The sequence below is a fragment of the Aphelocoma coerulescens genome, chromosome 5 (genome assembly GCF_041296385.1).
Source record: "Aphelocoma coerulescens isolate FSJ_1873_10779 chromosome 5, UR_Acoe_1.0, whole genome shotgun sequence".
Taxonomy (NCBI): domain Eukaryota; kingdom Metazoa; phylum Chordata; class Aves; order Passeriformes; family Corvidae; genus Aphelocoma; species Aphelocoma coerulescens.
This window is the reverse complement of record NC_091019.1, coordinates 49,887,290-50,009,185: the sequence shown is the minus strand read 5'-3', so window position 1 is coordinate 50,009,185 and position 121,896 is coordinate 49,887,290. Positions and strand designations below refer to the sequence as shown.

The following is a 121,896-nucleotide window of genomic DNA, read 5'->3' as shown; positions in this document are numbered from 1 at the left end:
GCTCCAGCTGCTGGATACTGGGGTGTGTGATTCTCTGGTTCATTACCACACATTTCACTGTGGATCCAATAAATGTTCACACAGTTTAGGCAGACAGGTACTTTCTTTGTGAAAGGTCTGTTTTAATGAATTTACTTCCTCTTTTAAGTTGCATCTACCCAGAAAAAAATGTCATTGATGTTGAGACAGTTCATCAACAGGAAATATGGTCAGAGAACTATTTTTATTTATTTTTGTGTTACTCATATTACAGGAAATGAGTATGTCATTACTTGTGCCTTTCTGTGAGGTTCACTGCTGTGGTATTTTCTTACAGTATTTTTTCATTTACAGAATTTGAATGTGGAATTCTTATTAATCTTTAATCAGACTCATGTTGACAAGAAGCCAAAGTTTGCTGAGTGACGTTTGCTGATGTACAAGTCACATCTGTAGAGACAGGTAGGGAAAAAACCCCCTAAATTCCCATTATTGACCAAGAATGGAGAACTTGGAGGGCCCCAAGAGTGGGTGAAGTCCTGTCTGAGGAGCAAAAAGGCTTTATACTTGGACACATCTAACCATGCTCTTCAGCCTTCTAACCAGTCCCTCTGTGTCAGGATTCTTCATAAAGTACAAACAACAGTTTCCTAGGGCATTCCCTTCTGTTCAGCTCTCCGAGGTAAGGAATAGAGAGGGAGTTTCCTTGGGGATGGGAGAAGACCTGTGGTCACTTGTGATTGAGGACAAACTCTCTGCACTGTACTGACTCAGCCCTGTGGCCAGATCTTTTCAACAACACAGGCTCGGATGGGGGGATACAAAAGTCCTCACATTATCTCACCTGCTTTGCAGTGAGACAGAGCACTCATGCTGCAGGCCAGATTTACAAGGCAGCCAGCTGAGTGTGGCAGATGAAAGGCTGGTGCCCATCTGCCCAGCCACATGTACATGCCTAACATGAACTCTGGTGCTGTCATTGTCAACAAGTGCAATTTATTATTGTGGACAAGGCACCCAGGAAGGTGCCTTTTGCTTTCTTTGGGAATGATGTTCTGCACTGCAGTGCTGTGATTGTGCCAGATATGCTGTTTTTCTCTGACTGGCTTCCTCGAGATGTTTTTTGACATTTCCTTTTTTTGTCCAAAAGTTTATGCTTCACAAGTGAAGCAGTGGTCTGTGTCTGCAGGAGCTACTTGAAGCTGCAATGGGTCACCTGGCCGACAGAGTCACAGTCTTTGGTCAATGCTCATGAAGCACAGGGGAGGTGGGTGGTGGCAGCTGTTATGTATGAACTGGTACAACCTGGGCTTGTCCTTGGAGGAAGAAGGTTAAAAACTGATCCTAGGAGATATTAGGGGACAGGCTTTATCCAGTTCCTAAGACTTCTCCTAGTTCCTCACCTACAGCAAAATGGTATGACTTGCCAGCCTTTCCTCAGAACCTGCTGAGCTCATTCTGCAGTAACTGGAATGTCAGGCAATAGCTGTACTCCGATTAAACAATGATATTGGGGTTGATTTTGTGCAATGCAGGTGCTAACTTCAATTTAAACTTTAACCAGAAAATGCACCACCTCTTCTCCATTTGCTGTACAAGGTGCCTGACATGCCTTCTACTAGATAGTCCTAGTCATCAAACAGTGAGCAACTCAATCCTTTTCCAAAACCAAAGCCTGATGCAGAATGCTATGCTGTGGTTGTCATCAGTACAAGAAATTGAACTTAGTGGTCTCATTCAGTTAAGAACTGAAAATAAAGTACTGCAGTCATTAATCAATGTAGAACTCTTAAATGTTAGTTTTGTTCTTGTGAAATAATTTGATTTTTCATTTGTGGGCTTCTGTGAGTGGCAACACAGTGGAACTGTTTGTCCGTTCCAGAAGAGGACATTTTTTGATGTTAAATTGATGTTGTTTAATTCTTGCAGACTACAAAATCTCAGATCTTTATAGCAGGACCACAACTGCACTATCAATTAATTTATTTAAAACAATAAATATTTCATAATTTATTATGACATCTTTTAAAAATATAAATCTAATTTTAATATTCTCAAGTTTGTTTCAAGTTATACAATTATAGGCAAAATATACAAAATTCTTCTGATAACTGACTCATTATCCTTTAAGGTCTAATTTACACAGAGATTTATTAATGCCCAATTAATAGTATCCTGCTAGAGAGATCTTAGCAGTATTTAAACAGAAATAATTGAAAATAAACCAAACAATTTACTACTAGTTGACAAATGGAAGTTCACCACAGAAGGAGCTCTACCCCTGTGTAACAGGTAAGTTTTGGTTACTGTTACGAATAGTTACGTGAAATGTGAAGGGTGTCTGCAAAGTTTTCTTTCAGTTCATCAAGTTCCTTATTGACTTCCAAATCACAGTCACAAGCAATCAAGTTAGAAGCTGCCTCACATGTGGGTAAAGTGTCTGGCTGTTCTTCAAATTCCACACCAAAGAAATCAGACTCTGTCCCAGCATCCATCATTTCTGTGGTATCTTCTGAAAAGTCCTCCCTGCTCTGTGTCTCCTTTGACCTTTCGCTGAATGACAGTGATTCAAATTTGTTTGGTTCCTGTAATGACAAGTTGATCCTCTCAAGGAATTCTTCACTTTTTGTAGCTTTCCTCAGTCTGTGACCTTTACTGGTAAACTCGAGCTCCTCTATCGTATCAGACTCCTGCAGATCCAGTGATTCTGAGGCTTCCCGGCTTGCCTGGATCAGCTGTGTCTCGCTGTCCAGGCCTGCATGGATCAGCTCTGTCTCACTGTCCTGGCCTGCCTGGCTTAGCTCTGTCTCGCTGTCCTGGCCTTCATGGATTAGCTCTGTCTCACTGTCCTGGCCTTCATGGATTAGCTCTGTCTCGCTGTCCTGGCTGCAGCCGAGGTCTGATTTCAGCACATCCAACATCTGGCGCATTTTGCCCTAAGGGGTGAAGGAAGAAAGGGGTGACACTTCTCCAGCCCCATGGCACCTGAGCACTGCTCAGACTCAGGGCTTGACTCTGTCAGAAGGAAAAGGACGCTGCTTGCAATCAAGTGACTAAATTAAACACTGAGTATCACCAAACTGAATTGACTGTTGTTCATTTTCTGTCACTGTACTGGTGACTCCTGATCTGCCACAATCCATGAGACTGCAAATCTCATTTATGGAGAGAGAGGCTCCCCACTAAGTATTCTGGTTACCTTTACCCTCAAATATTCAGTGCATTTGCCCTGCTCTTTGGAAACATCACCTAAATCATATGCAGAGAGAGAGATGATTATAAGGGCAGCACACACCTCATCCAAGCGGTTCTTATTTTCTTCTATATAGCACTCAAACAGTTGATCCAGAACCCTACAAATAAAAAACCAAATTATTTCACAGGAGAAAACCCAACTTTTACCAGAGCTACATAAAGCAATGACTGTAGTTTTTAATTTTAATTTCTTAGCTGAATGGCACCTCTAAGACTGTTTCAGCTACACTGTAACAAAGAGGGCTACCTGTAGTCAGCAACCCACTGGACATGTGCTCAGCAGGCAGACCTGGCTTTGGGCAGCACATGGCAACCATGGGGTGACTTGTAGCTCAACTATGTGTGTTTGTTCTGTTGGGCCTATATGCTGGGAGAAATCAACAATTCATAGGTGATTCTACTGGCATGCTGAAGTATCCAAAATCTCTTGGATGCACCATAGTGGATGCTATACACAAGAATAAAGAGAAGGAATAAAATCCAGCTTCAGTAAAAAAAAAAATCCAGGGAAAAGTCCTCAGTCCTGAGAGCTCTCTTCCATTGCTTAGGCAGAATGAGAAAAAAAATTCTGCAGAGAGTATGTTCTGTGACAATTGAAGTACACAGTCACTGGAACAGTGAAAAGTCAAGTGAATTTAACCTATCTTACATGAAAAATTATTAAAAAAAAGTGCAAGAAAGTCTAATGGAAGACAACATTACTGTAAAAAAGAGCCAGAAGGAGTCCGCTCTCAAAATTTGTAAAGTTTTTTTTACTTGGTGTACTTAGTATTCTCATTGACAGCCTTAACATAAGAAGAAAAAAATCAGAGGGCACAGAATTGGAAAAACAGCTGGAAACATTATCAACACAAGCAAGATCAGAATATTAAGAAATTAGACTGTCTTGAATGGGAAATTACAAAAATGGGTTAAGATTCTGTATATATATAGAAATACTGCAAGTTTTTTTGCATAAATTGAGAGTTCTTTATTAGAAAGAACCAGTATGGTATTGGAAAAAAGAAACCTGATTTAGCAGCTGGTGAACCTTTATCTGAAAGAGGATGTAATCCTGGCAACCTATGCTGAAGACTGAATTCATACTGGAAGAAGGACAGAAGGGAGAGGAAGGACCTGTTGTGTGAAAGATTAGTAACTCGGTTTATTTGGCAAAACAGATGTGGCAGAGTAAAATGAGTTCTTCTTTAGCATTATTCCATCTAGGGTTCCAGGTCAGTTTCTAACAGAAGCTTTTATCTCATGGTACACAGCAGCAGATCAAAGTAAATGACCCACAGGTATGTCCTAGTTCCCCTTTCTTACATAAGCAAAAAAAGAGGAGGAAACAAAACAAAAGCAAGGGCTAACTGTGTATACGTGTATATAAAGAAATTATTACTAATCACTGCTTCCCTTTCTTATGGAGTCCAGGAGTTTCTGACATAGCACTATAAAACTGAAAACAACTGTAACCTACCTGTTAGAAAATAACCCAAGTCGAAGAATTTCATTTGTTACATCTTCAATGAAAGTTAAATATAAAAGCTCCTCTTCTCTGCAGGGAGAATAGAAACCCCAATGTTAAATGCTTTACCATAGAAACATATATGACACACTGTAGTAGGTCTAATCACCTTCATGGGAACAGCCATTAAGATTTTATAGTTCTTGTATCAGTGGTTATTTTTCATAATGGGTAAGTCTAGCAGGACAAACTAAGACTTTCATTCAATCTAGATAATAATAAAAGACTGCAAAATATGAGACTGTTAGAAAGGTGGTCATGGTACTTTGTCCTTATGCTAACTTTCTGTTGTGGTATAAATTAGGACAGAGATCCCAAATGAATCTTGGAGCGTGTTCAGAACCTGCTTTGCACTCAAAGAAAGGGGAGTTAACTGGGAAGAAAGCGTACAATTGCAGTTTGATGCTCTGGGTAGAGGCTTCCAAAGGAGCTTCTAGAGAATCTGACTGCAGCTGAAAATTGCTAGTCCTAAATGGAAGCTGAGAAGAGTTTAACTGCTTATTTGGCAGCATCCACTCATTTCAACACATCTATCTCCTCGATGGACAAAATCTTGTTAGTGTGAGATGTCACTTTCACCTCTTATCTCTACTTTAATACCTCTAAAAGAGTTGTTGATGCCAAATGCTCTAAATCGGACCTCTCCAAAAGTCTGGAGTTCTCCTTGAAAGACAACAATAGAGAAAACCCCAAAAGAAAATATTTCAGTCCTGTTTTTCTTTCATAGTGATGCCTTTTCCTAGTCTTAAAATCAAGAGTCAAACACAGTTAGAAGGGGAAAAGGGATTTTACCTTGGTATTTATTTCAAGGATCCTTAGGTGCACATGTCCAGGTCAAAAGCACGGAAATGCACCCCGCAAAATGCACACCCCAAAAGATCGGGTATAACATTATAGGTTTTACTAATTAGCATCTCTATCAGAGATTCCCCAATGAGAGGCTCGAGTGAGCCCCCCTCCCCAAGGAGCCTCCCCCTGGATGGTTCTATCTTGGTTTACAGAATGTGTTCTGGAGGGGACCTTGGGGTCTGGGGCACATTGATCCCTAGCTATGAATCTTCTAAAATGTTTAGTCTCTCAGCTTGACAAACAAGAATGTAGGCAAAAAGCACCGAGAATACAGAAGTTGTAAAAAAGGTATAACAGGGGTATAAAAGGCAAAAAAAATCTTCATGGCATCAATAGCATCTTTTTAAGTTTTCCAAAGCATCCGTTCAAATTGTATTGAGTCATTCTCCAGTCTTAATAAACAGAAAATAAAAAAGGGAATACAACTTGCATGACTTTCATTACATGAAATTTGTTACCGTGCGTAAAGATTGTAATTTTGGTTTCTTCTATAGTCAAGGAAGTTATCTACAGCTGGTATTTGAGACCTCTATTATAAGCCCTAAGTTGGGGAAAGACAAGCCCGTCCTAAAGCAGAAAGAACTGAATGACTTTCCCAAGGCCACTTGATGAAGCGTTAGTAATGTTTCTGATTAGAACTCAAAACTCTTCTAATTCTCATCAAATTTCAGTGCAGAAATGTGGTAAGAATGCCCTTCAGTTTGGTGTTTCATTTGCCAATATTTGATTCAGAGATTACAGACCTAAAAAGAAATGGAAACAAACTATAGGCACTGTACAATCTTCTGAAGTTATAATGAATTTTCTTCATTTTTAGATTCACATAAAATTTTTTAAGTATTGTATGTTTCACGTTCATCAGTTTTGAGGAAAGCTTTCTAATTTGATGTTGTAAATGAGTAGAAAAATGGTTTAAGCATACTTACTCGGCCTCAGCAGTCCTCCTTGGTGAACACTTCTGAGGATGCCATGATGTCTCTCTAATAAGAAAATCAGATGGCAAGAAAAAGAACAACATTCTAAACCCCTTTTATACTACCTGGCATGTAATTTTCTTCTGGAGCCACAGTGTGCCATTATACCATTCTTTTTGTGAGAAAGGCCACCATAACACCCCTAAACCCTGCTCCAGCAGCAAAATCCCCTGCTTCCACTGAAACCTGAAAGACTATGGTTCAAGAACATTACACCACCTCACTTGACGCAGTGCTCAGAAGACTTTGGTGCTACTTAGATGCTATTCAATCTCTGCTATCCGTTAGAGTGCTTTTTCAACTCAGAGTACGTTTTTCTCCTCAGATAAAAATGCCTTTGTATGAAAAGGCCAGAGAGCAAATCAGCAACTCATGCATGACACTTAGGTCAGCAATGAGGAGAATCAGCTCGGAGCCTGTGGGTTCTGGCCTGATTTCCAACACTGCTCTTGTATTGTAGCAATCTCAGTATTAAGTTTTCAGAAAAAGATGTGGGAAATGCTCCTGGTTTACAATTCTCACATACCACAGATTTGAAAGACTGGATGCTTGGAGACACTAAGGGGAAGTACTGATTGGAACACCAATGCAGTGTTTAGTTAGAGTACTATATAGTCTGTGAACCCAGATGTACAGAACTAACAATGGTAATAATGCATCATCGCTCTCACTTCTGACAAAAATACTGATATATTTCAGAGCTCTCTTTTCTTAATTGGCTTCCCAGTGGAACTTATCACAAGCAAATAATGAATTTTGAAGTTGGGAAAGGCCATTGATGTAAAAAACCCAACCTAAGTCCTGTGAGAAGAGACTTAAAAAGAGAAATGGCAGGGAAGACTTATGGCCTAAGGACCAGCTGTATAGAAAGAATGGGCATTTCAAATATTTCCTCCTGCTGTAAATCAGTCACCTTAGGATGGAGTATTGACAACCATCTATTCCTCTCTCAGGCTCATCCAGAGTATATCTTTTAGCTTCAGCCTACAATACAGAGATAAAAATCTTTATTATCAGTGCAAATACACATAACATTTTTCCATTAAAATTAATCTATTAACTCTCTGTGATTAAGCAGCCCTAGAAATTTTATGTCTTTTCTGAGAACTCTGGGTAAACAGACAAAAGGGACACCTTCTTCTGCTGAAAAGTCATGTACCAGTTATCTGTGGCCTCAGAAGGTATTTGATAGTGCACTTACAGAAACAAAACAAAAAAAAATTAAAGAGATCTCTTTATGTACCTCAGAATTTTTTATTTATTGTTTTCACTCAGTGTTCTGAAACTCTCTCCTCTTTGGAATGAATTCATGTCATGGCAATAGAGAAAAGAAAACCTAAATCAGCTGTTCACTGCTGTGGCAGTGATGAAGTGTATTACCCCACCATGATGGCGATGGGTGTGGGAAGAGTACCCACTGATAGATATATTATTACCTTTGATGGGATCTTCTGGTGTTCACACATAACTTTTCTCACATACACTTTGTCTGCAGATGGAAAGCTACAAAATTTAGAGAAGTATTAGTTTTCCAAGTAGACTACTTTCAAAATATGCAGGATGAGAAAACCAGTTACACTGTGGAAATTTCTCATCAGTCTGAACAGTACCGAACAGTTCAGAAAATTTCTGCCAGAGTTAGGTTCATATAGTAACACTAAGTTATAGTTTGTTTTGAAGGATGACCCTAGTCATATACAGGTGATCCAAATTATTTACTTAGCTGCATATTAACAGGGGATAACTAAATTATCCAAAATAATTGTTCAGAATTACAAACAGAGATGATCCTAAAATTAAAAGTGCACTAGGAAAACAGATGGCCCACAGCCAGAAAATCAACAGTTGCAATACAGAGCCAAAGCTACCATAATTCTAGTCTTAGGAAATTCCCAATTTGTCCTATGAAAAAATTGGAGTTGGACATGCAGGCATGGAGGACACAAAAGGGAAAAGATTTCTCTTTACAAGGTAGTGTCAGTAAAAACAAAACTAAATCAGAATTGTTCAATTTGCTGAGAAGTTCCATGCAAGAGAAGGACACTAAATTTGTTTAAAATATTTTATATGGGGTATATCTGAAGGTATTTAAATTCAAGTGATAAAAAACCAATGTAGAGCTGCATTTAAGAGTTAAAACCAGATCTTTGCATGATGTATTAATTAACAAACTGGAAAGTATCAGACTCCAGGTGCAACAGTGGGGAACTACTTGCATGCTCTTACTGGTTAATTCTTTAAGAGATGGAACTATACACCAGAGATAGCATAGGGAAGACAGAGGGAATGATTATCACCAGCAGATGTGAGATTCCACAGTTTGAATTTAGTGGCACTTCATATCCAATGTATAGATTAAACCAGTTGTTCCAGAAAGAGGACAGTAAAATACTCCAGTGAAAAAAGGAAAATCACATTCTGCTTTTGCTAAGGCTTATCTAGAATAAATTCAGAATAATTACTCTAGTTTTATACAAATGTAGTGAGAGCAAAACATGTTGCTTTTATGAAGATACTGTTATGATAACTAAATTCCAGAGTTACAAAATAAAGTTTCAATCTCTGTACCTGATCATATCAGTCTGTGTTTGAGCTTCCACACGCTGCTTGCGGCGATTTTTCTTCTTCCTTCGAGCAGGAGTGTAATACCTGTACTCTGTCAGGAAAGATTTAGCATTTGATATTAAGGTGCGTGGAGTAAAAGGTTTTCGGCTCTTGGTAAAGTATTCAGAGTGCCTCTCTAGAAGATCCCCGCTGCTCACTTTGGGGTTGTTTCCTTGACACCTCTGGGAACAACCAACGCTCACAAAACTATCAATGGAGTGACTGCATGAAAGTCCAGAGTGTTTACTTGGTGGCCTTGACGTACAGACACTTGAGTGAGATGCCCTGGATGTATTCCGAGAACACTTTCTGGCATGTTTAACTGGACTGGAGCGAACCAAGCCATGCTCGCCAAAAGGAGATGGTGCTCTTGATAGGTACTGTGCTTGCCCAGCACAGGGGAAGAGATTGTCTTCTACTTCCAAGAAACTCTAGAAAAAAATAAAACAACATTTGATTGCTTTGCAAGTTACCTACTTTGTTCATGATGGTACTCCCAGCTACTACTGTTACCAACTTGGAGGTATTTTCTATGTAAAAACTTTCAATTTTTGTAAGATCAAACTGGTTTCACAGCAGCCTCAGTGCTAACAGATTTTAAAACCTCGTCACAGGAAATAAGAGAGTAACAAGCAAATGGTTTGCTTCAGTAGCAAAACATTGGTACTCTGTTACGGAATTTTGATGGCTACATCAAACCAAGAGTTTAATCAATACATTTTTAGAAGTCAAGGAATCATTGCACTGAGGCAAATTATTTTACTTGGATATGCTCTGTTCATACCACCTGGACAAGCGAAGGATTAGCCATAATTATCCCATGCTTAAAAATTCAACATTATTCCTGAATTGTATTATGACACTGTGGCAAAGGCATGTAAGACAAAAACACAACTAAATCTAAGTGACATCTTAAGGTGGGGTTTTTGGTTGGTTTGGCCATTTGTTTGTTTGTTTTGTTAAATTCGAAAGAACAATTAAATAGAAATTTTATTTCCGTCATAGAGAGAGCCTTGAAAAATCTGCAATTTCAAAGCATTAATACCTGGACAGGGTATGCACATTAGTAAATGTGCTTTACAATGTGTTTTAAACACCTTACGAAAACAGTTGTTGTATGTGCTTTTCCTACCTAGGATACAGCCACCTACCAAATATTCTGTCAGTCAGTGAAAATTATGTATGACATTTTACCATCTCCAAGGGCAGGCATACTGCAGAACTGGAAGATTAAACTGAAAGCCTATCAGAAAACAAAATTTTGTATAAACCAACTTACTTCATCCACACATATAACTGTGAAATTCAAGTTCTCTTACACACAACTGCATGATGGAGAAGACACGACTCCCACTGTGTGTACTCAAACTATCTAGCACCACAACACTCAGAGACAATGCTTACAGTGCAACAGTGAGGGAGACAAGCTGAGGATAGTGTTATTCTGGAAAATCTCACTGCTGTACCACACAATCAGCAGGACAAAATAACAGCTAAAATATAACAAGTGAGAAAACCCAATTCAAAACCAACAGCTAACTTTCTAAAATTATTATCACACTTTCCTAACACTGGGGCAGTTCATATAGGTCCACATCATCAGCAACAAAGTGCTGCAGGATTTAAGAAAATGTATACCAGTGGAGGTGTTTCCTAAGAAGAAAATTGAATTTCTAAGGCTGTCTTCAGTTTTCAACAAACTCGAAGTTTAGTTCAGATAGGCTAACACAGAAATTAACTTGTTCATGTATCTCCACCACCTGAACAAAGAACAGGAAGATAAGGAGACACTACTACAGACCACAAGCTCTGCAGTGACAAAAGGAAGAAAAGGAAGGTGATTTCCGTATGTGTTTCATTCATCTCTATTATGCTTCTATCACACAAGTAAAAATGTGAGCAGAAGCACTACATTACTGAAGTTACTGAAGGAACATCTGCCCTATGGGAAGCCTGAGAAAGAGTGGATCCAGTATAGTATGACTTCATACATATGCTGTGACATGCATTTATTTATAACATACAACCATAATGCCAGTTGAGAAGATTCACAGATTCACCAAGTAGCTTATCCTGATCTCATAATTAATCTATGTGCAAACTACTTTGAGAGACTAACTCTGAAACACAGATCCAGTGCATTTCCAATGGTGCTTCGTTGCCTGAGCACAATAAAAACCTGGAGAAAATCCTCAAGAATATCTCACTTTCTGAAAATAATCAGCTGATTAAGATATGAATTGAAGGCTGGATGTGTGATTTTCCCCACCACGAAGTGACAATGGACTGAATGCCAACAGAAGTCACAAAAACAACTGTAAAATAAAGTGCCTGTGGGGATTTTGCAAGATAATCAATACTTGTCCTGAGACTTCTGAGATTTCCTACTGGGGGGCGTAAAGAGAGAAAAAAACCCCCAATGACCAAAATCGGAAATCTTTATACATTTATTGAAAATTCATGACATTGTAACCTACTAATAGATAGTATACCTTGTAAATATACACAGATTTTCTATTATAACACTCAACCCTAATAAAGGTGTTTTTAAAAATTCTGAGCAATAGACTCTTAGCATATAAATGCTGCGTTTTCTTGTAACACTGCTACTGCTATTGCTTAGAATCTATACAATTTCATTTTTTTTCCTTTCAAACACAGTATTTTAAATTAAAGTTCAATTATGATGAATATACATTTTGTAGTATGCAGTAAATGCTATTTAGAGGAATATAAAAAATGCAGCTATTTTACCATGAAAATTAAGTCACAGATCACACTGCTGTCATACCATGTATTTCCTTCAACAACAATTTTCTCTCACATCAGTAAGACCTATCTACACTATTCTGGTACCCCAAAATAACCAGAGTTGCTGGTGCCTAATACAAAGAGGTATTTTTCAGTTAGCTGAGGCAAAATAAGCTCTTCTTGATGGTGTCTCACATGAGTCAACTTTATTTTACTACTACAGCATAATTAAATGCTGAACTGATAACATGCAGTCACAAAGCCAAACAAATGCCTGTGTTAGCAAGCAGTATAATGAGGCTTACCAGTGTGATTGTTTGCATATAAAGTAGTTGCAGTGGTAGCTCAGCACTACAGAAAACCGATAAGACTGGAAAGTTTCAGAATCCACCTATACAGATGTTTTGAAAAGCTAATTCCATACCCTTCAGTCTATAGTATAAGCAGCTTAATTCTTGTAAACACTTTACTCTCAGTGACTAAATCAGTTCATTGAACTGCAATATAAATCAGATTGTAGAAGCATTTGTGAGCATATCATGACTGGTTCCCTGCATTATGCAAAATAATTAAGCAAAGATATGAAGTTACATTAGCCAATTATTTATCTACACCTCATGAAAGTGACATGTTCTGTTCCTCAGAAGCAGTTGAGTTGATCCTAAAACAAGACAAAGGCACAGGGTTGATATGGCAATATCCTAAGTTCAAGCACTCTTTATATATGAGGAAGCTTAGGGCAGTTCTTTTCTTCTCTTCTCAAATATTTCGTAAGTAGAACAGACCAAGTAGCTCTCTGGTGACTAGAGAGAACTCCAACCCTAACCTCCATCTGTATCAGCTGTGAGATGTACTCATTCAAGTGCTAAGAAAAGAATGTCTTTCAAAGCCCTTATCCTGAGGCAAAACTTTACTACTCAAACAGGAAAGAAGTACAGCCACCAAGTAGATGAAGAAACAGTATCATGAACAAGGAACTATGTTGGTCACTTCAAAAAGATTTTAAGGAGTGTCAGAGAATGCAGTTTGTCTGCAATTTGTCACTTGTGAACTTCCAGAAAATTATCTGTACACCTGCATTGCAAGGAAACTGTAAGCAAGTATGCTCACATTCTTCTCTAGTCTGTTATCTGTAAAATCATCAGATGTTTAAGCAGGAAACACAAAAAAAACCAGACAAAAACATGGCTACAAATATACAACAGCACACATTAAAATAGATTTAATATTTTATAATATTTAATATTTTATTTTATAAGATTTAGTATTTATTTCTATTCTTCAAATAAAATTTTAAAAATTCCATGGTAGTATCTCAGCTTTAGATATTACAACTATCAAGAACTATAATGTAATTTGAAGTAAAAAATCTGGACTTGTATCTTGCTTACCAATGTATGTTCCTATTCTGTTGATTCAACCAAGTATAATCTGTTTTGAAAGATACAAATCTACTCAATGATAGATTTCAGCAACCCCCTTAAAAAGTTTAATAAAGTATGTATTTATGCTTCAACTTTATTAGTCACAAAAGTGGGGTAAACTGAATAGTACTTTGCAGCAAGCTTGTAGAAAGAGGACCCCTGAATTTTCATGGACTCTGTGGAAAATTCAGTAAAAACAGATCAAAGCATACTGCTGTCATCTGACGGGCAAAAGTAGTAACACAGAGAAAGAATCCAGATTTCTGTGTAAGCTACTTTCTACAAGAAGTTTAGTTTCCCAGCTCAAAAGCCACTAAAGTATCAGCTGCCCTATAAAAACCAAACTTTGAAAAGAAAGGTTGCTAAATACCTTTTCACATAAAAGGTCCAAGGCAGCTCTCACTGGGGTCACTGAAGTTACAGTAAGATTAATTTAATCTTGAAATTAACTTGTTCTTGTATGAAAAGGTCTTTCAATAGAATAGTTCATCTACCATCAGAAAATGAGATCAAAGAGATGCTTTATGAACTGCACTGTCAGGATACAGGAGCTGCCATTTTGCAATAAATGCGTATGATTCTTTTAACTTGAGACGGCCACTTAAATATTGCTCTAAGTCAGCTGAGCACCTGCCCTCTCTGTCTGGACAGACCAAAGGTCTTCTATAGGAAGTGACAAGCTGCCATTAGAGAAAATTCATACAAATATGTGAACATATTGGACCCTCTATGAATATATTAAGTTTCTATACTGGCATCACTATTTTTCAAAATTATGTTCCCGTTACACTCTTTCATTTTGTGCATGTGTGTGTGTGGGTATCAATTCTATAATGTGGTAGGTTCCAACTTTCCTTGAATACTGTGTTGTTATTAATAAGGGGTATTACTGAATGCTCATTAATTCAAACTGAAGCAGCTGGGATGGGGTCTGTGGCTCAGACCCAGGAAGCTGTGACAGCTCCAGAGAGAGTGTCCCGCATGGAACAGTCTCTCAGAGGTCTGCGGCGATCCCTTGGCCGCCGGGGTGCCTTTGCAGGGGGTGCCTGTCCCAGCAGGCTGTCAGCTCTTCAGTGATTCAGCAGGAGTGACTTCAGCTCTTGTCCTGCGAGGCAAACCCCAGGCTGGACCAGGAGGAGACAGACGAGAGGCCCGTTCAGCAGTTCCGCATGGGGCAGCTTTATTAGTCCGCACCCCGTGAAGGGGAGGCCAGGGACGAGCTCTCTGATCCCACAGGGGCAGAGGGCTAGATCTTAGAGGGATACAGGGGTGGGTGTGAGGGGGTAAAAGCCAATGGGTTACAAAGGATCTGCATAGGTCTCCAAGAGGATCATGGGTCTCTGTCCTCTCTCGCCGTAACTGAAAGGTGGCTGCCTTTTCCAGAGGGATTCTGCTGGGAAGTTGTGCAATCTCCCTATTTCATTAGGCCTCCCTCCAGGGCAGAAGCTGGGCATACCCTACATCAAACAACCAGCACAGCAGGTGATTGTCACTATGAAGCCTGAAAGGAAATCATAACATTCCTAATGAAAACAACTTTCTTTGATGCTCAGAAGATTCTTCTGCTTTGTTTAGTCACTGACATCTCCCATTATGACAGAACTAATTTAAGCACAGTACATGTTCAGACTGGTGGTATTGTAAGAGTATAATAAATCTTTAAATATAAAGCATTTGAGTAGGCATTTCAAACAGCCACACGTGTATTGCTTACAAAATTAACAAGAGACTAGAACCAGTTAATGGTGTTTCCCAATCTATATTTCATATGCACAAGCAGATGGCCATAACTTTCATTCTTCAAAAAAAAAAGTATCTCAAAAAACAGGCTGAAAGGGATCTTGAAATGTCAAGGCAACAGCATACTTCAAATTGTTAGAAGAGAAATTTAACCTCCTATGAAGCAGCCTTCCAGACTTTTGGCATGCATTAATTTATTTTAAAAAATTCACTAGCAGCCAGAAATGCCTATTAATAGGATTACTTGAACATGAGATATGAAATACCAAGTGCTGTTCAAATCAGAGATCTTACTCATGGCCAGCTCAATTCAGGTAGAATTTCAGAAAATCTTATTTTGAAAAACAAAGGAAAAAAGCCACAGTCTGTTATAATGCATCCTTCCATTTTAAAGCTGGGAGTTCATGCAGTAGTTAGAGACACGTTACTTTTTCATTGCAAAATTGTTTTGCAATGAAACAATTCAAGGAACTTTGCCTGCCCCAAGTTTTCAAAAAATAATATGGAAGGACAAAAATGGTATTAATAAAAAATAAAATTTAGATTTTAAATATCACATTTACTCCCTTTTCTTATTCATGCCTGTGCTTTCATCCATAACTAAGAGCCATGTATTGAATTTCAAGGCATTATTTCTCTGCACTGCAATAAGGTCACACTCAGGCTGCCTGCTGCAAAAATCAGTCACAGGGAAACTGATGGTGTTTGCTGGGCTACTTGGAAATGTCCTCCAGCTTTACAGATATTTCAACAATGTATGAAACTTAAGCTGTTAGAATCACAGGGTTAAATCATTATTCTGTTTTAAGCTGCAATCGCTCATTTACAGCGATGAACAAGAATGTAATTTACTGGGCTATTTACATATTTATTTATTAGTTAGAAATACACACAACATATCTTGATGAATAGCCAGCCAAACTAAGTGAGCCTATGCATATAAGCAGAATATATATATACAGAATGGTATATTTTGGTCTAAGCACTATTTTTGCTTTCAAGAAATGCAACTGAAGGGTGTAGTACACTGTTAGATACAAAATGTATTACCAAATAGAACTTTTCATTAAGAAAAAAATGGAAGATTCCTGATTCTTCTGCTCGGAAGGGTAGAGGTAACAGAGTTCTGCCTTAGGAAATTGTGCAAAACTCCGGAGTGACAGAGAGGACAGGAATTTCAGCTGAAGTGAAAGCAAGAGAATTCAAGGGTAATTAGAGCTTGTATTTACTTCAAGCACTCTTAATCCAGATACCTGACATCTTTGTCAGAAGGTCAAGACATGCATTCGGTGTTGGGGACATGCCAGGAAGACCCTTCTCTACTTTCTGCTGCTTGAAAGATGCCTCACTGCTTCACAGCAGTGATCAGCTGTTACTATGGGAGGCAAGTATATGATAGTATCTACTAAACAAAATTAAAATACATACCTTTCTAAAAGAGGATGGCAGCAGCCTTCCGCTGTCTCTTGAACAAGATCGGGAGACAGTTTCACAGATACTCATTTTCTCTTCACACCTGGCTATCTTCTTTTTCAGTTTCTCTCTTCTTTGCTGGTCAGCAACTTAGGGAAGAGACAAAATTGGTCAGATCCAAACTGAAATACTCTTTTTTTCCCTGAGTGATTTGAAAACACTGTTGTGGTTTCCAATTGCTCAGTAAAGTCAGACCATTGAGATACATTCTACTTCCAACACACAGCAGTTACAAAATTTATGCCTGCTCTTACAAGAAAAATTATTAATAGCTGAAGCTGAGCCTTAACTTTCTTGAAATTTTCTTACCTCATGACAAACACCAGCATACAGGACTTCCTGTACAAGAACACAAGATCAGTACTGCTAACACGGCATTTTGCTCAAAAACGTACAAGCTTTCTATCAATTTTTTACAGGTAGAATTCTTTTGACTGTACTTTCATGCAGTATTTCAGAAAAAACCCTGTGTTTATTGTTAACAAATTTGACGTGTAAAAAAATCCACGCTAACAGTATGGAGCCTCCCAAATACAGAAATCCAGGGCAAAACAAGCAAGTTTACATCAAGAACACAAAAAAATGAAGGTCAACTCTGAGAGGGCTACTGTCAGATCCGGAGTGGGGGATTTTTATCAGTCCACACTGGTCTGCAGTCCAATACTGTGTCCATCTGCAGTGCAAAAAGATGAGTCAGGTATCTAAGTCATGAGATAAAGAAGCCCAAAAGATGGGTAAATTTTCTGTGTATGAGTTTGCCATCAGTCACCTAAATCTTACATAATACAGTCCAAAGTTTTTGGATATTGTGAACAGCCAGGTTCAACAGATGAAACACAGAATCATTCAGGTTGGAAAAAGCCTCCACGATTGAGTCCAACCTTTGACCAATCACCACCTCGCCGACTAAACCACAGCACTAAGTGCCACATCGAGTGGCATCTTGAGCACTTCCAGAGATGGTGACTCCACCACCTTTCTGGGCAGGCCATTCTTATCCTTGACAACCCTTTCCATGGAGAAATTCTTCCTGATGTCCAACCTAAATCTCCCCTGGCACAGCTTAAGAGTGTGTCCTCTTGTCCTGTCGCTGGTTGCCTGGCAAAGAGGCTGACCATCACCTGTCTACAGCCTCCTTTCAGGCAGTTGTAGAGAGTGATAAAGTCCCCCCTGAGCCTCCTTTTCTCCAGGCTGAACAACCCAAGCTCCCTCAGCCACTCCTCACAGGACTTGTGCTTCAGACCCCTCACCAGCCTTACTGCCCTTCTCTGGATCCACTCCAGCACCTCAATGTCTTCCTTGAAGTGACAGGCCCAGAACTGGACACAGTACCAGAAGTTCACAAAGTTGAAAAATCCAAATGAGGCTGATGAAAAACATTAATAATTTCATTTCCAAATGGGGAAAAAATAAGCAAGCACACTTTTGAAGTCTGTATACTAAATGAAAATTTTCTCATTCACTTAACACAGATCCAAGTGTATGAATCATCTGTTTCATAGAGACAAAGGCCTTTGAGGATTTCTTCTCTGGTCTCATAATATATTTATATCATACTCTGGTAGACCCCAATCTGCACATGCACTACTATATTTAATGCATGGAAATGTTAAAAACTTCAGGGATTGGTGTGGTTCACTCTTCTACACAGCTGAGACCTACAGCAATCTGAGAACATTAATCAACCTTTAAAATGCACTTGTCTGTGTACATGCACTCTATATCCATGTTAATCTCCACAAAATAAGTAAGTGTATTCATTACATTAAACATTTTAGTTCTAAACATTTTAGTTCCCCTTTAAGATAAAAATTAATCTTTCAGATGCAAAATCTTTGTTCTCATTGCTCAGGAAAACCCCTCTTTCTCTTTCTTTCAATTCTTAAAACTGATAAGGAAAATACAGAGTAATTTCTTTTATGGTTGCTGATTTATCCATCATATGCTACTAGAGTACTTCCAATATGAAACTGCTTATATTATTGGGAAAATATTAGCTGAATTTAACAAATGCTACCTTATAAAACTCTGAATTAAAAATACAGATTCCAACAGAATGACAAAATATACTGTACTGTTAAATAATTAAAGCAGCATGTTTTTCTTTCTATACTGAGTTACTGTGTCTGTTCTAAATTACCATTATTTCTAATTGTGTTTGTCTTAAAAGTTACAGAAAAGCACAAAAAAATTAGCTGCAGGTTAGACGTTTTATATGTTTGAGATAAATAATTACTTATTCCGGGCCAATACAGCATGTCTTGTGTGTACACGTGCATGGAGGCTGTAAAAAGTGACATCTTGCCTACTGCTCAGGTAAAATGGTGATGGCTGATGTGTACTTGTAGTGGGTTGGGTTTGTAACCGGGGAAAAAAACCCAGTACTATACACATCTTACTGCCAAATTATGAATTTTTGGGCTAGATCTGTGGTAAAAGCTAGGAATTGTGAAAGGAGCAAAGTAAGAGATAGAGAAATCCTTCTCAAAAAGAGTTAATGTAGATGTAAACAGACAGCTGGAGGTGAGCTTGAGGCAGTCAGCAAGTAACACAGACAAATGCAGAAACAGGCACGCTGACCTACCTCTCCTTACTTCACATGTCCTTTACCCATGCAAGGACTGGAGAATCCAGTCTTCCCCTTTGACTTCAGCCAGATAGAAAATTTGCCTGGAACTTTGAGGCATTAATTACCATATTACAACTGAGAGGAGATGAAGAAACTTAAGGCTGTCATACATAACTGCTTGTGTTGCAGTGTGAATATATTAAACACAGAAAGAACGAGACCAGCATTCAAGAGACAGGCAATTTTAGAAGGGAGATTTAGCTTTTAATTGAAAACATTGCTCACTGTTTAAGGTATCTTCTGCTTCAAATCCATTACAGATACAGCTTTTTTGCCTTTCAGAGAGGGTCATAAACTAGATTTGAAAAAAGTGCCCTTGGCATACAGCCATAGACTAGTGGGAAGCAAACACAAAATGCATTTGTTAACAAATACTTATAATAGTTTCACTGCAAGTAGCTTTTACTTGAACACTGGCTCCAGGAACATGTCACATACGTAGAGTTAAATATGGAAAAAAAAGTACATCATAGGAAGCATCTTGTGACAAAGAAATGCAAAAAGAAAACCTCTGGGTTACTTTTCATCTCCTTAAAAGGGGAAAACAAAATGTTTAGGAATAAAATAAGCCTGTAGATCCAAATAATAAGTCCCTTTAAAAGCCTTGTTAGAGACTGAGATTAATTGTATCTCATTAACAACTGTGCTCAAAACCACACAGATTTATAGTATAGTAAGAGAAAATGTACTAGAATATAAGCAAATTAGTGATTCTGTAGATCAGATAAATTCAGTCTGTGAATAGATTCCGTAACTTATTGCGTCCACTCCATGAATCCATCCTCTTAATTTTGTTGTCAGTGAAAGGAAGCACAAAGAAGACCATGAATTTCAGATGTTAAACTGTAGCACTCCTCATAAGGAAACTCCTATAAAACACTGATCTATCTGTCACAGAAGGAACACTTTTGCCTAAGCAAATACTCTTTGCAGAGTACACCACACTTTGAAGCAGTGATCACTTTATTTCCCTTTTAGAACACTCTCTCTATAGGCATAATTCTTTTTTCTTGAAATCTAGACTGCACTAGCATTTCAAGACATACTTAAGAGTTATAAAACATGTCATAAATCTTGAAGAAACAAACTAATCATACATATCACAGTCCTAGTCAGCTTGAAAGCTCTGCACTTAGAAGGACAGTATGATCTGGAATGCCAGTAGTTGTCCTTTGCTCTGAATTTCCGATTGCTAAATTTATCATGTGTCACATCACAGAACAACTGGCAGTTAACCTTCAAGTTATTTCATTTCTGATGTAAATAATCAATGCAGACAATGAAATAATTAGGTTAGATTTAAACTGAGTTCAGCATGCAGAACAGTATCTCAAAGGAATTATCTAACACTCAGCATTTCCCTACTGTGTTTTTATTTAAGCTATTTTTGCAAACACACTTCCAGTTACTAATTCCCTTTTGAATTCTTTTTAGATAAATCATACAAACATCATCTCAGCTGAGCTTGAAGTGCCTGCAGTGACCATAACTAAAGTGTCCAGTATATCAGCTGGTGATATTACTACTTCTGCAAGAAAGCTCTTCCTTCTCTAAGAATTTTTACCAGCTCTAGTAAAAATTACTAGTTTTCTAGCTCTACACAAATCCCCAGTACACCATGATTTAAGCACCCTGGGTGACATTTCATCAAATGTAAACTGAATTTTGCCATTGGCTGTAAGTCTAAATCTAAATGCCTTAACACAGAAATTTTTATTTTCATAACTCCAAGAGATGATTTTGCAGTCCTTCTTCACATCTGGTATCAGTACCACAGTTTCATCAAATAAGGGAGGAACCACCATAAAAAAAGGATGACAAAGTATTTACCAAGGGCTTGATACTAAAGCCTTTCTTGTCTCAAATGGAAAGATATGCTTGTATGACGGTATGTACTTCAGAAATGTGATACTACTTGGCAAAGCTACTAATGGCAAAATTTGGTCATTGCTAAGGCTTGGAAATAAAGCCTAACAATGAGACAAGAATCCTTCAAAAGCATTTCACAAGAGGTTAGAAGCACCGGATATCCTAAATCCTTCCACCTCTGATGCTCATATGGGGTCCTCATCCAGCAGACACCTCTGTCAGCCATATGAAGAACACAGCAGCCTGCCAGCAGTTACTGCACAGAACCTGTGGAATGCTGAACCAACCCTGAAGGAAATGTCTAAGCCTGCCCAGGTAAACCTTCATTTGTGTACCCTAGAGAGAGGTCCATTGGGCTTCTAGGTGGCCTTGGGGAGTGGTTTTTGTTTCAAGGTACTGCTGGGGTAGCCCCCAAGGACAATTTAGACATACTGTACTGAGATAATACTGAAAACAAGTGGAATGCATGATTTTATTCTTATTCTCTGGTATGCTATGGCTGTTTTGTAATCCTGAGTCATGGTGGACAATTGTATAAAAACAGCAGTCCTCCCCATCAGCAGAGAGATGGTAAAGCTGGGTAAATTAGATTAAAAATCAGGGACACATTTTCAATAATAATGACCAATAACTACTGAAACATCTACAAAAGGAAATTATGTTTTCTCTATTTCTTGACCTTTACAAGTAAAGACTGCAGGCTTTTGTTGTTTATGTGTTTTATTTACCACATTCAGTATGGATGTTAAATTCCATATTAGCACAACTGGATGGAACTTTTGGTCTGCTCAACTCGTGATGTCAGACTATACGTTCTAAAGTCTTTTCACAACTACAAGCTGTGAAAAATGTATTTTTGATGTGCATATCTAAAATTAATTACCTCTTATAAAAAAACCCAACACCTTTCCAAAGACATACTTCAACTCTGAAAACACAGGCATTAGAATTACCTGAGTGCTTGAATTTAAAGGGCTTATATTAGTTGCTTATAACTTCCATTTTCAGAAATACATACTTAAGGACAAGATGTAACAGAAAAAAATAGGGAAATTTTGTGACAGCTTTTCATTGATCTCTGCTTTTTCATAGTCTGAAACGTAGATACGTGTTTACAGGAAAAATTAAGATTTAAATACAGAATTACGTAACAATATGTATTTCTTGATATTTTTGCTTGACCTTAATCTTTTTAAAGAGTAGAAAACCAACACTACTATCACTCTGAATTGTTGCTTCTCCCTATCTCTCACTGCCTTCCCTCCAAGAATTCATGTTCCATCAGGCTAAAACAGATCTATGGTGAGTAACTTCTCAGAATATTTATTTTCCTTCTTCTCCCCCTGCCCCAGTATCAAAGAGACCTGCATTCCCAAGCACACTAATCACTGGGTTCAAGCTGTACTATCAATATGCTTTGTGGAAAAATCTCTAAACATATGGGTTGAAAAGTTAGTACTGTTAGAAACCAGGCATGTGTAGCAGCAGCTGTCTTACTTGGCACAGCCTTTGTCAAGTTTTCTGGCACAAGTTTCACAACCACAGACTTCTAATGGCCACTGGTATCAATCAACATGCTTGGACTAATTCTGAACATAGAAGTTTCACATTTCAAGATGTTTCACATTTTAACAACTATTTTAAGTCAGTAAGTCTGATCTAATACACAGGAGCATGCTCACTGCTAGCCCAGGGGCATGGCACCTTGCCTGCTCTGCTGCCAGCTAAGATACCAGGAAAAGAACAGTGGAAACTAAATCCACTTAAGGACAGAACACATTCAGTTGGCCAGGGACAATGCCAACTACAGTATCATGTTTAATTCTTAAACACTAATGACTGACTCGTGGCAACAACCCCAATGGGAAATACTCACCTGCTATTCTAGCAGTACATGAAGCACATTTTCAGGGGATGTTTTTAACTCTATCTGCAGGAATTCTGTTTTGTAACTCTATGCTATTAATAAATCTTATAATTTTAAACTAAATTTACCCCCTGCCCAAAGCTCGAAATAGAGGGGGAACAGAAACCTTATTTGGAATTCAATAAAGATTAAGACAAAGAACACAAAAAGAAAAAAGTAATAATATGCTTCAGTTGAAGCAATGAGAGACAGAGAACTATGGTGAGAATAAAGGCACAAACCTCTCACCCTCAGTGACACTATACAGATACTGCTGATATTCAACTATATTGAAGTTAAAACTATGCCTGTATAAATCCTGTGTCTCATCTTCAGCAAGAAAGAAGAAATTGTTTTGAAAATATTCTAAAACCCTTTTTCCATTACTTTTCTCCCTCAGCACATTTTCAACGTTCTTACTGTCTGAGCTATTGGCTGTCATCTCCACATAATCTGTTTCATAAAAGACAGAGGAAGAAAAATGATTCTCCAGTGAATTACCAGAGACTCTACAAATGGTACCTTGCACTGAGCTTAACACCTGAACATGTAACACTTGGCTGCATGACTATTACAGAACAGAAATCTGTATTTCTTTTTGAATAATGCATAGAACTGCAGGGAAAAAAATGCAACCACTGTTAATTTTAGGTATGAAATAAAATTGAAATAATTTTTAATTTCACTCTAAAAATCTAGAATTTATAAGGATAGTGCAGAAACAGAACAAGGTATGCCTGGGTAATTTTAACTTTAAATACCATGAAGTCAGTGAGACCAATAATGATGAATTTGAAAGCAGGTGTTTCCCATGGAATTACCTCTTTGATAACTGCAAAAATTTCAGCCTGCACTGCAGTTTCTTATCTGTTTGTAAAGGAATCTCAGTCAGATGGAACAGCATATAAAGGAAATCCTGAGGCAGCTTAACTCAGTCTCAAGTCTTTCTGCTGAAGTACTGAAAAAAGTGCTCATGAAATTAAATCTTTCTGTCAAAAGGATGATTGATTTCCTAGTTATTCTGGTAATTTTACAAGGTAGTATGACTTTGTTTTGACTGAATTTCATACTAACCACAAAGTATTCTGTCCTTAAAAGATTTAACTTTCCATCCTAAAAGAAGAATTCCATTTTCTCCAGTACCTCAGTAGTTGTAACTGAATATAGAATTGGAGAACAAGGAACTTTTTCTAACTGCATTGAAGACAGACAGATAACAGAAATACACTGTTATTTTAACAAACAGCTGCTATTTATCCCCTTTGACTTATATATTTATTTAGTATTTCATAAATCAACTATTTTAAAGTACTGCACTTTGCCTTAACACTATGAAGTGGGGCTACAGTGCTCATATCTTTTAGCAGTGTTAAGAAATGAGACAACTCGCAGAAAAAGTAACTGCAGTTTAATCCAGGCTGTGGGGCTGTGTGCTTGTGTCTGGCTCTGTTTTCTGCAAAATGGAACAAGAAGCTTCAGCCCCGGTCCCCAGGTGCCTACCCTCCTAAAATTCCTCTTTACCTGGCACTACTTGTTCTCTTCTTGTGAGTTCAAGCTTACATCCTATCATACAATAGGAGAAAATTCACCCAGCTGCATGGGTGAAAAGGATCCTAAGCAAATGAATTGTCATGCTAAGCACAGCTAATCACTGACAGCCCATTCCATTTGCTGCAGATTCCTACAAGTAACTGAAGAATAATACGAAAGCTGAATAAACAAGCAGATACATGAATGTTCAATTACGGGTTATATGCTATTGTTACTCTTCTATGCTGGCTCTTTTGTTTTGCTAAGTTAGTTTTACAGAAGCATTTGCAGAATCAACATAAAACAAAGACTTACATTTGATGCTGGTCACCCTACTTTTGGGCACTGAACAGTCTACAGCTGCTGAAAATAAGAAAAACACCAAATGTCAGTGATTCACAATTTACTTAGTGTATGTGATATCTAGAAAAATGTAGTAATAAACCAACACAGAACAAAGACTAATTTAATTCTTCTCTATTTTAAAACATGCTAGTTACTGTGTACTTAAAGTATTAGGTTGATACTAATACAGTCACAGGATTCGTGAGATAAAGCTGTTTGGATAAAATACATACTTAAAGGAAGAATCATCACTTAAATGAAGACTCCTTTCAAAAGGTTTATCTGCATACCTGAGGATACCGAGCATGTTACATGAGAGATAACATTGTGAGTACTGTATTTTTGAGTATGGACTCTGGCAGTAACATGATTTTCCCAGTTGTGAACACACAGGGCAATTTTCAAAGTCCTTAGAACTCACTATTACTATTGATTGAAAGATGAAAAAAAATTATGAAGTCTTGAAAGAAATATAAAAAATAAAAAAGACATAGTGGTCTGAGTTGAACTACAAATGTTCTGCCTTCATTCCTAAAATAATTTCTGTATGTTTTCTCTTATGACTATCACGATTACTTTCAGTTCAGCCTATTATTTCATAATGCATTATTTCATCAAAAGCAGAATGAAGCCAATACAGCACTAAGTGCTCTAAAATTAAGGCAGGATCTTTGGTAACACTTAAGGAAAATGTTTTCATACAAAACTTCCCATCTCAGTAATACAAAAGTATTATTAAGTAGCAGCCACATCTCCTTGCTGACACCAGTCTGGGTTAGAAAAAGGAACAATAGTAACCTTCCTACAATCCAGTTCATTCCTTCTTGGTATGAGCCTATTCTGAGAGACTGAGCTAAATCGAGGGTTCATTCATACATGCACATTTTTACCTTTGGCTGAAAGGATTCTGTTATAATGAAACACCATGTGATCTCTGATCAGGTATTGGCCAGTTAGACTTCGAGAGGAGTCAATGCAGAAAGCTGTAAGATTAAAACATATCTGAACATTAGAGAGGCAAATAAAAGAATACTATATTTTAAGCAGTTATTAACTGCAATTCAAAGTCACAAACTTTGGAACAGTGTTTGCTTAACTCCTTTGCTCAAAGGAAGTTTTTTTACTAGTTACTATTACATTAAATCATCCTGCCTCCTTTTTTTCCCCAATAAGCCATTAACACAATAAATAGCTACAAAAGTGGCTGAAATTGGACTATGAAAATGTTAACATAGAAACTTCCCATTTCTTCACTCTATGCTCTTTTGAAAAAACAAGGTATCTGAGGTGTCAGTATGGCACAGAAGTATACACTAGCCCATGTAAACTACTGACTGTAAAGGAATATGTATGTTACAGCTAATACATATGGAACAGCTTTATATATTTATCTTGCTATCAATTTGTAGCCAGCAGTACAGTCAAGGCAAAACTTATTCCTTAAAAGTATTTTCAGTAATGCATACTAAATGTAGGTACTATTAAACTTCTCCAAATAAAAGCTCAATGCAAAAGTTTTTATTAAAACATTTTAATCATAAAATCAATGAATTCACATAAAAGGAACCAGGTTGACCTTCTGGTTAAATTACATGTTACTTACCATTACTCTTGGTACTTAAGTGTCCTTTAAATGGACTTGCTGGACCACATCTGGGAATGACAACAGGTGAGTATCCACTCGCTTTAACCAAACATCAAACAAAAACCCAAAGTTAGAAAAAGAATACCCCCACAAATTTTTGCAGACAAGAAGGTCTTTCTCCAAAGAATTCACAAATGGTTCTAGTCAATCTTTTTCAAAATCTTATTCAATCATTTTATTATTGCTGAATTACATGTGTAGTTAAGTAACAATCTAAACACCAAGATACAATGAGAGTGCTCTCAGTGGTTGACGGAGTTAAACAGCAGAACAGAGCATCAGAACATGCATTGCATGTTGTACAAGACGGTTAATCTGGTGTCTTAAATTTTAATTAGTAGAGATTGCAGCAAAACAAATCATTCATTTAACAATGTTTTAACATTATTTCTCCAAAGACCTTATAAAAAAGCCATACTGTACTAAATTTTTAATAACTAGGACTAGTATAGGAAACCATAAAAAGTATCATAAGAAAAAAAGAAAATGAAAATCATTATCCTGTTGTGAAATGACACTAAATCTAGATCAATAGATTCAATCTCTTTTCTTACAAAGCATAAATACCAGGGCAATCTTGAATTACTTTCGTACTTTGAAAAGCCAGCCTTTATACAGTACAGGCTTCTGTGGATTTACAGTAGTAGAGGTGGTGTTTGCAATAACAGTGCTCTCACTTCTTTTGCTGTGAAGTTGCCAGACCAGCAGTTGAAAAGGGACAAGGAAAAAAAAGAAGAAAACTACAAATTTTTTCAACACTATCCTGCAACTGCTTTAACTTTATACTGTTACCTTTAAAGCCAAAGGACAACATTCCTGCTCATCTGTGTCAATTGCAAATGGCTCATTCCCCTCACAGTACAATCCTTCCTTATCTCTATTTGTGATTTAAACATACATAGGGACAAAACAGTGACAATTGTTTTAAAAAATACTAAAATTCCAAACATACAGTAAGAATTTAAGAGATTTGTTAGATTCAGAATGTCTCCACAATGACTGCAAACCTTTGCCAATAAAGGCTTTCTTTCCTGTTAAAGTATTACATTTCTCTACCATACACTATTACATACAAGTCGTATTCACGGTCTAGCTGGATCCACCCTGAAACCTGTGGCTTCCTGAATTTACAATATTCATGTGTTGGAAGAATGCAAGTCTTTGGGAGGACCTGAATTTAGATTATAAAATTCAGTTGATAGAATTTTCTCCTAATGATAAAACCTCCCATGCAAATACCTGCAATCTGAATTACAGCAAACATCTGAGAATCAGAAGTGTTTCAGTAAGAGTTGCTGTAATAATCTAAATATTTCACTGTTTTCTGTGCTTCAGAGCTAGGCTATAATTCCAGAGGGAAGCACCTCTGGTATTGTTAGGTAAATGCTTACAATGCCACCTCCAACTCACCCTTATGTGACAGAATCCTAGAAAGGTAAGCATGATCACCTTAAAACAAAGAGAGACATTGCTCTAACTACAACTGATTCTCTTCAAGTGAGCTAAATGACTTTGTCCCGGGTTAAACACCATCAGGGACACTCAGAAAACTGTTGCTTTTACTGTCTTCAGCTGGAGACACAACTGTTCAGCACTGCAGGAAGACCAGACTTTGAAATGGTCACTTGCTTTGCATCACCAGCAGATGGCACAGTGGAAATTCTACCGGAAAACTACTGTCTGCTGGTTCTGTCCTTTACATCTAACTTGTACCCAGCTTGCAGGAAAGGAGAAGGGAGGAAAAAATAAGTATTTCATAGGCAAGAAAAACTGTCAGAGAGCACCAGAAGGGACAACTTAAAAATATTTCTTTGCCCTCTATTTTGACTATGGACATGTAGACAGCACAGAAATCACTCCAAATCCACATAGAAAACCCCAATTTACAAAAGTTCCAAAGGCACGACAAACACAACAAGCTTTCTCTAAAATTTTTTCCAGCTGGTATCTAACGTCAGTAATAACTACATTATTCCAAAGAGAATTTAAAGATATTTTGTTTAAATTATATTTTTAATTTAAAATGCATCCTATCTTAATTTCTAATTTAACAGTATCAAAATAATAAGAAATTGGTGGCTTACTTTTTTCCTATGCAGAATTTATGGAAATATGCAGAATTTATGGAAATGATTTTTCTACAAAGCCATTTCAGATTTGGAACATGAATATGTACCAGCCTTTCATTACCATGCTCTCCCAGAAAAGATTTTAAACACAAGTATTAGACTTACTGTTTTTATAACAAGCATGTACTTCGGTCAGAGCAAAAAAAAATTAAATAAATAAGTACATCTATCACGCTTCACGCTACCCTTACCCACCAAGACTTGCTACTTAAAAGATAATCCATAAAAAATACAGAGACCTTAGGTGGGATACTGGATATAGGCATCTAAATCTAGCACTACAAGACATAAAACCTTCACTTAACTGTGCAGAGACATGTAGACACTGTAATTTCCAAAGGGCAGCTCCCAGACCTTAGCCTGGGTTCAAACAACCCTCAGCCCCAGATGGATTTAGACCTCAGGTCTCCCCAGCTGTTCCAGAGGAATATGCTCATCATTCTGTCAATACGTTAACCCTTTTGTGCAGTGGCTCCAGGACTCTTGCATTCCTAGCTCTATAGTGGCCTCCTGTCAGCTGGCAATGCAGAAAGTACCTCTGTCTCTAACAGACTAGAACTACACCATTTGCATGGGATTTGATCCCTCTGAGCCTGATAAGGACCCAAGCTGACAAATCCTTTGCAAACACTCTAGCCAATACAGTGATTTATAAAGGTTTGGTATTCTTGCTTCTTTCACTGCCAACCTGTCTTCCTTTTTCCTTCCCTAATATCTCAATGCTCTAAACCAGAAATAGTTAAAGGGACATCTTTGTCCAAGTGGATAATTCAGGCAACAACATGCAGAAGGTTTGTGCTGTGAATTTCATACAAGTCAAGGATGTCTATCACTACTACCCTTATTCTACCAACCAGTTTTATGATCTTTTCAGTGGGCTTCCTGCTATGAATTCACTCTTCTAACTCTACACAACTAACAGTACACTACAGCACTAATGCTGTACACATGCAGAGGCAAGAACAAAAGCAGTTTAAATAATCTCTGTGAAATCCCAAATGACTTTGAGCAGTGATGGAAGCTCCTTTAAGCATCTAATCTAGTATGTCTGACAAGACCATACTTAAAGGAATTACATTATGACCCTAAATACATGTTCCTCTCCTTTTGGTACTATGAGAATTTTTAAACGAGAGTACCCATTAATTCTTTATGCTACAAAAATTGTTGTATATATGAATGCAACACAGAAATATACAGAGTAAAGACTGATATCTCAGAGTACATTAAAAGATTAACCTGGTTAAGAAAGTCCATATTGGATTTAAACTTCATTTATTTAAATAAGAAACTAATTTTTCTACTTTTAACTATTTTCCCTTCATATTAGCATGATATACTTAAGAAAAACAAAAAAAAAATTATTCTATTAGTAATACTACTAATGAGGTCTGCTTTCCCTGTAGCTTACATCTTTGTACCATCCCCCCTAAACTCCTTTCAGTGTCCCCAGTTTGCTGCCTTTTCCTTACCTGTGGTCATTCCTCCCCTCAAACACCCCCTACTTGCTCAGCTGTGGCTGACAAGCTGCTATAGAACTACAGTTGATCATCTACTTTAAGCTTCTTTGGTTGCTTATCCTTGGCTGCCTAGTTATTAACCTCTACTTATGTATCTGGGAATGAACACAGAACAGAATGAGTTTCTTTAAAAAATGTGTATTAATTTGTTGGGTTTTCTCCTACCCAGCCAGTAGGTAATACTAATGCTCCTAGTTGTTACTCACAGATGGGTGAAGTTGGCAAATAGATGCAGAACCGGATAGAAGAAAAGGCCAGCAGAGAGCAGACTCCTTCTTGAGGAGAACAGGTTAAAACACAGCAAGTTTCCACTACTTTTCTCCAGCACCTATGCAATCACAAGAGACCTTCAAACATGGCTTTAGATTTAGCCACTTACTGAATGCAGATAGTATTCCATTTTATTTGAAAGTTACAGTGAGGCAAAATGAGCATGTCACCATCACGCCTGTACTTTCTTTCCTGTTCATGAAAGTGAAACAGAAGCCTCTTGGACCCCTTTCTGGTTTCACTGATAACAGAACTCCTATCAATCTGCGAGTATAAAGTCTTACATGTGATGCCAGCTTTAAAAGAATCCCATTTGATTTGTTAATAAACAGCAGAATCCACCAGCAGAAAGAGTAGTCATTATTATATTTTCTGAAGTAAACCTCAATGAATAGAGCCCCAAGACATCACACTACCCTAATTTTGAAATAAAGTCCCAAATGTTCCATCTGAATTTTGCATGGAATCATTTGTGTCAGAGGCAAAATATGATGACAAGGATACACCCCCTGACATGCACTATACATAACTTTCTAAGCCATTAATTAGATGGGTGCTATTTATACACTTACTATGCTGGATTATACAAAAGCTCTTCTTTACACATACTCTCAATGCCTAAGAGTTAGGTCTCTCAGACATTTAGAATTAATAATCTTACAGTATTCTGTATAAATTAAAACCATGCAACCGAAATTATATTTCAGTTTCACGAGTCAAACCCTCCTCTGAAAAATTTAAGAAATCTAATGAAATAGAACAGTAGCCTTGAGTCATATTTGATGAAATCATTCTTTAAAAATATTTGTTAAAATTTTTCTAGCTACAAGCTTCAGCAAGGGAAGTTTTGGACGCAAGCTATTGCTCTATTCATACTCCAAAAGCAGAAACAAACAGCTGTGTGTATCAGTAGCACATTTTGTGATATGAACTGCAGGCAGAAGCAAATGAATTTATGTCAGTTTGCTACAACTACCAGAAAGGAGGCTGTGATTAGGTGGGTGTCAGACTCTTCTCTCAGGTAACAAGTGACAGGATGAGAGGAAATAGCCTTGTAGTGGTTTGGTCCAAGATACTCATTACTGTTTACCTTCTGTGAGATAAGAATTAGGAGAAATGAAAAGCAGGCACCAAACTTGAAAGAATATAAAGAAGTTTATTAACAGACCTAAAAGAAGAAAAAAAAATACCACACCTTCAGAACTCTTCTCCTCCCCCCACCTTCCTCCCTTCTCCCAGTGACAATGTAAAAAGACAACCCTTGAGATGTTCAGTCTGTTTACCACTTCCATAATAACCTTGTTCAGTCCATTTAGGAAGAGGAGTCTCTCTTGCCCCTGCTATGAAAACATTATCACAACGAGACAGCCGGCCGGGTTGGTTCTCTGCTCGCATGCGAGTCCCTTACCCCGACTTGCAGCTTTTCCCACAACTGCTTTCGAGGGTCCACTCTTGAAATTACTGGAGTAAAATTTTAAGGTTGAGCCATTCAGAAACAAAAGTTCTCTTCACCCATCTCTGGGAGCATTTCATCTCTAAGAACAGAGGCCCTTCTCCTTCCCTGGGAGCAAAGGGTCTTCCTCATCTTCATCTTTAGGACTATCTCTGGGAGCATCTCTAGGAACTGAGGTTTTCTCCTTTTCCATTTGGAGCAAAAGTCCTCATCGCTTCCATCTCTCCCTGTTCAAACTTCTCATGAAATTACAGCTGCGTCAGCATCTGCCTATCTCAGCGCAGGTGCTTTTGCTCACAAGTACAAGTTGAACACTCCACCCCCCATGCCTTCATGAAATTACAACGGGTACTCTGATACATCATAGCTTTACAACAGAATTTCAGCTTTAAGCATCTCCTCTTTCTTCTCCCTCAGGTTTTCAGCTCTTCACAGCACTAAAAGGGTTAATCTCACCTCGGCCTTGCAGCTGGAATGTCACTTATTGCTGTTGGTCACATGATCTCTGCTGGACAGCGGGGCAGCTTCAGCTCAATCTTGGCCGAACTGGAGAGGGGGGGATCCGAGCTGCTCCGGCTGCCCACAGCAGGGCTGTGGGGGGGTTCCACAGGTGGAACAGGGCCTGTCAGCTCCAGGATGGCCGTGGCTCGGCCTGGCTTGGTCTGAGCAGGGCCTGGGCCGGGCCCGCTGGCCCCCACACAGGGCCCACAGCCACCTGTCCCAGCACCAGAAACGAGACAGAGACACTCTGCCTCAGGGTTTCCTATTCTTAAGTGTGGATCACAGACGTGGTCACAATTTTAAGTGGCTTAAAGAATTGTCCATATTCAAACTGGGCAGCTGATAGGTTCTGTCAAGTCACAGAGGAAGCTGTAAGCACCCCTTTGCAAGAACATCACTTCCGGGACTATGCTTGCTAACCCATGACAAGCCTCAAGTTTTGCCAGGGGAGGTTTAGATTACATATTTGGAATTTTTTTTCATGGAAAAGGTAGCAAAGCACTGGAACTGATTGTCTGAAGAAGCTGTGGAGTCACCATGCCTGGTAGTATTCAAATAATGTGTAGATACGGCACCAGAGGACACGTTTTAATGGTGAACATGGTGGTGGTGCTAGGTCGATGGCTGGATGAACATAAAGGTATTTTCCAACCTTAAGAACTATATGATCACTGGCTTGGGCAGCACCTCTAGAATTAGCAGTGGCACCAGCAGTTTCTGATTTTCTAGAAGGGTCTGTGAGGGATGGTGTTCTAGAAGTGACTGTATGCTGCTACTCAGTAATATGTGAACAACAATCAATTTTCATTACACAGTTTGGAAACTTCTGTCTTAAAAGTTGCCATGTGTTGTACCAACTCCCCTGTGGGAATGGTGCTATTACTCAAGGGTGGTAGAACACTGGCTCAAGAGCACACCCTACACAACAAACACGTGCTGGCTTCTACTGCTACAGGATACTCTATATTACATCACCCCACGAACATGAAGTCTGAAAGTGTTTCAGTATCTACTGTCAAACTGGCCAAGAGATAAAACATATTTATACCTAAGTGTATAGACACACTTTACATAGATTCTTCTACATATATGGAAAAAACTCTCTTCAGCTAGTATAATCTGCACCTACGAGGATGTCCCCTCCCTCATCCACCTGCTCCTATTTCTACCTGGAAAGACATTATCAAAACTCTAATGCACAGCCAGCCCCACCCAAAATGGAGAGCAAAGAAACCCTGACCCACTGTGCTTCAGAGTTCAGAGAAAGCTGCAGGATATAATCTGGAGCAAAGAGGCTACTAGCATTAATGGTTTGAACACTGTTTACTGTAACAGGTATTTCTCCTGAAGCATGCAAGAAATCTTCAATAAAATGGGAGCAGTTAGGCATTTGAGTCATTATACAAATTTAAGTTATTTGCTGAATGGAGACAGGATTTTAAGCGCATTAAGTGACTAAAACTCACTTAACAGACTATTTGACTAATGGTTAAATTAAGGATAGGTTTTAAGAGATTTACTGAGTGAACGTTTTAATTTGGTAAAAAGTTAAGAACAGTGATTAACATTTCTCAATTTCAGTAAAAATTATCACATTTCAACTAAAACTTCGAAACGCCCTTCCTTCTTTGAAGATATAACTAGATTATTTTTCATCTTTCTTATTGGTCAAAAAAAACTTCAGCTTCTGAAAACAGAACTGGTGCTACCAAACTAGTAATTTAGTAAGTTCAATAAGCTGTTTGTTTAAGTGGCAAAAGAACGAAAAAAACCCCCGTAGTTCACAAGTCTCTGTGATAACACCCTTTCAGCTCTAGTCAGATTAATGCAAGGACTTCCTACAATGCAGGAAAAATCTAAATAAGACGGTGTTGTCTGCAAACATGTGAAGCATTTTAATTTTGTTTTAAAATCCTGGAAGCCTGTGCAAACTGCCTAAACCTAATAGCAGCCTCCATGCAGCAGTAATGATGAGTTCCCCTCATCTGCTGTAAGATAAAAGTGGCACAAATGTGTGTCATTGATTAACAGTAAGTGCACAATGCCGTTAGGTATTGCTGTTCAGGTACATGTTCCCACTGGCTGTGGGAATTACACAGCCCAATGCAGAAGACTGGATTTAAACAACAAAACTGGTTTAAAATTACAGTGTTCAGATTATTTGAGGCCATACTATAAATGTGTGAGTATATTAACTGACTCCTGAAATTATTACAGTAAATAACTTCGAAATTTATATCTGGAATAAGGGAAAAACACAACGGATTAATTCTTCAACATTTCTAGGGGGGGTAAAAAAATCTCAGCATTATTTGAACTTTGACAAGACTATATGCAAATCCTATATATTCCAATATATTTAAAAAAAAATTGTATTTGCTCACTGTTCTTACTAGAAAAAACAAGCCCTGATAAAAAACAAGTATAAAATTTTGGTTCTTTCTCTATGATGAGGCTAAGTCTGAACAAGAAACTCTGCATGGCATGCAACCAGGACATGGAATAGGGTATCCCACCTCCTCTGTATTAACGTTTTAGATACAACTCTTCTGAGAAACCATAAATACGATGTGCTCTCCCCCTTTCATGAACTGCAAGCAACCCAATGCCTGTTCTGCCAACTTTGCTCAGGCACAGAGATTTCCAGCTCAGCTCAGTGTATTAGTCTCTCTGCCTGTGCTAATCCTTGCTCCCAGTAGAATCCTTCCTGCGTGCCTGAGAACTCACACACTGGGCTGTTCAGTCACACACTTCTACCTCCATTGTAACCTCCTATGCAGACAAGCAATGGCTTCCCAATTTAACAGACACACAGTAATTTTTCCCTAGTTTTGAACTTTCTTTTTTTGTTAAACAGAAGTCAGTCAAACAAAGCTTACTACAAGCTGAATGAAATTAAGATCCGGCATCCTATTTATTCCCATTTTATGGTCAACAGACGATCAGCACGCTTTCTGATTGTCTATAAAAATATTTTGACAACCATAAGAATTGTCAGAAAAAGGATGTATTTGTCATAGAACTGCCTTCACACTATGTAAGACAGCATAAAAATTGGGTGCACAAGATACTAGTTTTTGCTCTGAATTTCATATTCCTACATAATATTAGAATTTATGTTCGAACTATACTTTGATATCAGACATCTTCTGAAGTGGCATCTGTCACTTCTCCAAAGATTGGAAACGACACCGAGATGCAACACAACAGCATAACGTTATCTCAAACGCCTCTGACCTTATGCAGCTCTATGTGATCTTGACATTACAGTGCAGCACTGAATAATTCCTACCATTGTTTTACATTATGCATGTAATCCAGTTCATATCTAAAAATATTTTGGGTACTTTCCAAGAGCCACAGTTGGCTTATGCAAGCATTTTTGCATGTTTATGCCTTTTTTATCAGGAATAACAAATGCCCCGAGGACTGTTCAGAGGAACAGGGCATCAGGCCACGGATGGTTAAATGTGGGTAAGTTATCACTTTATGAGACCTTTAAAACTTTTGAGTCTTTTATTTTTCAAGTACACTTGCATTAAAATCCCACCAAACCGAAACACTTGTATCTACAGTCAAACGCCATGGGATGTTGTACACACAGGGTACAATCCATAATAATCCATGAATAACAGCTTTGGAGAAAACGAAAACTGATTAAGAAAAAAAGCTGGCACAGAAATCGGCCTCGCAAACGCGGCGGCCGATGCCGGCAGTTTGAAGCGCTGCCCGCAGCACCACTCGATGCCAGTACAATAAGGAGGCACCGTGCGATGACGGCTCTAGGACAGACAATTCCAGGCCCCGGCTCTCGGAGGATTACAGCCCGTCACGGGCTGTACGCGTCCCCTTTCACACCCACGGCACTTGGCCCTTTCCACCGCCGTCCACCGCCCCGCCCGCTCCCCACGCGGGGCGGCCGGGCCGGCACAGCTCGGGGCGGCCGCGTGCGGCAGCAGCGAGGCGCGATCCCCCCGAGCGCCGCTGCCGGAGCCACGGCGGCTCGGGCGGCCCCCTGCCCTGCAGGCTCCCTGCCGGCTCCGCGCCATCCAGCACCGCGCCAGCGGGGAAGGAGGAGGCGCCGCCTGCCTCCAGCCCCGGCCGAGACGGGCCGCGTCCCACACTCCCACGGCCGGCAGGGAAGAGAGAGGCCGGAAGGCAGCGCATCCCCCGGGCCGGCAGCCCCCGCCCCGCCGCGGCCAGCGCTCCCCGCTCCTCCCGGAGCCGCCACCGAGTCCCCCGCACCTTGGCTCCGCCTGCCGCCGCTCTCCACCTTCAGCCCCATGATCCCGGCCGGGCCCGAAGAGGCGGCGCCGGCCGGCGCCCGGCTCGGCGGCTGCGGCGGTTCGTCCCGCGCTGCGGGGGGGGCGGGGCGCGGGCCGGGCCCGCCGGGCCCCGCCTTGGCCGCCGCGGCGTTGCCATGGCGGCGGGAGCGCGGCGGGAGCGCGGAGGCCTCGCCGCGGGCGGTGCCCGAGCCCGCAGCCCCAGCCCGGGCAGCCGGAGGGGCCGCATTGCAGCCCGGGAAGGTTTTGTCCCTCTCGGTGAACAGGCCCTCATTATCTAAGCCTTTTTCTTGTAGACTTGACGGGAAGTTGAAGAATAATGAGTGCCCCGGAGAAATTTACGGCAAAGTGCTCATATTTCAGGGAACGAGTGACAAAGCGAGAGCCTAGAACGTTCCCAGTGCGTTACACTGAAGAAATTAATTCTCAATGTCTTTGAAAATGAACAGCACCTTAGAAATGAACCACAAAATAAAGTTTTGAAAAGCAGCCTTTGATCCCACCACTGATTAATGTATGCATGCCGACGTGCTGGATTGAACTTTCTGAAGAAGCCATAGGATTTATTTACATTTTGTCTGACAGGTTGCTATTTTCCTTAATGTGAAATCTTTGAGGGCTTTTGTACTTTTTGTGTGAAGATTTTTCTCACTGACCGGCCAGGGGTACTGCAGTCCCCTCCATAGACTGACACGTCACAAGTTGTCCCAGATGGAGGGATGTTCCCCTTTAGTATCTAGAAATGAGTATTAATTACAGGCTAAATACAGTGTTTTATGTGATTTGTTATGCTTCCTTACATGCTAGGAAAATTAATTTGAATGTAGTTCAAAATCATAGCAAAATCAAGGGAATGTTATTTGAAAACAACTTTTCTCCCTTATTTCTGCCTCAGTCAATGCTCCCTCTTGGTCACGCAAACATACATGCTGGATGAAACCAGTAGTTTATCTACCCCAATACTTTGTGTAGACTCTACAAATACTTCAAAAAGCTTTTCAATAGTATTCTGACTGTTGAATGTTGTGATGTCCCTTTTAATTTTAGATATACATGTTAACTACATGAAGCACTCCTTGGATGTGGCCTTAGTTTCTGTGCTTTATGTTGTAGTGATCATTTTGGCAGTCTAATTCTGTTTTCTGTAAAATCATCCTTAAATGTAGTTGTTGTCAAATTTGTCTGGGAGTGGTCGGGGAGGGAATATATGCCTTGGAAACTCATCGGTCCTCCATCCTCTGGTGGTCCTATCTTTTTGACTGCTTTTCATATAGAAGCATCAGTTGCGGTGGCATTTCAACTACGTCAACCATAAGGTCACAAACACCTCACCTTCTTGTCAAAGCAAAGTAATTTGATAGCATTTTGTCATTTTCTCTTATGTCTCTTGGATCTGAGGTCAATGTCTTGGAAAGTATCTGCCCAGAAAAATCTACAAAACCAAGAAACCACAATCCCAGTATTTGGGTGTGGTGGGTATTTTTTCTTGTGTCTTTGTTTGTTTGTTTAAAATTTTGTCTTATTTGGATTTTATTTGTTTTGTTTATTTGTTTTTGTTGTTTTTTCTCTGAAGCAGATTGTGTGTGAAATTAGAGATTTGGGGAAAGGGCTTTAGGAAGTTAGTTACCATCATTCTTGTGTTTCAGGGTCTCTGGTTTATACTTTGATACAATTCAGGTTGTTAAATCTGTAGATTTTAGAGGCAGAGATAGTCTTTAAACTGTTTCCATTTCAGATACCTGAAGATACTGGAGAGAATGAAAATAAGTGTGCAAGATTCTCACCTCTACATGGTTGGCTGTAATACTCTCTCCTACAGAGATCATGTCACAGAAAACACTTGTCTCTGTTTGCTTTTTCCTTTAAAAAAAAAGCTCTCATAGTCCCATTTCTATACTTTTTCAAGATTTTTTGTTTGTTTGTTTCTTTATCTGAATTCTGAATATCAGGTTCCCAAATTCTCAGTTTGTAGTACTCAACATACAGTGTTAGGCTGTTCTGTACAAACCCATATGACAGATTTCTCACAGTCTCTTCTTTATTGTTCCTATACTTTTTTCCACTATGTAGATAATTAAAACACACAAACTTAAGCATTTTTAGAAATATTCCCCTGGTTTCTAGGCAACGCTGAGGGAATGTAGAGATTTCCACTTGTTCCTTCTCAGTCAGCAGTCACATCATTGTAGAGGTGTCCTGTCTCTGAAATTTTTGACCACAAGTGGCAACACATACCAAAGCTTTATGTATTTCTAATTGGTCTCACTCATGGGCCTTAGACCTTTGGTGGCCTTTGGCCCCATTTGGTCTGTGAGAGTATATATATTCTGAGTGGAATTAAAAAGTAACCCAGATGTATAATGGTGCTCACATTAAGTCCCCACAACATGCACTAAACTAAACTAAAAAAAAAAAGCCTTAACAAAAATTGAATCACTCCTGGACTTTGATCCACTCATACAAATGCAGAAATAAGTTACACAGATCACTGCAGAGATCTTACCATTGTTGAAGAAGCAGTAACGTCAAAACCTTTAAGATTTGTCCTTTCCCAATTTGAAAAGAGGAAACACGGCAATCATTGTTGCTGTCTACCTTTTTCAGCAGGTATTTCCCCCTTTTCCTTAGAATGCTTTACAACAGAATATGGTTTTAAAAGGCACCTTCACTGGGAGGGAAGGAAAGCAGCAGGAATATGAGAATCACATTTGCAAATGTAGGTGGGCATCTGTCCTCACCCTGGCATGGACTTAGGGAACAATTGCCTTCTTGTCTACTATCTCTGTCCTCTGTATCATCCAATGTAGATACCTAACTGCTGTGAAAATGTACATTTCATAGTATTCAGCAACAAACCAACACAGAGAAAAATATTTCCAAAAGAAAAGGAAATACCCCATAAGATGTCCACTTTCTTTTGCATGGTTAGCCCAGACAGGAGAAGTTTGCTTTCCTCTGAAAAAGACTGTGTGTGTCTGGCAGGACCTCAAATGTTACCTGCTCACTTGGGACAGAGATCTGTTCATAATGCCAGGACTTTGCTTTTGTAAGATTTTGCTTTCTTGGAAAACACAGTTTGTGCGTACCCTGAAAAATTAAAATCTGCAGTCCTTTGGAAAGTCTTCGTCTCTTTCTTCTTTCATGCTTCTTTTCCTTACAGCAGTCAAATGAGCCTATGTATGCAGGCAGGAAACAGCCCAACAACCAGATCTGCACACCCTATTCACAGAGTATTCTAGAAAAGTCTTAAATTCATCACAATATGTACTCAATCATGGAAATAAATCCCTAAGTGCCCTATCTCAGTGCAGATTGTCACCTGCCTGTGGCTTGGTGTGACAGTGTTCCAAATCCCTTGTCACTGAGTTGCAGCAATTCCCACCTGGCGCGTTCAGACCAGGAACCTTGCAGTCTGATCCCCTACAACTAACGGGAAATAAAAACATTTACCTGAAAGATTAGAGGACATGGTATCTTCTAAATGCATTTAAACAGGCTGGCTGGTCAGTTTTCTTTTGCTACTTACTTAGGAAATTCTTTTGTTGAACCAATGGAAGTAGCTCTCAGACAGCTGGTGTGAGGGGAAGAAAAAGACTTAATAGCTACTAAAATACGTTGTTTGCTTGTTTTCATTTTTTTTTTGTTTCTTTTAAAGGATTACTTTTCCAGGAGGGATGGTAGGTTCTTTTCTGCCTTGTGTTTGCTGCATGTTCTTTGGTCATATGGTTCTTCAAGTTATTTAAAATCATGTACAGTCTTGAAATATCATTGCAGCTTCCTAAATGATGGAGAGTTATGTATTTTGGCAGGGTTGCAGGCTCCTTCTCTTTCTTCATCACAATGCATTTAGTTGTTTTGTTATTGTCTGTATGGCAGAAGTAGTCACAGATTTTTGTAAAGCTAGGGCTCCAGTGGGAAAGATGATGCAGAAAAATTTCAGAGGAGATGATCCATATCTTAAAAACTGTAGTTTTTAATGCCTTGTAATTTTAGAATGCAATAAGGGAGCTAGCCTAAAATAAAAGGGAATGTGATAAGGAAGATGAGGGCAACCATGGGAATATATAAGAATATAAAGTTTCTGTGAACACAATATTAAACTTCCATAAAATGTATCAATTTAGAAGAAGAAGTCTGCCCTGCAGCATATATAGAATAACTACTACAAAAACCCCTTCAGGAAGCTGCTGTGCAGATGTACACTATATAACTAATCTTTCTCTTTAGATCTGTACAGAGTTTTATAATGCATCTATCCTGTGATACAAGACTACTTTTAGATGTGTCAAGTAAGAAACCTGTGTAAATTGTATGAGATGTTATTCTTAGATGTAATGCAATATCTAGTAGCTGGGGTGACTCAATATTTGCTTATATTTCTCCTTATATTGTGTCATTTTCTGTTTATCTACTGTTCCCATGAAAGTTTGCAGACAGAAGGCTTGTAGGTGAAAAGCTGTCCTTTAGTAGGGCTGACTGCTGAGAGCTGTTCTTTTCTCATTACTTTAATAGAACTATTAGGTATGAAAGAATAGATTGGAATAACTAATGAAATAGGAATTTTAAAGGGAAAAAACCCCATGTAAATGTCATAACCCTGTTGTCTAGACCATAAGAAATTATTTATTTTCTAACTGATTTACCTACTGTGATATATGGAAATGCTTGCTCATGCTAATTAATGAGAAACAGGATGAATTTTTTTTATATTTCAGTGAAGATCAGAAACTTATGACTCAGATTAGACATATATAAATCATACAACTGCAGTAAATTCAGTGAAGCTATTCCTGCTTAGGCTGGATGGATCATCTATGTCTACCCAGCCCATGTCAGGCAGACAAAGAATGTCAGTGTGGCATTTGGTGTGGCCCATCTACTTCCTACACAGCTACTACAGCATGCTCAGGCTTGCCTGGCAGTGTGCATGCTTGAACAAATGGGATCCTCCATGCTAAAGAGAGTTCTTTCAGCTTTGTCAAGGTCAAGAAGAGAAATTCTCAAGGGTATCTATAGAATTGCCAACAAAAGAAGACACAGATATACTATGAATTTCCAAAGCACTTAGACACATTTTCAATATATCCATGAATGTGAAATACAGTTTTACTAGAAATGAGCTTAAATTCCCACTAGGAAGAATTTGGGGGTATTACTTATCCTTTAAAAAGTACTGTAATGTTTATACATTAACTTCATAAAAGCCTGTGTTCAATACAAACTGGAAGATGAAGAAAACAGACTGAGAAAATAGCTGGCATGCCAAGTTTCATAAGTAATAGCAATTTTGGTCACATTAACCACTTCTAAGTATATGTGAAAGAAAGCGATAGGCAAGAAAATGGCCAGAATCAAAATGAAGTGTGTGGACTTTTAACTATTGCAATGAAATCCTTCAAAAATAGTTTTTCTGTGGAATAATTTCATTAATACATAGAAAAAAATCTTAGGAAGAATTACTATAAGTACTTTCTGTTATATTCTTTAGGACTTACTTTCATCTAAAAGTTATGTTCCAAGGAAAACATCTACTACACACTAAACTTGCATGTTTTTACTGACATCATAAGATTTCAGGAATATTCAATGTTCCAATTTAGACAGAACCTGAAATTTACTGGTTTAAAATTTGCTATAAACTCCTTTCTGCCCCTTCTGTCCATTAATATGTTACATGTATCAGAAAAGAAAGGAGCTTCAGTTTGATGGATGTTTCACAGGCCCAAGGGCCAGGATGCTCAACATCTATTTATAGCTTTGTCAGTGACACTTGTGACCTTGTGTACAGAAATTTGGATGTCTCAGTAGGTTGCAGTCTGAATCACCTTATTTCATAGTTGGTAGTAAAAATGGAGGCATTTGGATTTAGTGCATTCCTCTGCATTTTTGAGATGAGTCTTTTCGTACTCTGTTTATCATCAATAGGAGCAGAAATGACATCTATCCTTTGAATAATAAATATCAGAACTGCAGATTACATTATATGGATAACACCTATACATAGAATAATATTTTTCCCTAAGGTAATGTCACAGAAGCCAGCAGGGCCTGTGATTTTTAATATTAAACAGGAATATCTATAATGGAGTATAGCAATTCCACACAAGACTAGAAGAAGTTGAATTTACTCTGAGTAAGCAAATCAGTTATACAATGTAGAAAGAAAGAAAAATGTGATTAGGATGGGAAGTCTTATGTGTTATAATGGCTTATTTAATGAAAGACAACATCACCATATAAATCTCTTTCATAAGCTGTTTAATCTCTGTTTTAAAAGTTGCATGTATTTCTTCTTGCATCTCTCCTTAAAAGTTGCTCAAAAATTCAATTCTTTAGAGGAATGCAAAACCTTTATACTCATGATCAGTGTATACGCAGTTAATGTTGTGTCTCAGGTGGAATTAGTCTCATGCTCTTCTGTTCACTTTTCTGAAGTTAGGATTTCCCCCAGTGCATGCTTTTCTTCATATATCCTAGTAAGATCTGTGCTAGAAACTTCTACCTGGTTGATATGAATTTTATTTTCTAAGACTTTTCATGTTCATTTAATATTCCCATGTCTCATTCTCCCTGTGTCATCTGCTCTTCATAATGACAATTCTTCTTTCTCTTCCAAGGTGTGCCTCTGCACTTGGTGCTGCTAATAGCAATTGTGTTCTAATCTGTACCACACAAATCTACAGTATTAGTAAATACTCTTCAAATTATAATATGCATTGGCAATACCTTTCAGTTTCTGTTATTCTTACATCCCATATGTTTGCACAACTAGCTATTTTACAGAATGTACTACGAAAGTATCAAACCTTTTCAATATTGGTTTTCCAGGATCATCACTAATAACTTCAATCCTTGTAGTTTACCTATCAAGAAAATATGTTTTTCCTCCCTTTTAGCTAAGTGCATCTCAAACCCTTCAGGTTCTATTTGATTAATAAACCTATTAGCTTTTGTTGCATTTACTGATTACTTCTGCAAGTCCTTTGTTTTTGCTTTCTTTAAAACATATCCTCGAAGGGTGCTGAGGTCAAACCAACAGGCCTGTCCTTACCTGGATAATTTTCCTCCTTTCCAAACTATACTGTACTCACAGTTTTCCAGCTATTTAGTATCACCTTGAGCTTGGTTGCTTGGTTAGGGCAAGTCATGTTCCTCTCCCAAGTTTTCTTTTTTCAGTTATCTCAGAACTATGGAAGGATTTCTGGAGAATCTTCATTGTGTTATGAAGATTCTTGCTATTTCTGATAGATAAGGACCTTCATCTGTGAAGGGCTAAGACACCTGACAACCATGAGGCAACACACTCTTCAGTAAGTACCCAGTGAACTATACATTAATACCATGGATTAGAAAATATTAGGAGGTTCTTTCCACCTCAATGGAAATTATGGGAAAAGAATTTCTATTCACTTTTCTGGAGGTACAGTAATTTCATGCTTAATAGTGTGTTCTAATCACATCTCATAAGTATGGGGGTTTAAGAGATAGCAATTTAAGACACAAGTTACTTGACTGATTAAAGCTTAATGCCAGTTTTAAGCAGCCTTAGTTGTTCTTGGTCTTAGTGACATTAGCAATTCTTGAGGTGGCATAAAATATCTGAAAAGGAAGATGACATAAAACAAAGCACTCATGATCAAAATAAAATGGAAATGAATACAAGGCTCCTTGTAAGACTTTAGAGTCTATAAAAGAATGTTTAATTTACTGAAAGTAGAGTAAGACTGCTTTTTTGGGGGTGGTAATTTTCATTTGAAGATTTCACTGGCCATTTCTTTTGCATTCCAGAAGATTTTGAGGAATACATTACTGGTAACTAACTCATGTTAGCTGTGTTATGACTGCTGCAGTGTTACTGATTTGAAAACTCATTTCTCATATGATAAAATGTATAGCTATATTGGTTTACTGTTTTCAGTTCCCATGGCAGCCTCTCCAGCTCTAAAGATGGTATCAGCTGTCAGACTGATATGTATCCAATGGTTGCAACAGCTGGATTTCCTCCTACCACTATGTGTTTGTTTTAATGACATCATCCCTAAAGTCAAAACTGAAATATTACTCATTTTGGAAAACTTCATGACAAACAGCTACAGTCTTAGAGAATATTAATGCACAAAGAACCTAGTCCCTGTATCTCAAAATCTGTTGGTCTGTGTTCATTGCATAAACAAAGAAAAAACCCACTTGTTTAAATATCCATCCCAAGCCAGTGAAGCAGAACCAGGTTCTATGTGCCATGAATATGACACAACTCTGAAGGAGAAAAAATATGTTTAAAAGACAAATACTAAATATCACTTCATTTGTTTCAGAGATTGTCACAGCTTAAGTGATTACTGCTTTCAGTGTTTCTGAGAATTTCCTAGAAGAAATGGGCAAACAATAGGTTCCCAGCATTTCTGCAGTTTACCTTGAGTGAATGTCTTTACCCAGTTATGAGAGAAGCAAAAAGCATTATGATGTTTAAAAGCACTGAGCATAATGCAAAAAAAGATTGCTTTCTAATTAGATAAAGTTGAAATAGGTCTTCAGTGAACATACCTGTGTTTAATTCAGTTTTGATCACTGCTTCTCAAGACAGTGGATTGAAGATCAAAAAGACAAAGAGCATTATGGGAGTCAGAAAAAGGATGCTGATGTATGACGTTAAATTGACATGTATAAATTTCTGTGATTACACAAAATGAAAAATTGAAGAGCCTTTGTAATTTACTCTTTTTGGACTGTTAAAAAATCAAGAATGAGATATTTATTATAATTAAAAGATGATGCTATACTGCCAGAAAGTAATATGAAATTGCCAGCATGTTTAATTTATAGAGGTTTGTGGTAATTGAGGGAGAGGGTGGTTTTATGCAAAGATTTGGTATTGAATAAATGGCTGGAATAACAGGTATACCATTATCAAGCAAAATGATAATTACAGTTATATGTATGCTTGTTTCTTATACTATTTCTTTAACAACAATATTTTTCAGTATACCAGTCTGGGTTCTTAGATCATAAAATTACCCATTTTTTTCTGATTAAGTGGTTGGGTTTTGAAAAATCTCTTTTTCTCTTTGCACTCTATTCAGAATTCTCATGAAATTAAATGAGGTGCTAGACCATTCTATGTAGCAATTAACTCATCTCTAGATGGCTATAATAATATTTATTCTAAAGGATTTTCATTATTCACTTTAGCTAGTGGACTGTTTTCAGATACTCAGCTGGAAGATGCTAAATAAAATAGAATTAGCTGCATTATTTTTCTCGTTGAAATATCATGTATAGGCACTGGCAAAGGCAAATTATTGATCTATCTAGCAAGGACCTGTAATAGCAAACTTCCATGCCTCTCTCTTTATATATTTAGCAGCATCTAATGTTAGTTGAGTCCAATTTATGCAAACAGTTTTATAACCACAGCTGCTCTGAGTTCCAACTCAGCATTCAGAAAACTTGTGCCATAAATAAACACCTGTGCTCTACTTCTGAACTCATTGGCAATGGAGTCCACCATTACAACTTTGTGCAGATAGAGAATTATGATAGTGGCAGAGCCTTCATTCATTTCATCATCTTTCTTTACTCAAAATGCTGGCCAATAGAGTTCTCTGCTAAATTCTTCCCTTCTTTAATTCCACTGGCATGGTTACAGTACTGATTGATTAGGTGATGTGTGCTTAAGAGATCTGCAAGGCATTTAGGTGCCTACCTACCTGACACTGAGTCAATTGTCATTGACTCAGTGTTACTTGCCTAAATACCTTTGGGAACTTGTGAAACTATTTCTTTGAGACAATGAAAAGAGAAGAAGGAAAAAAATATCCAGAGTGCTTTCAGACTCCTTATCTGAGTTGTACATGTCTTTTGTAATACAAGCAATTTAGATCCAACTGTTCAATAACGTTAAGTCTCTGGGATCTAGATATTGCCTACCTCACATTATTTTATATAGTAAGAAGGCAGATTAGAGTTGCTAAGTGGGATCTTTATAGACAAATACAATGTAAAGATGTAAAAATACATCGTGGTTTATATTATTCCTTTTAAACAGAAGATCTCAAGGCTTTTCTATGCATTACATACAGAAGTAACTGCAGCTGTTTTAGAGCTGTAGGGATGCATTCCTGAATTACTCCGTAAGAGTCTTAAAGGAAGTGTTCATTCAAAATGTAAATGTATAAAGGAGGCTGCCTGCAGACAACCTGCAACTGTTAGCTTAGGAAGCTAATGTACGTTACATTTTTCCATTCTTCAACATGAAGATATGTTATCTTCAAAGATATATTATAGTTCCCAAATCACATAAACTCTTTTCTGCCTTTATATTACCAGAATACAAATGGTCCAGAACCTTATTATAATTATATACAGTGACATATTTCTTTTGATGTGTAGCTGAATGAAATGCATGTCACCTGTTGGTCTGTAGGCTATAGCAGATCTGCTAACTGTGAGAAGTCACTGCCTATGGGTTGATTCACAGTGAGCTTCTCACTTTGCTGAGAATATGCCATGTGTGAATAACACTGCATTCTCTTGCCATGTTGCATCTGAACTGTTGTAATTCCACTACATCATCTCCCACAAAATACTATGAAACAGTTAATGAAATGGAGAATGGTAGTTGTTTTAGAAGGTGACATTACGCATTAGGATGAATCTAATCTTTTCAGTGCTCTATTTTTACCAAATCTACTATATTCCCCTCATGGGTTTGTATTGGGGGTTTTTTGTTTGGTTGGTTGGTTTTGGGGGTTTTTTGTGACTCTAGATGCATGTGTATGTACAATTTGTGTAGAAACTCAAACTGAGATGCACCTACTGTTAGGCTACACATCTTCAGAAATGTAGCAATAGCTTTTTCCTTGTGAGTCTATTAGGACATTCAGTCATGATCTGTTTTCATGATTGTTATACTGCCTGACACACTGTTCCTACTATTAATATTAATGATTTCTTACACTCAGAACACAGCCCTCACTCTTCCTACAACAGAATAATAATTTATTGATTTTGATTTTGCTTGAAATATCATCCTGTTTCCAAGTAATTTTCCCCCTGAGAGTTCCTGCACTGAAGGTGGCAATGGTGTGCAGATACAGGGACACAGGCAATTCCCAGTGTTAACCTTCCAAAAAATGGCTAAACTAGTGATTGCAGAAGTTCTACGTCTGGCTGAAAAAATGCATGTCCTGGACTACAAGGTTGAGGGAAAACAAGGGATAGTGCTGGGAGTGAAACTCAATAGAAAGCCTCATCTCATTCCTTATTCCACAGCTCCAATCTCAGTTCCATTGCTTTCACATTTTGGGAACTGCTTCTTACTACTCGAGCTGTGTGAGAAGTATGTTACTGAATTTAGAAAGTAGTAGAACTCTTCTGAGTACTGTAAAAGTGATGATGATTAATACAAGAGTTGTAGTCAGCCCTTCAAATGCTCAGTATAGCTTCTTCCTTCCCTTGCTGTTCAGAGTAGAAAAGAAATAGGTACGACTGAAAGCTATAGGAGGACTGGTCACAGTGAATGGTGTTTGTGCAGACTGTTCCTCCCTACTTTAACTGTTCTATAGCTGCATTAATCCCCAGATTTCAAAGGCTGCTGATATGATATATTGCATTGCAAAACACTGAAAGGAACAGCTGCTGTTAGTGGAATACTTGATTCTAAGAAATGTGGAAGTTTTCAGTTAAAATGGGTGGTAAGGCAATGCTTCTGAGACCAGCATTAATGTCTTTGGTGTGTATGGCCCCTGACCCTGCCCCACTGGCTGATAAGACTGCTGTCACGTCTGTGGGAGGAAAGGTCAGAGCCCAGCCAAAGCATTCTTCCCTGTAGCTATATTAGTTCTACTGGTCCTGCTGAGTAACAAGAAAATATGCAGGCCAGGCAGCAGCATGGAAAATAATCAGAACTCTTGCCCAAGATCTCTGTGTCTTATAAGTGCAAAACTTTGTAGGTTTATTTCTTATATCTGGAGGCTTTAAACAAAGGAACATTAGAGCAACAAGCATATACATAAAACTATGGAGGGGAGGGGGTTGCCCTGTTTTCCTTTCCTTTCTACTCAAGCAGTGCAATTTTATACTATTCCTTAAATGACCCTTGCATATGCAGGTGTGGTTTAATATATTTCTTCCACTTATTTATCCCTTCCACTCATTTGTCCCTCATTCTGTCTTCAAGCTAGGGAGTCTGTCCCACCCATTTATCCTTACCCTTCTCATGTCAAAGCCATCTATTCTTCAATCTTTCATTTGTATTTCAAGTGTTGGGGTTTTCCTGTTCCATTCTGACCTCACCGCTAACATGGTTCTCCATACTTCTGTCACTATGCTCCTGATGTTGATCACCCTTCATCCGCTGCCTCTGATTTTCCCTTTCCGGATATTTTGTGTGCTACTCTTCCTCCGTGCCTGCTGCTACGTTCTTTCACAAAGTCTGCATTGCCACTGCACTGGCACTGCATTGCCTTGGCAGGCCGGTCTCTCACACGGGCCATGGACGCTCTTGCCCAGCGGGGCTCGCAGCCCTGTTCCCCGCCCCAGCCAGCGCCGGGCGCTCCCAGCCCCGGTCCCGTGGCACCGGTGGGTAACAGACGGCCAGAGGGTGTCCCTGTCCAGGGTCCTGAAAGCTGTTAGCAGGCTGGGCTGGCTCCTGCCTCCTCCCTTCCTTTCGTGGCTCTGCTACTGGTGTGAATGGCAAAGAAACGTAGGTATCTCCGAAAGCTAACTCCCAAATTTCCTGTTTAATATGGAGGAAAGTTATCAACTGGCTAAGGTAGAGTTTCATGTACCTATCAAGTAAGAAATCTTAGCAAAATGACATGAGGGAAGAGAATAGTACTGCTATAAAATGACTTTGGTGGCTCATTTTTATTAATCAGGCTTAATATTTTTGTCAGATATCAGCCTTTGATCTTATGAGGATTCTTCAGGGACATCATGGAAAAACTGAGAGCCAGATTGTAATTCTCTCATGAGTATGATTCAGGAGTAATTGAACTGAAGTAAAATTAAACTAATGTGAAACAGATGTAAGTGGGTTCAGACAGACTCAGTACTCTGCAGCTTTAGTTAATATTTTCTTACATGGCAAAAAAAAAAAAAAAAAAAAAATCTACAATATACTAATACACTAATGATGTGCAGGTACTTTTCCAGATAGAACAAAAAAGTGAGGGAACATTATTGTCCCTGCTGGCCATACAAAGAGACTGATATAAAAGGTGTCTGAAAGCTGGAGTCTGGTAATGAGGAATGGGTACCAGAAAAGAGCCAAGGATGGGGAAGGTGATTACAAACTATGAACCAGGTACCTTCTCTCCTCTTCTGGCACTTAGATGATTGATGTGTTAGGATGTGAGAGGCAGGATCACAGTGTATTCTGTTTAGTGTCACTGGCCAAAGGAACTGCAGACAGGCTGTGGTGCCATCCCAGAAAAGGTTATTACTGATGTGTAGTTGCCTCAGGCAAATTCACTGTTTTCACTGAAACCATTTCTGCCAATCAGTAAATTTTCTGTTCTGTGGATTAATCCATGAAATAATGAAAACATGGCACTGCATGCTATAACTTAAAAAGTGATAAGAAACTCCATACATAGAAGACAATAAAAATAACAGGTTGCTTTTCCTTGCACAATCCTGATTCTTAGTTAACTCTGATTGCTAACGACACTAAATCTCCTGAAAACTGTTTGAACAAGAAGTTTTCAGATTATCCTATCGAGAAGGCCTTAAATGTTCTCCTAGACAGAAAGCTATTCCTAGAGAATAAAGAAATTATAAAAGGATTCTGTGCTGTCACCTAATAGTGAATTAATTAATACTATGCAGAATTAATACTGCTTAATTAATACTACCGCAGAATGGGTCAACAGAATATAAAGAACATGATGCAATTCACTTGGATTGGTCTCTTGGTTTCAGTGTAAATAACAGCACTCCTGTGGCAATTTAAATAGGTATAAGAGGTATTTATTAATCTGTTTTTCTATAGCTTTCTTTGAATTACATCAAATTCACTTCCAAATCACTCATGCCATAGTACTAATGAACAGTAAAAGGGAACGTAGCATTTTATTCTTTTCTCAATGAGATGGCTTGTAATAGAAGTCCTCTTTTCTATTGTGTTGTGACTGTCATAGGCCCTGTCCTGTAAGGCACTGATTCTCAACTAACTTCAGCTCTGAGGACATTGAGTCTGAACAATAAACCCTAAATGAGAAGGAAGAATTTAGGAGGACCAGTCAAATCTTGAAAATTCTTATCCAGGTACTAAAATAGAATGATTATGCTACATTTAGGTTTTTTTTTTTTTCTTGGTGATCTTTCATTTAAACATTAAACATTACTGAATCCACTTAGGTTATAAAAGTTGACAGAGTAACAGCTTGAAACACTATAGCTTCAAGGCACCAGTTCTCCCTGTCATAAGAATATGACATCACTGAGGGGTGAAAGGCCTTTTATTTGCATCAGATAATAGTTGCGTTTCTATGCAGCAGCTGTGCTGTCAGTAAAAGATGCCAAATCTATCTCTGGAGTCACCCCATTGATTTTAAATGAGTTACTTTGGGAATAAATTGGCCCACTTGATAAAACTACAGGTTTGAGGCATTGAAATAATTGAGCAAGTTTTCCATGATCATAACATGATAAAAAAAGATTGCAGAACAATTACATGATGTCATGCATTTATGTACCTGATAGACTACAACTGATTTGCCACAAGGTTTTCCAGTCATAAAGCTAGAGCAAGTATGTAGCGCTTACAGACACTTTTTGGGAATATGGGAACATTAAGGGGATACAAGAAACACGAATATGGCATTGTGTCATTATTATCTATTTAGTGTTACAGTAAGTCAAACAAATATGAGACATCTCCATAATGTCATTTTCATGAAAATTCCTCTTCTTTAGACAGTAACAATCAGGATGTGTTTCTGGTAATGAACTACCCGAAGAATTCACCTCCAGACTATAGACTTCTTGCATGTGTTAGCAGGAATTTAATGCTGTTGGCTTATCAGTGGACTGTTTCAGTTTGATTATCTTAGGTGAATTCTCAATGGACAGGTGTCTGTGGCAGAATACACACTTTATCAGTTAACTGCTGATAGTTGTGGCAGAGGGACAGGGTGACACAATTGAATAATATTTGTCTATATGTTAGGTTTTCCCTGGTAATGTACAAGGAAGATGGCATTAAGCTGGAAACTTTTGAATGCTAAGGAAAAGTTATTTACACGCATATATATAAAATACTTGTGTGTGTATAAATACATGAATAGTTCTTTATTGATACATATTTGATAACTGATCTTGTTGGGGGTTCAGAAAGCTTCTTTGAAGCATTTTAGGTTACTGTAATCATGATTCAAGTGATTACACTGCACTCTTAGCAAAGCCTACCCTCACTTTTGTTCCCATTCAGTTTGCATAAGTAATGCCAACAGAAATCCCAAAGCGTGTTCAGAATGCATCATGGTTTGCTTGCAAAGGAAATACCTTGTTCTCCTGATGTCATCATTGCAATCATCTCAAATTCAAGTCTGACTGAGCAGGCTCATTATCATTCTCACCATGTCCTCCCTTAGAGCAGCTTCTCCCGCCTCCTTCTGTACAGCACAAAACAAGAGCTACAGGGGTGCTTGGATTAGGGGAAGGAGAGACTCCCAGCACCTCCCCTGAGAAAACTTGCTACATTACTTCTATCTAGTTTCTTCAAACTACATGCTGCTTTAGAGCACCTTGCACACCAGCACTAAATAAAAGTGTGGATTCCCCAGTACTGATTTCCTCTTCCTGTTTAGGGTTAAACAAAGATGGGGAAAAGGCATGGATTTAATTTCAGAATGTGGATGTGAATAGAGTGTGCCAACCTCCACAGTAAGTTTCCTGAGGAGAGCCACACATTTGGGACTGCTTTGTTTTTGCTTTTTTTTTTTTTTTCCCCCTTCACCTGGGGAGATTTCTCCTTTTGGTCTTTCAAGGTTAGCAACAGATAGGAAAGAGAGACAGAAAAAGGGCAGTTGGGAAAAAACTACAGGGCAAAAAGCAGGGCACAAGTTATCACAGGCACCGGGTTTAGATCACAACCACGTTTCCTGAAAATTCACAAGGTCTAGGGACCTCTGGACTGATTCTGGTATGGGTCTCTGACCATGACATATGAGCATTTTTGGATGTCTCCACTAAACCATCCCCCGTGGATGATCCCTTCCACACAAAGAGTTGATTTCCAATGTGGAAGAGAATAGGCAGGACAGGGTTAAACTCACAGAGTTTTCCTTCAGGCCCCCAGAGGGGCTGGGGTTTTGTTTTGCTGGCTAAGGGAGGGGAGCTGGGGCATGTATTGTAACTGGAACTGGAGACCTTTCTGGTGTTATTAGCCTGTTTAGGGTTTGAGGGAAAGCCTGGAGAACGAGGAAGAGAAGGGAGAATGCAGATTTGGAAAGAAGAATTTGCCTGGTAATTACACAAGTGTCCTCCGTTTACCCGAAGGCTCCTGAAAGCTTAGGGGGGCTTCGAGGGGCCTCCAGCCTCTTGCCCCCTCCCCGCAGCTTGGCCACATCTTACAGTCCCGCTGTGCCAGGCATTGCCTTGACTCGAAGTGTCTGTCCCTGTCCACAGTGTGGATCGGGGACAGAAAGGGGAGCAAGGGTCCCCTGGCTTTCGGGGTACCCGGTCCTGGTCCCCAGAGCCTGCGGGGGCTCAGACGATCCCCTGCCCTTCCCCTCCCCCTGCGCTGCAGAGCCTCTGGATGCTGCCGTACTCCTGCCATGTGCTGCCGCCGCTGCTGCTCCTGCTGCTCGTAGCTTAGTCGAGCGTGTCTCCGGCTTCAAACTCCGCCAAACAAGCCTGCATCCCCCTCTCGGGAAGGATACCTAGTGAGTACCAGCCCCAGCCTGCCCCCTCCCTGGGCGCCCCGCCACTGCCGCTTACAAAGGGACTCGCAGGCTCTCCCCACCCCCTTTTTATGCCAGTGCAGAGAGGGGCTCCGTGAATTCCCTCTAAAGCTATAGGGTGGCTCCCTCCTCCTCCTTCTCGCTGCTCCGGCTCTTCTGGGCGAGCCCGGCTGCTGCTGCATTGAGCCGGGGGGTCCCCAGCCTCGCCCTGCCTCGCCCCAGCCATGCTGCTGCGGCTCACGGCCCATGGCTGACTTTTGCTACCTCTCTAGTGCCCGGGGCTGAACTGAGGTGGGCTCATTTTTGGGGGGTGGCTGAGGCTAGGGAGCGTGTGCACGTATGGGAGGTGTCTCTGGGGGCGTGGGGGGCTGGACGACTCCCCGATCCGTGCAAGCCTGCGGTGTGGCCAGCCCGGGTCCCCCTCGGGTGGGCGCAGCAGAGGGGCCGCGCTGCAGCGGGGACCCCGCCACTCTGACATCTGCAGGTGGACGGGGCGAGACAGCTGTGGGAGCCTCCCCAGGAGCCAGCAGCACCCTGGACCCGCTGCCTGTCTCAGTCTGCTCCGTTCCTGCTCTTCCAGATTCTCTCCAGTCCTCAGTCGATCCCTTATACCCCTCTCTGTGCTGGGGTGCCTACAAACCCCTCCACTCCACTCCCCTGCCCGCCCCTCCCCACCTTCTTCGATTTATTTGTGTATTTCTTTCCTTGGCAACCACCAGTTCCCCTCTGTCAAACAGCGCAGGCTCCCTATAATTTGAAATTAATTTATTTGACTGCAGCATCGAGACAGGAAGGTTGCAAATTTATTTAATTCTTTTTACTCCCTTTGCAAAAAGGAAGCGATGAAATTTCCAATTGAGACTCCAAGAAAACAGGTGAACTGGGATCCTCAAGGTTGGTGATTCTCTATTACTATCATTGCTATCGTAATTACAATTATTATAATTCCTTGTGTTGATTGACTCGTAGGAGACTATGCGACTCCAAATGGGAGGAGGCGTTGGATGTTTGTCTGCTTTCCATGTGCACTGCTCAGTCTTTCTTGCTCAATCCTATAGGAATGCATTAGAAAATGCTACTAGATATGGGGTTGGGTGGCTGCATGGCTAAAACCTCTTCTAGGTCTAAGTTTTACAGTTTTATATTTGATATGTCTCTTGCCTCCCCCCCTCCCTTTTTCTTGAGTATTTTCATGGTAAACTTGGCTGGGATGGCAGTGATCTCTGGCTCAGAGCATTGTTTGTTTTATCAGTGGCTCCTTTGTTGTTTCTAGTGATCATTGTCTCTGCTAAATGGGTGGTACAGGAGTGGACACAGATGTGACTGCTTGTTCAGGGCTCCTGGAAGGCACATGTTTGTTGGCAGGAGCAGAATGCCGCTGCAATATAACCTTTAGTGTGGACAGACCTTTAGTGTGGATGGCATAAAATGACACAATAAATAAGGGAGCCCAAAGGGACCTTTACACTCTTTATTCTGTCCTGTTAACAACTGATCAGCCCAAGTGGAGAGTTTGATGAACTATATAGGTATGTTTGGGTCAATCTTAGGGAATGTGTTTGTGTGGTGGTGGAAGGAAATTTACGCCAGTGCAGTGGTTTTCAAAAAGATGATCCAAGTAGTATTTAAAAATAAACCATAGTCAAATACTCTGCCTGACATGGGGAGGAGGTTCATCTGCATCCTACAGAAGTGACTGAAAAAACCCCATTGGTAATTTGTATACTGGTGTGTGATATTTCTGTGCATTGCTACAGGAGCAGAACAACTTGAAGCCATTGCTCAGGTTTGCAGCAGAACTGCTGGCAGCCAGTTGCTGTGCAGCAGTGCTTGCAGGAAGTACGAAGTGATAGCATGGGCTTTGATTATTCCTCTTTATTCCACAGGCTTGATTTTAGGGGTCAATTTGCCTGTCATCATCCATGCCCTCACATTTACAAAATGAAAGATTAGAAACAGTTTCTCATGGTATAGAAGGAATACAGCAGAACAATTTGCTGTATACATAATTCAGCTTTAGTGTAAGCCTTAGTACATTTTTAATTAGGTGAAGGCTGAAATCGACACATCAGCCTCCTCCACCCTCATCTTCCCAATGAACACGTGGATAGTAGTGCTAACAGAAATTTGGTTATTTAAATAACAGTATATTCCTTAGATTAGGGTCAAAATTCTTTGTGGTGAAAACTTGCTCTACCCAGCTGCTTTTCTAAATGTGTGTTCACTGCAGCTTAATTTAAATCTATTTTATGAATTGCAAAATGTCTTTTAATGCAAAAAGCTCTCTCCTTCTTTCCTCTGACAAGGCGTACAGAGGATGTATGGATGACATTCTGTGTGCAGCTCCTTTGCTTGGCAATCAGCTTTAAAGCATATGGATCCAACAGGTGGTTGGCCACAATTTATTGATGTGACAAAACCGTAGACTACTGTAGCTGTTAAAAGACCTCAAACCCAGCAGGTTTCCTCTCCACCAAGCTGAATGCTTGCTAAAAACTTCAGAATCCTACCAGTTATTTCCCCTCAGTGTATTTGTTAGGCAGGCAGAGAAGATACTGGTGTGTAGCCAAGGAGGAAGCAAAAAATTTTATTTTATAATTCTCCAAGAGACTGAGAAAATAGATAAAATTTGGTGGAAAAAAAAGAAGGCAATTTGGCAAGGAAAAGCTGCCTAAGCCCCAATCCTTTAACCAACAGAGAAACAGTGCAGTGACATTGTACTCACATAGTCCCACTGAAGAATTGTGTGTGTGTAGAAGGTAGATCAGAGTTCTAATATATTTATGTAGATGTAAACGTTAGCAATGATCTATGTGAAATAACTAAAAGCTCTAAAATGAATTTGATGTACAATCACATTTCTTCTCTGCATGTACGTGGGAAGAATTATGTCATGTTTTGCATCCTATGTGGTATCTCTGGAGTTAAGAGCTGAAGTAGCTTTTCTCAGATACAAAGATCAACATGTAGAAAGTTGGTGGTGGAGGGATGCAAAGAGTCCCAAGTATTAGAAACACAGCTTATGTCCAGTTAGTATTCACACTCTAATACCAGGCTCATTTCAGAGTGTATTTTGTGGTTACGCCTGTTCTGGTTGTCAGCCAGAGAACATGCAGTTTCCCTAGTTTTGTCTGGTAGGAATTCTGATAACTTGTGCTAACAGTAGTTGGAATAGATCAACTGATGCTCCTGGCAAGCAAGCCAACAGCCCAAGGACATAAGTGAGAGCTATGGTATCTCAAAGACTGTTTGGACCTGATTATTTCAGGCAATATTTTCTAGAAATTATACCCATTTCTGAAGGCTGGGACCCTTTTTGTGGAGATATGGCTGGCTTTTAATTTATAATGTTGCTGGTTTGATCCCAGGTCAGAATGATAGTCATTGAAATAAATTAATGCTCAACTCCATAATGCTGAATAAACTATAAATATTTATGTAGATAAATAGATTAGAGGCTGCTGGCAGAGAACTGGTATTCTCAGGTCATATCAGCAAAGATCAATATACCATAGAAAGACTTTGTGGAGAGAAGAGGTTTAAAAGAGTGGAACTGACATGAAGGATGGTCTGACAGGCAGCTAATGGGAGACTGATTTCTTAGCCATTAGAGTGGTTCAAGTAGGGCTTGGAGGCTGAACTGTGATTTTAGCATGTTGTGTGTAATCTTCATGTGTCTTGGGCATAAAGTATATCTCTGTGTTACATGTAAATGCTGAGTGTGTTTTCTAGATAAACCAAATATTTCATAAATCTGGAAGTGTATAGGGTCCAGATTCCTATGGTGAAATTCCCCTACTATCCCAGGCAATCAAACTATATTAACCCTTTAACAGATTAAACTTGATCACAAAAGTCATTGGGACTTGGCCCTAACAATCCAATGTGAAATATACCCTAGAATTTGATATATATTGATTAAAATCCATACAATTTATATACAGTGAATGAATAGGGTAAGAAATGACTGAAAAAACCCCAAGCAAGAATCTTTTAGGGAGCACTGGACACATTGAGTAGGGGTACAGGATGTCTTAGTACCCAGCCTTACATTTTAAAAAACAAGATTGCTGTTTTGTGTTACTGGTGGAATCAGTTTGTGTATACTCAATCAGAAAATATTTGATCTGCTGCCTATTTCTGATTGTCACTTCTCACATTTGGTGCAATTCAGGTAAAGCAATAATAACTGAAATTAGTGAAAGACCAGATTTCTAGTTTCATACCTCATACAACCTCTCATCTATACTTTCCAGAATATAAGATTGGATTTTTAGCAGCATATGAAGACATGAATTCTCATAATTGTTGTTCATATCTTTCCTTTCTTGCAGCCCTCCTGCTGTTTGTTACACCCACCTGTTGTCTGTGCTTGAATTAGCTCATAATGTCTTTGCACATGTATTTTTATATAGTACGTAAAACAGAGTGTGTCCCTTATCCTGTCTGAGACATCTGGATGTTACAGCAATATAAACTTTTTTCCTCAAAATTATCTGCTTAAAATTTATATTTCTTTGTAGAAAAAAAAAGATAGATGAGACAGTTTCAAATATGCTTAGAAATTATCTCCAAGGGTGACTGTCTTTTAGGGTAAGGGTGAGATGTCTTTTCAAGGGAATGATGTATGTCTTAGTGATGCTCTTAGCAGGGAGCAAATGGAATTCAATCTTGTTTGTTCCTTTGTGCCTGCAGTTTCTGCTGTCGTTGCAGTGATACAGATTGTCAGAGCCTTTTGGATATCCAGGTCAATGTTTACCTCAACACTGATGTTTTGGAACTGAAGTTTTCATTCAAGTTCCTGCATCCTTTCACAAATGCACTGTTTGCAGTTTGAAACTCTAAAATTGTGTATTTTTTACCATCCCTACATTTAATGTGGGAGTTAATGTTTTGTGGGGAATTCTAACTGTGGTTGAGAGTTTGGAGTTCCTCGTCAAATTTTGCTACTGACTTACTGTTTAACCTTCAGGAAGCCACTTTCCCTTTCTTGTCCTCCCTTTTTCCTAGACTGCAAAACAGGCATATTAATACTTCCCTAATGCACAAGGGTGTTGTGAAGTATAATTAACTTGTTTAGAGCAATCTAAAATCTGCTATTGAAAGAAGAGCATATGCATTGCAATTAAATGCTAAAACAATTAGGAGGGAGCAAAACAGCCTATCATCATGCACAGATCACATCAATTAAGAAATAAGGTTGTCTCTGCACTTTACAACTAGAGGAAGCTAGTATCACTTATGCTTCTCTACAGACATTGAACATTCAGTTGAGTTTCACATTAGAAGTATCTAAACACCTTTGATATTCCCCAGCTTCTGCTTCAGAGAGGCTCAAGTCTTCCCTAGGTCCTTTGTCACTTGCCTTGGATTTTCTCACTTCACCTGAGACACCTCAAGCAGCATTGGACACCTGTGTGTGGGACAATGAGCTGAGTTTCAAATGCCTTCATGCAGGTATCAGGATTGGACCATCCCTTGATGACTGAAAAATCTTCAACATCAGCACTCAGTACAAATTAAACTGATGTTGCTGGTGAAGTGTTACAAATTGCTGCAGTACCTACTTTTTCTGTTCTTTTGTTCAAAGAGATCAATGCAGACAGTGAACTTGGTTAGAAAGGCATAGATGAGTAGAATAAAGGTTAATTTCTGTCCTCTTATTTTCAAGAATATTTATGAAAAGGAGAAGAATGCAGCTGTGAGTTAGACAATGTGTTTCTGCACTAGTAAGTCATTTGTTATTAGCTCAGTAGAGGACGGCTGTTCTGGGGTGCTGTAATATGTGAAAAAGTAGCTCTGATCCCTGCAAATGACCCATGGTCAGAGACTACTGACCCTGTGCTAATTGTGTCACAAAGTTATTGGCTACTTACCCACCCATCTGGGACTCTGCTGTGCCTAGTATGCATGGGTTGTAGAACACTGCAGAGAGTTTATTTAGAAGAGATACTTGAAGGAGGATATAAATTGGACAAACAGGAGGACACTCCTGGAAGTGCATGGTGTAGGCACAATAGTGCCAAATACAGTAGGGTGGAAAATTTGAAGAGTTTGGAAAACAAATAGAAGAGAATGAAAAAAATCAGAACTTTACTAAAGGCTTTGTGGAGCCTGCGGGGAAGACAGATGGGTACTGTGGGCACCAGTATAGTAACAGATAGAAAGATACAATTGAATTAGGCAGAGAGAAAGAAAGACAGCAGAGAGCTATTAGTTTTGTCATTGTCTTTAGGATGCCCTGGTAATGGTAAAACTAAGGATTCAGAAAAGTGAAATTAGTAGTAGGAAAGTGGCAGAGCAAAAGTCTTGACAGCAGCTTTCTTAGAGTAGTGGAGAAAGACTGAACTCTAGTCAAGGTAAGAAAGACGGAGGGTAGGGTATCATTAAGATGTCATCTGTACTGTGAGGAAAAGGGTATGAAAAAATCAGAGGCAATAGGAAGCTGTGAGACTAAGATAGGAAGAGGAATAGAATTGTCAGCAGTGGGAGAGGTTAGGACAGGATTATGATTTCTGTGAAGAATACCAATGCTCTTTTTTTTGCCAAGTATGTACAAGAGTAATCTGTTAATGACTTTTGGACAGAAAAGTCTCTTGGTCAGCTCTTGGAAAAGTTGATGCTACCTGAAGTGATGAAGTTTGCTCTTGGGATAAAGATATATGATACCAGTTGTAATTGGGCGGGTTTTGGTTCAGCTTTTGGCATTTATGTGGATTTATGTAGCTAGTGTGTGGACTATATCAACTTCAGACAGAAGAGTGCATATAGATGGCAATAGAGTTTAGTTCTTATCCTCTTGATTTAATCCAGAGCTAGGACTTTTACCACTCACTTCAGTGTCAGCAACATGCAATTCTTCATTTTAAAAGTACTGTGTTGTTGCTGCAGGCTTTACTGAATTAAGAGCAAGGGACTACCTGAAATCACTGGGAAAACAGAGGCCCTAGATTTTGTGCTCTAAATAGGGTGAGCACCTAGAGTGAAATGGGAAGGGAAAAATGAGGAGGTCGATATAAGGAAGGGGCAAGCAACACGCTAGTATTCAACAGGTAGAGTATTACAGAACTCAGTGTGATGCAAGTGCCTAACCTTTATTTTATGGTAATCTCAGTGTAATAGCATAGGCCAAAGCAGAAAATATGAATGCTGAATAGTTGTCTATTTTTTATATAGAAGTTCTATGTAAAAGAAGTGACATTCAGCAAAAGGCTAAATAATACCTTTTTAAATACCTTTTTCATAGGAATATCTCTGGTCTGTGCTTTCTGTAAGGAATTAAAAACATCCTGGGGCCTGGCCTTTGTCAAACAGAGGCTGCCTATATCCCAGTTCCTGAGACATTGGTTATACTTCTGTTGTTTGTCTATAATGTAATGGGGAACGTGCTCTAAGATGAAACTCTTGACTTTCATAAATGATATGCCATGCAGTTCTCACTGGTTACCCCAATGAGATAGAACAACAGGTGAGAACAGCATGTATTCTATACCCTTGTACTTCAGGGTAGTAGTTCATAGACCACTATTATTGTCCAAACATGCTTTCTTGTCTGCTTTTCTCACAATCAAATATCAACTCAGATTATTCAAACAAAATTATCCTTTAAAATTGAACTATGAATCTCTTTCCATGTTAATGTGTCACAGAATTTAGGGTCTGTTTCCTTGGTTTGGGAATGCTGAAAACAGGTTTCATCTTTTTGTTTAATTCCTAATACAATTCTTAGGCTATTACAAATCTTACTGTTGGCAAAATGTCTCAGGTACATGTGTTATTATGTGTTATCCAGTTGTCTTAAAGTATGAGCATAGGAGAACATTGGTGCAATTTTGAGGTTAGGGTAGAAATTTCAATGTGGGTGTATCATGGTGTTGGAAGTTAAAATGAAAGCTAGTAGGGTGATAGAATCTGTTATTAAAACCTGTATGAGGGAATAAAAAGGTGTAAGTGAATACACAAGCCTGGCTTAACTTTATTTTTATGTTTTTAAATGGAAAGGGAACATCCTGCTGGAAGCTGGAGTTGTGACAAGAGGCGTGAGATATATATGAAAGGGCTTGAAACTTGAAACTCTGGAGTCCTGAATAGGAGTAGTAATCAGTTGCAAAGCCTGGGTGTGGTTCAGTTTTTTCTTTTAAATCCAGACATACTTAGGTCTAGCATTTTCTGTGAGTTTTCTATTTGAAATTTTAGAAAGCATTTGAAAAGAAATAAAGACCTAACAAAGAGAGACAGGATAAGTTGCTTCAGGAAATATGGATTACAAAAGAGTGGGTCCAAAGTGTGACAGGGGCAGATCTGCTAACAGAAGTGCAGAAAATGCAGAATGAACAGAGTGTACCTGTGGTAAGGCTGAAAATGCTGTTAAAAGAAAATAAATGTGTGGACAACACATGAGTAAATATGAGTTTGGCTGCCTTCGCCTAGAATTCATTGTTTTCAAGCACATGATGTTCTTTCTGCCTTTTAGAAGTAATCATGTATCATAGTTAATATTCTAAAAATCCCTGAAATATCTTTGTGTTCTCTGTTTGTTCCTCAGGCATGTATCAAGGTCTTCCTCTGTGAGCAAAACTAAATCACATTATAAGTAATCTCATGGACATACTACAAAATATTTTTATCTCATGAATTAAGTATCTGTCATAGATGATGATCTGTTTATTTGACTAGTCTTTCATTGGAGAAACATGCTTAATGTTTCTTCCATTTGTTCCTCTATTCTGTCCCCAAATGGATGCATTTAATAGGTCTTTAAATTGCTTCAGTTCTTTTCCTGGTAATCTGTGTTATGCATGACTGTGTGACATTTGCCGAAGACAATAGACTGTTTTGCTAGCAGGGAATAACAAAAGACAACACCCTAAAAAATGTTCTTAGAAAGCAGTACAAGTTATTATGGTATCACTGTCCTACAGGATCATCACAGTGCTTTAAGCACCAGGCTTTGGGTACCTAGGTTTGTTAGAGCCATATGTTCATATCTCAGCAGGACTGACTCATCTTTTCTTCCCTAGGAAGAAAAAACAACATGCCACTGACTTTACTGGATGAGGATTTTGGATTTTGGCACCTTAAACTTGTGCCACTGAGTTTTTGAAGATTCAGTGATATGTTGTTGAAGGGTGTTTGGATTATTTCTTACTTGATACTCTAATATAATAATATTAGCATGATTTGAAACCAGAAAATACATTCTGACAGCTTGTCCAGGGCTTTTAACCTCTCAAATTTCAGCTTTTCATCTTAGAGAAACAAAAGACAGTCACTAGCTACTGTGTGTGAAAAACCTAATTGATGAAAGAATTATGAAGGAAATGGTACTGCAGAAGCTCCCAGCTGAAATGCAGGAAGCAGCTCTCACATCTCAAAGATGTTCTTCTAGGTTAACCCAGATCTATCACTGATTACTTAAATGTTAACACTGCTAAGTTTGGATTACACAAGAAAGCACTGGGCAGAGAGGCCTTGAGTAGCGGCAATCAGGACAACTCCAGAAGCAACTCCAGAGTCGCCTCTTCATGATGCTACAGCCTAATTTGTCTTCACAGGTAACAGAGTCTGTTTATTGGGTTACAATGATACATGACATGTAGCTTTTGTGACCTGAATTTCTCATTGCTACCAGACATTTTTTGTTGATTCAGTTTTCTAAAATTAGGCATCTGCTGACATTTAAGGGGCTTTAAGGTAGCTGAGATATTTGTATAGGCCTGGTATATATAATAATGGACCTAAGGGAGACTTCTACCCTTCTGGAGCAACAGCTTAAGGACAATTAGGATATCCTATAACCTCTCACTTGGTAGTGTATGATATGGATGGGCAGCTGAATTACACCATTTGAGTGTGACTTCGTTGGAGAATAAAACAGCTAAATATAAGTAGGTATCCGAAATTCTAAGGTATACTAAGTTTCTAAGGACCTGCTTTGGTTAAGGAAGATATACCCAAGTATGGTTTATGGAGCCAGGAGAATTGTCAGTAAACATCTGGTTTAGGGTCAGCAGAATCATTCTCTAGGCTGCACTGAACAATTTGACTACATCTGTATTGACAGATTAATGGGTTGTATTCCAAGTTGCAGTAAAGGAAAGAAATGAGACAAGAAAAATATTTATATTAGAAAGAATTTAGAGTAAGAGAATATAAAAATGCCTATGCTGTATAAATGCATTTCAAACAGCGACTTTCTTGTCCTTGTGAAAGATGTTTTCTGCACAGATTAATTTTTTTTCCTACCTATCCTATATGTATTCTTCATCCTGTTCCAGACTAGGTTTTTAAAGTATTGGAAAGCTTTCATTCACTTTAACTAAGACTATTAATATGTATAAGAACTTAAGACCATGAAATAGATTGGATCCTCAGGTTATGCAAATAGTACGGCTTCAGTGAACTAAAAACAGCCCAAGCAATGTGCTTCTTTTGATTTCTGACCATTATCACATGGAAAGATCCACTTTTATTGCTGTTGCACAGAAAATTTGAGAAATTATCGCTTAATTGAAATGGTAGATCGTTAATGAGATTTGCTTGAATTCAAAGTATTTTTCTATAGATCCTAATCAGTAGTCAGACTGGGGGAGACACCATAGCCTGATGTCCAGTCTTTACTAAAGTCAGTGGGGCTGCTCAAGTCCCCTTCTCATGACTGAGGTGATCAAGAAATTCCGTCACTCCAGTGTAAGGCTGTACCTCTGTCAGGCACACAGCATCAATCACATTTCAAATGTAAGTTAGATGGCTTCCTTCTAGGAAGGCCGGCATGAATCTTTGCTTTGTTGTCTCTTCCACTTGATTGTTTTACTGCTAGGTTTCTTTCAATAAGAATGTCCTTCCCTTTGTACACAGGCCTTCTTATGGTAAATTCCAAGACTTAGGTTTCCTTGACTATTTGGTCTGGCCATGAGACCATTGGCTGAATTTCTTTTCTGAATCTGTGAGATAGGATATTTGGAAGATCCCAGCAAAACCTCTGAACCTACATCATCCTGTGGGTAATTTGAAGGGGAACACACTGAAAACCTGTGGTGGGAGATTCAGACTCTTCCTAAATGTTGCTAGAAACCTGGGACACTTCCTGTTGAGGAAAACTAGACAACTTGTTTCATCCAGAGCACATGATGCAATGAAAAATTTTGGTTTAGTCTGTAAAAAGAAGATTATGGATAAATAGCAGCATCACTGTTCAACCTGTCTGTTGTTCACTGAAGGGTGAAATCCGCAGAGAACCAGAGAGCAGCTGTTTATTCCTTGGTGCTTGTACCATACTGGCAAAAAAATCAGTTTTTCTGTATGTCACCTAATGAGAAAAAACAATGGTATGGTCATTTCTTCTGACAGCAACTCCTTTTCATAAAGTCGTCTCTACACCTCAAGATCTTGAGCCAAAAGCATTTGCTTCCTATTTGGCAGAGCAGAGACCTGCATGAACTAGAACTCTAAATTTTAGCAGGAACAAGAATTACCAATCTATTGCTAGGGAAACAAGTTTTAGCATGATCTATTGGTTTTAGTCTTATTTCAGGAAGAGAAAGGTGAGAATTTTTCATGGGTTTCTCTGTATTCAGTTTCTCTATAAATAGCCTCATAAAGCTGATGATAGCACTGCTGCCAATGAGTGTGTTGGAACAAACACAGTCACCAATCTTGAAGCAGGAGGGTTCCATATTTGGGACTTGCCCCTGTCAATCACTTCTAGTCTCCCCTCAGTATGCTTCCTGCTCCTCACTGTAATGCTCTTCTGCTCTATTTTTTATTCTCCCAATACCTGAAGTTCATTGATGAGCCCTGTCACACATGAGCATGGGCTCAGGTATCGGAGGCAATGGGAAGGGTAGTGCCGAGAAGAGGAACTGAACAGGGAGTTATGGGTGTGCTACCTCCCACGCTGCCAGCACGGTTGGAGAGAAGTGAGGGACAAGAGCAGATGGATGGATTTGGAGGAGGGCAGGGTGGAAGAGAGGTCAGGAGAGAGAGAAGGCAAAGCAAGGGAAACAAAATTCAAACTGCCCTCCAGCCGTGGAGTGTACAATCTCACTCCAGCACAAGAGAAACCTCTATCAAGTGTTCGTCTGGACTTGGCAGCTCTGTAAGTAGTGCTACAAATGGTGTCAGCAGCCATGCATCTTCGTGCTAATGCCAGTGTTAGCTAGGAACCCCCCTGAGTATTGCTGTCCTGCAGCCAAACTAGAAAAAAACCCTGATGCTTTCAGCTATTCCTGGAGTTCATGTCCTGCCTTAGCACATCCATTCTATTGACCAGTGAACTGTCACGTATGCATTAGAATAGCACAGTGCCTGGGAGAGGGAGGAGGGAGGGGAAAGTATCCCAGCATCCCATGATTGTGACTTTTGCAGAGGATTTTTTTAATGTCAGTGGGTAAGTCCTGGCAGATACCTGCTCAAGCCAGCCTTGGGCTTCCTGTTGTTTCCCTGACATTTGCATAGCCTCAGTAGCAGGATCTCTAAGGCTGTGTTTGCAAGAGAGTAACTCTTGGGCAGTCCATTTTAATTTCACGGGCACGCTCAGACTGCAGTTCTGACAGAGGAGAGCCTGGGTCAGAATCTGGAAGTTCTTGTAAACAGTCATCCAGAGCAGCTTACATGTGGTTATCATATTTTTCCTTTAGAACCAACAAAATAAAGGAATCTTATTTATGGCTGTCTATTAATCTTGTAACAGATAGACCAGCATTCTGTAATGTACAGTGGAAAAGAGCATGTCCCCTAAAAGAACTTGAAAATTTGCTAATACATTGATGACAAATTGTTGTACCTTCTTGATGCGTGTATGACAAAGAGCTTGTTTAATCAACTTTTGAAATTACTTTTGAATTTAATTAATTTGCTAAGTTCTCTGTGGTGGTGTTTCCATGAGAGAAACTGTGAACACATACAGTATTGTTTCTCTGCAGTGTCACGGGTTTATCTACTATTTGTGAAATGCTATGAGATTTGGCACAACTGATGCAAAAAGGAATGTTGAGGTGTGATTGCCTATCTTACACTGATGGGGAGGAAAAGGATTTCAAGAGCATTTTCCTGCTGGGGCTTGAGACTAGAATTTCAAGATGAATTTTCTTTTCTTCTTTAATATACCTTTAACATTTCATTAGTTTTTTTACAGATTCTAGGTGTTGAATACAACAACATTAGGCATTTTTCTCTGTTACCCTTCATTGGTAGCTTTTCATCTTGGGTTCACAGGGGTATGCAGGACATGGATTGACAATTTCTGGCAGATGATTTTATGACCTGTTCTTAGATACTTCCAATAAAGGACATTTCAATATATTGATGGCTGTTCTCATACTTAGTTCTCCTTGTAGGTAGACTTTTCCCTAATATATATTCCCCTACTTCCTTGGTACAGCTTAATCAGTTATTTTTTGTGCTGTTCTTAAGAGATCTAGGAAAGAATTCATCGCCCTCTTTAGTTACTCAGTGTCTTATTTTCATTTATGAGATTGCACTTTACCTTTTTACATATGATCTAAACAGCATTTTCATTTATATTAAGAAAATACTTTGGAAAGCTGCAATGGAAATTGATGTGGGACGTTGAAAAGATGACTGCATTGACTATTAATAAGGACATATACAAAAACTAATTTAGGAACAAATTTATTGGTGTAGTGAGATTTTCTGGGGTTTTTATGGTTATGGGTGCTTAGATTTAATCCTTCAGATTTTATATTTTCCTAGGTTTCCATTGTCAGTTTCCCCTTTCCCTGCTTTGAAAGCTCCTGTGAGATGCTTGAACTGCCATTCTTCTGTGTTTTAAAACATTTACAATCAGAAATGGTGCTTTCAGAAATAAGTATGAAAATGGTATTCAGACTCTCCTGTCTCACTACACTTTCTTGACTAAAATTAAATTAGCTGATACATATATTTTTCTATCTCTTTAGGGACACTAGGTTCAGAATTGCTAAATTGTAGAATAGCAGAGAGTTTTACAAAAGCCTCACAAAGCAGAGGGACATGGCATAGCTCAGGGGAACGATAATTGCATAGACTTTTTAATCTTTTACATACTTGTTAAACTGATTACAACTAGATTAATAAATAATCCAACCTGTCAGGTTTACCCAGCACCCAATTTCAAGTAATTTAGCAAATATAAGAAGGTTGGGATTTTCTTATACTTTTTTAGAATTGTCAGAGACATCACATTGAATTGCTACTTCATTGGCTACATATGCACGCACTTCCTGCCAGCATGAAATATTTAATCAATTTGACATTTAGCTTTATGTGAAAATGTATGCTGCTGGCATCCATTTTTCTTAAATGTGTGTAGAAAGTGAGTGAAATAAAATGCTTATGTTTGAGAAGGGAAAATTAGAATGAAAGGTGACAAAAAGTGAAAAAATCAAATCCACTCAACAAGACAAATGAATGTTTTTGTTCCAAATTGACCCAGTTCAAGTAGAGAGTGACAAAAAAATGCATTATTGTTGGAAGGATGTTTGCTGCCCTGGTAGCTAACTCCTGTTCACCATTGTAGTTTAAATCCTGATCTATACATTGATATACTTAGCGCATGGACTGATGACTTTTTCACCAAATCCATATGCAAGTGACTGGTGAGACTCAGAGGAAAAACAGTGCTGAACAATACAGTCTGAGTTGTGTCCTCATCTTTATTGCAAAATCTTTATTGTACCTGTGCAAACTGTCTGTGGTGGGTTGACCTTGGCTGGCTGCCCGATGCCCACCCAGCCTCTCTTACTCCTCCCTCCTCAACAGGAGAGGGGGAGAAAATAAGAATGGAAATGTTTGTGGGTTGAGATAAAGCCAGGGAGATCAGATAGAAATTGCCATCACAGGCAAACAAGACTTGACTTGGGGAAATTTTATTTGATTTATAGCTAATTAAAATAGATTTGGGTGGCAAGAAATGAAGATGAAGGTTAAAATACTTTCCCCTGCTTTACTTTTTCCTAGCCCAGCTTAGTTGCTTCATTTCTGACTCTTCTTTTTCCTCCCACCTCACCTGGTGCAGGGGGATGAGGAATGGGTGGTTTTGGTGGGTTTAGCTCTTCCAGACTGCACCTTTCTCCTTTATACTTTTTCCTTGCTCCTGCATGAGTCCATACCATGGGCTGTGGTCCTTTAGGATAAACCTCCTCCAGCATGGTGTCTCCACAGGTAGCAGTACTTCAGGAAATATCAGCCTGCCCTGGACTAGGATCCTCCACATGCTGCAGTGTGAATATCTGCTCTGGTGTGATCCTCTCTGTGAAGAGAAATTTTCCAAGGAAATACCAACTCCATTATGATCTCTTCCAAAACTCACAGGCTGCAGGACAGTATCTCCTACAGCACCTGGAGCACCTCTTTCTCCTTCACTGACTTTGGTGTTTTTAGGATTGTTTCTCACACTTTTTCATCATTCTTCAAAGTCTGCACAATATTTTCCCTTTCTAAAGTATGCTTTCACAGAAGTGCTGCCAGTTTCACTGATGGGCTCAGCTGTGTCCTGTGGTGGGTCCATTGGAATCAGCAGTGTGTCCAGAAAGGGACAGCCCCAGGCCTTCCACAGAGACCACCGCTGTAGCCACCCTGCTCCTATCACCTTGCCACCTAAACGAAATACACTGTCATGTAGACCAAATAGCCAAGTACTTGTTTCTGTCAGGCACTTGCTGCACAGTAAATGGGAGCAGCAATACTCTGGTAGTATGGGCAGTAGAAACTGGAGAAGATTCCCATAAGATTTGTTCTTTGGAAAAAAACTGTTTCAGATAGGAGTGACATTGTCCTTCAGTCCAAGGTAAAATTCATTCTAATTACTTACTGCATAACTAAGTTCTTGTCTGACACTAAAGAAGCTCTTTGGGAAGAGAGAAGAGGCTTAGGTTCTCCTTAATTCTGATGATTGACAGTGCCACCAGTATCACCACTATATGGAGACTCTCATAATTGGGAAGCTCTTTCTAAAAAGACACCTTAACTCAGACCATACTGATTTCTTAATTTCTACCATATTCCAATTTAAGATTTTTTTTTTTTTTTGCCTAAAATATAGTTTTCTAATGAAAAAGAATGAAAGACATTATAAAACAGTGCCTTTTTGTTTTCTCATAACAACTATGTTCCAGATTAATTAAATAGCTGGGGTATTCCAAGAGCTATTAATTAGTATTTTTCAATTATAACTGATGCAGCAGAATTATGTAGATTTTTGTGGAAGCTTACTGAGAATCATTATTTTGAGCACTAGATGGGAATATATGGCAAATGGTACAGAAATTGCAGAACCCTTTTGGTACAACATACTTCCCAAAGCTCCTGCCAGGGATGGCAATGGTCAGATATAATTCCCTCTGACACATATTGTTGACATTTCTCTCCCTACCGAGAGAACTCAGTATTATGAACTTTTATTTCACTAACATTACCCTATAATAGGAAGCAAACATGCCTTTATTCCTTAAGCAGTTTTGTAACCTAACATACTCCTCCCTTCTCGCCCCCCCCACTCAGGGAAAGGGGCAACTAGGAGAAATCAGTGCTACTTTTGTTCTAACAGCACATCCAATCTATTTTGTTTAATGTGTATTGCCCTTTCTGCCTTTACCTGTCTCTCATACTAGATGGAATGCCTTGCTGCTGATGACTGCATTTGCAGCAGACAGCTGAGATGTTGCTGAAGTCAGCAGCACTAATGCTGCATTAGAGAATCCTCTTCAGGGAAAACAGAGTTAGATTTAACCCAGGGGGTGCTGCTGCAGTGAAAAGCTCTATGCTCTGAGGCACTCTGTGTTTTCCTCACAAACAGTATGTCAAGCTTTGCTTTCATGAACAGTAAATGCAATAGTAATGCTTCTCACTTCAGTGGCAGTTCACAGCAAAGCGCCGTACAAACAGTAGGGTGAAATTCCCCTTGTGGGGCAGGCTTGGGATGACTTTCACTGCTCAGTTTGTGTGCCTTGGGGATAGGCAAAAGGACCAGGGCCAAACTGGTGTAAAACATGTCAACACTGATAGCCGTTTTCTTGATCCATGACTGTATGAATCCTGTGGTCCCCAGACAGCAATTCTTATTATTCTTATTCCTCAATCCAGAACAACCGCCACAGGGATACTAGTGTTCTGCACCATATGTAATCGTAGCCTGCAGGCAGGATTGTTCTCCCATTTCTTGATCACAGCTGTAATGTCACCTGTTAATTAGCCCACATCATGCAAAGATGCTGCACAAACACAAAGGCAAACACAATCATTGTCTACTGGGATTTTTGTTCTAAAAGCCAGACTTTCTAAGTCAGCATCAGATTTTTGAATGCCCAGTTATAAAAATTCAACATTCATTCTGCTGGTTAAATGGGTGCTCTCTGCAAAACCTGTTAAAAAGCATAACAGAAAGAGATGAAGAATGGTGGGTGAGGGGGCATGGAATAAAAAGTAAATGAGGTAGTGGAAATGATTTACCATATCCTCAAAACACAAAATGTTGATGGTTTAATGATTTTTTTGGTTACAGAAAAACAGAAACTTAAATGTTTCATTACTTCCACCTGCTTTCTGTTAGACCATCCAATTCCCTTCATTCACAGATCTGTATGCATTTTCTGTTTGTGACATATTCATGAGAAGTTCATATAGATGAAAGCTTAATACACAGATTGCCTCCACTATTTCTCTAACATACATCTTATACTTGCTGTGACTTCCCAGGCAGAGCCCTGCTATCCTAACTCAAGCAGTCCTTATCTGAAAGAACTTGGGGAGTCTGTGGGAAAGATTTGAGACTGGAAGCAAATGCTAGATACCCGCAGCCCCCAGGAACTTCTGTTTGGAGATGAGCCACAGCCTTGGGGTGAAAGATTATATGTTATCCATTAGTGGGCTGCTCAATCTCTCATCCACCAGCACCCCCAAGTCCTTCTTGTCAGTGCTGCTCTGAACTGCTCATCCCCAGCCTGTGTTGATACCAGGGGTTGCCCCAACCCAGCTGCTGCAACACTTTGTAATTGGCCTTGTTAAACCTTATGAGATTCTCACGGAGTCACATCTTGAGCTTCTTCAGGTCCCTCAGGATGATACCCCATCCTTCAGGTGTGTCAGCCACACACTCAGTTTGGTGTCATCTGCAAACCTCCTGAGGCTGCACTCGATTCCTTTGTCTATGTCATTAATGAAGATATTAAATAACATAGGTCCTAGTATGAATCCCTGAGGGACACTTGTCACTGAGGTCAGTCAGGACTGATCTGTTGACCATTACCCTCTGCATGTGACCCAACCAATTTCTTATCCATTTAACAGTCCACCAATGGTATCCATCTTTTACCAGCCTAGATGAGAAGGATGTTGTGTGACAACGGCTTTACAGAAGTCCAGGTAAATAACATCTGTAGCCCTTCCCTTGTCCACTGGTGGAGTCACCCCATCAGAGAAGGCCACTGGGTTGGTCAGGCAGGACTTGCCCTTGGTGAAACTGTGCTGGCTGTCGCAAATCACTTCTCTGTCCTTCACGTGCCTTATCATAGTTCCTAAGAGGATCTGTTCCATGATCTTCTCCGAACAGAGGTGATGCTGACAGGTCAGTAGTACCCAGTACCTTCCCTTCTACCCTTTTTAAAGATGAGTATAATGTTTCCTTTTTTCCAGTCACCTGGGACTTCTTTTGACTGCCATGACTTTCCAAGTACCATGGAGAATAGCTTGGCAACTACATTGGCCAATTCCCTCTGAACTCTAGGATGGGTCTCATCAGGTCTCATAGACTTAGGTACATTCAGGTTTCTCAGGTGGTCATGAACCTGATCCTTAGCACCTAAGAAAAAACCCCACACCTTGCTCTCCCAGTCTCCATCCAGCTGTCCATCCACTTGAGAGGTGTGAAAAGAGAGGCTGTCACTGAAGAATGAGGTAAAAAAATTGTTGAATACGTCAGCCTTCTCCTCATGTGTTGTTACCGGTTTACCAGTGTTTTTTATCAGGGCGCTAAACCTTGTTCGACCTTCCTTTTCTGGGTAGCATACCAGTAGAAGCCCTTCTTGTGATTATTGGCATCCCTTGTGAGGTTCAGTTCCGGCTTTTCCTTGGCCTTCATTATCCCATCCCATTATTTCTATAGTCTTCCCAGGTTACCTGTCCTTGTCTCCACTCTCCATGCATTTTTCTCTTTACTTGTAGTTCGACCAGCAGTTCCTTACTCAGCCACAGCTATACCAGTCTCTTGCCTTCCTTGTCCAATGTCTTGCTCCTGGGGATTGCCAGGCTGCCTTCCTGGAGGAACACCCCATTATTCCTTTCAGATATTTCCCTGGTGTTTCCCTGTGGCTTCTGTTAGGACTCCCTGGCTCATCTCCTAAGACTGCAGGTGTGGTCCAGGGTGGCTAGCACAGCTCAGAGTCACTGCAAAGAACACTCACTAGCACCCTGTCCCTGTATCTATTTTCATATCTTCTCACATCTTGCCAGGGACAAGCCTGATACTGCCCCTCTACCCCCTTACATCTAGTTCAAAGCCCTGCCAGTGAGCCCCACTAGTTCCTGAGCAAAGACTCTACCACCACTGAGAAAGGTGAATCCTGTCAGATACCAGCATGCCTGGTGTAGAACCATTCCATTGTCAAAACCCCCAAAATTTTGGCAATGACACCAGCTGTGGAGCCATAGACTCAGTTTGTCCATTTCTTCCCATGTGGCCACCTTCAACTGTAACTATAGAGGAGAACATAACCCATACCCCAGCTTCCCCTGCCAAACATATGAAGGCCCTGAAGTCCTTTTTAATCACCCTCAGACTGTGTGCTGCCATTTTCTCTGCCCCTTATGTGGCACATTGGGAACGGGCAGCAGTCTGAGGCCATGCCAGCCTGGGAAGTGTTTTGGTGATGTCTGTGACCCAGTTCCCAGGATGCAGCAGCCCCTGCCGTGAGCTAGGCCTGGCCAGAATACTGGGCCCTCTGCTCCCTGTAGGAGAGAATTGCCTCGAACTGTAACCAGTTCAGCTTTACCCCATCATCTCGATGGTGAGTGAGCGTATTGCTTCCTTAATTCTCATCAATATTAGCAGAAACCTGAGGTATTTAAGCTTCTCACACATCAGTGGGAGCCCTGGCTGTGCTGTTCACCAGTACAAGCACAGGTAATGCGGTGATGTCAGATGTGAACAACTCTACAGATCCTAACATTGCAATTTCACTTGTTAATATCTTCACTTGCTTCATTTTGAAGCAAACCATCAGGAACTTACCTTTCTTTGCTCTCTGGCATCCTTGTACTGGGATAACGCCTGCTTTGAAACACTGGAGTGTTCCTTTGAGGGTTCCTGTACCTATGAGATTAGCTGTCAGCTAATATGGTGCATGCATGTGAATGGATATCTATCATTGCTTTCACTGAGGCAGATTAAGTCTTCTTTGATATGATTTAACAAACACATATGGATGAAACTCTGTTTGGGGAAAAGCCTGTTATGACAGCAGCTTTTTTTGAAAAAACATGAACAAATGAAGTAGGGATTGTTCTGCATTTATTGTAAACATGTCCTCTTCTCTTTTGCTCTATGTTTGTCCTAAACTATGGTCTAAACCATCTCTACAAATGCAAGAAATTATGTAGTCCTTTATTTTTTTAAACTGTACATCTCTGCACATTGTTGAATTGCCAATGTAGTCCATCCTTTGATTTTAGTAAAACTACTTCTTAAACTTCTGGAAGTTTATTTAGCGCTTATTTTCAGACATGGACTCTTCCAGGGCACTTGTGCTAGAAAAGTAAGCAGTATTTTCTCTTTATGCAGTTGATGAAACCATGGTTTAAAGGCAAATGGCAGGACTTTTGTGAGAGTACAGCTTCACAGAGATAGTGTTCCAATTAGAAATCAGGATTTCTGACTTCCTACCACGTGCTTAAGTCACTAACCCCACTGTCTTGTTGTAAAGAGTGGGATAGCTCCTAGATGGAGTATCTACACTGTTCTTCCAATACCTAACTCCTGCTTAAAATCTCTGCAGTATTGACTGCAGTTGAGCCTTGTGCATCAGCTTTGTAAGAAGACCATTTCTGTTATACATCAGTTGCTTAAGTAGCTGCTTTAGGACAGTCTTCCTGTGAATTTATTTATATAATATAAAATACTTTAGCATCAACAGTTCTACATTCACTTAGGGTAGCTATTACTAAAAGCAGAAAATGAAAAACTAAGACAGTTCTTCTCTTCTTTTTAGAGATAAGCAAGCTGAGCACAGTAATACACTGTTGTTTAAGTGACAAAATATTTATAAGAATGTTTTATGTTCTCTACTATAAATTTCCCATCTTGTTCTTAGATCAGTACAATGCATTTTCCTTAGAAGACAAAATCAAACAAGGCATGATTTTACTGTAATGCTGTTACTAACACTTTTCCAGAAACATTATTTGAGTAAGAAACAGCATTTATGCTAGCAGAGAGGAAAAGAAAACCCACAAATGCTTTTTAATGATACCAGCTCTTGACTTCCGTCTTCTTGACTTACCATTTGTGGCATATCAAAGGCAGGCGTTGCTTTCCACTGAGAGGCTTACCTAGTCTACACTGGACTATACTAGTTGTGGTTAGGTGGATACCTGTTTCAAAATATCATAGCATTCTTTCATGTGAGTTCTGCTCTCTTCTTACCATGTGAGCCTTGGATCCTGATGCTGAGTGATCTCAAGTGTGAAAATTCAGCCCTCAGGCTTTCAGATTTTGTGTTGGTTCACAATATACACAGTAGTTACGGGCTATAACTAATGCAAATTGATTGAATTCCATGGAATCTATGGAAGCTATGTTACATTGAGTTACATCAGCTGGGCCACTTCTGTGAGTACTTAAATTTAGTTCAGTAAGATGTTGTGACTCAGGTTTGAGATACTTCCCTATAGAGAAAGGGAAGTTCTAACTGCTTCATACAACCTCAATATTTTATGTTTCTTTTGCATACTTTTCTGATGTTTCCTGCTGAAACTCACTGCATTTATTACAACAATACTTTCAGGAGACATAGAGAATAAATATACTGATATCTTACAAGAAATGTGACTTCTTTTTAATACTGTTACTCTTCTTTGTATTGTCACTTAAAGTTCTTAATATTTACATGAAATATATCTGGAGGTAAGAGAAAAGTTTGATGTCACTCCATCTTGGCTAGTAACTGTTGGGAACCATAATGATCTTTTGATGGTCAAACTGAGCAGCTGTGCCACAGGGTGTTGCAAAACTGAGATACACAAAAAAGGAATCAACCACAAAGGTTTTTGCTCTGATCCTAGATCCTTTATAATCTATTTGGTATCTGGAGCCTCTAAATCATGTATGAAACAAAATATTAACTGTAAGTATAAAGCAACAATAGATTTCTGCAGTTTATTGATTATCAAGTAAACTGGAAGCTCTATCCTCCGTGCAATGCTTCAGAGATGTATTACTTGGAGGAAAATGTGACTGTAGTAAAAGCCTGAGTTCTGAAATTATTCAGTATGGTAAAATGGTTTCTGTTGGGGAAGAGTTGCAGCCCCTTTCAGACTCAAAGTATAATCTTGTTGTATGTTTAAATTTTAGACAATGGGGTTACTGTGCCACTCTGATGGGATGTTGTAAATCTTTCTGCTTTAATTTCTAAGCAAAACAGCAAAGACACATTGTGAATAAGTTCAGAGAATGCTTCTAAAGTCACAGTATTTTAACTGTAATGTGATTTAGGTCTGATATGCAATGAATTAATCTGGTTTCAAAGAAATTACAGGCCAGTGGTAGCTGCACCATGGTAAGATTACACAGGAATTTTGTTTAAAATAAATCCAGCATCTTCAAATCCTACATGTGGTACCATTATACCAGTGTATGCTGAGGAACCCAGCCTCATCCTGCCATTGGTAACTGTAGCAACAGAGAGTGGGGAAGTGTGATGATGGGACACCCGAATTATTTGGAGGTGACCCAAATTTGATTTAGATGCCTTGGTGTCTTGACATAGTGGTCAGGCTATTAAGTCCAACTGGAGGTCAGGACTTGTTAGCTCTGATGTATTGCTAAGCTCATCTGGGCTATACAGTGTCTCAGTCCCAAGGTGAGAGGTCCACAGTTGCACTTGGCAGGTAACTTTGACCTCAGACATCTCGTATACTCTGGCTGACACATGATTTATGCTAAAATTTGTGAAGCTTCCAGGCTTTAAGAACGTTTTCACAAGTGATGGTTTTGTGAATCCAGGTAAATAGTACAGGCCAGTTTATGTTAGTGAGCCAAACAGCACTGTGGTTTGCAAAGCATTTCCTGTTTCTGTCAATACCAGGTCAGGTAGTGGTCAGTGTTCATTAACAGTTCAATTTCTTAGCAATATTAATACTATTAGTATTATGATTTAAGGATGTAAATCACTACCAGGGTCTTTCACCAAATACCACCATGTGTAATTTATATCCTAGCTAGTCAAAATTTTCATGTTCATTTTGCATAAATGGTTTTCTGCATATTTGTGAAATTTTTGCATATGTAACTGGCCTATCCAGTTCTAGAGGTAATGGTTGAAGTTCTAGAGGTAATGGGCAAAGCAAACCCTTGAGTTGTCCATTGTGTATGATGGACAAAGCAGACATGGAACCTTCCAGATGAGAAGAATCACATCTCTGTGAAGAACATGATTTATGTAAAAGTCTTGAAAATATTACTTAGGAAAGTTTTTATGAAAATCAAGGTCATACCCTAAGGGATTTGATTTTGAGTAAGATTTTTTACTTTGTGTTTCAGTGGCTGTTCCCTCACCAGTGCCAGCTTGTGAGCCTGAGCCCAAAACTAACGGGCATCACCCATCTCCACAACGCTCCATTTCCCCCCGAGCCACTGTCGTTGCTACCATGGAAGCCCCTTCTCAAGGCCGGCAGAAAGTCATGAATTGGAGAACAGTGGTGGCCATCTTTATTGTGGTGGTAGTTTACCTGGTGGCAGGAGGACTCGTCTTCCGTGCCCTGGAGCAGCCCTTCGAAAGCAGGCAGAAGAACACGATCGCGTCAGAGAAGGCTGACTTTCTTCGGGAGCACGTCTGTGTAACTGAGCTAGAGCTGGAGACACTGATTCAGGTAGGCCGTGTGAAGAAGACAGTACTTCTTGGAAGTTAGGAGAAACAGCTCGGTGGTTTATTGACCAGCTGAGTTGGTGGGGAACAAAATTGTTCACAGAGGCCTTGGAACGGGCAGCGTGAGGAGCAGGCTCTTTCCCCGTCATTTTACGGTCTGAGAAGCAGAAACTATGTCTCCAAAATATTGTAAATATAGAACCATAGAATAAGCTTGATTTGGAAGGGACCCATCAGGATCATCGAGTCCAACTCCTGACCCTATGCATGACAGCCTAAGAGTCACACCATGTGCCTGAGAGCATTATCCAAATATTTCTTGGACTCTTACCAAGCTTGGTGTTGTAGCCAATTCTCTGGGGAGCCTATTCCAGTGTCCAACCACTCTCTGGGTGAAAAGCTTTCTCCTGATATCCAACCTACACCTCTTCTGACTCAGATTCAGGCCATTTCCTTTAGTCCTGTCACTGCTCATGAGAATGAAGAGGTTGGTACTTGTATTCAGTAGAATAATGAAAGATGTGTGCAAAGAATAGCAGAACTTAATATCTGGAAAAAATTTTTGAGAGAGGTGACAGATTTGCAAGACATTTGCCATCATCTCTACAAATTTTCAAGAGGTGTTAAGTTCTTAATTCTTTCTTGAAAATTAAACACAGCAACCAGGAGGGCACACAGAACGTGACAGGTGGGATTTTTGAAAAAAATATTCAGCCAAGAATTCTGAACTTACTGATATATTAACTTACAGGTTTACTGTTGTAATTTTTAAATAAATGAAGGAGGATGAGGTATACAAATCAAAATAGAAAGTAATTGTCATTTAAAAGCTTTGGAGTTTTTAGTCTGATCTAGTATGCGAAGTTTTAGAATCAATTTTGAAGGAAATGATTATCAAGTATACAAGGATGAATGGAAAATGTAATAATATGGAAGAAAGGTCTGTAAAGGATAAATGTATCTCTCATTGATTAAAACTCTAGGCAAGGAAAGTGTTAAAGATCTTACAAGACTTCAGTAGAGTATCTGCTTGGATTTCACGTAGAGGCCTATCAGTTAGCCGTGGGAAAACAAAGGTTAGATAAGAAATGTGACGTACCTAAGGAATATATTTGAACTTCAGCCTCATATTTCAGATCTGAATTTGTGTCAGCCTTTCAAGAGCACAGTGTTGGGTGTTGCACCAGAGCTCTATTGTTGATTTCAGGCTGTTTGAAAGAACATACAGCTATCCCCTGAATTCTTGTGTCGACCTACTCAGCTGTGTTAAAAAACCCTTTCTGTAAGTGAATCAAATTTATGAACTTACTTCTTTTAATAAGTTGTTCCAATATCTCATTGATGTGATAGAAAAGACCTTCTCCTACTTTTCAGCCTAAACTTCTTTGCAAATAGATGTGGTCTCTCCCTGCTTGTGCTCTGTATTCACAGAATCCAGGTCATCGGTTCTTAGTCAAAAATGGTGTAGCTGTACCTGTACCTTTGGGCAGCCTGGTGCTATAGCTAAGAAGCCAAATCTGCTTTAGCAGAAAGTAGTATTGCACTGATGCGACTACGCAGGTTTTGGATCAGGGATGGCTTGGATCACATCCTTGATCTGTCTGTGAAAGACAGGTGAACATGTTAGGTCAGCAGGGTCCAGGGATGTTGGTTCAGATGTGTTTCTCTTGGCACTGTTGCAGAGATCTGTATTTCCCTCTACTCCTTAGAGTATAATTAAAGGATATTTTGAAAACTCTAAAGGCAAGAAGCTTTTATTCCCTTGGTGGCATTTTCACCAGCAAAAGAGATGCAAAATGCATTCTTTCCAAGCAGAAAGCAGAACTCATATAAGATACAACAAGCAAAGCACCTCAGCAGATTGTGGGGTTCTGCATACCAACTGCAGTAGTAAGATTTCTTATTCTCTAGCCTAAGCTATGTACCAACACTGATTCTTTATTTTACACAGTATTTTTCCCTCTTTCACTTCAAAAATGGTGACACTAAAATAAAGAACAGACATACTGTGTCATTAGCAGACAGATATTCTGGACAAATCTTATAATCTTCTGAGGTTTCAGTATGTCCTCAGGTGTTACACTGGGTAACTGGAAGTTATTGTGCAAAAGTAAATTAAAATCGGTTTAGCAGCTTAGGATGTGAATGTCTTAGGGCTAAGTGATGTGAAATATTGAAACAGATTTGTCAATAAAGAAGTTTCTTTGGATTCTTCTGTATGTCTGGGGGTTGGGCATGCTGATACAGAAAACTCTGATGGTAACTGACTTGTGCGGAAGAACAGTGAACGAACTTGGTTGGAGATAATGTCAGGGAGTTAATGTTGTCCTTTCACGACTTCATGTCGACTCTTTCAAAAGTGACATCCCCCTGGCTGGCACAATGCATTTCTGCATTGAGCCAAATGCTGCATCTCCCTTTACAGCTGTGAGTTCAGACTGATGTGGCAATCTCCATGGGTCCTGGCTGCTGCGCTGTGCAGTCTACAGCTGAGGGAACTATTAATAATTAATATTACTTGACTATCTGAAAGCCCTCAGATTAGCACAGATCATACTCTGCAGAATGACTGTGTTGATTCACCTCTGTGCGTCGGAGAATATGGAAAAATAGAAAAAGGGAGACTTTAGAACTAACTTGTACTATTTTACTGTGGGGATGGCTCTGGAACAATCTTTTAAGAAGACCAAAGGAGTATCGTGGTCCTTACAAGACCAATGATGACAAAATGTATACCTTTTTATTTCAGCTGGTGGGGGGGTCCGTGGCTCTGACCCAGGAAGAGGTGACTGGTCCGGAGAGATGGTCCCGGAAGGGATCGCCTTCCCGAGGCCCAGTGTCTTCCTCTCAGCTGCTGGCAAAGGAGGGCCCTTGCAGAGGCTATCAGCTCTTTAGTGATTATCAGCTCGTGATTCCAGCTCAGCTCTGCAGGGCATCCTCCAGGCCAAACCAGACCAGAGAGAGACGAGAGGGCCCGTGTGGCTGGTTCCGCACAGAGGTAGCTTTATTGTTGGTTCCCTCCGGCGAAGGGGAAGCCAGGGACGAGCTCTCTCTCCTACAGAGCCAGGGGGCTCCCTTTTATAGGGATACAGGGGATCAGCAGGGGACCAATGGGTTACAGAGGGTCTGGGACGGACCAATGGGTTACAGAGGGTCTGGGACAGACCAATGGGTTACAGAAAGATCTGCATAGTGTCTCTCAAAGGATTGTGGGTCCACTTTTCCTCGCCATGACCCAAGAAGCGGCTGCCCCTTTCAGGGAGTCCTGCTGGGCGATTGCAAAATCTCTTGTCTCAGCAGAGATCCCTCCAGGGCAAGGGCTGGGCATATCCCACACCTTTTCCTAAATTTCAATCTTTCAAAGGATTCTGCTTTGGAAAACCTGTAATGAAGATTTACAGCACTGTATGAGGAAGCCCTTAAAATTTAGTGGGGATGAGATACCATTTCCATCTTTATCTACAAAAACCCATTGCAAATATTAGCACTGGTAGCACAAATGTGAGTTGCTGAGTCCAGACTTAGAAGTTCAGTCATAGACTTCAGAAGAAATACAGTGATGAAAGCAGTGCAAATTCTTAGGAAGATACAAAGTATTTTAAATTTTTGTTTGGATTTTGGTTCAGGTCTGTCTGGTACTAACACAATGACGGGTAATTTTTTCATAACAATGTCAAGTGTTTCACAGTGCAGTCAAAATTTTCTAAAGCCACCTGAAGTGGAAGTTCTTAACGTCAAATTTTTAAAATCCATTTCTGCATCTGAAGGTATTTGTTGCAGTGAAGCCAGTACACTGTTTAAGGCTGGAGGTGATCTAGAGCTTGGCAAAATAGAGAATACCAGATTAAGAAAATGACAACATTGTGTGTTCTATCTCAACGCTTCTGAGTTTTCAGAGTTAAAGAAAAATGAAAGCCAGAACATGCTAAAAGACAATGAAACTTCAGGTGCTTTTAGTCCATTTAGCTGCTTTGTACCATTTAAATCAAATAGAAGCTAGTAGGACTCAAGTTACTGGACATAGAGTTGAAAAGAAAAATAACATTGGTAGATATATCTGCTAACATACTACAAACCTTTTCTTTTTGTTTTTATGTGTTATAAAATAATCTTATTAGTAGCTGGCATCAAAACCAAGTCATCCTGCCTTTGTAGTAACACACACATGGAGTGTGTGATGGGTAGGTTATGCTTCTCAGGAAGATCAGATTTTATCTACAGTTAGGAGAGACAGGAAGACCATCTTTGTGTTTTGGCAAAGTAATTCCTATGGACTGATTAGGGCATTCATACTCTGTTTCTATATATCCTGTGCACTGTATATGAGTAAAAGCTTCCCTAATGAGTCCTGCTTTCTTAATGAACCTGCAAAATTATGCAAGATGGAGTAGCTTGCTACTTAAGAAGTTACTTATGTTATTGTCAGGCTGCTTTCTTCTTCCTTGTCCATCAGGGTTTAATTTAGGAATGTGAGTGATTATAGCATATATAAAAAAAATCACCCACCTGGTAACTAAGTCATATTATCAATGTCCACTAATGACTACAGCAACTCATTAGAGCTAGACTGCAAGCTGAAAAGGAAGCAGAGCTGGAAATAAGCTAGTCAGGCTTTACTGGCTAATTATGTTAGTAAGAATTCATATTTTGGATAGGCACTTTGAATTAGTGTTCTAAACCAGTTTTGCCCTGAAGGTAAGTAAGAAGGGGAACATCCTGCAGAGATGTTTCATTTTGCTGCTCCTTGCTTGGTTCATTAGTGTCAGAAGCCAGCTTCTCTTTCCAGGCTTTCTATGTAAAATGAAAAGGATTTTCATGTGCTAGAAGAAATCTCTAGATAGAGCAGGAAAAAATTAGTACTTTGAATTAACTATAGAGAAGACTTGCATGTTGCTGAGGACAAGTCTGTTTGAATTGTGAAGAAAATCAGTGGTAAGTATCTGGTTATTGAACCTTCTGTCTGTGCCTCTGGAGGTTATCTCGTCCCAACTTCCCATCTGCCCCTATCTTTATTTTACCCTATTCCTCCTAAAAGGAAATGAAAAAAGGATTCAGTTGTCTTGGATCATGTCCTGGTTGGTGCAGGCACCTTGGTTTGTAACTTCAGTCCAGAGCTGCTCCAGCTGTGTAGGACACAGACTGAGTCTAGGATGCTGCACAAATCTGCAGCTGTTCTGTAGCTATGCTTCTTCCAGAACTTAGGTGACATATTTGCAGAAGCCTTTTGGACTTAGTTCTCTGTGCATATCTCTTGTTGAATGCTGTAGGTCAACCCTCAGACACAGTGCATACATGGCAATCAAATCACTCTTAAGTGTAGGTCAATAACTCTCTGGCTGATTGTCCCTGGCTAAAGGCCTTTATGAGATAGGCAGAAATATTTAAGGAATGGGCCTTGAAAGTTTGTTACTTTTGATTAAACCTGAAAAAAATTGCTGGCCTTGGTCCTTAGAAAATGCTTTTGTGGAAAAGTGAATAAATGGGAATTTATAATGAGGATCCCTAATCACTGGGGGTATAAGGGGTGGTGAGAATAAGTAGAGATGTAGAGAGTATAGAAAAAAGTTATTAAAGAATTAGTTACTAAAAGCTGCTTGCTAATGAAAAGCATCCTAATAATCCTAATAGAGAAACATTACAGCATGAAAGGCAATTGAAGCAACTTTTTGTATGCTTGATAGGAATCTGCTTGGAAAAAGAATTGTAGAGGGAGATAATAATTATTGGATTAGTATGATCTGTGGAGAGGAATTAATAGAACCAGGCAAAAAAATGACAAGAATTTTCTTTTCCTATCAAATTCATATCCTTGATAACACCTAGGGCAGGTATATCTTTGACTATCTCAGCACTCGAAAGAGATATTATACTTGGCCTTGAAAAAGATTTATCTTCTTCATGCTTGGGATCTTACTGGAGAAATTACAGAAACATGAGCAATGAATGAGATGAAAACCTTTCTTCACAGAGAAACCAGAAACAGTCAGTTTTGTGCCCCTCTCCTCATCAGCTGCACTGGCTTCCAGCTTATGGGCGTAACTCTAGACTTTTTCTTGATATAATCCTCGTATTTAGTGATCTAAAGTATGTAAGAATGTACCTCATACACTAGTGAAAACCAGCATATACTCACTCACACCCTAAGGAGGATCAGATGTGTGACTATCCAGGCACAGAGAGGACCACCTACACCACAGAGGACAGGGACTGGCAGCTGTGGCCCCCACCAGTGCCAGCCAGGGAGGATGGCAGGCTGCGGGCAGCCAGGGGCATTGCCTAGCCCAGACTGTCAGGTGCTTCCAGTTGACAAGTTGAGGCTGGGCTGGGACTTTAGCCCACAGGTCCGGCCCCAGCTTGAGAGAGCCTGTGGCTGGGCAGGGCAGAGCTGGGGCAAGCTGGAGCCCAACACTTGTTTGGTGTTGTGGGGGCAGAGACGGTGAAACCCCAGTAGTTTCTGTTTGGCATGAAAGGACAGTATCATTGTCTTTGTCCACAGAGAAGAGATACTGTTGTGTTCTTGTGTCGTGGGGAAGAACCCTTGACACCTGGTGAGACAAATTAGTGCACCTTTCTCTGGACTTTGAGTCCTATAGGCAGCCCAGTGTGGGGTCATCCTTCATAGTATTTAATTACTGCTGTCTGAATATCAGCAAGTGGAATTAATGAAGTCTATTTCAGACTGTGATGGAGTTTGATTTCACTCTCTTTGGGAATACAGGATTCAATTGTCCCAGTATCACCACAAATGCTGGGTGTCTCCTGAGGAATTTGCCTTTGGTCCCATGCAGACCGTGTCACCAGAACTGTCTTTTTCGTTACAGAAGGACTGTAGTGTGCTGATACTACAGGGGCTGAGAGTAAAACCACATCTATGCAATGATAGGGAGCAAAACAGAAAGTTGTGATCAGAAATACATGTTTTTAAAAACAAATAATGTTGAGTACTTGTATTTATTTTGGTAGTTTTGTCATTCTCTTGGCTGCTAACAGCCTTTTGGCTTTAGCATACATCCATTACTTGAACATCAAGGAAGGCAATTTCAGCCCTTTGAGGTATTTTGAGTTATTACTTTCTCTGAATAGGTGGTATTTAAAAAAAAATTGCCCGAGGTTGGTAGTTATTGTTTAAAGAAGATTGCTCTTTCCATTAATAAAGTATACTGAAAAAACACTATGTAACTGAGAAGGAAAAAGGGATCAGGAAAGGAGTAAGTGTGGAACAGCTCTGGGTACTTTCATGACCTGTTACTTTCAACAATACTTCAACTATAAAAGTAGCTGAAACTACTAGTTTAAAATACCTTAAATATGTGAGGTTTGTTGTAAGGTATGCCCAGCCACTGCCCTGGAGGTACATCTGCTGAGATAAGGAAGATTGCTCAATCTCCCAGCAGGAGCCCCCTGGGAAGGCAGCTACTCTTCAGTTACCACGAGAAGAAGACAGACCCAGAATCCTCTGGGAGACCCTATGCAGATCCTTTGTAACCCATTGGCCTTTACCCTCTGACACCCACCCCTGTATCCCTATAAAGCCAGCCCCCTGCCCCTGCAAGGGCAGAGAGTTGCTCGTCCCTGGCCTCCTCTTCGCCGGAGTACAGACCGATAAAGCTCCCTTGTGCGGAGCAGCCACACGAGCCTCTCGTCTCTCTCTGGTCTGGTTTGGCCTGGAGGCTGCCCTGCAGAGCTGAGCTGGAATCACGAGCTGATAATCACTAAAGAGCTGACAGCCTCTGCAAGGGCCCTCCTAGCCAGCAGCTGAGGGAAGACACTGGGCCTCGGGAAGACGATCCTCCGTGGGACCATCTCTCCAGACCGGTCACAGCTTCCTCCGTCAGAGCTACTGACCCCACACCAGCTGCCATAGTTTGTTAACATAGTGTTTTGCACTCTGGAAGTTAGTTTTTTCCCTAGTGTGAGATAATCCAATGATGCGGTCATTGCTGCAAAGCCTATCTGAATTTTCAGATTGGAAACTTGTAAAATTTTGTGGCCTGTGTGAACTGGGAAAGTCTTGCCAGTAGTAGTGTCCTCATTTGAAATTTGTGCCAGTTTTCATCTAGCAGGATAGTTCTGTGTAGGTGGAGTTGTGGTGGTAGTAGTAAGGCATCCTTTTCTCATGCATGAGCTGGAATTGGTTAAGTGCTGTTAGCTGCATGCTGCTGGCTGCTTTTGTCTTGCTACTCTCTTTTTGTCCTCCATCACTGTATGCAAAATATTACGTATTAAAAGATGACATTGGAATAGTTGGATATTTATAAATGGATGATGTCAGTCAAGCTTTAAAGAAAAAATGAATTTGTTCTGGATGAGAAGGGAACCTTAGAATCTCAAAGCTATCTAAGGCAACAGGACACTCCTTCACTTCAGGGCTTAGTGCTTGGCCCTAAAAGACTTGCTAAACTGTATAAACTCAAGTGTGATTTGAGTGTAACTAGCTTGCTGACATTCACACACTCACGGGGAGGGCAGACAGCATTCCTTGGCAGAAGTACGGTGCCAGGGTAGCTGACAGTGTGTCATGGCCTATTTAAATGGGCAACCTGTCTGTTATGCTGATTTATGCTGTTCTGCATAAACCAACAAAGATCTCTGCTTTCACACCACCTGCAATATGCCAGCAACTGGTATAGAAGCCCTTTCAAAGGGTTTGGTCAGAAACACATCCTTTCTCTATATCCCTGTTTCTTGAGGTATGGACTTGTGCTGAGGAACCCTGGCTTTCTGCCCACATGAAATGAAACCAGTCCAGCCTGGAGCTTGCTCATGCTATAGTTTCACAATCAGCTTAGCCTGGCATTTAGCAGCTCTACTTTTATAAAAGGCTGTCCCATACTGGTCTCTTTAGATGTAGCTGTCTCTGTTCTTGCCCATATGCCTCTCCTCCCGCTCCTTTCCCTTTTTGTGAGGCAATGTGATGAATAACTGAAAGCTGGGAAGCAGATTAGCTGAAGCTAGCCCAGGCTGAAAAAGCAGTAGAGGAACATTTATGACCATGAAGTCAGTTGGAAATATAGGCAAAAAATGAAAGTGGAAGAAAAATGGAAGTGGAAGAAAAGAAAAAATGGAGTAGATAAGCCATTGGGATTAATGAGAAGAAAAGTGTATCCTGAAGGCTAAGGGAGAGAAGCGGTGTTAAATGGATGTGTTCAAAAGTCAGTGCTAAACCCACAAGAGAATGTGAGGTTATAGAGAAGATCAAGAGAAAACTCGTAGACATGAACAGGTAAGAAGTGGGGCAATGGAAAAATAGAATGGCTAACCTTGCTTTGCACATGGACTGTATAGGAAAAGGTGAAATAGAAAACCACAGTGACAATTCATAGATCATAAATCAGAGGGAAAAGAGAACTAGTTAAAGAAATGGAATAAGAAAAGTCAAAACAAACCTGTGTTGATAGGTGGGAATTCCGTGTTGAGCAAAGCCAAAGAAAAAGAGGATGCAAGAGGCAGTACTTTGCTTCACTTGTTGAGCCCAGTAACTGGGCTCACTGAAATTACCACGACTAAAGATTGGTGGCAGTATTTAGGAGGAGGAGCAAATACCAGAGAGTGAAGAATAAAGTCTGGCAGTAGTGTGAGCAGCTGGTAACAGCAACATGAAGTGAGGTTGGACCAGAATGAGAGAAAAGCACAGAGCTGGAAATGTTAGGAGGCAGAAAGAGAGAAACTTGGTTCCTTTGCAGTGGTTCTATGGAAATTAAACTCAGTTGGGAATATTTGAAAAGCAGAAAGGCAGTCATTTCAGCTGCTCTTCTAGAATGAGGTTTGAATTTCTCTATTGTGAAGAATGGCTTGCATGAGATCTAAAAGCAACTTGAAAATATGTGATGAAGGGCATTGCAAAAGTCAGCTTAGAGCAATTCAGGTGAATATGCCAGATGCTGATGGGAGATTTATTTTTGTGCTTTGTAGGCTGATTTATTAAGCTTTATCTTCCTTTGGACTGTGAGGCTATAATGAAAAATGTCCCCATGATACAATGTGGTGCATTTTTAGAAATTCCCAACAAACATTCAGGAGGCTGATATGTCTGCTTGGTTTGACTCAGTACTATATGGGACACAGGACAGTGAAGGAAGGAAGTATACAGGACAGTATAGGAAGCCATATATCTACCTCAGCTTCTGTTCAGGATATAGTTAATTCAAGCACTATCTGCAAGTCTCTGTATCATGCTGTATTTGTGGACATGAGATCATTTGCAGTGCGGCAACTCGGAAGTTTGAGCTGATCACCGAGTATTTTTATGATGTTTCCATAGCTATCTTATTTGTTCATTGCAAATGGGGTATTTATATGCCATATTTTTTTCATCAGTTAGCATAAAATATAAATTATTTAATCAATTACTAATTGTCTGGGAATATAAATGCTTGGCTGACTAGCTTAATAAACTTCATAAACATTATTTGTATTTACCACCTTTCTAGCTGCTTCTAACATGACCTGCTTCTGTTGAGGAATTTTTCCTTTGGCAGTAGTCACTACAAGAACGGTATTTATGGATGAATTTGTGGTGTCAGCCCTCTACTTCTCAATTGCTTTGTATCTTTTGTCATTTGTTTATGCATTGTATCTTTGTTCCATCTTAATGAATATTCAGTTGTTTATTCAACTTACATGTGCAGAAGATGCTACTATACTTTGAGCACATATTAAAAAGCTTAGATCAAAGCTGTTTCCATGGTCCTAGAAATTTCCCTTTGGAGCCTATACCAACTTGCATAGGATACTAAGGCATGTGTGAGGCTGAGTCTTTGTATTTTCTTTGCAGCATGCTGTTGAGGCTGATAACGCAGGAGTCAGTCCCATTGGAAATTCCTCTAACAACAGCAGCCACTGGGACCTTGGAGGTGCCTTTTTCTTTGCTGGAACTGTCATCACAACTATAGGTATGTTTATGTTTTAAAATACATAGTCACGCTGAGACATGGATAATGAAATAAATTTGAGGAAGGTAGACAACAAAGAAAAAAGTAGCTGAAGTGTGTTTCTCTGTTAGCAGAAGACATGACCCCAGCATGTGTCAAGGACACTGAGTCTCTGGGTGTCAGAAGCTGTTTACACAATTAGGGTAGAATAGCAATGCTGAGCTGAAAACAGGTAAGACTGATGCAGGCTTTATAACCCTGTTCTTAATGTAGATGCAGATGGTCTCAATTTTCACTAAAAAGATCATGAAGCTGTACCTAATGAAATATTCTATGGCTGTTGGGAATTTGGATTTTAATATTATAGATGAATTTTCCCAGAAGTGTAACTTTCTTCCTAAGAGCATAAATTAATTTTGGCTTATGCTCTGAAGTTTGATAGAAGCAATTCTTCTCATACCCTACTCCTTGCAACTGGAAATGTATTCTCATACCTATTACAACCTCTTTAAAATTCGTACTTGCTTTCATACTAACAATTGGAAGGAATTCCACAAATGATATACTGTGTAAAAAAACCCCCAATCTTATTTTTCCGTTCTAGAATTCATAGCCTTGAATTATTGACACATTTCCCTGTGTTAAATGTGTATACTAAACTGCTCCCTTCACTTTTCTTGAACCACTAATTTTAGTAAGATCCTTATTCAGGCCCTAATCATCTCTCCCCATGCATTGTGTCCAATGTATTTAGTCTCTTGATCTCTGAATGTTGGCCTTGGATATGCTAAGGTTTTTAATCTCTCCTCTCTGAGCCAGTTCCTCTCTTGAAGAATGTTCAACAAGCTCGCATTTCAGAAGGCAGTCTGAAGGAAAAAGAAAATAAACTAATAACACTGTTGATAAAATTAATCTGCTGACAATTATACAGTAGTTTTATAATTTTAAGCTTGATTTCAGTGCTGCCATAGTAATCAGATCAAGGAATCTAATTATTTGGAAATCACTGGCAAATCGTTGATTTTTATTTGCATTGTCTTTGAGTATTTTTCTGCTTTAAATATTGTATAAAGTGCTTCTCCACATTACAGCTGTGATGCACACACTGGTGGCTGTACAGACAAATAACTTGACAATCACATAACCCTTCAGTAAAGTGTGGGAATCTGACTAAATTCTGTAGGCTTTTTATACAACAACAACAACAAAAATCCTGTGGCAGTTAAAAGACTTGCTGTGGGGATCATCTCTAACAGTGGAGTCTGCGCCTTTGGCTCTGCCTTTTCTTTGTTGTCAAAGTGAGGGGGAAAGAGTGATAGTATAGAGTGTAAAATCTGTGTTCCTCTATATTAAGCTACATTACCATGTATTTTTAATAGTAGCATAAAACCAGCGGGTGGCAAGAAAGAAAACGTTTCTGATTCCAAAGTAAGAAAACCCTCCCTTAATATTTGTTTACTCAATAGACCCAAGTGACAAGCTTTTAAATCACTCATTAAAGTAAATGCCACTATATAGGCATAGTTTATGCAGGCGTATTCATTGACATCTGCTATTTAAAAAACTTATTGAAAAGACCTTGGATTTTTGCCCATATTTGTTTTAACTTCTCCATGAAAGAAATCTTTATAGGCTGCGTAAAGTCTGGGTATTGTGTCAGGGCATGAAAATGGTTTTAGTTTATCCACCAGAGGCTTGTTAGGGCTCCTCTTAAGCAGAAACTCAGCAGATGACCTGGTCAACCTCAGTCCAGTGGCCATTGGAGCCTGGACTTCCTTGGAATTTTAGGAGAAATCTGGGATGATGGATGCAGCTGTGAAAAGGACAGTAGATCATGGGACATGCATTATTGTATGTCAGCATAGGTCTTTCACCATCTCATGACAGAGGGATATAGTCAGTGCCAGTGTTGCCAACCCAACAGGAATAGGACCTTACATTTTCATAGATTTCCTCCTCTGTGGATGCTTTATTGCATCAGTTATTTGTGATTATGTGATAACTTTTAATATTTAAATAATTATGTATAGTTAAAATCAAAATCTCTATGACATTTCAATTAAGATACCTTATCTTAAATAAAATGGTGGAAATATTACTGTCAATTCTTGTTTTTTTTCTCTTTAACATTTTAACAGAAATACCATGGCTACTGGAATCATAATGCTTTACTGAAAAAAGAGTTCAGGGGCAGATTTGCATAGTGTGGGTACAGTTTGGAGGCTGCAATGTAACTAGTCAGTATGATGAGGGGCTGAGGAAAGTATGAGCTAACCACTGAAAATGAGCCTTGTCAGGTGAATCACACTCCTGTCAGGAAACCATTGGCACAGGCCAAGGAGAGCTGCAGCATGCAGGCACCAGGCCATCATGGAGGGATTTTTGTGCTGTGATATCAGCTTTAATTAAGCAAACAGCAATTTTAGATAGGCTGAATCTACAGAAAATATGGGTAATTGAGGCTTCAAGAAAAATGGAATAAAAGAGGGTGGCTTGCTCAGGAAATGACATCATGCCATTGAAACTCTGTAAACAGGAATTACAGAACAAAGGTATGCCTGCAGCAAGAGCAGTTTTTTTAAGCCTATTAGTTTTCTAAAAAGCCGTGTATAAGTTCTGAGAGTCTGACAATTGTTTTTTCTCCTCAGGATATGGGAAGATGGCCCCAAGCACTGTTGGTGGCAAGGTTTTCTGCATTTTGTATGCCCTATTTGGGATTCCACTGTTTGGCTTCTTGCTGGCTGGGATTGGAGACCAACTTGGAACCATCTTTGGGAAGGGTATTGCAAGGGTGGAAAAAGTTTTCAGAGTAAGTTCACTGACAGTTTTTTGCTTGTGTTGTATAGCCTGCTCTTAATTTGGTTGCTATTACATGCGGCATTTTGTACATGTTGGACACCATGAAACATTTATATGTTTAGTTGAGATGATAGTTAATGTCTGTAAGGGTCTCTCATCAGTGGAGAGAAACAGACTTCTCTAGATGATGATACAGGGGTTATAGATCTGACTCAGAATTTCCTTATTGAGGGTATTGCTGGGGAATGTATCTCCTAAGTTAGTGTCCTTACAAAGAATGGTTGTAAAACAGTCTTCAAAACACCACAAGTTACTTTAGATAGGCACATCTATTCACTGAATATAGAGAGAAGGTAATGGTTCCCTGAAGGAATAGGGATGTGGAGTAGGTCCTGACTGTACTACTGATAAAGCCTAAAAGACTTGGAAAGCAGGGTTGCTGCTGTGAGAGTGAAGCTGGGAAGAGAGATGGTTGAGTGATATGCCTTCACTGCAAGGGGACAGCTGTGTTGGAATAGATCTGCAGCTCTACTACAAAAACTGCTGTAATGCCACTGGCTGAAATCATGATCATTACCTGCCCTGCCTACCATGAACACATCCTACCCTAAATTTTTGTGTAGACTTTTGCATATGTAATTTCCCTTTATGTTGCCAGTACCCTCTGCTTTTGAGTCTGAAATGCTGTAAGCAGTTCCTTCGCAAGCAGTGCCACAGACCTGGCAAATGCTGTTTTGCTAACTTGCTAATGGCTCACTTCAGGGATTCTCTCTTTGAGGCAGAACTTCTAGAGGTGACCTGTGTGATGCTTCCCTTGGAGGTGGCATAACTGAAGGTAAGTCTTTCCAGGGATGGAGCGGATGAGAAGCTGCCCAAGCTGGTTAGTTTAATAGACACCTATTTCTAAAACATTCCCACAGGTGAGAGCAAATTAGTTGTAACTATTTTTGAAAGGAAGTAATTAAGTACTAGACCAAAGTATAAGCACTTTCCATTTTGATTAAATGACTTTGAAGTGTCCCAGACCAGACATAAATAGTATCTCAGAATAAATGTAGTAAAAGGTGACTAGTGATTATGGGTGAGTAAGCATGTACATGCCTCTTTGGAGAGCACTTCAAAAGGCTTATATTTCCATTTAATGAAAATAATGTTATTGAAAGGTGTCTCAGTTTAGTTTGGCAAAAACGCAACTAAGATCCCTAATTTCTTTTTTGCCTACATTTTATTCTACCTGCTTCACTTCAGTGGAATCTCTGAACATTCCAGCCTGCTTCTGCCCAAGAAAAATGACAATCTTGAAGTCGTGATATGAATTGAGAGTCAGAAAATCTTTAATTAATTGTCAGCTGAGTATTGTATTTCTGAGTGACACGGACAAGACCATTAAACTGTCAGTATGATAGCTTATGATTAAAATAATCAGAGAATCACAGAATAACTGGGGCTGGAAGGGACCTCTTGAGATCACCTAGTCCAGCCTCCCTGCTAAAGCATAATACATACTCGAAGTATTTTAAGATTCACAGATGAATGCTGATCCTAATGTTTCATATATTTGGCACATAATGTGAGTTCTTTTGGTATTTAAAGTATTCCTTCATTTTCTTGAGTTAATGCAGCTGCTTCTTGCTTACAGCCATCTAAAGCATTTGTTTTCCTCCTTGGTATTTTGTCAGCTTCCAAAGGAATTTAGAGATTGTGGTCTTCTTGTTTAGCCAAGATGTGTGTTCATTCCTTTTATTTTGATTGTCATAAATCCATTACATTCTATTACATCTATTATTTTGTGATTTGGTGAACAGGGTTATACATAATTTCCTTCATTATTCTTAGTAATGAGTTTCACCTATTTGAAATATTTCTGATATAGTTTAGAATTTACATGTATCTTAGTAACTAGTCTTAATACCAGTGGTTTCAATTTAAGTGATTATTTACGTAACATTTGATATATGCAGAATATAATAATCATTATAAATTTAGTAATTATTTAATTTATGATCACATTATATTTACACTGTTAGGCTTCATAAATGTTTGTACCTAATCAGACGAAGCCTCAAGTAGAGTAACAGTTCTTGATTTAACCCTGAGCACTGAGCAGAATTTAATTAAATGTATAACTCTTGTTTCTTGTTTTGTAATGAACTGAAATGCAGCATGTTCGTGGGTGTAAAACAGCCTGTTACCACCTTAAAAGAGAGGACATAAAAATTAGGAGAATAGTTAGCAAGAAACTAAAAGAAACAAACATAGGCTAAAAAGACACTGAAAACAATAAAATGTTGGGTGGTGTGCCTGACAAATCTTCTGGAGGTAGCTGAGAAGTCACTGAGTGTGTGTCTGTGCTTTAGTGAGAATACAAATTAGCTACCTGTCTTATTTGTCCTGGGAGGAAACTCAGCATTTGTGTAATGCATCGAGTTTCCATGTTCATATGCCTCAGCACTCTGCTTCTGTATGCATCCACTTGCCTCTGTTTATCCGTTCACTCTTAGGAATGTTGCACAGCTGGTGTCAGGGCAGCCAAGAGTTCCTGAAGTCCTTGCAACTTTGTGATTTTCTGTACAGGTAGAAGGGACTTGAAGGCAGCATGATCTTGCATTGTTGTTAGGACCATTTTTGAAGCTAGGTAAGAGGCAGTATGCACGCACTGGCAGGTGGGAAGGAGAGGAAGGATTTTCTGTTGTCACCGCACTCCTTTCACCCAAAGCATTTCCTCAACAGGTCTCTTGCTCCATCCAGCAGTGTATCTGTGAGCATGGAGCCCATGCCATGCTAGGGACAGCTTGCCTCTGGCATTCCTCAGCATAGCTGGAAAGATGAAAGGAGGATTCCTCCCAGAGGAGTTGTGCTGGTGCATTTCTGCTGCCTCTGACATGACCCGTGCAGAGCCCCACCAAACCTACCTTAATTAACACCATAAATTAGATCTTAGGAATCCCACATTTAACTACTGCAGTAATCAGCCCACACATTCTGTGGGAATTTTAAGAACAATTTGACCTACATAAAGTGAGAAAGAGATATGCTCTTATCAAGTACACACTACCCCAACCGTAGTGACAGAATATTTCAGCAGAGGAGCTGGGCACATGCCACCACTCATCTTCTAATCCAAAATGTTACCATTATTTCAGTGTGCAGCTAGCCAGGAAAACAACTACTCATTTATGAGTAGGTAGGGCTGGAGGTATTTCATTACAAAATAATGCTTTGTAAAAAATAGAACTTTTCATGTACCATTTTAGGAAACTGAGGCACTGGCAGGATGATGCTATCCCAAACAACATGCATTGACTAGTTTATGCCATCTGTCCTACTGGAATGATTATATTTGGTACAAGTAAATAAGCATCAAACAGGTCAGAGATGTAAACCAAAGCTTCCCCCACAAAAGCCCTGTCTTCTCCGCTCCTGGTTATTCCTGTATGTTCCATCTTCAGTAATCTAGGGCAGAACCTGCGTCCCAGTCTGTTTTTACATGCATGCAGGTGTGATTCCTCAGAAAATGAATATGTGCAAGGCCACCAGATTCAATATATACACTGGTCACAAGCATCCAATTTCTGGGTCCAGTGATGAATCAGCCCTCCCAGACTACCTTGGAAAAGCACGTATACACTCAAAATTTAATTTAAAAGTTGATAATTCTTACAAATAGCTTTTTGCCCAGTGAAACTTTCCAGACACAACAGAAATAAAATATGCATTTCAAGGTGACATGAAGCCATAAAAGTAGTATTTTTATCTTACATACATGAGGGATCTTATGAACTACCTGTGAATGTTTCTATAATAAACAGTAGAACAAAGCCCCATTCTTTTGGCTTGCTCTGTACACACAGTGTTTGCAAGCATCTAAAGATAGAAAGCACTCCATAGGCAGAGTACACTGTCATAGAATACAGCAGCTGCTATTATCATGAGTTAAATATAGGCTAATTTGGATGGTTTTTTTTCAAACCTTGAACGAGTATTTAGAGTCTCACCAGAAGTAGATGGGTTTAGCATAACCTGAATGATCTTCCCTTATCTTGCAGTTTAGTACAGATGCAGGCATTCAGCCTGGGAACAGTGTGCTTCTGAGAGCACTCCAGGATTTTCTGGCTTCCGAGGTGAAGCCACTGGGAGCAGTTCCTTGCCTTGGTTGCTGCTTTCACTCCTCTGGTTTCCAGCAGGATGCTGAGAACAGGTCTGGCAACACAGCTGGTAGACTGTGAATTGCAATACCAGGATGTGAGTGAGCAGCCAGAGACATGGGTGGTGGCAAGGCCACCACTGAAAATACCCTACTTTGTGCAGAAAGGCAATGCCTCTGTAAGCAGTGTGTGCTTCTCTGAACCAGGGAACTGTCAGAACAGACACATCTGCTACCTGTCTTTCAGGTGTTCAGCTTGGAGAACATGTTTTGTTCTAGTTTCCAGACATGCTATGAAAGTGATGTGCACTTAGTATTTTTGTGAAAGATAGCAGTACAGATCACCTAACCTTAGAACTATCCTAAGAAAAGTAGTTCTTTGTTGGCAGATGGGGATGAGGCTGGGGTAGGAGTAAGGGTTTCTTTCAGCAACTGTCAAAGCTCTACTTTCACTAAACTTTATTGTTTGTCTTTCTGAATACATCTGATCAACTCTAGCAACTCTTTTCACTAAAGATTCAACTTCTTTTTAGAGATTTTTGGCTCCTCTAATCTCTTACTGTAAAAGTGACAGGAATCATTTTTACGAATTCCTTCCCTGAAAATGAATGGAAACAGAATCTGGGAAAGAAACTTTGTATAAGAGAATAACTGTGTAGAGGAGGAACACTTAAAAATACAGTCTTTTTGCATAGTCTCCCCTCTGTCCATGGATTTGCTCTGTTCTCTCTCCCCTTGATCTCTCTCCTCCTCTTCATTTCCTCGGATTACAGCAAAACTGTAGCATTTTACCTGACACTAGTGCAGGACTGGTAACTGAGACATCAACAGTTTTCTGTTCAAAGAATTTAGTTGAGGTTGCCTTGAAGTTCCACATTTACCTCTTCCCTAAGGCTTCCCATAGCCCAGGGCCCCTGTCTGCTTCCCCCCAGAGAGCCCCCACCCTGTACTTTGTTTCTAGCCCCATAGCAGCATCAATTCTCATTTTTGTCAGATGAACCAAACTTTCAGATGAGATCATTCCCAAAGCCAGAAATGCAAATCCAGATCACTACTTAGGCAAACCAGCAAAATCATTCTGGACTTGCACTCATGTTACTGAATTCAGAATTTGGGACACAGTTAATCCATAAATGTATTATAACCAAAGTGATACCTTAGCTAGTGCAATCCTATTTGTAGTTCTGGATATATGGCTGGACACCTGCATTTCTAAGTAGATTAAGTTAATGGAAGACTGATGGAAGTTTCCTCTCCACTTTTTGGTGTGTAATGAAAATATACAAAAATCAAGACAATCTCTTTTATTTTGTTTAATTACATTGCATTACTAGCCATCATCAGTGTGTTATTACATCAGCTGCTAAAAACCCACTGAGGATATTAACACTTTAGCTTTTCTTTTTTAATATAGTGTTAGTCACTGTGATTTTCTGTAAGGAAAAAGGTACAATTGAAAAAAAAAAAGATATTCACTTACAAACTTCCACCGAGTAACCTGTCCCATGCAGTGATCCATCTGCCATCTGCTGGCATCCTGGACAGAGCTGTCAGGACAGGGTGTGAAATTCAACCTACTGTTGCACATTCACAGTATTATTCTAAGATTATACAAGGTTTATGAGTTGAAAGTTCAGTGTTCAGAGCTTAGCCTAACAATTTTCTGAGTCATTTCACCAAAACTAAATGGCAAAGAAATATAAAAAAATCAGTGATGAGAAAGGTGATTTACAAACCCAGAACAAATGAATGTAAACGATCTTGGCTCACGATCTGTTCTTTTGTCTGTCCCACCTTAAAGGTCCCTCTAAGAGTCACATTTCTCTGAGCAGGGTTAAAATAGAGGTGCTTATAGACAACAAAGGATTGGTTTCTGTATGTAGATACTTACGTGGGGTTTATTTTAAGTAGGTGTGCACCTGAATGTACATTTCAAATTGGACTGTCCTGAAGTTTAGGAGTGATTTAGAATAAAACCTACTTCCAGTTCTGAATTTTACAGTTAGTTAACACTAGGTTTATGGATACACACATAGCCAAATGCTAACAGAAGGGATTTGCAGCCAGTGTGCTTTTCTTCATAATCCCAATAAATCGTATTTGGCTAAATCGTATAACTTTACAATATAGGAGTAATAAAAAAATCTGGATACACTCTAGTGCTTGCTACCAGTACATCCATAGTGCCTCACAAATATGGTGAGCATTTTAATTTCACTTTTGGTTCCTCTGTTTTAAATCTGAAGACATGCTTTTTGTAAATTATGATAAAAGTGAAATTAAGGAATGCAGGTACTATAAGAATCCACAAATTGCAGCAACTCTGTAGGCTCTATACAAAGAGCATAGCAGAAAAAGCAGCTTGTAAGAGCAATATGCAGCAGCTGGCATGCTGGGCATGGATGTACCAGTCAGCAAATGCTCTGCCTATTTTTATTTCAGCTTGTCTTCCCCATCAAACTTTATTTGGACCAAAAGTAACTGTCTTTAAAAACACAGTCAGTGCTGAGATGTTAGACTCTGGGATCATTTGTCTCTAGCAGTTTAAGGCTGATGTGCCCCCGTCAGGAAAACAGACTTTGGTACAATGACCTATTAAACATATGGAGATTCAAGCAGTTCATCTCCCACCATGCTGGAGTCGGTTGTAAACCAGTTCTGATGGGCGAACTTCTGCCTCCATCCTCTTGAAAAGGGATTTCACTATGCAGAAACAGCCGGGCATGGCATGGAAGAATGTTTCAATCCTTTCAAAAAATGTTGTTTGACAACCGTTCTACCCAAAATGCATGTGCACTCCTGAAATCCTGGACTTTATTGTCCAGATGTGTGCTCCAGCTTTGGAAAACTCTGGTTGCATTCTTCTCTAGTTCATCAGTAACTGTTACAAAGAGAACTGTTAATCTCTGTAGTCGACAAATGTTTTCCTTTGCTTCTTCCTCCCCGGGCTCCCTCAGTGCCCTCCTTTACAGGCACAGTTCTGATTGCTTTTCCTGGATGCAAAGCAGTCCAGACACAGAGCCATCTGGACACTTCACTGGAGTATGTCTAGCAATGGCAGAAGTGTGACTGTAGACTCTTATGAAGCTGAAGAATGAAAGGCAGGAATAGTAACTTTACAATGCCAGTCTCTGAAATACTTTTCTCCTTGACATACTGCAAGCCATATCTTTTATTGGGTTTCTAATTGGTGTTTTAATCATGGTGGTGGAAAGATAGCAGGAAGTTTTACTTTATCTTTTGATCACCTGCTGTAGTAGTTCTCATGCTCCAGTGCCAATCGAAGATACAGGCAAACGGTAATCCTGTGGGTGAACAAAATAACTGATTGTGACTTCATTACAGGCAGTGACTCCTCATCAACCAGAGCCAAATTTGTCTCTGAATTCTGTTTAGGTTAAACCATTGTCTGACATATGTTGGGTTTATTCTTTGGATCACATACCCCATCCATTATATTTGAGCTGCAGAAAAGTATCTTTTTCTGCACAGACCTAAGATAGTAAGCTGGTACTAAACAATTAATTAAAACACCTATGGATCCCAGCTTTTGACATTTTAGGCCCTCTAATTGAGTATTTAATTTAGTTAGTGATGCTTACAGCTATTCGAGGAGAGCAACTCAAGTGTAGCAGAAATTTTGCTAATTTTGTTCTTATCCTCTGGTCTTTGATGGTGAGTATGTTATACCAGGAATTGCAAGGTAAAATCCATTCAGGTGCAGGGAAGCAATGTGGAACAATCATTATTAACCCATTCTTGCACTCCCTGGGTGGGGGAATATAGGTGTGTCTTGGGGTGACCTTATGATGTGTATCCCATATCGCTGCCCTTTGCCCAGAAATTAATTCTTGTGCCTTTCTATGCCTTTAAACTGAGCCTAAGAGGAGGAAGGAAAAACTGAGCAAAACTTTTTCAAAGCAGTTTGCAGCTTGTTCAAGGTCACACAGAGATAGTGGCTTTTTTTTTTTCCCAGCCAGCTTTCAGCCAATTTTTCAGTTTCTTTATCTCCAGAGAGAGACTGAGAGTTGAACTTTTTTCCTTCCCTGGAATTTGGGATTTTCTCCCTTTTCTGCTGAACTGCTTCAATGTCAGAACACATCAGAAGGACTTTCCACCGAGCACAGAGGGCCTGGCCCTGGGCCAAGCCCCAGCTCCGAGGAGACCAAAGGGAGGACTCGAACACTTTCCCAGGTTTTTTTCTTCACAGCAAAAGATTTTATTATTTAGCATTATTTTCCTTTTCCCGTGTGTTTGTTAAAGAAATAGTTTTTATCTCTTTCACTTTCCTTCGAGGAAAATTTATTTTTCCCGAACCTGGTGGGGGGAGGGGTGGTTGTGACCTGCCATCTCTCAGAGGATATATTTCTAAATTTGACCAAACTGGAACAAGGTGTAGCTCAGAAGGGATTGAAGGAGGGAAGGAAGGAGCAACACATTATCAGTGCATTACAAATTCGGCCTCTGTAAAATTGCTGAAGTCTATGCCACCAACCTCTGTTGTCCTTTGTTTGCTCCAGTGTTTGAGAAACATATGTATACATGGATTGCTCTTATTCAATTTGTTTTTGTTTTGTTTTGTTTTTTTTCCCCTTGGGCTGAATATAGGTCAGCCATAACAGAGGTTTGGGTTCATAATTGTTATTTTTGTAATAAGCAACATGCAGAAATTAGCTGGTGCATATCAGAAAGCTCTATGTGTGCTTTCTAGAGAAAGGAAGAAGCTTGGAAAGGGGTATATCAAGCCTAGAAAATGTCTGAGGCAGTGTTTCTGTATTTTCATGACATGGTACTCACATTATGACTGCAGCAAGATCATGAATAGAGATTTACAAAAATGACATTAGAGAAAGCTGCTGCTCTGTCAGAAGCTTGTTGCATATTCCATCTGGGTCTAGACAAACACCCCACAGATGTGGTTTTATGGGGAAAAACAATGATGTAAAAAAAAAAAAAGAAGAAATCCTTCTTTACTCTGACCTGTGTCTTATATGAGTTCAGGATTGTCTCTCCCAAGCTTAGTAATAAATGTGAGTGCTTACAGCTTTTAATGTCTGTCTCCCCTCTGGTACTGACTACAGTTAAAAAGCAGAGGATGGATTCTAGACCTTCTCGTGCAGCCATAACAGCATTCTTTATAAAACATGAGAACTAAAATAACACCGAGGCACCAAGAGGTTAGAGTGTAGGGGAAGCCCATATCTAGTAGACTGGTTCAAGCCCCTTTTCATAACCCATGGAGGTGTCTGAAATGTCATCTATATTTTAAAATGTATTATAATTCTGCTGCTTGTTTTCAAAGGGTGTTGTATTCTTCACTGATGTGGGGAGTAGGCCCTGGCTGGCAGTAAGCACCCACACAGCTGTTCGCTCACTTACCTGCAATGATAGGGAGAACATGGGAAGAACAATAGAATGTTCTCTGAGAAACCTCATGGATCAAAGTAAAGACAGCAAAATCACTTACCATGTACTCTCACAGGCAAAACAAACTTGACTTGTGGAATTTAAATTAATTTATTGACAATTAGCATAAACATTTAATTACTGAGTTGAGTGCTCAGAAACAAAACCCCCGCAAACATTTAAAATTCCTTTCCTCCCCATTTTTCAAGCTCAGCTTCACTCTCAGGCTCACTTCACTCCAGACACCTCTCCTCCGCCCACGTTGTTACTGTGGGTTATGCTCAGTCCCACCGGTGCAGCAGCAAGTGGCACAGGGGTTGGGGGCAGAACACAGTGGTTTCTCTGCTGTTCTTAACCCTCTTCCTCTGGTCCTTCTCTGGTCCGCCATGGGCTGCAGACCCTCCAGTATCTGTGCTGCCATGGAGCAGCTCCCACTCACCTGACCTTGTTATTCCCTTGTTCTCTCCTCTATTCCCTTGTCTTCTGCCTGTCTGGAATTCCTGCCCTTTCTTAAACACGCTTTCCCAGAGGTGCCACTATGAGCCCTGAGGTGGGTCTGTTGGAGCCAGCAGTGCCAGAGAACAGAGAAGAACAAAATATTGTTATATTGTTCTTAGGTGTTATGTCCAAGACAGTGATATTTAAAATACATTTACCTTCAGTAGTCTCATTTTGAACGTGAATGAGCTAGGACAGCTTACGACAAAATCCATGGTGACTCTTACAGGCAGAAAAACGTTGGTGTGACCAAATTGCTGATGACCAAGGGGCTCTGTGAGCCAGTGCTGTGCCAGTCTTTCCATACAGCCTGATGAGAAGGGCACCACACCTTACTGAGATATGTGCCAGGCTCTGGACCAGGACTGGCTTGCATTAGGCTGAGAGACAAGCAGTGTTAACCTATGACTGTCTGCACTATCTACACTAGCTTTGCAAACATATTTTGCCTAAGGACATACCTAATGTTTGTGAGCTGATACATGTGATATTCTGGTTTAGAGCTTGAGTACGAAGACTGTCATTCCTGGTGTTAAAATATTTTGGTCTGGAGGAAGTGATTTAGAAGACAAGCTGTTTAATTAGTGCATGGGCAGAGACAATCTGTTATGAGAATAGTTGGCAGCATGGGGAAGGGCACAAAGTTAAGAGTAGGTGAAGGGAAAAAAAGAAATATTAAAGAAATATGTTTTCTTTGAAATGTATTTTTTCTGCTCCAAAATACAGAGCCTTTTGGAGAGATGAGGACAGCATTTTCCATGCAGGCATATTACACTGTCTCTAAAATATGCCATTGGTCATATAGCCAAAAGGGTAACCAGCTTGCCCGGAGCCTTGGGGATATTTGTCAGGAATTCAGAAAAGTTTGGAAGATGGAAAAACCATCTGAGCTCACTGTGAAGCAGCAAGTGTTCCAGTGCTATTTTTGGTTTAGTAGTACTGTATACTGGGGGAGTTTTTTATGAAATTAGAGGTGGCACTACTGAATCTTGGAAAAGGCTTATATGAAATATGCTGTTCATGGAAATATATATGTTCCACGTATTTAGCATTTAGTCTAGTCTGATAAATGACTGTAGCTTCTTTTGATCCCATACTTAATGTCTCCTGCTCCCTTTTCATAGGAATGTATATCAACCCTGTGGTCTCAGTTTGCAAACTCAAAAACATTGTTTGGTGCTTTTGTTGTCAACCATCAGGTCAGAAAAACTGTACCTCAGTTAATTCACCTGAAGAAAGCAGAAGACATAAAATAATCCACTACACAGGCTTTGATCTATTGGGCCAGAGAGAGAAAAAAGAAAGTAAAAAACCCAAGGTTTATTTTAACTCATGAAATGATTAGGTAAGACCAAAACTACTAAAACCCCTGTATATATAATAGAAAAAGGGGAAAAAGCAAAGCTGCAGTTATTGATTGAAAAGATGGATAATAACTAAATTCCACTGATAAGGGTGTTTTCATTAGTCTGTCTGTTACCCCTCTTGGCACTAGAGCAGATTGACAGTAGGTTGTTTGAATTAATGTAAGCAAGATGATATCAGTAATGTTGCCAGTTTAGCACTTAGCCACCTTAAGAATAAAATCATCACTGTCACTGGAAAATGGAAGTGACCCCGATGGGTGCACAGAAAATTCTCAGTTCTTAGATTCCTTCTTTGATGTTTTCCAGATTAGTTCTAGGTGGATTTAAATTGGTCTCATTAGCAGGGACTAATTTATTTATATTTGAAGAATGTCCTACAAATTACCTGCTTCATCACTGTGGAGAGAAATTGTTGGTAAACAAACTTAAAAAGAGAAAGAGTGGAAAATACCTCTTTTAAAGGTGTTTCAACTTTACTTGAACACCTATAAGATTAGCTACCTTTCTTGGGGGAAGGTGTTTGTTACTATTTCTTTTTGACACCTATAGAAAATTCTGTATTCATGCCACAAAATGGGTTCAGATGATGTCTTACCCTGGCAGAAGTTGCTCAGCTATTTGACTATGTTTGGCTCCAGGCTGAAAATACTCTTCAAAAGAGAAATTTGTATGAAGTTATTCAGACTTCTCAACCGTTAGTATTATATAGAGTGATTATTTATTTGTTTGTTTATTTGTTTTAATAATGACTTGGTGTAACACTGCAGTGAATTACATTTCTTAGTGTGTCATTATTACAGTGTACATATTCCATTAGTAAGCACATTTATGGATTAGCATTTTTTTTTATCTGTAGCAGTTAGACTCTACTGTGAGTTTCCTCTGGATGCATATCTAACTGTAAAAAGACCCCCCTTTTCACTTCTATCCTGCATTTCATGTGTTACTGTTCATTAAGTAATTCTTTTTCTGAGTCCTGCTTTTGTGCTCTTTTCAGCAGCTCTAAAAATGCTGTGCCTGATTCACCATTGCTTTCTGCCTTCATTTGTATCCTCAGCTGCTCTGCTTTTGTGTGACGAAGGTGCACAATAACCATGAGTCAGGCCTTTTACAGATCTTCTCATTAACATTGTTACCATTTTTACTTAAAAAACCTGACAACCTTTGGCTGAGTTTATCACCCATGAACAAGGGGATGTCCTGAACATTTGGTACTGAATTGCAGGCCATTCGTTTTTTTCCTGTTTCTCTCATGAGGCAAGACAATTCTGACATGTACTGAAATGCATTTTAATTTTGCTCTGTGGGGAATGGAGGAAGGATTACTGGGCATAACTTTGATGCTTGGCAGCTCCAAATTACTTTTTGTCCAAGGATTCCCAAGAGACACTTGTCTCCTAACTTCCACTGTAGCAAGGTTTCTGACACTTCCTTTTTACATATCAGGAAACTGAAGCATTTAGTAGAAGTAAACAAGTCACGTTGGTCAAGCTAGAAAATAAACATCAGTTTGGTTAAGACCTCATTCTCAATGATAAAAGGCAGATAAAAGGCAAGGGTGCCAATCTAGGACACCCTGTAACATCCATGTGATCAGTTCTTTTCCCTTCACCACTCATACAATAAGTCTGAAATCCTGCCATTGTGAATGTGTGTCCATACCTCTTAAAGAAGATAGATAATTCTTTGGTATTTTAGCAAAATACTCAAAATAGCTCTTTGGAAAAAGAGGAAATAAGTTAATTTGGTGTTGTTTTTCCCCTTGGTACTTGGAAGTTTCTTCCATGTCTTATATTTGGCATTATGTTACTAATCTTATTGGACTATTTCTATTCATCCAGACACAGAAAACAGCGTGCACACACACACAAAAAACCCCCTAAGTGTAGGGATCATCTTAAACAGCATCAGAATTAAAAGTATCTATGAAACATGACATTTATGCTGCTACCTGGTTCTGGATGCATCTCAGATCAGAGGAGTACTTAACGAGGGTCTGACACTGCACATCTAAAAGAAATGCTCATGTTTTTGGGGAAGCACAGTATTGCTCACAAGCTGGTTAGATATTAACCAGTCAGGTAATATCCCTTCTGTATATTACAAAGATAACTTCTGAGATCTTATTTCCTGTCTAGGCAGTGCCTTAATCTGAAATGAGATCTCATTTCTGGGTTAAGGGAGATGCTTGATTTGAAAAACTAATTTGCAAATATGACTTACAGTGACCTCCACATTGCTTTTCCAGGATAAATAGAGAATTTACACTGCCACTGAAATTAATCCACAGTAAAATTTCTAGTAATTTACAGGTTTCTCATGAAAATTTATTGGATGCTGAGTTTATTCACAGCTGACAAAATCTGAAATAAATCTGCCAGAGTCAATTGTGTTAATCCAGGCTTGCATTAATATTAATAGAAAAAAAATTTAAGTATATATTAAATATATTGAGAGTTTATATGATTTAGGAGTGTAAAATATTACAATTACACTGGCTATATTTTTATTCAGTTTATAGCAGCCAGTAACACATACTCTTTGTTCAGGAGCTTTCCAGTGTGGATTTACATAGGTAATTTTATCTCAGGCTGTTTGGTATTTGACATAAATCCTTTATTTCTGGAGTAAACCAATAATATAGCTTTCTATTTTTGAAAAGGAGATTTAACCTTCATGTTTGTGAATGAAAGCTGGAAATCCTGAGTCTAGAAAAGCCAAAGCATGAATTATTTCTACATAAAATTGCAGCTTTTCAGTGGGAAGCAAAGGGCTTTATTTTCATTTTAATCTTGGTCCTGTTTGTTGAATGCTTGGTGCTGGTGAGGCAGTGTGGGTGTCCGCACACACGTGGAGGCGTGGATGTGCACTTTTTCTTACACATTGAACCTGAACTGGAGTGTATTGGTGCCCTTCAGGAGTGTTTTTCCAGGTGGTGTGTGTGGTAGATTAGTCACTGCCTGGTGCATGGAAAATGAGAGTCATGATAATCTGGGGCCAGACATGGAAGTTTACTATTACTTGGGCAGGACTCTCACTAACAGGGAGACGGTTGTATTCCACCTAACAAACTCAAAAAGGCAGAAAGAGAATAGCAGATGACACCAGCATAATCAGCATGTCATTCACAAAGTATACAGCTCCAGAAATCCACTCAAACATTTTCTTTCCTGTTATTTCCTTTTTCTAGAAAAAGCAAGTGAGTCAAACAAAGATCCGGGTGATCTCCACCATTGTCTTCATCCTGGCAGGCTGCATTGTCTTTGTGACCATTCCTGCATTTATCTTCAAATACATCGAGGGATGGACAGCCTTGGAGTCCATCTACTTTGTAGTTGTTACTCTGACCACTGTTGGCTTCGGTGACTTTGTAGCAGGTGAGCAGCTTTGAGCCAAGGTGCACAAGGGCCTTGGCTCTTAGAATTTGTTTTCTGTTATAGAGAGGAGGCTCTTCACAATGGGTTATACTCCTGTTAAATGATGCCAGGTGTTTCTGTTGGGATTAGTGTGCAGTAGGACACCAGGTTGATTTAAGGTCCAGGTGCCTTGCCATTTGTAGATTGCAAGCCTTCAGCAGTGTAAATAATGGGAGCCTGCAAAGTCCTGATTATCCTTTATTGTGCAATGAATTATGCAAAAGTCAAATTACTTTCCCATTGAATTGAAGATTTGTATTAGTCCATTAGTGCTCAGTCTGAAGCTGACTGCAGAAGCAAGTAGCCCAAATGATGAATGGAGAGCCATAGGTCTGTAGAATTCTCTGGTCAGATACAGTAGTGAGCCACTACTAGAGGAGCTGCAGCATTTCAGAACCTGCATTTTGTTTCCTAACCTTGGCAGAAATTTTGACATTGCAGTTGCCCTGTTAAGGAAAACTCTCGTAGGAGAGAAGGACTAATGGGGTATTCCTCAGTGCTTGGAGGAGACTCTCGAAGATTAATACAGTACCAGCAAGAACTATAAATATCTACCCATATACAATTTCCAAAGAGGGAGTTGAGATATTTGGCTGGAGAGATGAGAGATACATTTTTTTTCACACAGCTGCTTCGATAACAAAAACGTGGTTAAAATACATGGACTTTTTTCCATCAGTGCATGACCTCTACTCCTCATTCCTGTTAGTGGTCCTAATTAAATGCATTAAGTTGCCTGTGTTAAAAACAGTCAAATTGTGCTTCTTAGTCCCTATAAAAAGAATGAGTTAAAAACACCAAATAAAATTACAAAATTTTCTTTGCTCAAGTAGTGTAGACAAGTCTTTTTGTAGAGAAGACTCTAATCCTCCTTTTTTATGACATACTGGCATAGAAGACATGAATTATTGAGGAAAAAATAAAGTCACTGAACAAAGAAAGACCCAGATATTAAAAAAAATAGTTTTACGAGCATTCAGGTACAGAAGTGATTGTGTGACCTTTGTCCATTTTAACCACTTAGATGTCTAGAGGAACACTCTACTGATATTCTTTGGGGTATCACAGAATGAAATGAAAATATTTTACAGTATTTTTCTTAATAATACCACACCAGTATTGTTTAATAATATAATAGTAAAAAAGCTCTGAATATTAAATTGTTCTATATGCACATGATTAGGAGAATATAATCCACAGCTGGGTGGCTACTAACAAGCAGGATTTTTCAAAAATCAAATGGAAGACTCTGAATAAGAAAACTTCAGAGGCATTTTCATGATAAGAGGTTAAGGCAGGTGATCACCAGGAGATTTGGGCTTTATTTCTGGTTTTGAGAGATATTTTCTGCCCCTTTTATTTTCTGTCACTTTAATCTCTCAGTATGTCTGTTCCTTCAACATCAAATCAAAATACTATATCTTATTGGTTAAAACAGCATCAATGGAGCTATGCTGGCTTATTCCACCTAGAACAAATCCCAGCTCTTGGGAAACTGGGAGGTTTTTGTACTACTGTTGGAAATAAAATTGTGCATGGAGCCTGAAAAAACCTCTGTTTTTTCAGGCTCCATGCACAATTTTTATCTGATAGGCTGAAAAAAGTGGTCTCACACTTTCTCAGTCACCTGATTACTCTGCAAGATAGATCTAGACAATCTGTTTCCTAGTGAGCTTCCTCAGGGACACATATGATCAGGAGAGGCTTCTTGTACCATAGCAACAGCAGTCCCTGCCTCCCATTGTTTCAGACTCTTAAAAGACTGGAAAAAAAGAGTGTGATTCATGCAGTCTATGGGGAGAGATTAACATCAAAACCAATATTTGGGTCCCTGCCAATTCTCAAATGTCTGACCTTCCACGAGGGTGTTCAAACACTGTAACTACACTCATATTGAGTCTTGATAAAATTAAAGAGTGGTAGAAATGTCTCAGGTGGCAAAAAACAAAGGCAAAAATGCTGAACTGTATTGTGATTTTAACAGGGGGAAACTCTAAAATCTCTCTTCAGTCATACAGAGGTGTAGGTGTCTAGCTCTTGTCTAACCAAGGCTGGAGTCCAGGAAATATGCAGACCTCTGCCTGAGTCTCCTGGTAGGCTTGCTCTTCAGGCAGGGATTTACACAGGTGCCACCAAGGTGGTGTTCACGTACACTGAGGGATATGGCGCTGCCCATGGGGCTCTGCAGACTCTGCTGCTCATTCTCTTCTGCTTAGGGCTGTGCCTGCCTCTCACTGGCTCTCATTTTGCAGTGCACATAGCACTGTGATGGGACTGAGAGTCTCAAAAGTGAGGTTGTGGTTGCTTTCTTTTGTAAAAATTTTCTGTGTTTTACTCTGTAGTAGGCAGCAACCTGGCTGCTACTGCACTTATTGGAGGCTCTTCGTAGTGCAGTAGGTTTGCCAAATGTCTCACATTCTTGCTTTGCCAGCTCATCCTGAGACTTGCATGAAGACCGATGTAGGATATTTGTTGCTTGGTTTGATCCATATCTCCTATGAAGTCACAGGCCAGAGAAGGCATGATATCCAAGCAGACTGTATAGCCTTATTTTCAGGGCTAATGCATGGTTGGCTTCCTGTCAGATACCCTGATTTGGAAGACAAAGCAATGTTTCTTTTATCTGCACATGGGTCTCTCAGTCCTGTAGCTAAAACCAAAAAAATCTGGAAACTCTATAACCTCATGGGGTTGATCTGTAAATTTTCTCACCTATGAGGCTGCGGGCAGTTCATAATATGGAAGATTAGTGGTATTAAACTTTATTCTTGGACATGTGTTTGTGCTGTTGCAAGTACTATCAAAGTAGAATTTCAGTGTTGCTTCAGTGTATGGGCAATACAAAGGAAAGCATTTACTGGGTGCTCTGGCAGGTCACATAGCAACAGAACAACAGGTCATTTTGAAGACTTTTAAATGAAAACAGATGGGGTTTTAATCTAAAAGGGTGTCAGATGGGGTTCCTCTCATCTGATGGGCTTCTTGTCTTATTATCAGAACTACAGTGCTATTGACGAGTTAAGAAATACTTTTAGGCATTTCTCAGAATATCAGAATTGCTGATATTTTGTAATAATTTTGGCACCTCATGATTCGTAAGCATAAGTATATGCTTATTTCAGGAGGAAATGCTGACATCAAATACATGGAGTGGTACAAACCCTTAGTGTGGTTCTGGATCCTTGTTGGCCTTGCCTACTTTGCTGCCGTCCTGAGTATGATTGGAGACTGGTTAAGAGTCCTGTCCAAGAAGACACAAGAAGAGGTATGATTAGTAATTTCTCAGTGGTTTGTCATTTTACAAGAGAGATTTAAGTGCCTGATTCCTGTTTGTCTAAATAAGGGTGCTGCTCTGCATGACCAATATTCAATATTCCTTGTGGTTTACTTCACTGTCTACCTTTGGTATACAGTTAGCTCTAATCTTTAGCTCCTTCACAAAGGAAGGGATAAAAACAACTGAAGCAACCAAGGTTGTTACACCTCTGTCAGTACTCAAAAATACATAGAACACATCAGTAGGATTGCAATTATGGAACACCAGCCTTTACTCTGAAACTAGCTTTGAAATTGTACTAAAAATTTCAGTGTTCTCTCCTTAAAAATGAGGAGATTTTCCTGTCTTTTCCTATGCCAGGGAATATGGTTCTGAATATAAGTTTAGATTCTGGTCCCTTACTGTGTACTCTGTTTTTAAAAGTTGAAGAAACTGAGTAGTCAGCATCAAGGAGAGCATGACTAAATTCATTCAGAACATGCTCTCCGTGATTCAAAGAGGATACTGCTAATGCTTCGCTCAAATAAGTGTGGAGAATAGAAAGGGAGTTTCCATGACTCTAGAGCTGAAGCCTGTGGTGGAGGATGTTAGTAATATAATTTCAAATTTTAAGGCAATCTCTGCATTACTAGCAAAGCTTACCTGGCAGGGTTAACCAAAGAGCAGGCAAAGACAAAGTTTGGAAGGGGGGTAGTGCTGTTTCTAATTTTTGAGGGCATCTACAGCACCCAAGGCCTGGTGCACCCCTATCCATTAATAAAGGGGACTGCAGAAGGCTTGGCTGTTGCGTTGATCATCATCAGGCACCTAGAGCTGGGAATCTGGTCTCCCACATGGATGCAAGATGCCTTCTGCCACAGTGCTAAATGGACACCTGTGCATCGGGCCTGCAGGAAAAAAGATAACTCCTCGTGGGTTATTGGATGCAAAAACTTGAGTTCAGCCTGCAGCAGCACAAACCATTGACCGTGGTGGGCCCCTGCAAACGCTGTACTCCTGAATCTGTTCTCCTTTAGCTGAAGTTTGAAAAAGGCCTGTTTTAACTACAATGTTGCTTGGTCATTTATCTTGGTGTTTCTCATTTTGGAAGGCATATATATTCAATACAGCTGTCACGTGGTGCTTTATTCTTAGCCATTATTCCAGCCTCCAGTGAAAAGAAGTAAAACAGAGAAAGACAGTAGGACATTCAAGGATATGCTCATAGTGCCCACACAGAATGTGTGCTGAAACTCCTCCAGATGGCTTGAGAGTGTGGTATTTGGACAGTTGTGGAATGGAAACCTCCATTAAAGACAGCTACATTTGTCCCTGAGAATGAACCCTAGACTGGAGGAATCAGAGGGCCACTTGAAATTATCTAACACGTATTTAACATTAACTGCTCTGTGACTCTGTGGCCTTGAATAGAACCTTCAGTGGGACTAAACAGCTGCATCCATGAGTAGTAAAGGAAAATGCATTACTGTACTGCTGCCCTGGTTGTTGTGCTGTTCCAAAGCATACTGGTTTAACTGTATGTGATTAACTTTGCCCACTCTTGACCATATACTGCTGACATTATGAGTCAGGAATTTTGTTCTTAATCAAGGATGGATTAGCATGAACCTGCCCCATCATGTAACACAGCTATAAAATGTATGGGGTGGTAAAGTGACACAGGCAGATGAGTTCTATGTCACGTAAGATCTCTTGGTATGTTTAGAGTTTTCCCAGTGTAACCACTTTGCTACTGGAGTTTGGGTCCAGATGGATGCAGTGGAGATGGGACCACTCCCCAGTTTCATGCCAGAGAAGAAACTGCATGTGCTGCTGTTCTACAGGAAAGATTTTGCTTTTTTTTTTTTTTTTTGAATTAATTTCTCTTTCCTCCTATTGTAAAGGTTGGAGAAATAAAAGCTCATGCAGCAGAATGGAAAGCAAATGTGACAGCTGAGTTCAGAGAGACACGGAGGCGGCTCAGCGTGGAGATCCATGACAAACTTCAACGGGCAGCCACCATCCGGAGCATGGAGCGCAGGCGCCTGGGCCTGGACCAGCGAGCCCACTCCTTAGACATGCTCTCTCCAGAGAAGCGCTCTGTCTTTGCTACCTTGGAAACAGGACGCTTCAAGGCCTCCTCTCAGGAAAGCATCAACAACAGGCCTAACAACCTGCGCCTTAAAGGGTCAGATAAGCTCAACAAGCACGGGCAGGGGGCATCCGAGGACAACATCATTAACAAGTTTGGATCGTCCGCTAAGATGACCAAAAGGAAAAACAAAGACCTCAAAAAGACCATGCCTGAGGATATGCATAAAATTTATGAGACCTTCAGAAACTATTCCTTGGATGAAGAAAAAAAGGAAGAGGAGACAGAGAAGGTGTGTAATTCCAAGAACTCTTCTAGCACTTCAGTCCTGACCAAGTGTATCCAGCAGCACTCAGACCTGGAAAATGGAGTGATTCCCAATGAAGCCAAAGAAAGGGAGCATAAAAACAAAGTGTTACTTTCAGACAAAAGTTAAATGTAGAAGATGCTTGACTTGAATAAACAATGTTGGTGGTTTTATATACATATATATTGAGACACGTGCCTTATACAGACTCCTTACTCAGTCTGAATTATATAGCATCGAAGAATATTTCACTGTGCCATAAAGACTCAAGCTTGCTCTGCCAAAACAAATCAGGAACACAGCACTGCAGAATGGCAACAGAAAGCTACGCACATGGAAATTTCAGCCTGTATAAGATTACCAGGGCAAGACACAAAGGAAGGGATTGAACCATGGCAGTATCACCAGAGTGCTCCTACCATGGTGTGCTATTAGACAAAGGGCAGCTATGCAAGAAGAGCCTATGAAAGGGATGAAAAACAGTGTATCTTTGTAATGGAGTATGCATCCATAAAGCCTTCCCCTGGTGATTAAAAAGAGGAGAAATGAGTGGAGTGAACTAGAAACCTTCAGTAAGGCTTAGTTTACGTTTTGGCACGTGATCCAAGCTAGATTTTTTTTTTCCGTATTTTTGAGTCAGATGCATTGCCTTTTCTAAATGCCAAAAGAATGTTCATGGACGCAGCTGGGTGCTGGGTGCTGGTTTGAAAATCAGCACAGACATAAGTAAGGGTTGGATTGCTCTTTTCATTAAAAACAAACAAACAAACAAACAAAAAAAACCTCTGTGGGTATTTATCTTAAGCAGTGAAAAAAAAAAGAAAAAAAGAAAAGAAACAAATGGATTTTTTTTTCTCATGTAGGAAAATTCAGTGTAAAGTCACAGCAAGAAAGTGCATATGAAGAAAATACAACATCTCATGATACTTAAAAGAAGAGGAACATCAATTTAATATTTGGCTAGATGTATAAAACAGTGGGCCAACTTTTTTTCTTTTTTTTTTAATAATTTCTCATTCACACTTTCTACCACTGGAAAAAACCCTTCTATTTAATACTGTAAGACTATAAGGACAGAAGGGAAGCTATAGCTTTTGCATGTCAGCAAACTGCTGTTCTCTAGCTGAATCTGAATTTTTAAAAATAGACATAAGAGCATACATGTGATTCAAATGAGGGCTCCCATAGAATCTCAGGGGTCTCTGCCCCCTTTTGCTGGGTTTGGTTTAGACATAAGCTGCTGTCATAATCTCAGAAAAAAAAAAAAAAGAAATTTAGGAAGAAAAATATTGTGGTAATCTTTTAAGTGCTTATAGCTTTAAGTGCCATTAATGCTATCATATTTTGTAACTTTTTAAACAAGTATTTGGAATTATTTGGTTTATTTCCTTTCAGGTACTATCTGTGTTGGACATTTGCTATTCCTTTTATTGATAAAAAGTAAACATGAGCTCTCTGCATTTCTAGAGTAAAGTGAAATGTAACTAAACTGGGGGCATTTTTAAAAAATCTTCTGTGCTGTCTGGGCATATGGATATAAAAACCAGAATTGTGTCTAGACTTCACAGGAAATATTCAAAGAAAAGGCTGCAAAATAATTAACGGGAATTGCAAAACATACTAAATTTTTTATAGCATCAGTGGACTACTGGGTGGACCATTATAGATAGAAGATTTTGCATGCTGGAAATGAGAAACACATGATTGTACCAGCAATGCTTTCTCTAAGCTTTCACAAAACCCTAAATATTCTTGCAATTCGAACTGTAGGCTTTTATGTAAGGTAAGCATGGATGTTGATTGCAGAGACTCTTGCAAGCTAGTCAAACATACAGACATGCACATGCAGACACGGACTTTTGGAATTGCATGCCGATGTCTACATACACAAAAATGCATGTGTCATTCTGTGACAGTTTCTGAGATTTTATGCACAATGAGACAACTCAAAATCAAACTGGCCACCAGAATATATGATTGCCATGGCTATGAATGGAACCATGGCAGTGCGAATGCAAATTTTCAGTATACATATTTGCATATCTAATGAGTCTGCTGGATTTGCAGGAGTGAGCCAAATTCCACTAGTGCAGAGGTGGAAAGAAGTTCTTAGTTTGTTTTGTCTGCTGGTTCACTTCTCTTGAAATGTCTTATCGTCATTTTAATTTCATTATCTGTCTGAAAATCAAGGATGGAAAAGCAGTGTTTGAAAAATTTCAGGTCATTTGGGATTGCTCTAACTCAATAAGATCCAAGAGAAATTGAATTCTGCTTACTTCACCAGTGAATCTCTTATGGTGCAGGGCTGCACTCTGGCTTTACCTTACCAGAGGCAGGGCAGTAAGCCCAGTCCCCGGGGAAGGTTCCACTTGACTCAAGAACTGCTGTGGCTTCTGGAGACTTTTGTGCCAGGCAGCCCTGTGCTTGGCTTCACAAACACACAGATGGCAGCTTGTGACCATCCTCAATCCCATCCTCCTCAAGCCACAGGCAGACACCAGCAAGGTGCAGGTCTCCTCAGGCACTGGAGTTCTTTAGCCTGCCTGTTACTGCTGATTTTGGGCAGGCCTTGAGTGTCACATATGAGCAAATCTTCTGAAGTCTCATTCATAAGCATCACTAATTCTGTAGTGCCAGGATGGATGAAGCATATCTGGATGTACCAAGGCTGTTCAGATCTGGTGTTTTACTGGCAGGAGGTTAGGAGTGAAAGCTACAATTTAGATTTGTGTTTGAATTCCAGAAAAGGTTCAGAAGTGCTCAGACATATGATTTGGGTCTGAGAATTAAAATAATGCCTTGTTACATCATCCTGTGCTTTGCATCTATGAAGGATCTGGCACCCAAAAGCATCTCACCTGTCTCTGAAAGCATGCAATAGATTCAATTTGTGCAAATAATTCTCCTTGGTTACCAAATGCCAAGATCAACATCATGCATGCAGTGTTATCTGTTTGTCAGATGAGTTCTTCTCACAAGAAATGCTTGCCTGCAATAGAAAAGTTCTGCATAGTCACACAGACATCTGTAAGGAAATGGGAGATGCATTTTCCGTATGTGAAAGATAAGGTTTAGTCATAGCCAGGGCATTTCTGCTGATTAGGGTCAGGGAAAGTAAAGTCCATCTCGTAGGAATTGTCTGTGTGAGCAGGGAGTTGAACAGCGGGCAAATCACAGAAAACAAGTCAACATGGACAAGTGATGAGGCAAAATTTGTTGGGCAAATTCAGAACTGTTTGTTCTGATGTAAGAGAAGGACAATGACATATTTGCATAGTTTTAATCTTAACTTTCTGTGTTCTCAGTCTGTCCCCTGTCCAGATTCTAGGTGATGGTGTGTGTGTCTCATTCTAGTTTCTGTGTGCCACGTCATGCAGGAGCCACTGGCTGACATTTTACTAGCTGTTTCTTCAGCATCTCCTGGTTTGGAATATAATAGTTCAGGGACAAAAGGTGATGCTCAGTAAACTCTCAGTGACATACTGAGCAGAGCATTTGATGACCTTTTATATGAAAGCAAATTGCTCTCTTTCATTCCTGTCCATTTCTGTGTCTGTGAAACTTGCTGAGAAAGTTGCCAGCCTACTACAGGAGTAAATATTTTCTTCTTGATGATTGCCTATTAAATACCTCAATATACATAATTTTTATTATAATATGGGAAGTGAAAATGGTGTATTTCATAGGGGGCCAGACAGAAACATCTTGACACCTAAAATGACATTTTAATTAGCTAAATTGCTTTTCCCCTTTTAAAGGGCACCCCTTGGTTTTAATTGTCTGCAACAGCTTAAGAGAGAATCTCAGCTCAAACATCATGTGTTTTTATGGCTAAAATTCTCATCCTCTGGCATTTAGTAATGCATATAAAAAACTTGTCATGTTATTTCTAGTGAGGCTGCTCCACCATTACAGAAAGTTTTAGCAAAAGTAGTCTGAACCATATTCAAAATTTATTTCTCTAAGTTAGGCCCTTTCCCAGCAGCCTGAAAATAAGAAGTCAAACAAAAGGGTAGGTTACTCACTTTAACTCTCAGATCCTGCCCTGAGCATAACATTGACATGGGAATTGGGACCTGAAAGAACAAAGGAAACATGGATTTTCTGTAGCTGCGCACCCTCACACATGCAGAGGACAGCTCAGCTGCTGTACTCCTACAGCTTTCAGCTCTGCAGTCTGACTTTCCACTGGCTTGTGCAGGGGAATTCTGCTATGCCACTTTGGGGATCCTCCTGAACCATTAACCATTAACCATCATAACCATCACTGAACTTGTGCAGATTCTGGTTTTCAAAAGATTTGTAATTTCATTACCACTTAATAGGGAACATTATTTCTAATAAATCCTCGAAATAATAGTAAATAAAATAAAATAACCCCCCTAGTGATTTATATTCATGAAACCTGATTTTGATTGTTGCCATGAAACTATAAATCATCCGAACTTCTGCCGCCTGTCTTTATGATGTCTCTAGTACCAGTGTGCTTCCTCCAAAGCCATTAAAGGACTATGCCAGAGACTTTCTGTAGAAATCTCTAACCCATAATAAGTGATATTATGTCTGAGTTCAGGTTGTTAAAAACCCTGTCCTTAAAAACCCTGTATTTTTTGGAAGTATTTGTATTTATGCTGTACATGGGCCGTTTGTTTGCCATCTTTGGTTTTCTCAGGGGTTTATTTGTGTTGTCAGGTTGCATGATGTCTGCTACTCTCACTTTTCCCATTGTCCACTAGAAATAAATTACAGGCAAAGACCAGGCATCACATTATGTTGTGTACTAACCTGGAGCAGGAGGTGTCCTACTAAACAGATATGAATTTGAAAGGTGACTGGGGACAGCTTCAGTCCTCCCTGTGCATTTACTTGTCCTGAGCTATGTTTTGTCTAATCTAAGGCCAAAATCTTCCCCTGTAAGTCTGTGCAGTAAAGTGAAGCTAGCTTGTTATTTTTTAGCTTTTTATAGCAAAGGCCTGCTATATTAACTCATCTCTGCTGTGCAATTTATACTTACTGGAATGGCGTTATATCAATACTAAACACAAATAAGCTCAGTTTCAGAAACAGTTCCCTAGGCATTTAAGTATCAATGAAAACACATGGAAAATCAACACAAATCTGTGGAACTCAAAGGCTTGTAGATTAATGTATGAAACTGATTGGCTGAAATGTATCAGCAAAAAAATGTAGATTTGAAAATTCCTTTGGGTTGCTGAAATTTTCCCAAGGTCCCCATCTACTCTACTATCAGTAACAGTTACTCTCCTTAATACCACTGCTGAATTGGATCATATTTTTCCCTTCTGCCACTGCAGTTCATAACATTGTTAGTCTCTGTTGACTTGTGTTATTGAAATCACTGAGGAAGCAGTTGCAAAAGTGAATTTGGGGTTGTCCTGATGTAGCATAGTCTGTGAGCTGGATCATGCTAGGATGGGAAGGTCACTCTAAAGGCAAGTCTTATCCACCACACTGAGTTCTCAGGAACCAGTTGAAGAACGGCCCCATGCAAACACCTCTCACATGGCACACATAACTGGTTCTTGCACACAGTTACTGGTGGGGCCTCCTCGCTCCATGCAGGTAGATGTGAACTTCTTGTGCTCCCTCATCTCTGGTTACACATCACATCTGAGCTAAGTCTTATCACCAGGAAATAACAGGCCTGCTGCTTTTGGGGGGAAGTGGACATTGCTATAGCATTTAGCCTTTTGAGGAAGAGTATCTGCTTTGCCTTGCTGATCTTGAGAGAAAAGCAAAGGCAGATGATACTTGGCATGTGAGAGAGAATACTTCTGTCTCCCAAATACATTCTATCCCCAAAATCCTTTTTATTGTGAGAGCTGGATGTGCTCAAGAGGAAAGCTTATGGTGCTTTTTTGATATGTAAGCCAAACATACCAGCTTTTAACCATTTAGCAGTTTCTTAGATCCTGGAATCATATAGTAGCTTTAATTAGAAAAAAGCAGTCTAGATCATATCTTCCTAACAATTTAAATTTATTCAGGGCAGTGTATCAATGTAGTTTTAGAGTGATTTTTTTCCAAGTTCTAATAGAATTTGATCTGGATCTTGGACAGTACTGAGAAACCACTATTAGTCCTTTTCAGCTTTTTGTTTGAAAAAGAAGTTTCTTAAAATTTGGGGAAACATTTTTGTGGGATGCTGTTCTACTATTTTTTCCTGATCAACTTCAAATTATACTATAAACAATCAGTAAAACCAGTTGCAAGGATGTTCTATCTACTTTCTTGTCTCTGTCCCTCTTTCTTTCTTTCTTTCTTTCTGTAAGATTTAATGGTGCTTTAGAAAGGCATTCTCAGAAAAATTACAGTTTCATAAATGTCATTACCAGGGTGCAGAGCAGAATGTGCTTGTACCATCTTGATAAGTTTTGCTGCTATTGTCATAATGATGTAATGTTTTAAAAGATTGAAAAAAAATTTGGAACAAAGACCATCCAGATGAAAACACTTCTCCTGTTGGTTTTTTTTATCTTTCCGTTGTCTAATCATCCAGCAAGGGGATGTAATTAACCTTCTCTTTTGCATATCTCTAGAAAACTGTGCATTGCTGGTAATATCACTTTTGCTGGACCTTTGAGCTTGGTTTTGCCCCATCTACCTTTTCTCCCTGGTTGATGACCCAGATTCCCATGTTTCCTGGGTGTGTAATTTGGGAAGCCATGGTGCTGGGCTGGTTTCAAAAGAGAGACTTAAAATTTCCAGTCGTCTCTTTACCCATACTGAGCCATTTCTGCATTTAGTGACTAGTCAATAGGGAAGCAAGAAACAGAACATTGAGGAGGCTCTGTCTCTCTTTGAAAGTTTCTTTCCAAAGAAATTATTTGCTGGGATGACTGGAAGAAATTACTGATGGAGAGAGGAGGTGAAGGTTTTTGACCTTGAGAAGCACAAAGTTGGGGTTGTCTTTTACTGTGATATCTTTTGCCTTTTTGCAGCTTTTTGGATGTTTCTGTATTGACTAATTTCTATGTGAGGCCTCAGATTATCTCGCTGTCTTGTTTTTCCTTTAGATTGGGAAACTGCAGCACAGGCCAGTCCACTCACAGAGGGTGCAAACTCTTGAACTATGTTCCTTTTGTCAGCAAATGGGGGTGATAAAAAATTACAGTAAGCATGGTTCATAGTTCTGCATAAAGTATATAGGGACCCCTCATGGCTGAACCTTCACTTGACTTTGAGAGAAAAAAATAAAGAAAAAAACCTTCTCTGGACTGAGCAAAACAATCTTCCCCTTTTTTGTGCTAATTTGCTACTCAGTCCATACTGATTCTTGCTACTTGTGTATTAACTGTGCCAGTCAAGACATTATTTCTCCAAAGCCCACCTCCATCTCCAAAATTATTTCTCTTTCCTTATGATCATGAGTCTTTTAATTGGACCTACTTTGGCTACTCTGTATCACTCTTATTTTTCATGCAAAAATGGTTATTTGCATTTTCTAGTTTATGCACATTCTGCTTGTTCAGTTAATTTCTAGGTCCAGACTTCATCAAACTACATCTGTTTGCTCTGACTTTGTGACCTGTTGCAGGGGGTATACAGATGGTACTTAAGTTTCTGGAGTCCTCCAGAAAACTGACTTATTTAGCAAACTGACCCAAGTCATTGTTCCTAGAAGTGATTGAGAAAGACGAAGGAAAGAAGAAAAAACCCCAGAAAACCAGCAAAAGCTGAAAGGTGGATATATGACAAATTGTGAATACCTTCGTTTTCTCCAAAACCTATAATCAGGATGCTGGGGGTCCCACTAAGATTCTTGCTTAAAAATTATTTTCTCAGTACAGTCTGCTGTTTTGCATAACACCAACTAATTTTGAAACAAGTTGTTATGGTAGAAAACCAATTAAAGTTGCTTTAAAAACAACAAATTAGTATATAATAATAAAGTAACATACTGAAAGTGCATAGTTTAGGGAGGAGTATCCCACAGAGATTTCACAGCAAATTTTTTGGCCTGGCAATTGTCACTGCTTTCCAGAAAAGCTTTAGATCATTTCCATGGGGGACCCTAGAGACTTTCCCCACTGTAGGAGATTGCCTCTGGGTCATCCCTTCCTTTCATTCTGGCACAAGGTGCTGGTGTTTTTCTTGATGGAGAACTCTTTTGACAGTGCCATTTCTGAGGCAGAACAATGTAAATGTCATTAATGAACCCAATTTAAAGAGGATGGATGGACACCCTAAGTTTGACTTGAAGCAATTAGCTAAATGGACCTGTGCCACTATTTCCTCCTAAGTACAGTTATCTCTCTGGGAAGAATAAAGCAGTAAATTAAGACTGTATTACATTCCAGAGCATGTGGTGACTATGAATCTTGGTTGTGCATACGAAGAACTTGTTTAAAATATCCACTCCATTACACTGAGCCACAGTGTGCCAAATAGCTTAATTGGTGGGGGTCCAAAACTGTGATCCTTCTCTCTCATTTACAACCATGAGAATCACTTTAAACTGAGCAACACAGCAGAAATCTGAATGTTTCTTGAGGTGAACAATTGACTCCCATGTGCAACCAAAAGTGGAGAAAAATACGACTATTGCAATTCCTGGGAGGAAAAAAGCCAAAACCCACCACAACAAAAGATAACAGCAACAAACACCCCCCTCCCCCCAATCCCAAACAACAACAACAATCACAGAGCAAAAGCTTTTTCCCTATGCCACTATCTCATTGAATATATCTGGCCTTCTGTGCATTTCATGCTTTTGCAGGTGGCATCAATGAAAATTAAGACATGCATACTGCATTTTGCTCTTGTTAACCTTTCAGAGCTAATCCAGTGAGGAGAAAGTCAGCTTCCTGTTAATCCTTTGTAAGCAGTATGCAAAGATCTTACAGTTGCAGGTTTATTGCTTCCCCCTTGCATGAGTATCTGGGCAGAAAAAGAGACAAAAAATTCTACAAAGGACAGAGTTTGGGCCTGCAAATCTCTTCTTCCTACAAGGGTTTGTGGGAAAGACACACCCAGCGCACTGCAGAGCACAAGCTGGAAATGCAATGATTGAAAAAGAAACAAAGCAGCACATAAACTGAGGCTGTTTTGCAAAGAGTCATTAAATACAGACAGGAACCTCATGAGATCATTTTTATGATGTCATATTACAGATCTGGGAGTGACTTTTAAGATGTCACCGCAGGAAAAACAAGAGCCCTGGCAATCACTGTCACATCTGTTGAAGCATGTGGAGAGGCTGGAGCCGGGCTAATCAATAACTCCTCCACAGTGAATAGAGCAGCGGGTGTTTGAGGGATTAAGCAAAAACGAATGATGACTGTGTGTTTTGTAACAAGGGAAATAGGTGCTGTTTGAGTAACAGCAAGATTTCAGGTGTGCCTTAGGTGCTGAAAGATACAAGTTGTGCTGTCAGATTTACACCAAACTGCTTAATCCTCCAACCAGGGGTATCTGAAAGACAACAGCCTACTCAGTTATTTAGTTCAGACTTTATCCTAGAGCAGGTCCATCTTGTGGGGAATTCATGCTGTGCTGTGAAGCCAATTATATTATTTTATTTCCATTTCTTATTCTGGTGTAGCTCAATTTGACAAACTAAACATATTTTGTCAAGCTGAAAAAAAAGACAAAACTAAATACAAAATAGCAACAAATACCCCCTTGTAGGCTGCAACTGTCACTTTTTTCCCCTTGGATTCCTTCAGCACAGCTGCCTACTGAGAATGATTTATAACAGCATTTATAATGTTGTTTAGAAACAGCAAGTCTTGCTGTTTGAAGAAAGGTATATGACTGCATTTCTCATGAGAAGGAAAAGAGGAGGAATCTCCCTGAAATCTGGACTTGTCTTAAACTGGAAAATAAAATTTTTGCTAGCTCATTCTGCAACTATGATTTCCTTTTTAGCAGGAAGTTATTTTATATTTCACCTCTTAACAAGAGCTTTAAATGAATAATTTCATTTCTGCTTTTGATTGCTTAAGTTTCCTGCCTTGCTAAGCCTTCACTAATCTATGAAAATAGGTGGCTTCCTTTCTGTAGAATGGACCTCCCTCCCTCAGGCTGAGTACTAATAAATTAGCCCTGCCTACTTGCAATCCTGCATGAAGCAATCCAGGCTCATTATCTCTTCTTTGGC

At 39.5% G+C, this 121,896-nt stretch overlaps 2 protein-coding genes and 1 long non-coding RNA gene across 4 annotated transcripts; 2 read left to right on the top strand and 1 right to left on the bottom strand.

The window, feature by feature from the left end:
- Positions 1–455: 455 nt before the first annotated feature.
- SPATA7 (spermatogenesis associated 7) lies at positions 456–36,700 on the bottom strand. Of its 2 annotated transcripts, XM_069018035.1 has the most exons (13): positions 36,599–36,700; positions 31,490–31,567; positions 26,439–26,519; positions 25,726–25,818; positions 24,806–24,853; positions 16,512–16,645; positions 9,133–9,599; positions 8,001–8,067; positions 7,478–7,548; positions 6,517–6,570; positions 4,694–4,771; positions 3,275–3,332; positions 456–2,915 (listed from the first exon to the last, which is right to left on the bottom strand). In XM_069018035.1, the coding sequence occupies exons 1-13, from the start codon at positions 36,636–36,638 to the stop codon at positions 2,289–2,291; spliced, it is 1,896 nt and encodes a 631-aa protein (XP_068874136.1). In that variant the 5' UTR covers positions 36,639–36,700; the 3' UTR covers positions 456–2,288. The 2 variants fall into 2 exon arrangements, with proteins under 2 accessions (XP_068874136.1, XP_068874137.1); XM_069018036.1 differs by lacking the exon at positions 31,490–31,567.
- LOC138111754 (uncharacterized) lies at positions 21,051–25,314 on the top strand. Its single transcript, XR_011151444.1, has 3 exons — positions 21,051–21,369; positions 22,323–22,356; positions 23,361–25,314. It is a non-coding gene; the product is annotated as an uncharacterized lncRNA (long non-coding RNA).
- Positions 36,701–54,385: 17,685 nt separating the features above from the next.
- Positions 54,386–111,902, top strand: KCNK10 (potassium two pore domain channel subfamily K member 10). The gene is made up of 7 exons (XM_069016020.1): positions 54,386–54,437; positions 77,293–77,621; positions 88,392–88,509; positions 91,137–91,297; positions 105,893–106,079; positions 109,241–109,383; positions 111,279–111,902. Exons 1-7 carry the CDS (start codon positions 54,386–54,388, stop codon positions 111,900–111,902), a joined length of 1,614 nt encoding a protein of 537 aa, XP_068872121.1.
- The last annotated feature ends 9,994 nt before the right edge of the window (positions 111,903–121,896 follow it).

What these genes read in the sequence shown, in the direction of transcription:
- SPATA7 (XM_069018035.1), bottom strand. Translation starts at nt 36,638, where the DNA reads ATGGGGCTGAAGGTGGAGAGCGGCGGCAGGCGGAGCCAAG. An exon ending in TAATTCTTATCTCACAGAAG is followed by an intron (nt 26,520 to 31,489) that starts GTAAACAGTAAT and finishes GTTTGGTTAAAG; the next exon opens with CGAGTGGATACTCACCTGTT. An exon ending in TAGGGTGACCAGCATCAAAT is followed by an intron (nt 16,646 to 24,805) that starts GTAAGTCTTTGT and finishes CTCTTCCCTAAG; the next exon opens with TTGCTGACCAGCAAAGAAGA.
- KCNK10 (XM_069016020.1), top strand. Translation starts at nt 54,386, where the DNA reads ATGAAATTTCCAATTGAGACTCCAAGAAAACAGGTGAACTGGGATCCT. An exon ending in GGGTGGAAAAAGTTTTCAGA is followed by an intron (nt 91,298 to 105,892) that starts GTAAGTTCACTG and finishes TCCTTTTTCTAG; the next exon opens with AAAAAGCAAGTGAGTCAAAC. An exon ending in CCAAGAAGACACAAGAAGAG is followed by an intron (nt 109,384 to 111,278) that starts GTATGATTAGTA and finishes CCTATTGTAAAG; the next exon opens with GTTGGAGAAATAAAAGCTCA.